Source organism: Mus caroli, chromosome 10 (genome assembly GCF_900094665.2).
Source record: "Mus caroli chromosome 10, CAROLI_EIJ_v1.1, whole genome shotgun sequence".
In the NCBI taxonomy this organism is placed as follows: domain Eukaryota; kingdom Metazoa; phylum Chordata; class Mammalia; order Rodentia; family Muridae; genus Mus; species Mus caroli.
In genome coordinates this window covers 81660003-81792659 of record NC_034579.1, presented here as the reverse complement: position 1 = coordinate 81792659, position 132657 = coordinate 81660003, and the positions used below count along the sequence as shown (strand labels likewise).

General features: G+C 41.5%; 1 protein-coding gene across 8 annotated transcripts; it reads right to left on the bottom strand.

Moving 5' to 3' along the window:
* Window positions 1-14809: 14809 nt before the first annotated feature.
* Window positions 14810-86594, bottom strand: Igf1 (insulin like growth factor 1). 8 transcript variants are annotated; one of them, XM_021175256.1, is made up of 6 exons: window positions 86576-86594; window positions 86177-86258; window positions 80709-80865; window positions 31797-31978; window positions 30141-30192; window positions 14810-15039 (listed from the first exon to the last, which is right to left on the bottom strand). In XM_021175256.1, exons 2-6 carry the CDS (start codon window positions 86237-86239, stop codon window positions 15014-15016), a joined length of 480 nt encoding a protein of 159 aa, XP_021030915.1. In that variant the 5' UTR covers window positions 86240-86258; window positions 86576-86594; the 3' UTR covers window positions 14810-15013. The 8 variants fall into 8 exon arrangements, with proteins under 8 accessions (XP_021030915.1, XP_021030916.1, XP_021030912.1 ...); XM_021175257.2 differs by lacking the exon at window positions 86576-86594 and adding an exon at window positions 86445-86507; XM_021175253.2 differs by lacking the exons at window positions 86177-86258; window positions 86576-86594 and adding exons at window positions 84207-84297; window positions 85950-86053.
* Window positions 86595-132657: the final 46063 nt, after the last annotated feature.

The window sequence follows — 132657 nt, the reverse complement described above, 5'->3', positions numbered from 1 at the left end:
TCTGAGCCCCATTTTTAATGGGGTTATTTGATTTTCTGGAGTCCACCTTCTTGAGTTCTTTATATATATTGGATATTAGTCCCCTATCTGATTTAGGGAAGTACCTGATTTATATACATTGCTCTTTTAAATTGTTTGTACTGACAGGAACAATTATTTGCATGATATATGAAGGTATCCTTTCACCATCAAAGAACTTAGAGATCATGATAGTGAGGGGTTGTACTCTACTACCTGGAATGGGCTGAGGAAACAGGAAGAACTGCAGTGGCATTCCAAGAAAATATTTGACTTGGAAGTCTGTCTTTGTTTGCGTGCAACAAGAATGCATACCAGCTTTTCCCCCTTGCCAAGGAGAATCAGATCAGTGGAGAAAAGGTGGTCCACTGGTTAGTGTTAAAAAAATTGGGGTCGTGGGACAGTATGTGCATAAGAGAGGCAAGAGGAAGCCAATGGATAGGGTTCTGTTGTGAGAATATTAGATACTTAATTCACCCCTCACGCTATCTCTTTGCAGACAGGGATATTACTGTATAGCCTTGGCTGGCCTGGAACTGGCTTAAACAGGTCAGGTAGGCCTCAAAGTCAGAGAGATTCACTTGTCTCTGCTTCCTAGGTGCTGGGATTAAATGTGTATGCCACCCGATTTGACAATTTCCTCATTCTTGATAATAAGGGAAGTAGTGATAATGAAGTCTACTACAATTATTCCCACCTTCCTGGTCCTATGACTCACCTGTACATGGGGGAGGTATGGGAGAGGACAGGAGAAGGGGAGAAGGGGAGGGATAACTAGTCTAAGAATATTTGAAAACCCATATGGAAACTTATATTTTATAAACTTCATATTTAAACAATAATCAATATGAAAATAATTTATTAATAATTTACATGAAACTAGTTAATTGGAGTTACCCTACATGGGTGACAATGCTCCTTCTAGAAGCCATACATTTCCAAGTAAAAAACCTGGTGCCACGTGGCAGGTACCTCCTCTCAAATTGTTGGTCAGGAGCATCCCAAACAATGCAGACTCTTTGCCATTGGTCTTAGTTTCCCACTAAGAACATGATGGTAAGGCCTTGTTACTGAAGACACCTCACACTTTGGTCACAGGGCATGGAAATATCAAATTGGTACCAACTAGGAAAGATTAGGAAACTTCTTCCCTGTTGACTCCCTTTCTCATACTGGACATGGCTAAGCAGGCTGCTGGGGAGTGGGAGGGAGTCACCAGTCACTGTACCCAGCTGCTTCAAGCCTTGTGAGCTACAAATAATGCGAATGGCATGAATGTTATGGAAGTAACCAACTGATCTCTCGTTGAGAGAAACCACATGCCTTATATTGTTAATCCGGGCAGGAACACATGGTTGCAAAGCTCACAGGCCCCAGGGGCGAACCTACTATCATTAATCTGCTAAATGAATCAAATTGCCTTTACATTTGTAGCTCTATAGTCATAGATTAGTGTGGTTTGCAGAACTTTTTTTTTTCCTTTGATTTAATCTTTATTGAATTATGATGAAAAAGATACATAATTTCAATTTATCTGAATTTGTTAACATTTAAAAACATATTTTGAGTAAATAGACTTACATCACATTCTTCTTTCCCTTTTGTACCCCAACTCCTCTCAGAGAGCCCCACATTTCAAAACCTACAACACCTTTCGTTTTTTGTCATATTCTTTAAAATTTATAAAATATTGTAACAATAAAAATAAGCATTATAAAAGTTGTTTAATATAAAAAAACAATTGAAGCCGGGTGTGGTGGCGCACACCTTTAATCCCAGCACTCGGGAGGCAGAGGCAGGCAGATTTCTGAGTTCGAGGCCAGCCTGGTCTAAAAAGTGAGTGCCAGGACAGCCAGGGCTACACAGAGAAACCCTGTCTCGAAAAACCAAAAACAAAAAACAAAAAACAAAAAAAACAATTGAACAGTCTTATGTAGATGTTTGTCTACATAAGTACTGAAAATACATACGTATTTCTCAATATAAATTTTAAATAATTACAAATATATTAGCTGTATGATATTTTAAAATAATATATCATATTAGGTTTTTTAATGAACATAAATAGATAAAGTCTTTTTGTTTGTTTGTTTTGTTTTTAGTAGAGCTTAAAATCTTGGCTCTTACTGTAGTATAAACACAAAATAAGAACAGTTTTTGGACATTGGAATTCATTGTTATAAGGCTGTACTTGAATGTCCCTCACATCATCAAAGGATTTTACCCATAGTAGATAAACTAAGAGTTGACAGTTCTGCTGTGCCAAGGAATGAATTGTAAGCACGATTTTTGGATAGAGATTTCCTGCTATGGTCAAAGCTATTTGACTTGAGTAATTGTTGTCATTCTCTGCCCGCAGAGAACAGATTACATTCATTTAAGAAATGGTGTGTGTATTAAGATGGTCTATCCATAACATCATTCATCAACTGTTTCAGTGAACAGTGGTTCTGGTTGAAGGGTGGCACATACGTTAAGTGAGGGTAAGATTCTGTTCATTGGCTGTGATGATTTTGAAAAGCATTCATCTCAGAATAAGAGTAACATAAAGTCCTCTTCTTCAAAGTTGATAATAATTATAAATATCAAGCAAAGCCTTCAGTCTCACTCTTTGCTGATCTCTTACAAGCCACCTCCCAAATTAATTGTCTACATTTCTTTTGGCTGCATAAATAATTTTGAGATATGTAAGCTGTTCTGAAAACCATAGTATAGTGTAAAAACCTAAAATAAATAATCCTACTAATGGAAAGGCTGAGCTAGAAGAATCATGATTTCAAGACCATTTATGTGGCACACAGCAAGACCCTGTCATGTACAAACAAGCAGAGAGTGTAAGTACAATATTGAACTTATTTCTTGTTCCTTTCCTGTTGTTTCTGTTTTCATTGTGTTCCCCGAGGAAAACAGATAATATCTTAGGTAAAGAGAGAATTTAATGTAGGTGATAAAGAAGCAAATAGTCAAGGAAAGGAGAATGGCAACCCCAAGTTGCACAAACACCAAAGAATCACCATGCCCATGGCTAGAGAGACAGAGTGGAGCTGTCTTTTTATCTGGGAAAGCAACATGAGGATAGCTATTATAGGTCTATCAGGAAGGACATGTACTTCTTATTCCGGAGACAAAGAGCATGGAGAGAAGAGCTGCAACTACTCAAGCAAGTGCTATTTTGAAAAAGATAGACATGGGAAAACCATGATGCTTACTTTCCTAATGTTCTCCATCTTTTGTGAATGTCTCCTGTTGGCCACACTTAACCAGAGGTGAGAGGGGCTATGAAATACAGTTCCTTATGGAAACAGATTTAAAAAAGAATGTTGAGAAATAGTTGTGAGGGCAAACAAATACCCAGAACATTGTAGCACAATTAGTAGTAAATTATTTCTCTGCAGCTTTTACTACAATAATGGGGACTAGAGATACGGAAGGGGCATCTCAGAGTTCATAGCTATCTGTTTGGCTATGGGAAGAGTATAGGAATGTCGCTTTCCAAATGACCTTAGAAACAGAGAGAAATAAAGAGAAATTTGACTCTGGGGTACTTCTAACTGTGCATATTTTAGGTTACATAAGGGTGCCTAAAGTAGAGATCTTGAGCCAAATAAGGCAGGGAAGCACAAACTCACACAGTGCCTCTGCTTCTCTCTGTCTTCTTGAATAGCTCAAAAACAAAACAAAACAAAACAAAACAAAACAAAACAACCCCACCTCACCCTCTTTCCACCCCATTTAGAGATTGGGAAGATTAGTTCCATGGTTAGGGGATGGGATGTTGGGTTCTTTTTACAGTATTTGAATAAAGAAGTTGTTATGGCTAGAACCTATGCCACAGACTCAAATTTCCATTTGGAGGAAGAAGCTTTCTCTTCTGTCCCTTCTGAGGATGCTGCAGGTAGACAGGAGCCACTAATTTTAAAAAGTAAAACTGAGTTAGGAAATGGCAGGAGAGTTACTCAATTTTAAGACTTCCCTTAAGCCAACAAGAAGAAGAACCTATTCTACCTTACTTGAAACCCAGGGGCAAATTCTGCTTTGCATGCACTGTAGCAATTGTTTCAGATCTAATTTACACCTGATTGTGTTTTCAATGATTGCTGTATTCTTTTCCAAGTCATCTCAGCCCATTACAGAGTGAAGGAAAGAACGTTTAGAAAGCAGATGTTGTATCAACTAGAACCATTATCCTTCACTGGATCCCAAGGAGAATTAGTCTCTATCTATAAACAGAGACTGTTTTCAGCTCAGCTCTGCACTGAAGATTCATCTTTGCTTAGGGACAAATGTTCTGCAGCACATCTTCCATTATGTGTTGAGTCATAATTGATAATCCCAGGGTCTTCAGTTTTATCAGAACCACCGTTCCCCCCTTTAATGACTAATTTTATCCATCCTATATACAATCACCAAACCCAGACACTATTGTAGATGCCAACAAGTGCTTGCTGACAGGAGCCTGGTATAGCTGTCTCCTGAGAGGCTCTGCCAGTGCCTGACAAATACAGAAATGGATGCTTACAGCCATCCATTGAAGGAGCTAGAGAAAGGACCCAAGGAGCAGAAGGGGTTTGCAGCCCCATAGAAGGAACAACAATATGAACTAACCAGTACCCTCTGAACTCCCAGGGACTAAACTACCAACCAAAGAGTACACATGGTGGGACTCATGGATCTAGCTCCATCTGTAGCAGAGGATGGCCTAGTTGGTCATCAAGGTGGGCGAGAAGCCCTTGGTCCTGTGAAGGTTCTATGCCCCAGTGTAGGGCCAGGGCCAGGAAGTGGGAGTGGGTGGGTTGGTGAACAGGGGGAAGGGAAGGAGATAGGAGACTTTTGGAGGGAAAACCAGGAAAGGGGATTACATTTGAAATGTAATTAAAGAAAATATCTAATGAAAAATAAATAAATAATGACTAATTTTATATGTTAATGTTTTGAAGTGAAACAACTGCTTGCGGAATTTCTACAGATCATTGCAATGACGCATGCATTGGCTGCAATTGTAGGGAGAAAGAAATAGAATGTACAGCATAATACACCCAAGATAGAAATGCCTGACCCCACTCCACTGAAAACTATAATGAAGTTGTCAATGTTTGTAACTATATGAAGAACTCTAGTGGCATAGAGGGATACTGGTGCAGAATGGAGTTTCAAATAACCCAGTGAGTGCCACACAGCATGGCTATTATTTTCCAAAATGGTGGATAAGACTTAGTAAAATTCCAAGCAATGGATGGTGTTACCTTCCCTTGATGAGACGGCAAGTTCATCCTTTTAGTATTCAGCTTAAGTTAAAGCCATGGAAAAATACTTCAAATTTATAGTAAGTTGAAGTTGTATTCTAGGCATTGATAACTATAAACCGATTATCATTTCTATGAAATGTCTGAAGTCTCGGTCTCTGCTCAATAAAAGGTCAATACCAATTCCCTTATTATTCAACAACTCTGAGTGTCAACATATGTTTTTCAAAAAATTGGAACCTCTCACATGACCTGACTAAGATGAGTTGGAAGGAAAGAAGTATAGGTTTGCTGATGGCATGAAACTCCAGGCTATAAAGATACTTTTTATCCTCCAGAACTTTTGATTGATTCAACCATCTGCCATTGAGACCAACAAATTTCACAAACTGTCGAAGAAAAAAACCCGATGGATTACTTCTAGGCTTCTGGTAGAGTCTTCATGACCAAATCACACATTTTCTTGTGTATGAATTGTTTATTCCTGGACTATATAAGGGTCTAAGACATAACTTTGCTCATTGACATCTCCTGAGATTGGTTTGACCTTGTGTTTTCCAAACACCATTCAGTGCATTATCAGGATTTAACACTGTAGCCTAAACAAGTGCAAGAGAGAAAATACGTTGGCTGCTGTGCAGACATGCTTATTTATCATGATTATATACTTCAGTGTGGCTTATTACCCAAAGACCTATGTAGCTACACTTCCTCCTATAACTTGGAACACAGAATTTGAATAAGAAGTGTCAATGAGTGTGCTGTAGTGTCTTTGCATATGCATTGAATATGGAATGATGGTGTTGTAAGTATTTGTGTCTTCAGACAATATTCAGGTCTCCTTTGCCTGCCTTTGTCTTTTAGTGTATTAGTGTGTGTGAACCTCCATTTAGAGTTCATAATGGGGCTTGATACTTTTCCCAAGGATGAATGAGATAGTATAGGTAAATCACAGTAAGAACTTATGCTTATCAGGCATCATTATTGTTACAGTCAGAAGTAATTATCACTGATACTCATCAAATAGCAAGGAATATTACTTTTTAAGAAAAGTAACATTTGGCCTGGATAATCTTGCTGATCTCTCCGAGGGTAGAATTGTTCTTTGGCTCTTTGGGAGGAAAACAGCTTTGGACATAGTCAGCAATAGAACAAGTAAGTTAGTCGGCTCACACAGGCAAAGCTGTGAGGGAAGATTGCTTCCCTGAATAGATGGAGGTTTCCTGCAAGGATATGAATGGTTTGATAGTACTACCTGAGGACCCAGCTATACCACTCCTGGGCGTATACCCAAAAGATGCTCCAACATGTAATAAGGACACAACGCTCCACTATGTTCATAGCAGCCTTATTTATAATAGCCAGGAGCTGGAGAGAACTCAGGTGTCCCTCAACAGTGGAATGGATACAGAAAATGTGGTACATTTACACAATGGAGTACTACTCAGCTATTAAAAATGATGAATACATGAAATTCTTAGGCAAATGCATAGAACTAGAAAATATCATCCTGAGTGAGGTAACCCAACCACAAAAGAACACATGGTATGCACTCACTTATGAGTGGATATCAGCCCAAAAGCTCCAAATAACCAAGATACAATTCACAGACCACATGAAGCTCAAGAAGAAGGAAGATCAAAGTATGGGTGCTTTGGTCCTTCTTAGAAGGAGAACAAAATACTCACAGGAGAAAATATAGAGATAAAGTGTGGAGTAGAGACTGAAGGAAAGGCCTTCCAGAGACTGTCCCACCTGGAGATTCATCCTATATACAGTTACCAAACCCAGACACTATTGTGGATGCCAAGAAGTGCCTGCTGAAAAGAGCCTGATATGGCTGTCTCCTGAGATGCCTTGCCAGAGCCTTACAAATACAGTGGTGGAGGCTTGCAGTCAACCATTGGACTGAGTGCAGGGTCCCCAATAGAGGAGTTAGAAAGGACTGAAGGAGTTGAAGGGGTTTGCAACCCCATAGGAAGAACAACAACATCAACCAACCAGACCCTCCAGAGCTCCCAGAGACTAAGTCATCAACAAAGGAGTACACATGGCTCCAGCTACATATGTAGCAGAGGGTGGCTTTGTCATGCATCAATGGGAGGAGAGGTCCTTGGTCCTATGAAGGACCCTAGTGTAGGGGAATAATGGGTGGGGAGGTAGGCTTGGGTGGATGGGTGGAGGAACACCCTTCTAGATGCAGGAGGAGGGGGGATGGGATAGGGGGTTCTGGGAGGGGAGGAAACCGGGAAAGGGGATAACATTTGAAATGTAAATAAAGAAAATATCCAAAAAAAAAAAAAAAGAAAAAAAAAACAACAAAACAACAAAAAACAAAACAAAAATAAAACAAAAACAAAACAGCAAAAAAAGTTGTTTAGTTCCTGGAAGCGTTTCAGAATAGGATGGGGTCTTAGCAATGAGGCCTGAGAACAGTCAGAAATTCCTTGATGGGTTTGTATCAATAATGATGATTGGTGTCAAATTGGAAACCCTGCTCTACCACATGCCTAATAACCCCTTATTTCATTATCTACAGAACATTTTAGAAAAAGGTGTGACTAGGTTAGATGGATGTGGAGGGAGGGGAAAGGTTTCATCCTGGGTAGAGGAAGAAAAAGAGCTACTGAGAAGACTACGGGCATGGGAGACAAACCCCATCAGGGATTTGATGCAGAATGTTAGTGGAACATCCTTTAAAGGAACAAAGACTGGGAGTCAAGGTGAGATCAACTACCAATGGTACATGGACCAATATGAAAGAAAAAAAAAATCTGTCTAACTTCCTTAAGCTCAAGGGCCAGTCACATGACTCCTATTTGGGTAACTTTCCAAAGACTTCAAGGTAGGCTTACACAAAGGGAAATAGGATCGGGCTCCTTTAAACAGGAGGGGGTATTTCTGTACTCTATAACTTGCCTTTCTACTAATACTTGTGCCAATGTGATACTGTGGTATGAATTCAGTAAACAGTACTAGTACTGGTGTGAGTGTGATAACATGGTATGTATTCAGTAAACAGAATTTTTTGAAACAACTCAATGCTGAGAAATCATGGTCTTACAGAATCTTTTTGTATGGGAGTGCATCCAGTATTACTTGTGTATGGTCCTTATGTGATGTACTGAGATCTGTTGGTATGAAAATATTTTCCCAAGTGATTTCAGCATGGGTTAGTTATAACTCACTGTTGGGTCAGAGCCAATGGTGTCTCATCTACCTCCCTCATTTCATGCATATATTATACAATCCATACATCTCTTATACATACTTTGAATCATTTCATCTGTAAATTCTATAAGGTAGCATTATGATAAATGATTAGTTTTATTCTCAATGTTTTTGTGCTTATGAGTTGCAATCATTGTCCTTAATAAAAATGCTGTATGATAGTAGATGTGTTAGGAAATGACACACTACATCAAAGGAACCAGTTAATCAAACATGATTAATTTTAATGTAATTACTAAAGAAAGATATACCATTTTATTATGACACTCTAGCCATACAATTTCAAAATATGCTTACTAAACAGTAAATGTAAGATAATGATTCAGTTAGTTACATTTTTTAGGAGTCATTAGGACAGATATTGCTCTGCCATAAATGAATTGAATAACCACTTCAAATACAATCAGGATTAATTTGATAGAAGATGTTTTTTGAGTAAAACACATACAATGAGTGACCAAATATTACTTTCAGGTTTCAGTAGGGAAATCCATTCAATGTCTGTAACTTAATCATCACCCTTGGCCTTTAAAATGTGATAAAAATCAATGAAGCAAAATGCGAATTGTAATCCAGATTCCCATAGCTCCTTAAATCTTTAACAAAGAGAGATCAGGTCTGCTATGCTATTTGGAACTTTCCTGTAAACTTAATATACACTGTATGATGTTTGGAAGGTTTAAGGATACAGAGACACAGGTAGGAGATATGGATGGAGCCTCCTGCCAAGTGTTTAGCAGTAGGTACCATGTAAATATTCAAACGAAATGAGATTAGGCGATAGATCAACAGAGGAGACTTTGCTGTGAGCTAGTAAGAGGGGTCAGCCACTGGTTGGAAGGGATTTCTAGCAGTTTCTTTTAATTTTCCTACTTTACACAAGTTCATTTTGGGCAAGAGAAAATGAATAATGCTTGCTTTTAGGCCCAGACAGTTTAAACAAAGGCAAATTGGAAAGATTGTGAAAGGTCATTTTGAAGGTGATTCAGTCTGGGTTTTAAGTAGGAGAAAGTATTTCCATTTTAGCTCGCATTTCAATTGGGCAGTGACATTTAGATTTTTTTTTCTTGTACGCTTTCTTGAGTTTTGTTAATGAATTCTTCTCCTTAAGAACCCTTATCAATGACAGGAAAAAAATAAGTGGAGAGAGAAAAAAACTCATGTTCTACATAAGTGTAATCATTCATTAAGAGGGACCATGTGAAATGCGTTTTAAAAGACAGTCTTTCGTCTGGCCAGCCTCTAAAAGATTCTGAGGCAGACACTGGGGAAAACCCACCACCAGCCAAAAAGAATTGGCGGAACAAAGACAGTTTCAAAAGTCCCCTGGGCCTCTGTCTTATCTGGGAACATTTTCCTTAAAATGATAAGAAAGAAAGGATTGAACCAGATATGGCTTGTTATTTAATGTGATCTCTTTATCATGTGCCTTACGCATCGAAGGTTCAGACAGTCTTATCTCTTTCCTTTTAAATAGAAACTACACAAACAAAGGTATCTATGTATCAATTTCTAATACCTAACAGGAAAGTCTTACAGAATATCACAATAGCAAGAAGCAAATCTGTATACTATAGGATTAAGCACTAGCATCGAAAACAACAAAAAAAAAAGCAACAAAAAAATTCCCTTAGTATCCAGGCGCCCCACCCCCACCTCCGATTCAGGACTTAATGATCTTTGTGGGGAATGGGAACAGAGACTCACACTTCTACTGTATTTTGAAGTAAATAGTTCCTTAATATTAATCATTCATGTTTTGGAACCATGGGGAAAGCCATGCTTTGAATGGGAATGTTCATTCATTTGAGAAGTGCCAAATGGGGCCTACACTAATAAATTATGACAGCCTTTTATGATTAAAAAATAGACAGGAACATTTAAAATGGTCTGATTCAAATAAGTCAAACCACACCTTTGCTAGCCAGCCTAGAAAGAGTCTATGTGAGTTTGTCATCTTCCATTCTGTTACGAAAGAGAAAAAAGACCAAGTCTTTTTGAGCATTAAGATTTCCATTCATAAAGATTGTATAAAGTATATAAAAAAAAATCAAAACCCAAACCCAACAACAACAAAAAAACAGAACAAAATCTTCACAGACTGTTAGCCATCTTCTTCAATAACTTCTCATAAAATCTTCCCTTTCTTTGTCAGTAGATAAGCCCAATTCATAAGGAAATACTTCTGACTTCTAATGAGATCCATGTCTACTCTAGGAGACTGGTCACTCTTTCAGGTCACTGATGGAAGAGCAACCTCAACAAAACAAGAAATCAGTGCCTTCTCCAGAGGATGTGACAGAAGCTGGTTCTAGTAGTAGTTAAGTCTATGCTCTTAAAATCGTTGTATTTTCTCCACTTTCTGAGTATTTGTTTTTGAGTGGAACATACACATACACACACACACACACACACACACACACGTACTTACACACATGTACTCACCCACCCACACCAAAACCAAAACCAAAAATCAACAGGAAACCAAACAATCAACAAAAAAAGCAAGAAGTAAGTTAATTATTTTCTTTTGCCATTTGCCTGGTTATTTTTCCCCCCCAGTTCACGTTATTGACCAACACTTCAGATTGGGTGAAGTATTGCTAATTTTGTTAAATTTGAGAGCCAATGAAATAACTGAGCCATCTAACTTTAAAACTTTTCCATCCTTTGTCTCTGAACCCCCAAACTCACAACTTGGTGAACAATATTCTACTTGTGAGTGACACATAGTTGAAAGGTGGTGGCTAGGGTGGTGGCTAGATCTAATGCTATCTCAGTAAGCCGTCTACTATAGAACTGTTGTTTTCAGACTTTAAAAAAATAGGTCTATGCTTTCTTTTTTTTTCTTTTTTCTTTTTCTTTTTTTCTTTTTTCTTTTTTTTTTTTTTTTAAGTCAAGTACTTTCTTAAAGAAACAATAGCACCACATTGGCGTAGCTGGCCAAACAGTAAAGGGGAAAGCAAAACAGGCTGCATCCTGTCTTCTGCGCATCCTCCCAAGTGCACAAACCATAAAGAAACCCTGGAGCCATAGGGTATGAGATGGTTTCATCTACACAGACATGCCACATTTCACATTGACATTCAAAGAAGGAGAAGGAGTCTCAAGGGGCACTGCTGCCTTTTTTGAAAGATAGGACTTTCAAAGAAATGATTTCTTCTTAGTCTTAGGGTGAATAGGTGTGTGTGGGGTGGGGCGCATGCACGTGTGCACGCATGCACACATGCACATGTAGGGTAGGTATATGTAGGTGGGTATTTAAAAAAAAGGATTTTTTACCCCAGGAAAATAGATTATAATGGAGAGATGCATTACATTTTCAGTGGAACAGACTCATCTTACAATGTTCAAGCATTTGATACTCTTTGGAGAATAGGATCAACATTTGACCTAGATATTGAGTAAGCAAATCAGCAACAGTCCTATCAGATGAAAACTCCTTCCTACCTATCTTTATAGTCCTTTTGTAAATTTATTAAAACCGCTCCAGCTCTAGAAACTAAAACAATTTCCCTCCATAGCAAAGTCTACAAAATTTCGAGTTGTAAAATTTTAAATGTCCCTTTCTATCAATCTTGAGTCATTTTGATTCACCATATAATGATCAGTTACTTTTCAGAGTTTACGGAGATTTCTCTTACAGTGTTCATTCATTTAAAAGTATAATGGTACATTGTTATGATTAATTAGTACAATTAATTTTTATTACTTCACTTATGGTGCAGTTGGAGAGAATTAGGTATTGGATAAAGGATTGCATACTTAAACTTTCCTCATTGAAAGAATTTCTGACTATGTATAGAAGTAAGTGAACAAAATATGTGATAGACACTTGGAATCACCAAATCCAACCATGGCAGGAAGCCCACAGGTCTGGAGAAGGCCACCTATGTGTTTTTCTGGGAATTACCAATTTGAAAAAGTACACACTGTGAACAAGAACTAGAAGTCAGAAGTGTCACCCAGGGTGTGTGAGGGCCTAACTTTTCCCTGTATCCTTCTGGGGAAGCAGGTGGATGATCAACTGGCCTCTTATTCCATTTACATCTCTACAGTAATCAGGGGATGTACAGCGTGCCTGATGTTCCTAAACCCAATCGTTCTGAGGGCTTTACTCAACAGCACCTTCTGCATTTCCCCAGAGATTCTAGAGGCAACCTGGTGGAAGGAGAGCTAAAGGTGTCCCTTTTGTTTTTCTTAATACATTTTATAAGAATATTAAGGAAGCTTGCAAAAGAGAATCAAGGTTGCAGATAATAAGATGTGAGTATTGGATTTTGTTTTTAAAAGAGGGAGACAATCTTGCTGTATACATAGAGAACATTTTCTAAGTGTTTTTGGTTAGCAATGCCCAGTTGAATGCATCCAACACATTTCCAGGAAGCTGGATCCTTCCTTCTAAGCAGACACTAGGGAGAACCTCAGGCTTGAGAAGGAAGAATTTTGCCCCTCAAGTAGCAATTCTTGCTAGCACATTTTCATAAAATTAAAAAAAAAATACATGCATGTACAAACAAGGGCAAGACTACATCTGCTACAGCAACTTGTGATTGTAATAGATACTATTTCAAAATTTAAGAATGTCAGCGCCTTTTTTCATATGCTATGGGGAAGGAGAATTGTGTTTGGCAAACTAAGTAGAGTCTCATTGACAATGTTAGAGTTATTTCTAGATACTAAGTGACTGGAAGGATTAATGAGAGTGGATAAATGGAATAATTAATTACCCTTTAATGAGAGTGGATAAATGGAATAATAATTAATTATCCTTTACTTGGCAAGGATCTTCTTTCTCCTCTCTCCCTTCTTTTCACTAGTCTTTATAGTCGTAAGCTCAAATGCAGAAGTTAAATCAAACTGCAAATCAAATGTCTCTTGCCGTGTGACATGCTGGGGAGACTGAGTCCTTAGCTTGTCACTAGTTAGTTGCACAGCTTCACCAATAAGAACTTGGATATTGTGGTGGCATCCCAGTGACAGATGAATGATCCTTGGAGCTACATTGTTAGTGGGTTATTTACAGAATTCCTTGCATCCTAGCAATTCAAGGGTTCTGATGTTGCACCCTCCTGGAAACCCAGAACAAAAATCTGAAGGTCTACTTTTTGATCTTCATACCACCCCTTTGAGGTAGGTAGATGACATATTGCCCCCATTTTGCAGATGAGGAAAACTGAGGCACCGAGAGGTGGAGTGACTTGACTGAGGTCACACGGTGGTGAGTTTGTGTGATCCAGATTGCAAATACTTATTTCTTCAGTGATAAAAAGAAACCAGGACTCCCAAATCCCTAGCCTCTTGCTTTTCCCACTCCATAGCTTCCTCTCTGGACTTGACAAGTAAGTGCGTCTTAATGGACTTTATATCTTAAGTTCTTCTTGGAAGGCATAATTGGGGAGGCCTTTGCATCTCCCAAGAGGAAGGTTTTTTTTTTTTTCAGTTCCCTTCCTCATTTTGTCATCTTAGGCTCCAGGCTTTCGTTCATTGTTTTTGCTTTGCTTTCTCCTTTTACTGTGTTGACTAGATTCTTTCATATAACAAACTACAAAATAGCACCATTGTACTAAAAAACAACAACAACAGAGTTTTACATACTGTTTGATATTTCCTGTATTATTGATATACTAACTTTACATAGTGCTCTATATGGAAAAAAATAAAAAAGAGAGAAACTGCTATACTTAGGTTACATACTAACTTATCATTTGAAGGAACCATTGAGAGTTTAAGAGACGTTCTATGCTTCAAACACACACCTAAAAATGATTGGCCTCAAAGTTGTTATTCTATTTTTTTTTCTTGAAACACAATGTCAAAAAAATAAAGCTTTGTGTCTAAAATAAATGCATTCAACTTATATTTGGTACAAATGCCACAGATGGAGTCAGGTACGTTAAAACTTGGTGGGCCACTTGACTACTTATTTGCTATTGCTTTTAAGGAGGCCAAATTCAACAAATACAAGTGTTAGGAAAGGGTGCGTCTAATGGAGCTAGACAAGATGATTAGACTCTGTAAAACAAGCAGCTTGAGCTACGTGGGAAGAAGTGAAGATAAGGGAACCATTCATAAACCACCTCTACACAGTTGCTAAATGAATGGCGTCAGCAGCCAAAATTCAGAGAGAAATTTAGTGCAACTGAATCTCTACAACATCCATGCATTTTCGGCTCTTTAGAGGCAGGGACTAGGAGATATAATTATATATATATTTTTTTCTCTATAGAACGTTATTGATAAAGGATCAACAGCAATCTACCCACGCCAGGACCACTTTTGCAAGGTGCAAAGCTTTTTAAACAAACACTCCTAAAGACGATGTTGGAATGTTTACTTGTATATTTCATTGGGGGAAATGCCCATCTTTGTAATGTTATTGAACTTATTATTGTTATTTGGTAGGTGTTTCGATGTTTTGCAGGTTGCTCAAGCAGCAAAGGGTCCTGCAGTGATGTGGCATTTTCTGCTCCGTGGGAGGCTCCTCCTACATTCTGTAGGTCTTGTTTCCTGCACTTCCTCTACTTGTGTTCTTCAAATGTACTTCCTGCAAATAAGAAAGATAAGCGGCCATTAAGTTGTTGCGGTTTTCTATATCAATGTCTTTAAGCGATTCATTTATCCCTTATGGTTTTTAGCCAGTGTGTGATAGATAATTAACTTGATACTCATATGCCATGGCTGAACAGAGTACTATTTCAATACCTTTGCAGGTATTGAATCATTATTTCTTTATGATGCTAGCGTTTATGCTCTCTTGTAGTTCTTTACATGATATACAACAAAATCTTAGAATTTATAACCACCTTCCCCTTTGTTCTTGTGCTGTAGGAGGCCAGTACTGATTCCTTCTAGGTACTGTGCCAGCCATTTCTAACACTGGCCCTCAGCCTTTTGTATCTTATGCCTCACAAACCTAGCTTAAGGAGGGTTTGGAGTCTTGAATTCTTTGAGAAACATACAGATGGGCAGGTCTTTAATTAACAATTCAACCAAACTTGACCTGGCTCTAGGAGCTCCCATAGCATAGGTGCCATGGCTTCATAATTACACCAAGAGGCTACCCTATCTATTTGCCTCTTTCCCAGATTCACTCACAAGAAGGACATGCTGAGAATTCTAACCTTCTGACTGGAAGCATATTTTTCCCAGTGAGCAAATCCAAACCAATCCAAACCAAACCAAACCAAAACCAAACCAAACCAAACCAAACCAAACCAACCAAACCAAACCAAACCAAACCAACCCAACCCAACCCAACCCAACCCAACCCAACCCAACCCAACCCAACCCAAACCAACCCAAACCAACCCAACCNCCCAACCCAACCCAACCCAACCCAACCCAACCCAACCCAACCCAAACCAACCCAAACCAACCCAACCCAAACCAACCCAATCCAATCCAATTCAATCCAATCCATCTCAATCTAACCCAACAACACCAAACCCATCAGACCCTGGGGTTACCTCTGTTGTCTTGTTACACATTGTTTTATACTACTGTTTTGTAAAAAGGAAACATTGCTTTAAATAATGTTTTTTCCCCACATTCTATGGAGCATCTTTGAAGCAGAAGATTGAAAAATCAGGTAAAAATCACAACAGTTTGATGTGAGCTCAACCCCTTACCCTCGTCTACTTTCGGTGGTGTGAACTTGCTTCCTCACCCATAAAATGGAACAATAGTATCTACGTAATAAGAGCAAGGATTTGGCATTCATGAAGGCCCATTTTCTGGACCAGAGGCATAATCAACATGAGCATTAGATGTTATTATTCATTTCGTCTCTTTCTTGTGTTGTCTTTGTATTCATGTATGTGTGTGTATATGTGTGTATTGTGGGTGTGTATGTAGATGTGTATGTGGCTACACCTGTGGAGCTGCAATATTTTATTTTTAAACAGACTTTTTCATCAAACACAACTAGAATATTGAAGAGTAAGCTCAGGGCATCTGCCTGTTTCCTCTCTACTCTTTGAGCATCAATGCCTGACTGCCGATTCTTTATAGGAATGCTTAGGATTCTGAACTCAGGTTCTCATGCTTTCAATGGTAAGTTCTCCACCAACTGAGATATCTCCCTGCCCTTGTCATGTCACATTAGTCAGAAAGTAACCCTCCCAAGGCCAAAATGCCAACTACTTTGAGTTGATATCCCTATTATTTCCTCAACAGATAAAGATGTCACTGAAGGAATATGAATTTTATTTAGAACAGAAGTCCTATGAGAATAGAGACTCATTGGCTTGGTGAGTGTTAAAACTCTGAGTCTCATTTGGGATGTGGCAGGTTACTTTACGTCTAATCAGAGGGCATTCTGTAGGAGGATGCAGTAGACAGTTATAGGTACAGAATGACACTTCATAAGTCACAGTAGCTTTAATCATTGGGACATGTTTCTGTCAAGACCAGTCATTCTCACACTGGCATTCAGAACTGCCAAACTTTTCTCCTACCTAAGGGAATGCACACCCCCTCAATCTCAATGCTGTTTGGAACTAAGAGACTTTAGAGAGTCAGGGAGAGGGAGAGGATCTAATACTGATGGATACTACCAATACAAACAAATACGAGGGCTGAAGAGATGGGTCAGTGGTTAAGAGCACTGACTGCTCTTCCAGAGATCCTGAGTTCAGTTCCCAGCAACCACATGGTGGCTCACAACCATCTGTATTGGGATCCGATGCAATCTGGTGTGTGTCTGAAGATGGCTACAGTGTACTCATAAAAATAAAGATAAATAAATCTTAAAAAAAAACCCAACCAAATAAATACAAACCAATACTTATCAACTAAGCCTCTTAGACATGTGGAGAATTTTATAACACAAGTGGATCAGCACTACTGGAACATGTGTTCTGCCTCTGAGTCCTTCATGAAACATGAAAGGAAACTATCCCTTTGTGAGTCAATGGTCATTATCATACGGACAGAACAGAAGAAAGGTGGCATTATATAAATATCACTCTTTAAAGTAACAGGTTCATGGCCATTATAAAAGAAGCAGGCCAACAGGAAGTGGGGCCTTGAGTAGAGCACCTTGAAGTGCCATCAGTTAAAAATCCTGAGACCTTCCCTTTATGTAGCATACATCTTATAAAGTTCCCTCAACGCACATTTGTTGCTGGACAAAGCATTACCCACTAAGCTATGGATGAACGTTTGTTCCTTATTCTGCTTCTTATAATCTTTTTTTTTTTTTTTTTTTTTTGTAGAGAAATGAAAGGAAGATATCTGTGGCAGAAGAATGGAATCATTAAAGTTCCCAAACTATTAGAAACTTTACATATGGGCTCATCTGATTATCATACTAAAAGCTTGAAATAGTTTTAAGGATGGCACTATTCTACCAAATTGCTAACTAAATGAACTAACACTTAGGGAAGTATACGAATTTGGATTTGAGTATTTTCTTTCCTATTTAAGATGCACACTAGCTTAGAAATAAAGAAAGGAGTCCAGAAATGTACATGGTAAACCAGCTCAAGAATGAACTGGCAACAGCGAAAGGAATCCCATGATCTGTTGACTCTCCAGTTCTCAAGCTGAGCTGCAACTTTGTTAAAGATCACATTTAGGTATCTTCTGTACTTTACTTTTTAAAAGCACAAAAGGGTTGTGCAGCAGCTGAAAGTGGAGAGATGAGGTTAGATTGGCTATCTTACAGATCTTTATCTTCTGGGCCTTTCTTTTCTCTGAAAGCAGAAGATAGGCAGGGTGAGATTGAGCAGAAGTGTCCCCTAGTGGTTATCCCATGGGTCTGACTCAGCCTCCTCCAGGGGGGACCGGGGTGGGGGTGGGACGAAGCTCACCTACCTCACCCACTGCTCTAAGTAGCATGCTTCCAGGCACACAGGCTCAGAGAACCCATTTAAAACCAGCTGTGCAGTCTAGTTTGCACTTGGCTCCCTTCCCAGTCTCTCACACGTGACTTCTTTGTTGCAGACAATGATAGTGACTAACAAAAGCACTCAGGGACTTGGTCTCAGTTGCATCTGTTGCTTTTCTCATTGTCTTAATTTAATTATGCTGGTTACCCTTGACAATAGTCTACCAGTGGAGGTCCGTTAGGAGCAGCGCTCCTCAGAGCTGGCACCCACCTTCAACGCACTTATTGAACGGTTATGAAACAGTTTCACATGTAGCCAAGCAAAAACTTTTTTTTCTCACTTCAGCAGCTTGTCCAAGACAAACAAACCAGCTGAAACTGTTTCTAGTGTGCAACTAGACAGATTTTTTTTGAAAGGAAAACAGTAGTGAGTAAATATTATTTCCAATTGACACCAGAGAAGGTAAGATTTAAAAGAAAAATGCCAGTTTTCCAGCTCTCTGGGGTTGCTGAAAGAAACCAACCCTTTTGAAAGAAGGGCTAACCAGCTTATTAAGGAATGAGCTGGGGAAGGGATTAATCTGTAAGGGAGGCCATTTACTCTCTTCCACGGCTCTCACACTTTCCCCTGAAAAGTTACCCCTAGGCTCTTTGAGGGTGAAGGTCATCAGAGGTTACTAAGATAAACGGCACAAGAATCTCATTCGACACCTGCTGAGGCTTTATGGTTGAGTGAATTCTCTCACCAGCTCCTCACATCCATTTTGGCAAGGTGACCTTATTTGTGTCCACTCCACTTCCAGGCTGAGGCTTGCTAAGATTTACTGACGTGCCTAAGGCCGCAGAGGAACTGTTAGATGCCTCTAAGATGATTGTCAGAGTCCAGAGAAGAAATGACAGTAATCATCACTGAAGCATCCACCCCGTGCTAAGGGTTTTGTCATCCATGGCTTCTGCTTAAGCTTTCTTGTTTACCCCGCAGTATTACACGGGATGGGCACCGGCATCATGATCATTTGACCTTCTTTCTTACAGTTAAACTGGGCTTCTGGTTTAGATTTATGGAGGTGCTTTCTGATTCTGGAGGTGACCTGTTAGTTACTCTGCTACCCACCACTCCAAAGAGGTAAGAAAAAAAAAAACAAACAGACCTCAAAGATCTTAAAAGTCTCAAAGATCTCTTTCTAACAGTGGGGGCTCATGATGTCATCAGCTGTCCACCTCCCCTGCTGGTTTATGACTGAAGGCATGATGTCTGGGGTAGAGGCCTCTAAGATAACAGGGTGGGTGTCCTTCCCGACCACAATGTCAGCTTGGCTACATTTGCATGGTTGTTTATAAAGATCTAGAAATGTAGCATTTCCAGTTAGCAAGAGCTATCTCCTTGGATATTATTATTTCTTATTATTTTTCACCATGCCTATTTTTTGGGTGGGGGTTTCCCTGGGGGGAAGGATATAAAAGAAAGATGATAGACTCTTTAATAAACTTCAGGAAGGAAGCCTTGATAGTTTCAATAGACTGTGTTTCCGTCTTCCACCCACTGCAAACAAGTTAAGTATTGTAGGGCATAGTCTATGAAGGGCCTGGCATCCTATAAAAAATGCTAGGGAAATAATGTCTGGCATAGAATATTAGCATCTTATTTATAGAACAAAGTACTAACTCAGCAGTGACCTTCTCCATAGAAGGGCAAATAGAAGACGAAAGAACAGTGGATGATTGACAGGTGACACAGACAGCAACTCTTCACTTGTTGAAAAGGATATGCTGTAGGGTTTTTGTTGTTGTTGTTGTCTTTTGCTTTGCTTTTTTTGTTTTTTTCTGATTGGAACACACAGCACTGGCACTGTGGGGGATGATTCAGATGTCTTGCTATCAGCTTTGACATCTTTTGACTTCAAGGAATTCCAAGTTCAAATTCTAGGACACTCCAGTTGGCCTTTCCTTTTTGGTAGCCAAGCTGAGTGTTAGGATAGTTCGAGAGACCCATACTCCTATTGTGTATGGTTGACTCCTTAGGAGTGAGGCACAGGTGTGTACACGATTTTAGTTTGCCTAGCCTCTGGCTGTCTTCCTAGCACGGCTTTCTTCCTCCTTTAATCTGATGGGAATTGCTAGTCACTCCTCTCCATTCCTATGACTTCTTCCTTTGAACATTTCTATTGTTCCAGGCTGACTCTTCACCTAAGCTGTGTCTGAATGTAGTGGGAATACAAAGACTGGACACACTCTTAGAAAATATACATCTTCAGTGGTCAACGTTGTCTTAAAGACTCCCCCTATGGTTGTTACACTGCCCTTAACACCTGATATGAGTCTCAGACAGTCCTACCCAAGCTCCTTTCTAACTCTTCTTCTCTTGTGATCGGGTACTGTTGCTATTCGATGGTTTTCCCAAATTACTAAACTTCTATTTTCTTTGATGTAGGTACATATTCTAATAAAGTCTTGCTTGTTTTCCCAGAAGCCATGGGCTTACATGTCTAGGTTTGATCACAGATTCCCTACCTCACAAGAGTTATGTGACTTTAGACAGTCACTGACTTGTTCTGGCCTCAGTTTCCTCTTCTATAACTTGAAAGAGTGGGGGTAAAAGCCCTGATGTCACCAAGCCATTTGATTGGTTGCTCTAACTTTAGTACCTTTATTTAGCACAGGAGATAGCTACCATTGTGTGCACGGAGGCTCGATATCAGAGACAGTCGGTTCAGATCCACTCTGAGAACTTGGCCCTTAGCAATGCTATTCTAGTCTGGCTTGTGTGCAATCTTGGTGTGCCTACTTTTGTAAGAATACTGACATGTTTTAGAGTAAATTTTGAACATGTTTATCTCCCCACTTAAAGGGAAGCTCCCTGAGACTGGGGGACATATTTCTTTTATCTCTGGATCCTACCTAAACTCAAGCAGGGTGTTTGAGAAACAAAAGCCAATAGCAAATGTGGCTTCTCATTTATACTGACTTAAATTTTCTGCAGAAACAATGGGGTAGAGTTTAGGTCAACAGTAAGCATTGTATGGCCATTTGTTGGGTTCACAAAGCAATATAGAATGACCCTCTCCTGTCTCAGAACTTACACTGATGACTGTGGCACAATCTGTGTTAACTAAGAAGTGAATGAAATAGGGGGGAACCTGGTTAACATGTTGGGATCCATCTTGGGTGTGTATCCTGGCTTGGCCAAATGAGAGCAAGATCTTGACAAGACATTTAGCCTTTCTCAGTTTATTTTCTTATCTCCACAGCAGGGAAAATGATAGCATTTCCTATGTAGGCTTATGACAAGGTTATTCACTAAAGCTAGTGGCATAGGGTAAGCGCTGAATAACTGGTAGCTATTCTTATTATCTAGTGTTTAACATTTCCTACTACCAGAGTATTTTCCATGCTAGAATGCCACCTCTTTTACTGCTGATTATGGGCCAAATTAGCTACCTCCTGGATTTGCAGAATACCCTCAAATGTTGGGATAGCATGCCCATAGCTCTTTCATCCTTTGCTCTTTTAACACATAATAACAAATGAATAAGTAACAAATAAATATCTGATAAATAAGTAGGCATGCTCAGGAGTCAAGGAACTTGCGTTCTTCTTCCCATTATTTTCTGATTTAGCCCAGCCTGATTTAGCAACTCTCTCACTCTGCAAATAGCCACTTGATTTGATTTCCAGCATACCTTCCTGTGATGTAAGAAACTGCTGGTAAATGATTTTAAAGGCTAGAGGGAAATAAAAGAAGAAGAAAATACTGAAGAAATTTTTTTTGGCTAGGCAGCAGAAAATATTTATATTGTCTTTAACAGTCTGGAAAGATGTTACAAAATCCTGCAGGTTCAAGGTTGTTTAGACTGGGTTTTATGGACAAGTTGCTTAGGTATTTTTATTTGTGATAAATTCAATAACAATGACAACAATGACAAAAATAACAACAACGGTGGTGATGGTGACAAATTAGCCTAACTAAGCCTTACTGTCTTCCCCGGAGGTGGTTGATTTTGGAATTTCTAAAAGGGTTTAAATGAGACATTTCAAAAGGGCAATACCAGATTCTGCTAATGTGACTGATGTTTGCACATCTCATCTGAGGACCAGTTTTGATGTTCTTCTTCCCCATGCTTTTCCAGAGCCATTGTTCCAACTGGCTTAGGTTAATGTTGAGCTAATGTGTGTGTGTGTGTGTGTGTGTGTGTGTGTGTGTGTGTGTGCGCGTGTGAATTTGTATCACTGTGCCTTTGAGAGACCTGAGGCCCTGAAAAGTCTTCTGGTGTCAGTTCAATGCACTGGTGGTGAGGTCACAGGGTTAGTTAGAAAGGGCATTGTTCTCTTCCACTCAGTCTTAGAGTGTGTGACAAATCTGGGCAGAACATTCAAACTCTGTGTTCTGAATTTTCCTTCTCACTGAGTCGAGAGAAATTTTGGAAGCTTGGAAGACTCTCCCAAACTTTTAGGATGAACAAAATAACACCGTGACAGGTTGAAGTGATTTGCATCTATTTGAGTTCGATGGGAGCCCTCGACATATAAAAGCAAACATGGGGACTGCCAATCAGTGGTTTTCCAAGACAGAACAGTCTACAAGTGTGATCCATCCAGCTTTAAAAATTTAGAATCATTTTGTTGTGCTCAGAGCACCTCAACTCCTAGCCTCATATTCTTTTGAAGAACATGAATATTATTCACAGAGACAACCAGAGCATCTGATAGTGACCTGGACAACCAATACTGGCAAAAGAACAGTAATGATGCCATGCATATATCTCGTCATTTACATGCTAGGTTTTTCTCTTGTTTTGCCATGTTCCATAAACTTTGGAACACGCTTGCCATGACATCAGCACTGCCCATTTCCAAGAGCACAGTTGTCAAATGGGTAGGGATCTTTCCCAAACCCCCAACCTGCCACACTCTTGCTCTTAATTATCTGAAATTTTTTGTCCTGCCATCATCGTTATCTCCAGCTGTGAAAATAGCCCATCATATTTTCACAGATGGCAGGGCTGGTTGGTCTTTGATTACTTAACCTCTTGGTGTTGGCCAGACAGAAAACCCCATGTGAACGCTTCTAGACTTTACACAGAATTTTGTAAAAACTTTTGGCATATGAATTCTTGCTTGGAAGTCTGGGCCATTCAGCCAGTCTAAGTGTTGATTTTAAAAAAAAATTGAAATTTCTTCATCTGTCCCTGGGAACTTTGGAGCCATTTTCACAAAAAAGAATATTTGCTAGCATGCTTAGACTGTTAGGGCTGTTCTGAAGTGAGGAGAGGGCATCAGCAAGTGACTTATGGCTAAGAAAGAGTGGGGGCCTGGCAAGATGGCTTAGAGGGTAAAGGACATTGCTTCTGAGTCTAACAACTTGAGTTTGATCCTCAGGAAAGTCATGGTCGAAGGAGAGAATTGACTGTGTGAGGTTGTTCTCCACCCACCATATACACTCCATGGCATATGCCCTCCTCCAGAATAAATAGACACAATTTTAAAATGTTTTAAAGGAAAGGGGAAAGAGGAAGCAGAAGCCTGGGGCAGTTATGGACAATAATCCTAATCTCTGACAGGTTGGTGGAAGGAACCTGTGGAGTCAAGATTTCAATGCGGACCACCTGTCTCAAGTTGTAATGCCATTTTATGGGAAACCACCGAGATTCACAGATAGGAGAGCTCTATAGATTGTACATTAGCTGAGAATTGGTTGAAGACCCTTGTTCCCTAAGAGATACGAAAGCAAGACCAATTTCCTTCTGCCTATCCAAAAACATTCCCTTTATTTTCCAGAAGACAAAGGAATCTTGAGATCTTGGTGAATGACAAGTGATGCTTACAAAGGAATTTACATCCACTGAAAGAAAGTGCCCTGGTAGTTACCCATGATTTTGGAAAGTCACTTACCCACAAACCCTACTGGGTCAAACAAAGCTACAGAAGCACACGCATCATAGACATACGTGTACACTTGTGTTCCTTTGAACACACACACACACACACTCTTTCTCTTCTCACAAGACTGTTTATTGTAGTGAATTACAGATTCCTAAGTCCTACCAAAGGTATTTAGAATTAAAATATCTGGGGATACAGCATTGTTTGAGGGCCTGGTGTTCTGAGAACTTTCTTAGAGGTGCTGAGCATCAGGCATGAACTCACAGATCTGTTCTACCTTACCTCACACCCGTTCCTAGTCTTTGCTACATCTACTTCTGTTTTCTGGAGTGTAAACCCAAGTTGACTTTTCTAAATTATATATCTTGGTTGTTGGATAAGAGCCAATGGTGTTGGAAAATCTTATTAGAGATGGGTTCTCAAATATGTGGACTTCAGGGAAGAATTCTGATTTCAGTCAGGTCCCTGGGAGAGAAACTGACTCCACTGTTGCATGTTTGGTGGCTCCTGAAGAATCTTAACTATGTCAGGGGGCCTTTTCTTGCTTGGGTTATGGGAACCAATAACTGGCCTTTCAGTCTCGAGGTAACATTTACAGTAAAGTCTATAGTAGACGTTCTAAAACTGAAATAAAGGGATCATGTTTGATCAAAACTCATTAATCTTCCCATTGCTTTCGAAAGCCCTCACATTAATTCCATATCTATTACATATTTCAAAAAGTTTGATTCTCTTTCAGGCAAGTATATAAACTAGCCTTCCCTCTCCCCCTTATGGATTCTTATGAACTTGACCACTCGCTGGCTGCATTACCTTGGAGAGCCTTGTTTCCTTTCCACTGTTGCTTGGAGGCAGGTGGTCAGGAGATGGTAGCAGAAGAGGAGTTACTCTTTGGAAGATTTTCTTTGTCCCCTTTACTACCCCTTACATCTTAACAGTACACATTCAAAGCTGTATGAGGTTGGCTTGTTTTAAAGAGACAGGTGAAAGATCAAATGCCAATGAAAAGCACTAGATCAGCTACCCTAGGAACCAAAGTGTCCTGGAAGCTCTGTGAGCTCAGAAATATCCCATGTTTCTATTTATTTTGACAGTTTCACTTAAAACTATTGAGATCTAGAATTCAGGCTACAATTAAAATTTCCCCAGGCACCATCATGGAAACACATATTACATTTGATTTTAACTTGTTGAGAAGAAAACGATGGCTTTCTGTAAAGTTCATAGAATAACCTATATTGACTGGTTTTGTGTCAACTTGACACAAGCTGGAGGTATCACAGAGATAGGAGCCTCAGTTGAGGAAGTGCCTCCATGAGATCGACCTGTAAGGCATCTTCTCAATTAGTGTTCAAAGGGGGAGGGCCCAGCCCATTGTAGGTAGTGCCATTCCTGGGCTGGTGGTTGGTAGTGCCATCTTTGGGCTGGTGGTTCTGGGTTCTATAAGAAAGCAAGATGAGCAAGCAATGGAAGGCAAGCCAGTAAGCAGCACCCTCCATGGCCTCTGCATCAGCTCCTGCCTCCATGTTCCTGCCCTGTGTGAGTTCTTGTTCTGACTTCCTTTAGTGATGAACAGCAATAAGGAAGTGTAAGATATATAAACACTTCCCTCCCTAACTTGCTTTTTGGTCAGGATGTTTTGTGCATGAATACAAGCCCTGACTAAGGCAAATTGGTACCAGCATAGTGAGATATTCCTGCGACAACCTGACCATGTTTTTGAGAGGACTGTGGAAGGACTTTGGAACTTTGGGCTAGAAGAACCATTGGGTATTAAGAGCTCTGGGGGATGTTCTGTAGGAGCTTGGAAGATAATGTTGAGAACAGTGCAAATGATGGAGGGCTGGCTTGTGAAATTTCAGAGGGAAGAATAAAGATTCTTATCAGAGCCATTGCTATATTGATTGTGAAAATTCTGTGGTTTTGGTTAGCTGAGGCTGAAGAATCAGCTGTGATTAACAAGATACCAAAACAACTAAAGCAAAGTGAAATCTTTGCATTACTGGGACTATTGGTGCTGGTTAGCTGGAGCTAAGAAATTATCAGTGATTAAGAAGAGACCAACATTATTAAGGTGAAATCTTCTGGGAAGTGTTTCCTGAGAGCACAGAGAAGTTGTGTTCAAGAGGCAGCCACGGTTGTACCTCTTGTTGGCAGCCAGACTTGGTTATGAATGAGTCACCCAGGTGGTACTGGTTTTGAAACATGAAGGGGTAGCAGCTGATGCTTGACACTGTGAGAAGCCAGGAGAGGCCATTGGTGAAGGTGAAGCCTCAGTGGCAGTTGAAGGTCCAGGACTGAAGGGGTCATGTAGAGAAGTTGAGGCCTAGCAACATGAAAAGAGCCTATGAGAGATTATTTGTGAAAGTGAAGTCCAGTTGCAACAGAAGATAGCAGTGTTTTAGAGATGCCAGTACCATGAGATGACCACCAAGAACAACAGCAGCAGTGGAGTACAGGCATCTGGAACCTAGAAGACAAGGTGTGTGCTACAAAGGGCAGAGCTGGAGAAGTGACCCAAGCCCTTGGAGGAACCCAGAAGATGGTGAGTGGATCACAGACATTGAATGGCTAGAGTCTGATTTTGTTTTTGATTGTGACTCTGCCCTGATTTTTTTTCCCTCTTGAAGTAAGAAAGTATTTTAATGGAGGCCACAGTTAAGAGACTTTGAGTTGTAACAAGACTTTGAATTTTAAAAGATACTGGATATTTTAAAAGGATGGAAATTTTAAATATGTAAAGACTGTGGGACTTTTAAAGTTATTTAGATCTTGGGGATGAATCAGAAAGTAAGGGTTGAGGCTTAATAGTGATGTGTTTGTGTGTCAAGTTGACAAGCGGTTCAGTTGTACTGGCTGGTTTTGTGTGTCACCTTGACACAAACTGGAGTTATCACCAAGATAGGAGTCTCAGTTGAGGAAATACCTCCGTGAGATCCAGGTGTAAGGCATTTTTTCAATTAGTGATCAAGAGGGGGAGGGCCCAGCCCATTGTGGGTGGTGCCATCCCTGGGCTGGTGGTCCTGAGTTCTATAAAAAAAGCAAGCTGAGCTAGGCAGGGGAAGCAAGCCAATAAGCAGCACCCTCCATGGCTTCTGCATCAGCTCCTGCCTCCATGTTCCTGCCCTGTGTGAGTTCTTGTTCTGACTTCCTTTGTTGATGAGCAGCCATGTGTAAGTGTAAGCTGAGTGAACCCTTTCCTCCCCAACTTAATGTTTTGTGTAGGAATACAAACCCTGACTAAGACATAAATAAATATAGACAGTTCTTCATGTGGAAGAGCTGGCTAAACATTTTAATTGGAATTGGTCACAGAATCAGGTATTCTACAGGTTGGGAGTAATCTTAGACTACTAAGATCTCTTCTGTTGTATGTAGGAGAATATGTACATTGCTGGAACTGCTGTCAAACGTTGGCTTGACATTATTGGCAGTATGAGACACTTCTACTTCAGGAGACTTTTCTATTGTCCCAATATCCAGAAGTATGGCAATACAAGCTAGTAGTTCAATAGTGCTTATAATATGTGCTAGCATTATTTAGAGTAATCTATAATATATGTATGTATAATAAGCACACATATATACATATATATGCAAATACAGATATGCCTAAATATACTTTTGATATATCCTCACAACAGTATGAGAGATTCAGTTGTTGGCATGTTTGAGAGATGACATGTAGGCATACTAAGGATTGCTTTTAAATGCTTAAAACCTACTTCATAAAGAAGTGTATTTCAATACACAGTCTAGGGCTATGAGAACTTACTTTAACTAGAAAGTCCCATCACTTTAAGTTTTCTTTGAATGAAGTTTATAATTAAGTACAACCACCCAATTCTTTCCATAGGACATAGATTCTGAATTGTTTTGTTGAACTGCACTTTCCTCAAGAGCTGTCTGAGTCTGAAGGCTCAGGCTACAGTGGCATTAGTGACAGCTTTTGCCTGTGTCTGTCCCTAAATTGTTCTGACTTAATAAAACAGAGCTTCTCCTGATAATCTAGGTAAAGATAATCTTTTTGCAGTGATAATGGAAGTAAACTTGCTTTCATTGGGAGTTTTGACACAGACTTCTAATTGAATCTTCAACCCTATCTTGAGCTCTGAACACCTTTGTAATATTGAGGACATCCAAGATTTTCAGTGAGCCATGGAGAAGACATAATCCTGGAGTAGGAAAAAAAAAAAAGGAACCGGAAGGACTAGGCCGAAAGGATGCTTCTTTATACTGGGTCTTCGAAGTAGATGATGTAGATGAAATGTCTCACTTGTGGCTTTCCGTCATTTTACCACCCCAAAGGGTCATTGTTAGCATGTAGGGTTATTCTGTCTTCTATACTCTCTTGTTGTGTATAAAATTCAGATAATCTCGAGGTTTTGCTTTCTGCCCCATGACAATCTTGCTTGTAGTGATTGCAAAGGTCACTAAGACCCACCTTCTTCTGGGAGTTGATTGCCACCTTCCCCAGAAAATTCAGCACTCTTGATAGCACTTGCAAGCTTTCTTCTGGCAGACAAATATTAAATCGCCATGTCCAATTCTGTGCCCTTCTTCTCTTTTTACTCAGTTCACTTGAGAGTTGTGACTTGGTGCCCAGAAGAAGCTTAGAAACCAAGTAGAGATCTCACCTACGTCCAGATCCCAGTATCTCAGTCTTTAAAATAAAGAGGCAGAATCGAAAGGGTTCCAAGGCCTTTACCACCACTAACAGCATGATCCTAAGAGTCGTCTAATGAAGAATCTCATAAGATTTGAGACCTCAGAATCTAGCTGTGTGTGTGTGTGTGTGTGTGTAAGAGAGAGAGAGAGAGAGAGAGAGAGAGAGAGAGAGAGAGAGAGAGAGAGAGAACTAAATGATATAATATAGTTTGATGTTCATTATTATGGGTTAACTGCTATCCTCTACCCCAAAATTCATGTTTAGGGTTCTAATTCCTAGCACCTCAAAAATAGAGTCTGTATTAAGGTCATCAAATTAAAATGAGGTCATTAGGGTGAACCCCACTCCCGTCTTACTGATATTCTAATGAAAACACAATATATAGACACTGAGATACCTACAGAGGGAAGATTGTATGGACACAGGCAGGAGGCCTCCAAGGAACTGATACCTTGAGTGAGGACTTCCACTCTCTAGAACTCTGAGGGGAAAATGTGTCTGTGGGTTAAGCCATTTAGTCTGTGCTGCTATAGCAGCCATGGTGAACTAATATGTCTTTGTGTCTGATACCACGGTACAAAATAAAAGTTCAGTGATCTTTTTAAAAGTTACCTCACAGGCCTTTTTGTAAATACCCGATGTTCTTTGGCCTATACCCTGGACTTGACCAAGAAGCAGAACCACCGGTGAAATTCAGGACAGAAATCTGGGAACTTCAATGACACAATACAGCATTGCTGCGAATTTACGGTTAATATTTAACTCTGAACATATATTGACATGGGCAATTCTTCTATAACGGATTTGTATAAAATTTGGAATGGAGGCTGAAGATGCAATCTTTGTTTTGCATAGTTTTTTTTTTTTTTACTCTGATTTATATTTTTAAGAAGGGGAGGGAAGGTCTTGGTGGCATGTTTTTAATGGTTGTTATTGTTGTTGATGTTCCATCCTTGTCACTTGTCACTTTCTGAGGTGTTACACTTCCCTGTACCATTCTTCCCATGTGTAAGTGCCGTATCCTAGAGGAGAACTTTCTTACTTCCATCACAGACATTATCTAGCTTAGTGAGGACTGCCTTGCTTCAGCTCCTCTGCGACTTTTCTGGGTTCCTGTCTGCTCCTTCTTCATCCCTGTTCCCGCACGTCCCTCTTTGCCTGCTTGCTCACAGTTCCTAGCTCAGTGTTTTTCCTCTGGGACCTCTGATTTTCCGAGTTGCCTCCGTTCCCTCCTCCTGTTCCCCTCCTGGGTGTGTCTTTGGCTCACCTTTCCTTCTCCTTTGCAGCTTCGTTTTCTTGTTTGTCGATAGGGACTGGGACTGCAAACATCACAAAAATAATTGCATTGAGAACGGGTGGCTCCTGTGCTGAAGACGGTCTTTGAATCTGCCCAGAATGCCTGGGCTCCATAGGAAACAGAAGCCAGCTTTACTGCTGGAGAGGGTTCTATACCTCAGGCACCAGAGTCGACGTGCCAGAGCTTTGCGCCTTATCTCTCATACCCACTTCCTCTTCAGCTAGAAGGAACACTCCTTTTCCCTTAATTTGCACAGTGATATCCTTTCTGACTCTTGTGCCCACTGTGTCCTGTCTATCTCAAGTCCTAAACAGTCCCCTCAAATCCTTTCAGGAGACTCATTGGGGTGATGTCTCCACTAAGACCCCATGGTCCTCTTTCAGCCTCGGCTTTAGCTTAGGATCAGGAAGCAGCAAAGGTGTCAGCATGAACGTTTGAGTCTCTTATCTTGTGCTTTCTGCACAATGTTTGTTTAGTTTCAATGATAGAATTTATGTGTTCACTTTAAAAAAAAATGCCTCAAAACACCTAAGAGAGGGCTTTTACTTCTTTTTCTTCCTTCCTTCCTTCCTTCCTTCCTTCCTTCCTTCCTTCCTTCCTTCCTTCCTTCCTTCCTCCCTCCCTCCCTCCCTCCCTCCCTTCCTTTCTTTCCCTCTTTCTTTCTCTCCCTCTTTCTTTCTCTCCCTCTTTCTTTCTTTCTTTCTTTCTTTCTTTCTTTCTTTCTTTCTTTCTTTCTTTCTTCCTTCCTTCCTTCCTTCCTTCCTTCCTTCCTTCNCTTCCTTCCTTCCTTCCTTCCTTCCTTCCTTTCTCTCTTTCTTTCTCTCTCTTTCTCTCTTTCTTTCTCTTTCTATTTTATCTTCTCTTTATTTCTATATAAAAACTATGATTCTACTTAGACTCTAATATATTCATTCGTTCATTCATTCATTCATTCATTCATTTTGTAAGTGTATCAAGTAGCCAACATGTGTCAGATGTTTTACCTGTTTCTTATGGCACAGATGGTTTTCCTGGGGTTGCGTTATAATAAAGGCTTGGACAAAGGATACCTTGTGTTTTGATCATCAGAAACATCTAAACATCCCTACAGCTAAACCAAATATGTCTAGTTTCAATGCATTTCTCTTTAATTTATAATTGCTGCTGAGAATTTCAAATAGGTCCCACTAAGGAGTCTGTATTTGGACCATTGTAGAATTCCAGGACTTGTAACTTTTGCTATTAGATACAATTATGACAGATGATGTTAATCCTTGTCTAACAGCTACTTGGTACAGGCATTCCACTTGTACATGGTCTCCATCTTAGCGTATATCAACTTACCAAATTCTGGCATCCTAGACTTGCTGTCCAATTGGGCCAATCAGCCTCATTGGGCAATTTGAGTTTAGTTCACAGGTTTAGTCCTGGCTTTCTACCACCTTCCAAGTGTCAGATTGTCCAGGGGAGTGGGAAAGATAATTCAGAGTAGAGAGTAATTGGAAGGGTGCACCCATAAGCCATCTTATTGGTAGAATTGGAACTCCTATCACTCAGGAGACATAGGATTTCCATGTCCCCCCCTCCCCCTGCATCACATATAACAGACCACTCAAGAATGACTGCATTTCACCCACTTGATCGTACCTTCTGAGTCTTGGGCATGTCAGTGTGGCGCTGGGCACGGATAGAGCGGGCTGATTTTGTAGGCTTCAGTGGGGCACAGTACATCTCCAGTCTCCTCAGATCACAGCTCCGGAAGCAACACTCATCCACAATGCCTGTCTGAGGTGCCCTCCGAATGCTGGAGCCATAGCCTGTGGGCTTGTCTGCACAAATCAGAATGGGCTGGTGTTAGAACTGCCTATTTTTCACAGACTTTTATCTAGCCCCTGATGCCTTTCTTCTTCCCACATCAAGTCTACATACTTCTCCAACATGTCACTCTTTTCTTTAAGGATTTCCAATATGCCTGACCCGGTACTTTCCTTTAGATTCCCGTATGTAAGCATACTCAAGAAGTAAGACTTCATTTGTCATGCACTTTATTTGTATTAAGTCTTCCCATGTTTTCAATCTGTGTTCCAGGATCCTGCCTATGCCCAGTCCTATCACCTTTCTTTTTATGGTCTTAGTTGAGAGGCTTTTAATAGTTCTAGTTAAAATAAAATCATAGACCAAGTTTCTTAAAATGTTGCAAACATATTTTTCTATTGTTAAATTGACAAGGCAATTGTAATATTGGGAGGGTACAGTATGATGCATACTGTTTAATAATCAACTGAAGGTATTTAGGTTGCTCATCATCTCAAATTTTTGAGCAAGAACCCCCTTGGATGCGTGGTGCTGGGACACTGGATCTTCCCAATCACTTTAGTAAATGCCTACAGTTTCAGCCTTGGGCAGCTCAGCTGCTCTTTTATCTTCTATTTCTCTTGTAAATTAAATTTCATTTAAGCAAAATTGGAAGTCAAAACATATATCTTCCTTTTATTGGTGAGATAACTGAGACTCGGAGTTTGAAGTAATTGGTGGAGTTGGGCTTCAAACTCTGGTCTTCCTGCTGTTAAGCCCAAGGATCTCATGGAGTCCAGAAAAATTCTGGGGAATAACCCCAGAAAAGCAGCGAGAGCTCTGGATGTCTCCATCGAATTGTGTGATAGGCATATTTCTTGTCAGAATTGAGGATAAGATGAAATGACGTATTAAAAATGTAATATATAGCACTTGCTACAGAAGAGATCTTAACCTCATATTAGTTCGCTTCTCCTGAGGATCTTTTCCAAGGTCTTAAATGACCTATAAAAAAATAACCAGCCCATTGTTGCTATTGACCATATGCAGAAGCCTGGAAACTCAGAACTGATTACAATACTAGTGGGGAAGGGGCTTGCCTAGTTGCCCCAGAAAGCCTGGAGCAACCATTTATGTTTCCTATAGAAGAAACTACTGGACTAAGGACAGGCAGAGAGCTAAGTGGCAGTGAAACTGAGGCCATCAAACCTATTTTGATATTTGCACATCAATTAGACATCTTTATTGGCCAAGTAGGTATTGAGTTGATTTGATCTTGGTTTTGACTATACTTTTACTGGTGTTGATGCAGTACTGTATGGATAACATTTGATTTGATTCACACCAAATGTGAAGCTGTGTTGTTGTAGATAGGGTCACAACATTTTGGTCTGTTCTCATCTTCTTTCCATCCTTTGGGAGGCTGGATGCTTCTCATCTCTCCTTTGACATGTAGGCTTTTGTCAGAGAGAGAGAGAGTCATACACCATGAGAATTCGATTAGCAACCTGATATATGCTTAGTCTTAATTCCCAACCCAAGAAGGCATGGCATTAAATAAAGACTTATCATCACACAGGCACTGACAGACACAATACTTAAGAATGGGCATTTGACAGTCAAAGTCTTCATCTATATTCTCAGCTTCCTCACTGGGGAGATCGGGACCATGGCAATGGCCCACACTCACACTAGCTTGGCTGCTTCACTGCTGGAGAGGCCAACTGTTTATGGCGTCTTCTAAGAACCCAAATGTTTTCCTGATGCTTGGCACAGGAGCCTTGTTGCTGCTTCCTCACACAAGGAAGGTTTATTCTCAGGGCAGCTGGAGGTGGTAACTTACTGAGGGTTCATTTGTGGTCTCTCTGGGAAGGATCTGTTTCTCTTTCTTCCTCCCTCCCTCCCTCCCTTCTTACTCCCCCCCCCCCCCAGCCGACCCTGTGGGCTCCTCATGGTTGTGGGCTTTGGGAGGGATCAGGTGGCTGGTCCCAGTGGAGTCTCAGCAACACTTTTACTGGCCATTGGAGGAAGGACTAACATAGAATTGGACTCAGGGCTTTTGTTTGCCATCCAGGCCCTGGAAAGTTCAAACTGGCTGGTCCCCTGGGCAATGTAAACAATGTTTTTTGTTTTCCTGACTTTTTTCTTTAATAATCTTTTCCTGGGACTATAAATTAGAGGAAAGACACAAATGGATGCACATGAGTTTTGTAATTCATGAAGGACTTCTGCATAGTTTTCTAACTGGCTAACCAATTAAGACTAGAGGATTCATTTGGGTTCTCTTTGCAGGTAGGGGCAAAAGAGAGAAGAGGCCTATCATTTTTGCTGTACCTATCAGAACAATACCTTCATGCAATGACTGTCCTTTGTAGTACATGTTTCTTAAAGGGCCTGATTTCTTAAGAAACTGATTTTTTACTCCATCAGTTGTTGATTATGGAATAGTTATTTGATGTTTAGGATTAGGGTTGTAGGAGTTCTTCCAGAAACTTCTGAACTTGGGCAGTTCAGCTATAACTGTTTTCACAACTCAGGCTTATGAATTCGAAATGGAGAGAGGTAGGGGGAGGGGGGATTCGAGGACCTATTTAGGACTTCTACTTGAAGCCCTTCTTGGTTAATCTTACTTCTGTGATCCTTGCTTGTTCCGAGAAGAAGATACCAGCCATTATCTTGGCATAACCAAAACACTTCCATGTATTACATGATCCTTCCAGGTGCCTCTCCACAGCCACGAGACCATTTCAGACGAAGAAATGGACAGCAATCATCACCACAGCAGAGAATAACCCACGTGCTCAGTGCCTAGCTTGCTGACTCTCGCAGAGGAACTCCAAGTTTGGTGCAGTTCCTCTGTGCTTTCCAGGCCACACACTGGTAAAGTTTGAAGCAGAGAGCTTTAGGATTTTTATATAATGTTCGATTAAGAACTTTGGTCTGATGTAACATCTGTATCTTTTTTTAAAAAGTGCTATTGGAGTGGTAATATACACATGTGGATTTTCCCAGGAATACAACAACCAGTTATATTCATTCTAGCTACCACGATTCTAGAGGGATATTTGTCTTTGCCAGTTCACAATGACTACAATGGACTCATTGTACTTTATTCAAAATTTATGAATGTAGCAAATGTTTACCTAGTGCTGCTTAAAGCTTAATCCATCCTTTGAAGTCTCCTATAGGCTTGATTTTAACAGCCACCTCTCAGCAACTGAGGGACCACAGTTGTGGGTCAAAGTCTTTGGATGTTGTTCAACAGCCTCCTATTAGTCTTTTTAAAAGAACCTTAATAAAAGTATTTACGGTTGTGGCCTAAAATAGAAAAACTAGTGTAATACAGTTTATCAGGTAGGCAATCAACAAGTCTTCTCAGCGCCTTTTTTTGGATATAAATGAGTATCTTAATCACATCTAAATTACAGAACATTTTAGTCATTTGATCATTTGACTATTTTTGTAATGAGGTGGAACTAGGGGTGACATCGTTGCCTTTAAACACTCCTCTTACATATTTTATTCTGGTTGGTTCAATCAGAATGATCAGGTGAACAGAAAATAAAATCGTCTTAACATAAAAGGTTTTAAACAATTTGTTACCAAAAAATAAGTTAAAAAAAACAAAACAAAACAGGCTTTCTTGAACTATAATGAAGTCTCCACTGTAGAAAGCAGTTAAGTGACGGCTGTACAAATACCTGTTGGTGACCTTAGGAGCAGAATCCTATATTGGGAAGTAGATGCCTGCTGTGATCTTTTCTATGCCAGAGATTGTATAGAAAATCTTGGCTACTTATCCAGCCTCGTTGGGAAACACATGGTCTTCATGAAAGAGCTTTAAATACGTTTAAACTTAGAAGATGAAATTGATTATCATTCAGTTCTCCAGAAAGCTCAAAACTACTTACTGTCTTTTGCCAATGCAATAGTAAAAGACAGGTGACTGGGCTAGTGCCTTTTACAATGAGACACAGTCTGAGGAGTCTCTAACCTTGTCTATCTGCTTAATTGTTTGACTGTGTAACACTCCACAGATGTTTTGCTGACAAAGACTTAACACTGAAACTTATAGTAGACATGCAGCTGGGTCCTCACGTGGGTCCCCTAACAACTGGAGCAGGGGCTGTCTCTGACTCTGTTGCCAGACTTTGGATCCCTCCCCCTAACTGGGCCACCTTGTCTGGCCTCAGTGTGAGAGGATGCATCTGGTCCTGCTGCAACTTGATGTCCCAGGGTGGGCAGGTACCCAAGCGGGGCTTCCCTTTCTCTGAGGAGAGGGGCAGGGGGCAATGGAGGAAAGGACTTGTGAAGGTGGGACTTGAGGAGAGGAGGGAGGGGGGGACCACGACCAGGATACAAAGTGAATAAAAAGATAAACTAAGAAAAAAAAAGGGAGAAAATTTATAATAGCATATTTATTTTGTCAGTAGTTTTCGTTCAGAGATTGTCTAGCATGTAGACCAAAGGCAGCTTTCCAGACAAGCTGGCCACCACTTAACCTAGATTTTTGAGTCCACTCTGAGGAGACATAATGCTTTGTCAAAACTGGGGCCAACAGAGAGACTTCCAATGGTTAAACAGATGGCCTCTGTTTAGTAGCACTTCCCTTTAAATAATGCATGGTCAGTGGAGTAACTCAAGAATCTTCAGGGCAAAACTTGCTAGTTACAAGGGTTTTGGGCAGAACTGTGGAATCATCAAAACCACACCAATTAGCTGAGTATCACATTTTGTCATGGATGCAAGCAACTCACTCCCCTCTTTCTCTGAGAGAAGTGTGCACTTCTGAGAGTTAACTGGGGTCATTGTTTCTAGAGGAAAGAATTGTGGCCATTAACCATGAGTAAAATTATGACTACCAACCTACACACAGCTGTGGTTCTCACCAGTTTCTGGAAATGGACTTGAGATACAGTACCTTGGTTCCCTGGGAAATTTCCCCTTCTGATTACTGAGAAAGCTCTTTAAACTGTCATTGGAAGGAGAAAAATATTGATTTGGTGCATCAATATTTAAATAATGACAAATGTAAACATTTTCAAATTAGGAACACACCTAGTTTTGAAGATACTGGGTTATAAAGTATACAACCATTCTCTAAAACCATTATTAATAGGAGGAAGAAGTACCAAAGTAGAGTCCTTCTTTCTTTTTACAAATTAAATTTAGTTTTTAAAATTAAAAACAGGATGAAGAAGCAAGAAATTTCAAGTTGGGGTTTGGGAGCAATTTCTAGAAATGTCTCATTAACGTGTCTAATAGAAGGTATAAATGATATTGTTAGATAATAAACAATTTGCCCTTAACTTTTACTAGCTGAAGATTGATTACACAACCAAATATCACAGTTAGGATCTGTAGGAGCCAGAACCTTTGTTTTCTTATATAAGTTATTATTATTATTGTTAATTTTGCCAATCTCTAGATTCACTGACAATATAGGTTAATTCTTCTTAAGTCAGTATTGGTCTTTAAGAACCTTATCTAATAGAAATAAATTCAGTTGATATCAATTTGCATTGCATATTAGTAGGAAAGTTTTGAAAATTATGTTAAGAAGCAATCTTATAGATGTCCAGTGAAATTTCTTTTGTTGCCCTGTGGACCCTATGGATGCTGAACACACAATGTACCACTGAACTAAGTTACTTGCCCTACATTTGAGCATTTTAATGTCCTTCCTCCTTCACCCCCTCCCTTGCTCTCTCTCTCTCCCTCCTTCCCTCCCTGCCTCCTTCCATTCTTCCCTCCTTCCTTCCCTCCCTTCTTCCTTCCCTCCCTCCTTCCACTCCTCCTTCCCTTCCTTCCTCCTCTCCTCCCTCCTCGCCTTCCTCCCTTTCTCCCTCACTCCTTTTTTTCTTTGTATCCTTCCTCCGTTTGTTTCTTGGAGACAGGTTTTGTGACATAGCTCAGGCTGGCCTTAACCTTGAACTCGGGAGCTCTAACCCACTGAGTTCTGGGACTGTAAGTTTAAGCTGTAACTCCTGGAAACATTTTAATTTTCATTTGCTTTCCAATCTTTCCTACTCTGATAGCTTTATATGGAAAACTGACATCTTTCATAATTCCCAATGTAATGAAAACTATGACAAAACATTGTATGGTTGATATTTCCTGAATCTATAGCACTTAACTTTTGATGTCTTTGAGAGTCAATATTTTATTCTTTAAAGATTTTATAGAAGTCTTATTTAATTTAAATAAATTAATAAGGTATGCATGGCTGTATGCTTAGAAAAAATGTAGAAAGAGAATTCATTGCTGGACCTATCATTACTTATTTATGATAACATGTGTTTGTACTTACATACTCAGATGTATTATAGAATAAAGTGAATCATAATCAATGTTAATGTTTTTCAATTTAGGATTATTTGGAGAAGGTTTAAAATCTGTATTTACAAATAGCACCTGACAGAGCCTTCTCTAGATAGCTGTGTTCAGTCCTGCATGTCTGTGGAAGGATCTTTCCAAAACCTGACCTTTGGCATCTGTAAAAGTGCACACTGAGAAAATGTTCTCTTTTTCTGTGAACTATGTGTCAGAAACGGTCCTGACAACCTATCAGATTTAGGCATCGATTTCACTTTTGGCCTACGTTAATTTTTAATTGGCAGTTTTTGCTAGTCCCACTACTTCTCAGTTGGATGAGGTCATCTTTTCTAGGAATCATGACCCTATAGTACCCACCCCATCCCACCCTACCACCCAGTCTTCCTTTCCCATTGACTAAATCCCCATAATGCCAAAGACCAAAGTCTCCTTGTTACCCAATTATGTCAATGTTTATGTATCTCTTGGTCTAAAATGAATGAAATAAAGCATCATGAGGCTGACCCTTTCTTGACTCTCTCTCTCTCTCTCTCTCTCTCTCTCTCTCTCTCTCTCTCTCAGAAGCCCCAACTCAAGGGCAGGTATGGGAGGGAGACTGTTCTGGTGCCCTTTGTTTCAAAGGTCAGAGAGTCAAAGTGCAATACTTAGGGGCAAGAACAACTGAGATTCAAAGCAGAAACATTACTGCTTTAAGACTCTTTAGAGAAATGGGCTGACAGAGTGGGAAGCAACGTGATGTATTACTTTAGCCTGATATAATGCCCCGGAGGAAAAGCATCTTGCCAGGACAGCAGAATTTACTAGTTTGGAGCTTATTCCAAGGCTTGAAGGAGATAGATATAGCCAACAAAATTATACTTTGGCAAGAGAAGTGCTTCCCTGTACAGAACTGTTGTCCTGAGGGAACAGTTTGGCTTATCAATGTCTAAGGTGAAAGGTAATCAAATACCAAGAGGTCATTTTTATGTTGGAACAATTTCAATGGCCCTCTCCATGTAAGTTAGCTACCATTAACCAGTTAGGCAATTTATTCCATTTGCAACACATGACTGAATCTGAGGTCTTCCAGTAATGTCTGTCACACCAATGGTGGAAGCAGAGGAATGAGTGGTTAAAGCCCAGGGTTTGGAGTCAGTCTATTTAGATTCTTCCTCTTACTCAACTATATGATGTTGGGATGGGATCAAATCTGAGATTCAGATCTTCATCAGTAGACTTGCTATACCAAGAATATCTCCTAGAAATTCTGAGATTATTAAGTAGCTCTTTGCCTAATGACTGGTATGCAGTAAACTGCATACATATTGACTATCTGTATTATTGGGTCATGTTGATTAACATGGTGATTAGGGCAAGGGTTGTCTTCCTCACTTCCTGTTTAGAATGCACCCCTCCTATCCCTCCCCAAAGGAGAGTCTGTTTGAAACAGGTTTTCAAGATAGACAAGGCTTTCTGTGTTTAGGTAAATAAATAACTGTTCCCTTGAGAGGATAGCTAATGTTTATGTTGTGTAAACTACCCTGACTTGATTGGATCCTCCAATCCAATCCAGGTCTAATAACATGATGCCAGATATGTATATCTTTGCCTATTGCTGCCTTTGGTTCCTCCCAAGTGATCTACTAGTTAAAACCATTGCTTTTCCATAGCCAACTCACATCAAAACAACTTGCAAGGCATGAGATGGGTGTGGGCTGAACACAGGGTCAGAGAGGCCAGCCTCACACTTGCAGACACTCTTCTTTCCTGTGACTCTCACCTTTCTTTTCACCCTTAAGTTTGCCTTTCCTGTTTCGATGGTGAAGGCCATTTGGTGTTATTTATCCCTACTAAGGACTATCAAGCAGGGAAGCTTATGCCATACTGAGTTCATGGTAGGCTAGGAATTAGATATTAGTTCCCACCTTAAATAATCAAAACTAGGGATTCCTTCCTGCCAGGTCTGCTTTGGGAATGAATAGTCACCAGGCATCCAGGATTACCAGACTGCTAATCACCACTCCATCTTGGCCTTGAGTCTGGCTGAGGTAGAAACTCTAAGAGAAAGAATGAGACACAGAGCTGAGGAACCACATTTTTTGAATCTCAGCACCCGCCTTCTCCTTTCTCTTGCCGAAACACTGAGACAAAAGTTGTCAGAGAGTCTGGCTCCAATCTGGAGATAAGAACCTTGCTATTGGTATTATCTCCTTCACATACACTGTTATTGTTGGTTCCTCTTAGCTGTGATAGGAGCCTTGTAGTCAAAACACAAGCATTCATGATTAGAGGGCAATACCTCTCTTTCTGGTGCCACAGAGAGATGAATCAGACACAGAGGGTGAGGGGGGTATTAAAACACACTCTTTATTTTTAGTTTCACTCCAGAGTCTATCGTTTCTCTATTCTTTTTGCAACTTGGCACCTGCCCTGGGTTCTCAGGGGTCCTGTTCCCTGTCAATCTTCTCTACTCAGGCTTTTGGGGTTTTTTTTTGGGGGGGGGGCGCTCTTTTCTTTGTTTGCTTTTTGTATGGGCACATCTGGACATTTTCTCAGAGGTGCATGTGACAGGATCAGTATGGCAGGTAAAGAGGTGATAGCTGCCAAGGAAGTCTGGCATGTCTGAAGGGAGAGCCTTGAGAGGTGGAGGCCCTGAAAGACGGGCATCCAGGTTTGCACCAGAGAGGAAACTGCTGGAAGACAGCCTTCGCAGCAGCAGGAACAGCTCTTGGCACTATGGCAGAGGAAAAGGCAGCCAGAGTCAATGACAGATTGAAACACACACAGGGAGAGGAAAGGAGGAGGGTGGGCAGGAGGAGACAGTTTGGGTGTCACACATCATAAATAACTTCCTGATGTGCACTGAGATGCCAGTTGGGTTGTGTGAGACAATCCTTTCATGCTGGTATGTCAACACTGCTGTTCTCTGATTGAAAGATCCCAGAGAGTGTTTCTATAGCACCCAGTGCTGAGCCATACACAACCAGGCGAGAGAAAGGTGATGGTATGGTATACTGAGAGCAACACTGGAGCTCAGCCTTACAGTCTTCTCATGGATTCGAATGTCACCCAGACTCTCAGTGATTCATTCACATGAGCAAAGTAAACTCAGGATAGCATCAGGCACCCTCATTGAAGCCTCAACTCTTCACAGTGTTAGATGGGCTAGGCTTCCCATTTTGTGGCTAAATAACGTTTCCATATGGTGCATGAATGCATTCTGAGGTAAGAGGGGTCTGATAGGGGAATCTGAAGTTTCTTCTCTGATTAGTTTTAGATACAAGCAAGTTTCATCAGCTCAATTTAAGGACAGTTAAGACCAGTGTTAGGCTTAGTAACCAAAAGAAATTGAAGAAAATGTCAAATTCTGATGCTCCATTAAGGGACAACACCAGGAATATCTGTGGGGACTTGAGAGGCTACTAGAGGTAGGGTTGGTTCTAGGGTAAGTTAGAAGGAGAATAGGAAAGAGCTCACCAGAAAGTTATTTGTTGGAGACAACATGAAGAAACTAACTACATATTGCTAACCAAGATGTTAACAAAGGGGAGTTCTTCTTATTACACTGGGATTTTCAAATGAGTCTTGGTATAAAGGAGAGTGCTTGCAAAGCATCCCTGAAAGTTTTGAAAGCTTTGTTGTATTTTATGTGTATGAACACTTTACCTGCATGTATAAATACACACAAACATGGCTGGAGCCCATAGAAGTCAGGATAGAGTGCGGGAGCACCTGAAACTGGAGTTACAGACAGCGTGAGCCGCGACGAGGGTGCTGGAAATGGAATCCTGGTCCCCTGCCAGGACATTAAGTACTTTTAACTGCTGAACCACCTCTCTAGCGTGGTTTTGTTTTTCCTTTCTTTTATTATCTTTGATGGGTCTTTTACTATTATTCTATTATTTTACTACTGCTCTATTGCTACCATTTGCAAAGTTTCATCTGCAGAAGGTAATAAGTTGTTTTCTGTGATAGGCAGGAAGGCTATTAATATTGTTGATTAGAATGCTTAACTTCCTAGTACTCAGTGGGGGCTTTAACTCCCCAAGTTCCATAATGTCTGTCAATGGCATATGGTCCTTCTGTGTGATATTTCCTTCCTATGAGGTGGGCCCACGCAGTTTCCTTGGAAAAGACTAGTTACAGTTTCTAGTATCTTGCCTTAGATAATATAATGGGCTTCTAGGCAGGCTGCCATGCTGTCCCAGGGGACATCAGGTAATGCGTTTTTCAAGTGCCCTCTTGTTCTCATTTCCTCTCTCCCTTCCCCTCCTTCTCTCTTGTTCTTTTCCTCTCTGTCTTTAAAACTAACTTTTTCTATGGTTTCTAAAACTTTAAAAATTTTAAGTTCATATAAGAAGTTCTTAAGCCTGCCAGAATCTATTACTTGTCAATGTTCCATGCAAGCATACAGAGTGGAGCCAGATGGATTATTTATGGTATATAAATATAATAGATATTATCCTATAAATACATATTAATAAATAATTATATTATTTTAGGGTATTTTAGATAAGAGTGAACTTATCATTATTAATTTTCCCTACCACTGTTCTTATCCCTTCTCCCTAGCATTTGATTTTTTAAAAATATAACCATGAGACCTTATGAGTTTTCTTCAAACTCTTGCACTTTAGCTTTTGAAAAAGAAATTTCTTTGGATATTACAACGAAGTCAGAGTCAACTAAAGTGGTTTCTCGGTGAACTTTTGGCAATCATAGATTCTGTTAGCTTTGAGCCATTGCACTCCCAGTCTAGCCCCACCCAAAGGAGGAGAGAGAGAAAGAGAGAGAGAGAGAGAGAGAGAGAGAGAGAGAGAGAGAGAGAGAGAGAGAGAGAGAAAGAGAAGAGAGGAGGGACAGAGGAAGGGCAAGAGAGTCAAATAATTGCCTGACTCCAAGTTAGAAGATGTTCTCATCTTTATTTCATCTGGGACCAATCTCATGCCTACATTCCAAAACTCATTAAACGCTTTTTAGCAAATATAATTGTCCACCAAGGGGGAAAACTGATTCTCTTAATTATTTTACTAAATTCAGCACAGAAGAACTACTTTGGGGTTGTGATATTGGATAGAAAATTCACATTTTCACTTGTATTTTTTTTTAACTTTTTTATTACAAGCCTAAACCCAGAATGGCCCCAGTACTCTGCCCTGGGACTTGGTCTGAGGCAATGGCCTTTTGGCCTTCTGACCATTCACTCACTTCTGCGAATTTCCTTTCTGAGAACTGGAGCCCGTTGCCTCAGAAGTCATTTTCCAATTCTTCGCCAAACGAATTCACAGTTGCCGACTGAGTTGGCCTCATGGAGAGCAGGCAGTGTGAGACCTAATGTGACACACAGCTGGGAGGAATATTTCATGCTGGGGCACGGTGCCTGTGGTTCCCTGACTGCTTCTGTCTGCCCACTTTAGCTTAGACCTAGGTTTAGGGAAGCTTCAGGGGTACTAAAGTACAATAAACTCTGCCCCTATTTTATAGCAGAATTGGGGTCTAATGGTCTCTTCTGCTATATAACCCTGCAGCAGGTCAGCCTTCACCCCATTTTTTAGCCTGCCTTCAGGACTGTTTTCCTCAGAATCCCATGTAAAGTTTTTCATCTTGGAAGAAAAGACAGTTTAAAGCCTAGAGACCTGTGATGGGTATGGTCTGTACAGGCTCCACCATGATAAATACATGTGTTTTCATGAGAGAACTGCATCTATAAATGGGCTAATGAGAAGAAGTGATCCTCCCAGTCTCTTAGACATTTCTGTATAGTAGAGATAGAGGAGATAAGTGAAGCTTTTGGCTTTGAACAGTAGGTCTGCTAAGAACTGGCAGAAAACACCTCAGATGTTCTAAACTGTGTGAGGTATCTTGCTGTGGCTGTGATGAACTACCTAATCAACTTCAGGAAGGAAGAGTTTTTTTGACTCATGGTTTCAGTTCATGATGAGCTGGCTCAGTTGCTTTGAGCATGGTTCTGGGTCAAGGCAGAAAGCATCATGCTAGAAAGGCATGGTGAAGGAATGGATTTTACCTCATGGAGGGATGGTGAAACAAGGAAGGAAAGAGAGAGGAGAAGGGGGAGAAAAGGAGGGGAGGAGATGAAGGGAGGGAGAGAAGGAGAGAGATGAATAGATAAGATGTGCCCTTCAAAATAAACTACAGTGACCTTCTTCTTCAAACCATGCCCCACTCCCTAGGAGTCCATTTAGGTATCATCATCAGATCCATCTATTCATGAAGCTAATGTCTTTATTATCCAACTACCTGTCAATAACAACACAGGCTAGGAACCCAGGCCTCAAGGATCTGAAGCTGTGGGCATCACTTCATGTTCAAATCAGACACACCTAGACTGTAAACTTGAGTCACTTAGAAAGAAGATGACTTTGAAAGAAGAGAATGTTAGGAAATGGATGGCGTGGGAACACTTTCATCTGCTTCAAAAGGTTCACCAATTCCTTCCCTCTCCTAACATAAACTCTCCTTGTCCTTTCTGCTTCTGGATCAAGAAGAGACTGAGATAAAGGTCGGTTGATGGGTCCAAGCCCCTCTCTTTCTTCTCACGGAATGAGAGACTTGGTTGGTGGAGACTTGCCTTTGGCAGACATTTCTTGCAGTGGGATGATGACCCGTCATAAATTCCTCACATTCTTCACAACATCCCTGCCTTCTTTGGCCAAACCTTGTCCTTTGTGCTCAATAGGCCACAAATCACCCCTTGCTTCTTTTTCCAGGCCATGCATGGCCTAACACTCTTCTTTTAACCAAAATCCCTCTCTTGTCCTTGGCTGTGGCTCTTGGCATATGAGTCCTCTCACAGCCCCCATCTGGGTTAGTCATCTGAGGCATCTCCAGTTGCACTACTCCAACACTTTTACCTAACTTGAAATGCTGCTTTTCTTCAAATGCCAGAGTTGCTAAGGAGGCAATGCTACCTTATCTGAAGTCTAGAATTCCCTAACCCAACTCACACACTATAGTATAGACAATAATTCCATAGAAACAAGAACACAGATGAAGATTAATACCTTGAGGAAATCCACTAGCAAGTGAGCCAAAGGGACACTTATAAAGAGACAGAGATACAATCCAATTAAACACTGTTTTCTTTGTCACTGTAGAAAAACCAAAGCCTTTCTGACAACACATAGCCAACAGTGTCTTCCTTTTAAGGGACTTCTATTAAACTTTTGTATATCTTATTTATATCTTTATAGCATCTACATGGGCTAGGCATTATGCCTATATTCATTTAACATATCTGGAAGCTGAGATTTACAAAGATTAAGTTTTAACTTAGTTTACTAAGTAGCAGAATCAGTCTACCTTCCTGGGAATACTCTCAAAGTAAGAGAACCATTAATGAGACTTACATACTACATGATATAAGTGAAGGGTGTGTGGAGGGGTCTTTTAAGTTGAGCCCTCAACTCAATTATTCAAGCACTTGCATTAAGTTGTTTTTTCCTAGGCACTAGGAAAAGTTCTCAAAGGAAACAAGTGGCTTTTGTCCCTGGGAGAGAGATGTCTTTGGACTTCTCCTGCCAAAGACATAGCTTGGACACTGGATGCTCACATCTCATCCATAAAACCAAGACTCAGTTTCAGATGGGGATACTCAGCTCTGTCATATACCTAGACAATTTCACTTCCAACCCTACTGGATTTCAAATGTTATAGTAAAATAATGAAATATCGCCCATCACTCAAATATCCCAACAAATTGCATTACCAATGTTTTCACAAATTTTCCTCATTCTTATTTGGAGGTAGACAATTATGATAAAGCTACAGTCATAGCCAAAATGTAATATAATGCTGCATTTCTTTAATTAAAATTTATTTAATTATTTAATCTAATGAAAATAATGCTTTATTGCAAGCATTTCCCATGTTGCCACCTGATCTTCATAGTCATAATTTTAAACTTGCAGAATATTTTATCCATTAGATTTATCATCCTTAGTTTTTTCATTTTTGTGTTACTAGATATTTTGGCTATTTTCAGTTTTATTATTGTTTTAACTAATGCAGCAATTAGGTGTTTTTTTTTTATTAAAGATATATTCCTAGACTACCTACAATCTATGAGAGTAAATGTTCAGAAATGGAGTTGTCAAATCAAAGGATATTATCCCACAGTCCTATTTTGATGACAGACTGCCTTTTCAACATAAGAACTAGAAAGAATTTAGTCACAAAGCAGATAATTATATCCAGATTTTCCCCCAGTGTTTGGAAAGAGAAAGTTAAGGTGGGGCCCAAACAGGAAACATACCTGCATCCCATGAGTTAGAATAAAGGATCCACTTTCTGTTTTCAATTACTAGTGCTGTTTCTGATGAAGGGAACATGGGGTGTAACCAAGCTTGAGTTTGGCATTCAAAGGTTTACCAAATAGGAGAAAAACCAAGGGAAATGAAATCGATGACAAGAAATCCTAAATCCTGCTTCTCAATTTTCAAAAGCACTATGTACCTATGAGGTTTCCTCTCTAGGGAGGCACTCAAGGGTCACAGCTGCCACAGCAACATTACCACCCCAGGCAAGAAAGTAGACTTTCTCCTCCCAAATAACAAAGGTGCTGTTTTTATGTTTCTTTTGAGCTGAGGTGCTCTCTGGAGAACTGGACTCTTGTTTAGCCTTCTTTGGGGGTGGAGTGGGGAGGGGGCACATAAGATGCTGATGATCTAACTTCCCATGTAAAGAAAAAAAGTAGGCAACCATATTTGTTATTCTGTCTACAGTCTAGACACTCTTCTCCGCAAAAATTATGAAGGATATGACAGATCAATAAACCCATGACCATAGTGACCATGGCAATCTTATTGGAATTGCCGTGCAGGGATGCTGAATTCAACAGTTCAGTGTTTAAGTCTCAGTACAACACAAGAAAGTTATTTTGGGTCCTGGGGTATACTCTGCTCTATTCTGATTCCATTAACCTCTCTGAACATATAAAAACAACCGACAATCAGTATTTAACTGTTTCTTTGCCTTTTCCTTCTGCTTTTCAAATATCAGCCCACTTTTCTTGTTTGTTTTTTTTTGTACCTTAAAACCAGAAATGTTATCTATGTACTTCTAGGTATAAAATCATGTCAGCTATGTGGGCATTTCCTAAATGCTCTTTGGTACCCATATTGACAAAGCTGGTACACAAATATATCACAAAGAGAAGCCATATGAAAACACCTGGGCATTAGGAAAAAGAAACCTAGCATCAGGGACTAAGGACCAATAAAATTCTGGCCTTGGCTGTTTGAGGTCCTGGGTTTGAGTTAGGAACAACACATACTTCAACACCACCACCATCACCACCACCACTCACAATAATAACTACCAAACAAACAACCCCCCACCCCCAAGTATTCTGGCTAGTGTCTGTTAATCATACTTATTTCTATGGGCAATTTCAAGTTAAGGTGTAGAGAGATCTGAGGTGGCATAGCAGGAACTTGAAAGATGCCACCTCAGATCACTTTTCTAATCATCACCATGATGATTCGAGAGTGAGATTTTGTGGGAAGCTGGTTTGAATATGGAGCTTTTATTAAGTGAAGACATTGGTTCCACTATGTCAAGCTGTGTGACACGAGTAAACTAGTGAACCTCTCAGGGCTCATCCAAAGAGGCAGTGGCCTCACAAGGCTTGGGATGGATGCATGAATAAGCACTTGGCAAGTTTAGTTGATGTCATCCCGTAAAGAGTCAGTGATTGGCCATTATGTACCCAGATTTGGTGCTTTGAATGCAGAAGAGGACAAAGGAGACAGACAGTTCCTGCCTCTCGTCCCCACCTCCTGGAACTTGCAGTTCATAATGTACGTCAGCATTATCGATTCATACAGTCAACTTACTGTGCAACTATCTCCAGAAATGCCCTGGCAGTACAAATCATTGTCACAGGTCTTCTGTCCTTTAACCCTTTCAACAACCCTAAAAATTCCCTGGAATTGTTCCCATTGTATAGGCGAATAAGCCAAAGCTTAAGTGGTGGATGAATCTGGAAGTTCCTTTGTCCTCAGATGTCAGGTCTTTGATTCTCACTCCTGTCCTCAAAGCTTCAGAATATGTGGCGGTCCCTCAAGCAGCTAGTGGCCAGGAGGACTAACACATCCCAGGATGCACAATGAACATGCATAGTGGATCTCAAACTTAAGTTTGCATTGCTATCACCTGGAGGGGCTATTAGAACATAGGCCAATGGACCACACCTCAGATCTTTGTTTCAGTCAGTCTGACCTAGTGCCTGAGAATTTTCAAGTTCTCAGTTGATAACCATTGCTTCTGTGTGGCACTGAATAATGTCACCTAATGGCACTGGATAGGATATGGATAGGACCTAGGAAGAAGAATGGAAAGAAGGAACCATTGAGAATGGCAGTACTGAGAAAGACCTCTTTCAAACATTTAAAATATGCCAGACTATTTTGATATCTCTTTTGATGATTGCCTCATAAAGGTATCCATATGTTAGTCTGGTAGCAGAACCAATTTTATTGCAAATCAGAGAGGAAGGAAAAAAAACCATCAAAACCTTCCAAAGGAAGAAACGAAATGAAACAAAAACCATATGTTGACCTTTCCCCCTTCACTGTTCTTTTTATTTTCACAGTCTGTGTTGGTCTGGATTCCAGCTAGTACCTGAAGAGAAGACGCTGGGTCTGAGGGTAGGAAATTGGAGCCTTAACAAGTCCCCTAGCCAAACCAGAAAGCTAGAAACACCCTCTCATACTGAACACTGCTTTTCTGAGTTCCATTTGTTTTTTTGAACTTTCAAAATTCTACAGTGGGTGTTTCACCCATGCTCAACGCCACCCTGCTCAGGTAAAACAAGGCACAGAAGACAGGATCCATCAAAACCTACACCTTTGTCTGTGCCTTCCACCTTTATTATCTCCTAGAGTAATATAGAGAAGTAAAATAAAGTGCAGTAGGTTTATGACACGCATTCAGGACTGTATCATCAAAACATCCTTTCAGGACTGGAACAAAAGGGGTGTTGGAAGAGGCATACCATTAATGATTACTTACAGAGTCAACTAGGGGTGTCAGACGAGAGGACATGTGTATGGGAAAAAGAATTACAACTTTCTGTCTGTCAGTCAAGCTATATCCATAGTCATCAACATGTCTCAAGCAAGGCTTAGGATGGGTCTTGCTGCAAACCCAGGATTTATTGATTCAATTGTCTCCAGAGAGAAGTATTGGGGGGGGAGGGCAAATGATGCTTTATTTAGTTTCCAAGCCTGCCTCATGAGGCTTACTTGGAGCTTCCCATAGCTTTAAGCCAAATAGTGCCCTGTGGGCAGCAGCTCCCAACTGGTTGAATGGAGAAGGGGGACAGAAGCTGTGGCTGGTGTGGCAACTTCCTTCAAGTCTCTGTTTGCATTTTCCTCTTAAAAAAAAAAAACAAGAGTTTTCAGTCATTCTTTTCCTCAGTATCTACTTTCCATTGACTCTCTGGAGCTCTTCACATATCTTCTTCAAAGAGCTATTCCTGGGATAGATAAGATGGGAATGGTCTCATTCACTCAGCCAGAAGGCTGTTATGTGTCCCCAGGGATGACTGGCGTCTCTGGGTTGAGATACTCTCCATCTTCTTTACTGATTTCTTACAAAATTTCCAAGGGCCTTTAGGGAGGACCTGCTACAGGCACAGGAAATATTGATGAGCCTTCCTTAATAAGCAGGTACTCCACCATGGCCAGAAAACCTTTGAAGGCTGGCAAAACACGTTGCCTGGTCCAAAATGTTCAAAGGTTACTAAAAATCATGATCTAGAGGCTCATGTGATCCAAAAGCAAAGACTTATTCAAATTACAGCAAAGGGCAGGTCCTTAGAAATCTGCTGGTCTATGTCAATAGTCAGCACCCTTTGCATGATATATAACCACATGTCTGTGGATTTTCTAACAGAGAGGAAATTAAAAAATTCAAAAGTCTCCATCCTCCAAAGAAATTGGAGAAGTGCAGGCCCAGCTTTACAAAGGAACTGAAGTAGTCAGTGCTCTGTCTCCCACTGCAATCTTTTCTCAGACATCCAGGGCTTGCCTGCCTATCAGGCTTCATATCCCTAATGCCAATTATATTGTTAAAAGACACCTAAAGATCCAAGATGTTTCTTTATGTCAGTACTCATAAAGGAGTATTTGTTGTTCAAGATATTCCATATAAAAATATTCAGACGGGCTGAAAGTATGTGTTGAGAGTCCTGAGCTCATGGAAAGCCCCCTGATGAAGAAGTCTATCAGATGATACTAAAGTCACTTGTTCTGCATTTAATAACACCATGCTCCCATTTCTTTTCAGGAACAATCTCAAAATTCCCTGTTTATCACATTTGATTAAAAGTTCTGAAAAGAATCCACGAGGTGTGTTAATAATTAACCGATGAACAATGTGTTACCAAATGTTAACTTCCCATTAAATGTTCTGGGTCAAAGAAAACAGAAGGGTTAGTTTGCTAGAGGGGATTGGTTCAGAATATCAGATCTGTCTTAAGATGTAATCTCTTCAGTATATTCTACTCAAAGAAGACCCTATTGTCCACCCTATCTAAGGCAATTCCACCCTCAATTCTATTATCCTATCGATTCTTTCCAAGGCATTTACCAAAATTCGACATGGTCCTATGTATTTATTTGTTGACTTGTACTTTGTCTCTTTTAGCCCTCAAACCATTAGAATGTGAGGTCTCAGAAGCCAAGGACTTTTGCCACACCAGTCAGACTAGCTCTGCAGAGAGTCATTGCTGAATGAACCCATTTTAATACATGGGTAGATGGGCTCATGAATGGATAGGGAAGCTGATTTGTCTATTATTCCAAACCCAAGCTCACATGATTACTGCTCAGGAGAGGACCACTGCCTAAGTGAATGGACAGGGGTGATTGGCACTATTTTTCATGTTTAAATCAAGTTCATGGGGAGTGGGAGAAATGAGTGATATTCCAGCCCTTTACAGGATTGGCATAAATCCGGACTCCTTCCTTCATGAAAAATAATAGAAAAGAATAGTTTTCAGATTGCCTTGAGTTTGGAAGTAGATCATCAGAACAGTTGAAGGTAGGGGTTAGAATGTAAAGTGATTTTTAGTGACTCCAGTACAGAGTCACTGCAAACAGAAAACTATTTAAAATGGAAGCCACTGGTTCCATCTGGCAGCAAGCCCTGTATCAAGCACTATAGCAAAATATCTGTGAGCTCTGGGTGACCAAGAAAGTACAACACACTGTAATATGAGGCAGGCTCATGAGGAAGATTATGAAATGAAAGCCTAGAGAGTTATCTTTTCACAAAACTTGGCAATCCCGAGCTTTTAATTAGAGTGGGAACTTAGATTTCGCTCTATTTTAAGATTCATTTGGAGAAGCTGGAGATATTCCAGCAAGGTTTTTTTTTTATGATTAACTGGATGGAAAATGAAGTTAAGATGTAGGTCTCCTAGAAAGACAAGGCTAAGCAAGGTGACTTAATCACTGTGGTGAGGTAAAAGCAAGGCTGCGATCCTCATCTCCCCTGAGGACTAGACATCCAATGCCCTGTAGAACAGACACAGAGAAGTAGGTTCTATCTACACCCAATGCATTTCCATTTAGAGTCAGGAAGAATTTGATTAAACAGGGAAACATGCTGGACCAGGGTCTGTGGGAAGAGGTTGCTACCCTGGAGATCTCTAAATGTGGGATGACTACCATCTGTTTTGGAAGGCTTAGATAGAGGCAGGGGACGGGACCTAAGGACCTATTGGCTTTCCATCCATCTTTGAGTCTGTGTTTAGAGAATTGTGGTGACTAAGCACCACCATTATTCAGGAATCCTTCATTGCCATCACAGGACAGACCCCACACTGTCCAACTCTGAATAGCTTCCCCTGGGAGGAACGCAATTGTTCTTCTCAGTACTGGAAGGAAACTGATAGTGTTGCTTCAGCTGCTTCCTTTCTGCAGCCCCCACAGAGAGAGGCCAGCTCTTGTCTTGTTGGGGCTCCTAACATGTTGCAGCAGGCGCTTCACCATCTTGTGTGGGATTGGAAGGTGGGTGCAACTAGACATAGTCATGGGTTGCCAGATCTCCAAGACATTTGAGATCCAGTTTGGATCTATCCCCTTGTTGCTCAGGCTCAGACTAAGAACTTAAAAACAACAACAACAACAAAAATAAACCAAAAACCAAAAAACAACAACAAAAAAAAATGAAAACCTCTCAAGGAATCCAGCTGGTTCTCTCTGCAATGGACAGAATTGTAAGCCCCTTAGTCCACAAGGTCTACTGTTAACCTGTGTCTGTGCTTTAGCTAGAAGGAATATTTTTGATGAAGATAAAGTATCTAAAATCCTATCTTTGGTAGCTTAGCTAGAAGTGAGATAATGAGCAAGGGAGAATACATATTTTAGTAGAATTACCACCCGTGTGTGTTGCTGTTATCCTCAATACAAGGGAAGCATTTGGAACAAGAGCACTGAAAGTCTTACTACTAGTTGCAATATGTTATATTTCTGTGAATTTATGGTTTCCAAAAATAACAATGTGTAGATGTTCAGTTAATGGTCCAAAGGGTGAATTTCCTTAGATGGTCACTTATGTGATTGAGTCTTTCAATATTTTTGAGACTCTAAAATGGTAGTATTTATTTAAAAAAATTTGTGTATGTGTATGGTGTGGTGTGGTGTGGTGTGGTGGTGGTGGTGGTGGTGGTGGTGGTGTGTGTGTGTGTGATGTATATGCACTGATTGTGTATTCATGTATGTGTGGAGACCATAAGTCTTCTTTAATGGCTCTCCACCTTCTCTTTGAGGCAAAGTTTCTCTCTGAACATGAAATTCATTGATTCAGTTAAGCAAGGTTGGCTAGCCAACGAGCTTTAGGGATTGTCTGTTTCAGTCACACCCCATGCCCCTTGGGCTAAGGTTATAGGTACATGCTGACACACACAGGGCTTTATACACAGGTCCCAGGGACCTGGATCCTTGTGCAACAAACATATTACCCACTGAAGTTACCTCCACAGACTATTTTTTTTCCATTAAAAAAGTAATTTATTTACTCATGTTTACTGAGTATAGTAGAAGGCTGTGCTGTAGCTGTTGCCTATACAGTGACACTTGTAAGCCAGTTCTTCTGTGATGCCCTCTTTCAGCTTTGGATTCTTATCCTAATGACCCATGAGCATTGCCTATTATTTGTGGTTCAGTATCTATAAAAATCAAGAGTAACATCTTTGCTACCAAGTAAAGCCAAGTTGACCCAAGTCAGATCTTTAGACTTGTTATTTCTTCTTGTTTACCCAGGCTTATTTTTTTACATCTCTGAGAAGTTTATTGGTGTCTTCTGCCTGGTTAGCACCCAACCAAGGTGGGAAGGAAAGAGTAGGTGAGGATGAGGACACTACACCCTCTTTAGCAGCTGCTCATTTGCTCAAATGCATCTGGTGAGTGGATAGGGTGTGAAATTACTCAAGAAACCCAGCTGTCAGGAACTTCGGGAATATTTTCTTGCCCAGGTTGATTTCAAGCCAGTCTTCCATGTTGGCTGAAGTATAACAGTGATAAATGTGATCTGAGCATCTACTCTCTGTCTGTGCTAGGCACCACCAAGTTGTCCCATATCATTCCACAGGAACCTTAGAAAGAGGTTTTGCTTCAGTTTTGGCAGCTCTGGAAATAGTTCAGAAATCACTCAGCCCAATAAATGATGCCCAAAGACAAGATGTAAGTGAAGACTTGGCTAACATGAGAGCAGCCTCAGATTTTACAGTGCCTCAAGGTTGGACACCCAACTCATATAACTTAAAGAACCCAAGGAGATTTATTCTTACGGTTTTTCTACCCTTTCTTTTTTGTGTGATAACAGAACTACTAATCTTCAGATGACTACATTTCTTAGCCAGCCTCCCTTGCAGCTACATTTGACCATTTTCTCAAGTTCTGCACAAAAGAATATAAGTGAAAACATCATATAAGAGCTTTGGGATTCTCTCTTGAAGGTCATCCAGAAACCCTCCCCACTTTCTGTGTGTGTCTCAATCTTGCTGTCTCTCTGTCTCTGTGTCTCTGTCTCTCTTCCTTTCTGTCATCTTTCTTTTGGGTATAGCATGATTACAAAGTTGAATGCCCAGCAAATATATATGGCCATGCCGGTGAAGAATATAACACAGGAGGATAAAATTGAATGCTAGAAAGAGCTGGATTCTTTATATAAAAATACTTTGTTTTTGTTATTATTATTATATTGTGTTCATTTATTATGGTATGTGTGTGTGTTCACATATACCACAGCAGCTTGTGAATGAATGTCTGAGGACATTTTTTTGTGGAGTCAGTTCTCTCCTTGCACTGTGATATGGGTGCTGGGGATTGACCTCCGGTCGTCAGGATTGCAGGACAAGCACTTCTATCTGCTGCCTCACTAGCTCAAGAGCTGGATTCTTGAGGATGTTCTGGAGCAGAACTGCCCTGCATGACATATCATTCCGTAGTATTGAACTACACGTCTTAAATCTTATAGATGAGAGATTGTATTTTCATCTTATTAAAGCTTGGACAATCCCAAGACACTCTTCCTTCTCATCTCTTGAATGAAGAAAGGAACAGATGACTGGGAGGCTACATCTTTAGACTATTACATTAGGATGGAGGTTCTAGGAAGACATACAATACATGAAAAGAGCAAAAGGAGGCACAAAACAGGTACTTCTGGGACAGGGTTTGTACTTCCCAGGGAAACGATCAGCAATGAGCATTCATCCATTCACTCACTCACTCATTCATTCATTCATTCATTCATAAGTTCACTCCAAAATACTTATTTATAGTCTACTGTGTCAGAAATAATTTTCAGTGGGTTAAATAGTAAAGAAATTTGGATATATGTTGACAAAAATTACTTTCTTTTTAATTTAAAAAATTTATAAACTTTATTATAAAAGACTTGTAAATAAATAAAAACAGAAAACACAAAAATTTAATGGACCCCAGGTCTATCCAACTCAGTGAACATGACATAATTTCTTTTAACCTGATTGCCTTCTCAAAAAGTTAAGCTGTTAGTCAATTTAAAAACAGCAGTTGTTAAAAAACAAGCCAGACCATTGGTTACCCACCATATTTAGGGCACTGAGTCCCAATGCTGTGTAATGTGAAAATGGATGGGAAAGCAAGAACAGTGACCCTCAAGGACTCTATGACTCAGTAGAGAGAAAAGCAACCCATAAATAAGGAAAATACAAAACAGAAGGAAGTTCAGTGCCTCCAGCAGGTGCAGGCGAGGAAGGTTCAGGGAAGGCACTCAGCTGAGTCATTCTCCCACTGGCTGGTGTGATGCTACCCTGATGTGCTTTTCTGTTTGCAGAGTAGGGGTGGCTGGGAAGCTGTTTCTGGACCCAGTCCCTGGAAATATTTCAGCACAGGCCTCTTTCAGGATGTAGAGGAAACAACTGTCTTCTCTACAGACATGTTTTATGAGGGGGGAGGTCTTTTCCAACTCCTTAATTCTGAGATTCTTTTTTTTTTTTTAAATTTTGTTTTCAGTTTCCATTGTGTCTATTTTTGGTACAAGATACCATGTTACATAGGCATTTTCATGTAAGTTTATATTGTTCTTTGACTATATTTCTCACTATACCTTTGTCCTTCCCCTTCATCAGGCCTTTGTTCCTCTAGACAGCTTGGGTTCTACTCTCATGTCATATGTACATACATGAAGTATCTATGTAAAAATCTAGGAGCAACAAATGAAAGAAAACATGGTATTTGTCCTTAAGACATACTTAACTCTCTTCATTATGCCCAGTTGTGTCCATTTCTTGAAAAGAACATAACTTACTTGAACTGTGTGCACAGCACATTTTTTTTTTATCCAGTCTCTGTTGTTGAACATGTAGATTGGGTTCTGTGACTTAGGTACTGTGAGCAAAGCTGCAGCAAGCCCTGGTGTAGAACTATCTCTAGGATACATTGATTTGAGGTCCTTCAGGGGAATACTCACAAGTGGTATAGCTGAATCTGATAGATCTCCTTTTAGAGTCCTGGGGAGCCTCCATCCTGACTTCCACAGTGTCTAGATTGGTTTACATTCCAATCAGCAGTATATAAGACTCCCCTTTTCCTACATCCTGGCCAGCATTTGTTTTATTCGTTCTTTTAACAACTGCCACATTGGCTAGACTAGAACAAATCAACTTCTATTTTTGAAATGAAGTCTTTCCATGACAAAGAATTAGAAAATGCCAGAGATCAAAAGCCTCAGTTGCTCCAATAGAACAAACGACTTTTGTGATGAATGAAAACAAGCCACTAAGTAATGTTTCACATGGAGACAGATGCAATCTCATTGGCTCTGAGACTAAATTAGTCCTGATAAAGTATTGATTAATTTTTTTCCAGAGGAGGGGGTTATCCATGTCCTCTTTGCTCTTAATTTGAAGGCTAAGACTAACTACACTCTAATTCTCTACATGAGCAATACAGATAAAGGATACATTTGTCATTTTAAGAAATTATTTATATATTTTGTTATAATTTATTTGGTTCATTGAGTCAATATTTCTTGATACTCTTAGCTTCATTTTCCCATATTTATGTGCTTTTTTTTGCCAATATAGCCATCTTTCCATCTGTTCATCAACTTTTGACTTATTCTGTCTAATTTTAATAAGACTGTCATAATACGTTAGGTGGACTGTCAGAAGAGTGGGATTGAGTTCATTTCTCTTTAAGCCTCTGATAACTAGAGTTAGGATTTGTGTTCTGGGTAAACAGAGTCACAAATCAGCACTAAAAGAAACCTGGGAGGATCTTGTTTTATTATAGTCAGTCACCCTAAATAATGTTTAAAGACAAACAGAAAAGGGTTCTGTAAGATCACAAAAGCTCTGATAAGAAAACAAGCTAGAGTTAAAACACCCCAAAGCTGTATCAAGTGAAGTCAAAGTCTTCTATGTGGAATTTTATCAATGGGTCCACACACTTAGTCTAGCTTGTATTTTTTCAGAAATCATGCAGACAAACCATTGAACTTCCCAGCTGGGATTGACTTGGTCAGTAAATGTGTATTAGTCTCCCTGACTGAAGATAGATAAAGTCTACCTTCAAGGATATGAGATGACTGCTCTCAGTTCAACATTTCCCCAACAAGTACCATGAGCATTACCATTTGTCACCATCGTCTTTCTTGTTTGTTTACAGAGTAAACATAATGTTTACAAAACATGTTAAAGACATTCATACTCCTAAAAGTTTTAGAGCAGGGTACCAAGATTCCTTTTCTTGACACTTATAGAATTGGGGACCTTCTCATGGCAAGGACAATGCACTCAGATTGTTCCAAGGTACACAGGACAAGTGGAAACAAAAAGTCTGATGCTAAATAGGGACCAACATGCGTCCTCTGGCGAAGTGAGATAAAAGGAACAACCAAGAGCCTAAACTGCACCTTACAGTGAAGCTCCCTCACCACAGAAAATTCAAGTCAGTTCCCACCACAGTAGGTATACAACAACACACACCGCAGGACTTAATAAGGAGAAAAAGAGAGATGAAGAAGGCAGGATATTGGTCATGTATATATACCAGTCATTGGGATGGAAAGAAAAGAATGCCTAGTAAATATACTATGTATCTTCCAATCAGATGCTTCCAGTAGTTGGGGCTCGTTTCCTTTCTCATGGTCCTGAAGCTTTCCTAAGCTCTGAGCACCTATGGCAAAAACCACGTCAGCAGCTCAGCACCAGCACTTGCTCCTGATAGGTGCTCACACAGCCATGTATTTACCAGCACTCAGATGTGCACATCTGGAATGGTAGCTGTTAGCTCAGCGTAGGCTCCATGACATCCTTACTATTGATATTGACTTGCTGAGTTGAGACAACCAGCGGCAAACATTAAAAAAAATGTATGATTAAAAGTTGATATTTGTTTTTCTACTGACAACCTCGTCTATAGTGCAAAGAATACTTAGAGACAACTATGTCGCAAAAAAATTTGAGGGTCTACTTCTGAAAAAGAAAACTGCAAGTGCCTTGCGGAAGAGTTAGTTTAGAAAATGCTAGATTGGCAACACATCCTACCCTGTGAAAACTTGTGACTTCAATGTGCAAAAAAAAAAAAGGTTTCAATTAAATTGAATTTTTTTTTAATCTCCCTCAGAGTTGTTCGGGTTGAGGGGTTGTGAAGCTGAGAACTTTTATTAGGACGGAGGAAGCCTTCTAGAAAATCCTGGAACCCCACAGCTCTTGGTGAGGCAAGTAATCCACTTGCGGACACAGTTTTGCCTTTAGAAGTATTGTGGTCAACGGCATTCTTTTATGGCCATGGTTGGCTAAGCCTGGGATGGTCAGACTTGGTAGTAGCCCAGGAATGTCTATACTGTGCCTTTGCAAACTCATTTCTATAGGTTATAGACTTAAGGGAGTGGGAGAGTTCCCTATAAGGCTCAGCATTTCTTAGACACTTACTTATTTGTGTGGAACTCTTGTTTTGAATTGGAAAAGATAATCTTAAAGACATATTGCAATAGTAAAAGTACTTTGAAGCTTGGGCATTCAGCCTAATTCAGGAACTTTTCATTGTGTGGTCTCCATGTGCTAAACATTGTCTGACATTCTAAGACGATACAGAGGAGTAGGCCATTGAGTCTGACTGGATGAAACTTAGGATTAAATGTACACTTAACTCTATTGCAAGTATATATGGGGATTTTTTTCATGTACAAATAAAGAGATGCCTGGAATGTGAAGGCACTGCTGCTTGCTAATGGTATAAGACTATAGTAAGTAAAGAATAGATGGTCTCAGCCTTAGGTGTTACCCTGAAAAAGGACTGAAAGAGAGAGCCAAGGACTAACGACATGAATGTCACCTGCACAGCGTGGGCCTAGTTTGGTTGCCTGAGTGAAGATATCAGCAGTCACACTTAGTCTTTTATGTTCTCATAGGTGTTAGTGTGCATCTGTGTTTCTCAGTGCACTCACTTGTAACTATAACGATACTTCCTGTTTTACAGAGGTGGCTGAGAATGAAGTGTGTGAACGACACACAGAAGTGTTTAAAACAGTGCCATGCATGTAATGAGAGCTCAAAATGTGTAATTTATTATTCTTCAATGTAAATGTTATATATTTGGCTGATTTTGCCCCCCCTCCCCATAGACCCCCTAATATGTAGACTACTGCCACACATTCCATACGGTGATCTCTAGATACTCCATCCCATTCTCCAGAACATCTCCATTTAGCAGGTCCCACAGGCTACCTTAACTACTAGCTACGGATTGCAGAGGAACACAAGGATTCTCCCAGGGTATATAACAGAACTTGCCTTCAGAGTAACCGAGCCTGAGAATGACCTTTGGGAGTGACTCATGGGATCTGAGAGTGGCTGGGCTTCTCCTTTATCCTCAGAGAGGAGGACATGCAGCAGGAAAAGGGCAGACTCATCTTTCTGCTATTCCTAGATTTCCCTGAAAGATGACAGCAATACCAAAGGAACAAGACAAACATATCATCTTGTCAGTGGGCATGTGCCAATGTTTGACTTCACTGAGTCTAAAGGCCATCTCCACCTTTGTGAGCAAGCCAGGACTTGGCACTCTTTTTATGAAGCCTCTGAGCACATTTTCGGACAGCTTATTTAAGAATCATTTTTAAAAAGACCTCACATCCTCAATTATGAAAACTGTTCACCAATAGAGCCAGATACATGATTCAGTGGAGGTGAAAGATGGCTCATCAAGGGGCCAGTTAAGTTAGAGGTCAACACTGGCTATAAAGTCAGGCTATTGGGTACAGCTCAGACATCTTACAGGGATGACAAGAGTGTGTTTTCTGTTTTCTGTTTACCTAACAGTCTGGGAACAAATTGGTGTGCACACACTCATGTCTTCATGTCCCATTGAATCAGTCTGCCATTAATGTAGTGCTTGGCAGGGAGGTTGAGGGCTGGCCACCTAAGGTCCTGAGTTGCTTTGTCACTTCAGATCTGGAAAAGCCTGAAGAATCTTGGCTTGGGGTGTGGAGGGAGGGTAAAATACGGATGGAGGCCATGGCTCCAGCCACCCACAGCACCATTTCTAGGTTTTGATTAGGAAAATACTAGATCTGATAGTCTGGACTTCTAAGGCTCAAAGGTATTTTGACATTTAAGAGGAATGAAGGGCTCATTTTTTTTTTCCTCAGGGGAGTGGTCTTGTTTGGATCTTCTGACTCAAACCTTGAATGCACAGCAAGTGTAGTTAGCAGAATGCCCTTGCTGTGGCTCTGGGTCAGACAAGAGCACACCAGCTTTCTGATGGGAGCTGAGCTGTTCAGCAATACCACTTGGAGACAGAACTCACACACAGCAACCTGTCCAAGAGTTCTAAGAACTTATGTTTAAGTGTTGGGAGCCAGGATTTTCAATACCCGATCAGTTTTGTCATGGTGGTCACTGTCAAGAAGTGAATTTCCAACTGATGAGTTAAACTCATTTAAAAATATCCCACAGTGAAACCAGAAGGGGCCATATCAGATGTATATGAGTTTTCCAGAGGGATCACTGCCCAGTGTCTCAGCCCTCACCTCCCAGCTACTTTTATCAACTGCCCCTCCTTTAATACTCCATCTGGGGTGGCTAGAGTCAAAACTCTTAATGGGCCTAGGTGGGTAGACTTGGGCAAGATGTCCTGTCCCCTTATCCTAGCAGAGAGGAGATGCAGGTCTCTGCATTGCACGGAGGGGAGCCTGGTACAGGACAAAGGCACCCTACTGTTTTGTCCTCATCCCAGAGTGAACTCAGCACGCAGCTTGGATTGGAAGCTGCCATTTCTCACCCTGACACTGGGAAAAGATGACTCATGAACACAAGCAGAGAATAGGGGAAATGGCAAACCAGTGATAGAGACAGAGTTGTGATCCCTCCGGATAAGGATCCCTTCAGAATGGAAGGAAAACTCATTCCTTATCTAGCAAGTGTCCAGGTGTGAGAAGTAGACTTTCCCTTTTCTGTCATCCCTTGGTCAGGTTACTCACAGTTTATAAGTGCTTATAAGGATCTGCATGTACATGGAGACTTGGCAAAGAATTTGAAGACTATGCTGAATTCTAAACTGAAAAGAAAAGGAAAACCTTCATATAAGGAAAAGTCAGAGAAACTAACTCCGGAAGGAGCAGGTGTCAAGCCTGTTAACATGTAGTAATATTTTGTCAGACACTCTTTCTTTGTTTCTGTTTGAGTGTAGACATTCTGCTGCCATTAATATTCTAATCAAAAGGGAACAAATCTATTTATAATTGACATACATGGCAGTCTTATTTATAGTTCTCCTTTGCCTTCCATGTTTCTCTGTGGGAGATTTTTCCCTGAAACAAAAGCCTAGTTTTTGAAGTAACTGTATTCCAGGGACAGTCTTGATCATTCCTGTAGCCCGAGAGATGTATGTAATTAACCTTTTAGCCCTACTCAAGGGATGGTGGAATGTGCAAAGGACTGACAAATGATATAATGACTCCGATTTTTGCCCTTGGCATTCCAGTCAGAAGAAATGATACATGACCCCAAGTAAGAAATGATAGCTCTCCGGCTCTACAGAAAGGTGCATGAAGACCAGCCTGGCTAACCCACTTTCTGCTTCAACATGTATTGTAGTCCAATTCTCCTTCTGTTTTGAGAACTTGTTATGCAAATAACACCTAGAAGTTAGTGGTGAGCCTTGAGTCTCTGAATTTGGTAACAAATCACAGATGTCATTCATATCACTTAAGCAGACAGGTGGGATACTCAGATCCTTGTTTTAAAGGGAGAAAATTGCCTGAAGTTTCCCAGCTCAAAGCTGCTACTTCAAAGCTCTTTGTGATGACCAGAGTTAACTTCAAGCTCTAAGAGTTCCTTTATATAACAATTGTTGTCTTTTTGGTAGTGAAATAAATGTTACATCAATACATACAGTCACTTAGAGCAGGATCTCTGCTTAATTCAGGAAAAAATATTCTTATGCTTTGAGAAATTAGCAATGCCCACGGTGCTCTCTGTCAGGCCCTATCTGTATTGTGGGATGGAGATCAGCTGGGGGTGAGGGGGATGGATCTTACAACTCTAGGTAGGATTTGGAAGGTATTAATTTTATGTTGGAAAGGCTGGTCTGACAAGCTCACAAGAAGGATTCCTAGGTGATCTTTCCAACAATTCTAACTTAGATCAGCTTGTCCTCATACTCTCTCTGGCCTCTGTCAGGATAGGAAACACATTCAAACCTCTACCTCACCAGGGATCTCAGCAGAGAGTGCTCCGAAGTAAGTAATACAACCCATCTTCCATTTAAACATCAGTGGGCACTCTTACATGATCATGTATAAAGAGAGTAAAATAAAAATTCTTGGTATTGATTTGGAAATTCAGGAATACGGTCTGAAGGTAAATGGAGAGAAAGGAATAATATTTTAATGTATCATTTTAAATAGTAGGTTATGGAACTTACTAACAAACAGGTAAGGATCAGTTTTTAAAACTTGATTGACAGACCGTACAACATACTTTTGATAGTATGATAGGTGCCTATCAACAGTACTATACAGTCTTTGGCTTTATTCATTTAGCTTTCTTGTTGACACTAACTCTATAGTAAATAAATAGTAGTTCATGAAGTATCTCAGACTTTAATTACATTTACAATAGGGACTTTCTGCTTTTTCTACAGTATTTTACAGTTGGCCATTCAAATCAGAATTCATTATGTTGAATCCATTTCTGTAACATAAAATTGACTCTATAATCTTGATGGTGAATAACCCATCTTTCCAGGTCCTCAGGGATGAGAATCAAACAATAGGCACTCCAAAACTATAGAAATAGATATTTTTGGATCTAGGAGACAGAACTTTAGCGTTTTATTTTTCCTGTGATATTTGTGGTTTACCTGGCATTGGGTCAATGCTCAGCTTTCAGTTGGGGCCCTGGAGATAGACCGGCTCCTATAATTCTAAAGGAGTTGCTCCTTGTGAGACATGCCATAGTGTTTTAATCTGGAGATCATAGCAAGCTTCCAACAGAAAGGTTCATGTTCTATTTACCTAAATTCCCTCCACAGTTTTCTTTTGATACATCACTCCTCACTTTCTCCTTGAAAATGCCTAAAAGTCCAGAGGGAGCATCCAACCCAGCCATGTCTGCATTTTAAATGAGTTACTGCATTCCCATGGGAATGCACAACTACTCTCAGCCTGTGGGGTCCAAAGAAAAATGGGCAACGTAATGAATTCCATGCAACATTAGCATACTGTGTACAGGGAGCTAGGGAAATCTTACAGAAATTAATTAAATGTAGCCCGCTCTTACCTTCGACAAGCTTATTTCTAAGCAGATGGTAGAAAGCAGGAACATTCACCAAAACAAAACAAAACAACCCCTACCCTCCAAAACCTCCAAACCCAACAACATGAAATAGAACACATTATAAAGGCATCTAGAGTAAGATTATTGCTTTCTTGTTTCAGAAGAAAGTTGACATCTGCCAGAAGAAGACTTTACAAAGTCAGTTACATCTGAGAGAACAAATCCATGAACAAAACCCGGTAATAAGTCATGTAGGTTGGATGTTGGAAGATGTTGGGGACATTTGTAGACCCAATAAGCCAACTGATTCAGTGACTTTTGGACTGAAGCAAGTCATATTAAAAGATGAAATGGGCCAGAGTAAGATAGTTGAGAACAATGGAAGTTTAGGTGAGGCAGAAAGGAAAAGACTTATCAATATGAAGAGAGTTGTCCTTCAATGAATATTGGCCAAAATTGGTCCTGTCTAAAAGCAATGCAAGGACAAAGATGGAGCAGAGACTGAAGGAATGGCTGACTAGCCCATTTTAAGACCTATCTCAGGAAGAGGTAACAATTCCTCATACTATCAATGATGCTATGTTACACTTGAAGACAGGGGCCTAGCATAGCAGCCCTCTGAGAGGAGATACCCATCAGCCAACTGAGACAGATGCAGATACCCACAGACAAACATTGGATGGAGGTCTGGGACCCCTGTGGAAGAGTTAGGGGGAAAGATTGAAGGCCCTCAAAAAACTGGCAACCCTACAGGAAGACCAACAGTGTCAACTAACTTGGACCCCTGGGAACTCTCAGGGACTGAGCCACCAAGCAAAGAGCATACATGGGCTGGTTCAAGGCCCCTGGCACATATGTAGCAGAGGGCTGCCTTGTTTGGACTCAGTGGGAGAAGATGTGTCTAATCCTGTAGAGACTTCATGCACCAGGGTGGGGTGGTAAGCAGGGGGAGCTACCCTCTTAGACCTATCCCAGGTCTTAGAGGCTAAGGGGAGATGGGATGAGGAGAGGAATTCTTTGAGGGGGAATCAGTAGGGGCACGGGGGAGGCAACATTTGGGTTGTAAATAAATAAATAAATAAATAAGATATTGGCAGATAATTCAGATTTAAAAAAAACCACAGTCTTTTCCAAGAAAAATACTTATGAAGACTAGACACAAGATACAGGTTTGTGGGTTCTGCTGTAGGGAAACATTAAGAAATGCAACTGGACAAAGTCTGGCAGTGGCCCTCTTTTCACGTGCCTTGCTGTCAAATTAGAGAACTTGGGCTCAATTTATTTAGCCATGCATGGTCACTGGAAAGTTGTTTAGGAAAGGAATAAAGCGATTAGAACTGTGTTTATAAAGATGAATCTCCTGGGTGGGATGGCTGGAGTCAGGCAAGATTGGACACAGAGTGAGTATCGAGGAAGCTGTTGCAATAGTTTTGCTGAGTGATGAGGAGGCTCAGAATGGTGACGGGACTGGATGGAGGGACACATGTGGAATCTTCCAGTGAATTGGTAACAGCTGTTATCGATCTTGGTGCAAAACAAACGATAATGCTACAGCTTGCTTTGTCTAAAAAAGTTGAGTTTGATGGTCTACACTGTCTTAAACATACTGGTTGATTGCATAAATGATTCATTAAGTTGGCTACAAACCTGGCCTTTTCTGCTTGACAAGGCCTGTAGCCAAATTCTTCACTTGCTGTTGAAGGAGCATCCCTTTGATGATCTCTAAGTTTATTAAATGTTTGGGATTTCAGACTTGGGTTCTTCTTTCAATAAAGAGAGCCTGATATCTTATAAATTCTTGATGACGTGTACCTTTGGTATGTCTGGGGAGAGCTATGAAGTTGTGCAAAAGATAAAGTCTGTGTGGTATTCCTATGAGTCAGCGGAAGTTAGCTGAGTGAGTGGGTGATCTTACAGAGCCAATAAATGCATGATGGATTGAATGAGAGAAAAGTGGATAGTTTGCATCCAAAGGGATTGTGCATATCCTAAGCAGAAACAGTGTGGGCTGGTGCTAATAGCAGATGAGTATATAAATGAATGAAGCAATCCTTCAAGGTCACTATGGTGTGTGCTGGGCTCACAGTGCATATACTGAAAGCTGCAGACAAGGGATGCCACTTGGGCTTCAAAGCAGATCCCGCCATAGTATGCCAGCCTATTTTCCAAGAGACTGTGTTACCTTTTGCTTTCATTTAGGATATTTTGATGTTTATAAATACACACACACATAAAACAATTCATGTATGTGGGTTACAGTTGGATGGGTTTTGAGTGGCGACTGGTATCTTGTGAGATCTGCTCACCAACTCCATGAGTGTAGTGTTGTGCTTACTTTTAAACCTCTTGTTATCAGCCCAGGGCCAAGCAGAGCACATTCTGTAAGTGGTGAAATCAAGAGCTGGAATCAGAGATGGAGGAAATATACCCTTATGATTTGGGTTATAAGATTGATATTTAAGGAGTCCTTGTGGCACAAGAGTAAATCTTCTGTCAAGGCAGGCTTCATTTTCCCATGGACCCTGTTCACCACAAAGCAGATACTCAGTGGATGAGTCTACAGTGAAACTGGTGGTTGCCATGATTTAACTTCTATGTGTTTTTATTAAAGAGCCAAGTAAAGGTTAATGAGAGAAGAGTGCTAGCAACCGTGAAGACGAACAATAGACTTGACTCCATATCTAACTGGACCTTTTAAAAGCAGGACTTAGGAGATTTAGATTCAATGTGAACTGCTTGTTCCAGATAAGGCTGTAGATATTATTTTGTCAATATTGACTCAGTGATATGACTGTATGCAAATAGTTGTCACCTGGTTCTAAACAGATCAAATGTAACATTTTGGTCTAAGAACAACACCAAGATTCTAGATCAAGTATCTTTAAGAAGTTTCAAAGAGCTTAAGAAAAGTGCATATAAGAAAACGTGGAAGTTGTATTGTCTATTCTCTTCCCCTGAAAAACAGAGAAAAGAGATCACCATTACCCATTTCCAAGGTAGAACACCTTGGTTAATCTTAATAGCATTGTTCCGGTGGCAAATTTGATTATTACTTTCACTAGATTTATTTAGTTCTGAGTAGTTCTGATCTTCTAACTATCTGATTTAAAACCACTCTTGTTTCTTTCTAGCCTCATTTAAGGGACAGAAGTTCAAGCTGGCTTGCTTTCATCTTTATCTGCTCTGCTATAGGACCAAATCCCCAGGAGGCAGTCGTGTGTGTGTGTGTGTGTGTGTGTGTGTGTGTGTGTGTGTGTGTATGTGTGTGCCTGGTCCTGTATTACTATGCTCAAGCAGGGGATTTGTCATATTCTAGAATGGCCCTGGGGAAACTTGGATATTACTTTGAGACACAGTTTCAAAGTTTATCCTTTGCCTTCTGATGGGTGGTAGAAATATATTCTTATCATATCCAATCATTTCTATTAAACCAAAACAGGAGCCATGAGGGAAGCAGTCAGCAGAGACTAATAGAAATCTGAGAATCTGGCTGGCATAACGATGGAGGCAAAGCGATAGGAATGAAACACATTTTCTTGCTTAATGCACTCTTATATAATATACACACATAAGCAGACACATATGTGTATAAATGCACATATATACGTAGACACATATGCGTACATGCACGCACACATACACACAGCAGTGTTGCTGGGTTATTTCTGAAAACTGTAACTTTTGAGAAAGAAACTGGCAAGATCTTAAGGTCTTGGAGCTCAGTTCCTGGCCCTGGTGACAGGTTTGAAAATTGCAGCTGCAGCAATTGGGAATTCCAGTTTCTAGTTCACAGAAAACCAGGCCACAGGGTTTTCCTCAGAGCGTCTCTGTATTTCCTCTGTAGAGAAACCACTAAGTTGAGAAAATAGAGGCTACTGCCTCGCCTTCTACATTGGTAGAAACTATAAGCAGGCTTGACCTCAGCATTATCGTTCGGCTTCAGTAGAAGCTGAGCAGTGCCTAGTTTTTATTGTCTTTCTTCTGGAATGAGTGCCACACATTATTTTCTAAAACAAGTTTCCTCGGACCCCAGTGCCCATACAATCCCCAAGGGATCTAGTTAACATGCAGATTTGAGATTATTTGAGGGTGCTAGGAGCCCCTGATCCTGCCTCTCTAATAAGCTCCTAGGGTGTTTTGAGCAGCCTGCCTTCAGATCTACCTTCATACACCAAGCGACATTAACATGCATCTTTAAGAGCATTTGCTAATCAAACACACTTGACCCAATGTGAACAATAGGTTGTTTCTGGATATAAAACAATTTTTATATCAATCACATCTCTTTTTTTCCTGACGGAATACATTTCTCTATTTTTTAGTATTGCTGTTTTTTTTTTTTAATGTGGTGGTTATAGTGGGGTCAAAGTCATTGATCTTGAAACCAATCACCCATCTCGTGACTGTAAGGCTCCAAGGAGCAAATGAGTGCTTCTGAACTAGCTAGAGATAAGACCCTCTTTGTCTCTAGCTTATACATCACTTCTGCATAGTTACTGGTCAATCAGAAGCTTATGTATTAAGATAAGATTCCACAATCCCATGTAAAAGCATTATTATGATAAGTCTATAAGAATGCCAACCAGACTTAGGGCATGAACACTTTTCAAAGTCTTACATTCCTACAACTTTACGACCCTCAAAATCTAACTTAAGGGAAGCCTACTATGTGACTACATCATTGAGCATCTAAGACATTACCTCCAAATAACTGTTCCATCCTGGGAGGAGGAAAGAAGTAATCCCAAACATAAAAAAATACTATCTCAACACCCAAGCTGAGAGAGTCGAACTCACTATCATTTGCATCTGTGCTGAACATATAGCCATACTTGTTGGGAACACTTGCTGTGCTTGCCGAACACAGTAAAATGGCTGGAGCCATAGGAGGGAACAAGCTGGAAATGGTTTCCATCTGATCTTGTGTTTTCACTCAATAGCCATTGATCGAGGCTGCCCAGCCAAGAACAATGAGCCCACGAGCCAACTATAGTTTTATTCTTCAGCCATATTAGATAGAGTTGCAGCTAAGATTTGTTATGAGTTTCAGGAGTAACCAAACATCCATATGGTGCAACTATTTGGCAGCATGGCAGCTGATGAAACCAGAAAAAAAGGAGACAAATTATCAATTTCTCCCTCCCAAATTACCCTAAGAAATTAGATCCATTTTCAGTAGCTTTGCCTTCAAATTTTTTTCATTTCGTGAATCACCATCACCTTCTGCCAAACTAAATAAGCCTATGAACAACTGGAGACTTGAATGGAAAGAAATAGAAATCTCAAAATACATAGGAAAATGTAAGCTTCTTCATGGAAGACTGGAATATACACCTTTTGCTTTGGGTAGCTTATATCAGCTAGCAATAGAAAGTACGTTAACTAGCCAACCAGCTGACATTAAACTGACTCAGGAAAATTCCTTTTTCACCTTTGCTCTTTCTCTTTGAAGCCTCCAATGCATCAAACTTCTAAGGTTTAGGAAGCTATCTTTAGTATAATAAAGTCACACTGATGGAGAAGAAACGAAACCCAATGAAGTTGGTTCATAGAAATCCAAAGAAGTGTTTTCAGAATGATTAAACACTTGGAGTTTCCATGACTATTCTCTTTCACTAACCAGAAAATGTGACCTAGTAATTCATGGTGGGGACTTAGACTGTAGTCACCAGGACTATTTTACTTGAGTTTTTAAGGTTCCACTTAATGTGCCTGCTCGTTCAGGAGTTTCTTAGGACTGGACGCGGATGAGCAGATTGCTTTCCCCAATAGTCTACTTTAGGGCCTGGCGCACACCAGGTTTTCTCTCATTCTTGGTTCTCTGGATCTGATGGCTGTGTATGGTTCTCCATAGCTCTTCAATTCTTTAGTTCTGGTTGGCAAATAGAACCTTATTGTGGTGTTTACTGAGCAAAGGCCCTCCGGCTGTGCTGTCTTTCTGATTATATGCCAGGGTTTCACTTCCCTGGTCTACAATGGTTTCTTGTAAATGAATCAAGAAACACAAGAGAGAAGAATGGAGTATGAGGTAGGGTTTTCAAACTTGGGAGGACATATAAATGAGGGTCTGGAAGGCTTCGAAAAGTCTCTGTTGCTTTAGTCTTGAGCTGACTGTTCAGTGGTGAGGAAAACCTTAGAGCTGATAGTTCAAGTAGGCCTGAAGACTGAATTCTCCCATCTCTTCAGACTCAACACATAATGACAGTAGTAGCCAACAGAAAGTCAAGGGGCTTATTCTGGGGGTGGGAAGAATAAACTCGATTTTGGAGTGAGGTTTTCAATATCAAATCAGGGTTTTATTAAGTGTCTCATGCTGGCAACTGTGGTGGTCAGGAAAAAGAAACCTATGGATATTTAGTCTCTGTTTTTCCCAACAAGCTAGAAAATAGGATGAAAATCCACAGCAACAGTAGCTAATACATCATTGTCTGCCCTGGATGTATATTTTCTACATCAGATCTGTACCTCTAGAGATGGTTGCATGGAAATCCTCTGAGAGAGAAATACCACCTTGTTCCTGGTCCATAGGGTGAGACAGCTCATACTTTTGATTCCATTAAAGTCAGGTTTAAGCAAAAAGCTGCTTTGTAAATCATCATCTAAGTCAGACAATCATGAAACAAAACAAAACAAAATTCTTTCGATGAGCAACTTGAGAGAGAAAATTACTTTTCAGACTAGAAATAAAACCCGTCTGCTGAACACTATGCTTTGAGGCGAAGCAGAACTCACTAATAGCTGACTGGTGGAAACAGAGCTTTTGCCTACGCATGCTGCTTCAGTGACTACCTGACTACCTCCGAGAGAATAAACTCTCTCAGCAGCCTCAGTGTGGTAACATGAGAGGCTTTGTCTCATTCTTGCTTCTTCCCGAAAGCGAAAATAAAAAAACTGATACTAAAGCTAAGCAGTAAGTAGCCCTTGGTCATTCTAAAGACAAGGAGATAGGTGAGAATAAGATCTCAGGGTGCCGTTACTTTTGATGAAGAAGGTCAAGGAGAATACGTGGCTGAGCTAACTTTCCTAGATTGTAATTATTACAGAAAATGTTGTGGAGATTGAATGATTGAACTAAATAGTCACTCCGGAGTAAGGACACAAGGCAAAGTGTCTCCTTCAATGTGTTAATAGGGATGTGTCTGGATGGTTCTTTGAGTTTCAAAAGCCCTTCTAAGGCTGAGTCTCAGAAGATTTCTGAGTCATAATCTTTTTATTCCCAGTTTATGATGAGGAGTGTGAGGCTCATGATCAGAGTGATCTCCCCGGAACCACAGAGCTGTTTGGTAGGGGGTATGGGTCAAACTCAACGTGCGACTGCTGACTTTCTGGACAGTGAGTCTGATGATGCTCAGATAGGAAAAGCATAATAAGGTGTGTGTGTGGGGGGGGGAGGTCATCTGCTTTGAACTATGCCTTTTACTAGTGAAGGATAGAGAGTTTATTTATTATGGGTCTAAGAAAGGAACAGGCATAGGCACAAAGGTGCAAGCAGCCAGTGTCATTTATACTGGCTTCAGGTGATCTCAAGCTCACTTCTAAGGCCTACAGATTTGTAGGCCATTTCTTTTTGTCCTGACCTCTCTTACCAAAACCAGGTGAGTGGGTTCTATAGCTGCAAGGCAGAAAGGAAAGCCTGCTGAAGCCTTTTCATATAGCTTCTAGAAAGAGCTATGTATTTCCATAGAAAAGTCTTTCTAGCTCCATTGACTCTTCTCATTGCTTGACCCAGGCAATGGGTCATCAACTCCTGGAATCAGTGACCAAGGCCTGAGACCATAATCCCTTCATCTAGGGAGGCTTCCTAGGTGGTGTGTTATCTTTAGCTTTATGCTTGATTTTGTTCCACTTCGTTAGTTATTTCTCTTCTAGACACTTTCCTAGTCCAGTAGTTCTAAATTGGAGGGGGTGATTTAGCACCCCAAAATATATTAGGCAATATCTGTGTTTATTACAATGGGAGAATGGGACTCCTGGCATTGGTAAGAGCCAAACATACTGCTCTGAACCTATACTGGATAGGACTCTCCTTTCAGTAGAATTTACCAGACCCCAGACATCAATATTCCTGCAGCTGAAACCCCTATTGCTAGTAACACTGCCAGGAAAAGGAGGGGCTGTGTAAGAATGAATATGATTTCAGAACATGTTACCTGGTTTCATAAATGGGCATGGAGGAAGAATGAGAGAAACATTCCTCGGAGTCCACACATCAGTTTAATCCAGTTCTAACCCTCATGCCCCTTTCCCCCAGTTTCATTGGATAATCAGAAGCTGGCTCCATGGGCTTGGCTCCGAACTGTCTTTCTAAATTGCTTGTTTCTGATGAAAGACCCATTTCACCAGGGTAAATGGCACAGAGGTAGTGCTATCTTCCCAGAAACACAGGATTGCCTGACAGTTCTTACGCAGTGTAACCAAACTTTAGCTTAACCACGCTTCTCCTCAGATAGCCTTTCCTGTCTACCCCATAATAGGCACAAAGAAGGAAACCACTAGAGATTCACAGAGTATCTGCTTAAGAGTCTGAAAAAAATATCAGGTATAAATTTCTTTTGGCATGAGACAGAGAAATCTCCAGCGGGGGCAGGGGATGGGGGTGGGGAGCTGATCTTCCAATTCAAGAGATTGTTTCAGAGTTTCCAGGAACACACAGCTTTGTCATTCCAAAGCAGTTCTACTGAAGTTGAGTTTGGAGAGAGTAGCCAGAGGACCAGAAGAACATAATATACAATATTAGTCTAAATTATACCATAAGTAGATTTCAATGCCCAAAGCACAGCTGAAGGCATTGTACTCCATATCTACAGGCAGGCAGATGACTTTAATTTCTGCCACAAGGGAGCAAATTGTCAACTCTCAGGTGCGCTTATTAGAATGCACAGTCCCCTGGGGGACTGCTCTGCTCATTTGCAGGAACTTGACTTGAGTCCCCACCCCTCCCCCTGTTCCCACTCATTTGAAGTTACCAGGTAATTTCACACAGGCATGATTAATCATGCTAAGCAGAGGCAGGCTGCACTGGGATTAGAGAACAGAATCCACACGTCTCCTACTGCCACTAATTAGCTATGTGACCTTGAACACATAACTTCTCCCTAGGTTTCTGTTTTAGTGTTGGGAAGATTATTTTCCAAAAGTTTCTAAGCTTGTAGGAGCACTCGATGTTCCTTCCTTTTAACAATCAGGTAGCTTTAAGAGGGAGATAGAGGTGTGTACATCTGATCAATTATCAGGTTCTTAAGTATCTTCCTTGGCTTTTCAGCATGACTTTATTTTTCCTCTTGAAATGGAAATTTCTACTCCTGCAGAATGCCTGAAGAACATTTAAAGCAAAAGGTTTTAATTTTAAAAGGCTGTGTGGTCTCTTCTGGGTTGCACAATTTCCCTTTGTGTCCCTGCTTCTGCAGATCAAATATTGCAAAGCCATTAATTACCTTCGGACGAATACAGAGGGGGCCACTCGCAGAGGGTCTGGTGAATTGCATCAAGCAGTACACCAGACGTAAAGCAAGTGAAGGGTTTTTCTTGGTATCCAGGGTTCAGTGGAAAACTAAAAGGGGCAGTTATGCCAAGAATGCAAACCTAGAGCTTGCCAAGTGCTTCTTTAAATGGCTCTAGCCAATGTGAGACTAAACAATGCATTAAATAGGCATACAACTTGCTACAGTTAGGGAATTGCATGTCAAGTAACAGCTCTTTGCTGTGTTTGAAACACGATCTCACATATAGATAAAGACAAACACAACTCCTCCTCCGAGATGTCATCTCCCCAGTCTGACAGCTCATGGGAGGTTTGAACTTTCCAGGCAACCAAAATACTTCTTTGGGACAGAAGAGCTTGTGAAGTTTTGTGGAAAGGTGCTGGGTGGGAACTATGCCAGGTGACCAGCCCAGAGCAAACAGGGTAATTTGCCACCGTGGTTGTCAAGGACATCTGGCTAGAGGAAAGATCAAAGCCTCTGTGGTCTGTAAGTGAGGACAATGGGGAATCTCCTTGGGAGAGACCTTGTGCCTATTCTCAGTGTGTCTGGATCTGTGCTGTGGGTTTTGAAATCAAAAGGAAGGCTTCTGGAACTTTATGGGTCCGAAAGCCAAGCCCACAGCTTCTTGTCTCCATGAAGTACACTCATTTGCTCACTTGTATCGTTTAGAAGCCCACAGAGATGGGACTGGCTCTGACAGAGTACCTAAGGGATGCTGGCATGGCACATAGTATCTGGACGAGGTATTTGGAAGAACACTCAAGCTATGTGAAACTCAATTCTCTTTTGGATCTTAAATGTCTACCTGCAATTGATGATGTAAGATCTTCTCATCCCATGGTTGAAATATACATCGCACAGATGGAAATCTTGTGTTACAACCCACCGGCCACTCCCACTTTGATCAGGCTCCCATCTGGTCCTTTATCACCTTTGACAACACTTTCCCAGTACCCCACTAGAGGCATGTGTTCCAACTAAATAGCCTCCCGGCAATTCTTTGAGAAAAAGCAAGCCTTACAAACTAAATGCTGCAAGAAGCTAAACCTTTGAGGTTTTCTGGTAGAGGGAGAAGAATATGAAACCTGTGAATGATGAGTGAGGATCCTCAGAGCAGAGGGCATCTTGGATCTCATAGGGAAGGGGCTATGTAGTGACTGGGGGAGTCCTAGGCAATGTCTTGTACAACAGCTATCTCTCATCAAAGGAAGCTTTTCTTCTTTACTCTGTTGAAATTTTCTTAGTATTTTCTCAATGGTCTCAGAGGTAAAATGCAAGTTCATTACATAGACATGCCTCTCCCCACCCCCTAAGGGCCTCATTTCAAGAGAATGTTGAAAACCAACTGCTTCATACCAGGGGTCCTGATCTATATTTTCTAGGGGTTGACTAGGGTTTAGGGAGCATTTCCCTAGGCTACGAAACTGTGGACTTCTGAATAATACAAGTGACCAAATGAGAGTATTTCATGGAGACAAGAAACTGTGGACTTGGCGTTTTGACGCATCAAGTTTCAAAATCTCCACGCCTCTCACCTCACTTTGTGTGTACATGAGCATGTATATGGTGTGTCTTTTCTGTGTCTGAGTGCAAGCCTGCATGCCATCACATACGTGGGGAGGTTCGAGGCCATCAATGGATGTAAGTCCCTAACTCCCACCTTGTATGAGGCAGGGTCTGTCATCACTGTGCATGTCAGACTAGCTGGATTACAAGCCTCTAAGGGTTCTCCTATGAATACCTCCCAGGTCTCTTTATTGGAGCACTACAATTGCAGACTTGCACCACCAACACATCTGGCTTTACAGCTTCACATTTGTGGGACAAGAGTGACCTGCTGAGCATCTTTCCAACCCATGCCTTTACATTTCTTGTTCGTCTAATGCGGTAAACCATCTCTATCTGTCAAAGTGGTGATAAAGACAGAGCAGGGAAACAAGCAGATCACCCTTCTCATCATTTATACTGATGCTATGCACACTATTGTTACTACTATTGGTTGTCTCAACAATGAATTGGTTTTGCCCCAAGCAGAAAAAATAGTGAGTCAATAACTAAGTGGACTTTTTAGATATTGAACCTCTTATGGCAGATTCTGCAACTGAGGCTCAGATGAGAGTAAATAGATGGGCTAGCTAATTAGGATGGTGTGACGTGCCAGGCATCACTCTAAACTAACACGTTCAAAACTCTGTGTTCATTCAACCCCAATATCAACACTATAAGGCAGGTCCCATTTTACAGATGAAGAAATTGAGGCACAGCATGGTTTAGAAGCTTGCTCAAGGTCTCCCACTGAGTAAGTTTGCAGAGCTAAGGCTCAACTCTGGATTCTTGCCGAAAGAGGCCACAGTCTTGGACTTGAACCTATCATTCTCCTGTTTATAGGTCATTGATCCAGGAGAAGACAGTCTTAATGAATATTAACATGTCATAAACTTGAAAGTTGTTTTCTAATTTCACACAGAAACCTCCATTTTTCTTAGTCCCCCACACAAGTTCCCTTGGGTATATTTTAAAAGGTAGTAGCGAGCATTTGAGGGTCAAGATAAAAGCCCAGTGTTCTTTTAAACAAATAATATCTGTGGCCTATTAGCTCTGTGTACTAATGAGGGCAAGGTTATAAGGTCAATTCCAGATGTATCAATTTCAAAGAGAATTGGTTTTCCATAGGCAGTGGCCATGTCCCTAACTTGGACCAGAACTCACACAAATGCATGCCTGGAATTCCCATAGGGGTGCTGTGCAAGGAAATGCAGATGGATGGAGCTCAAAATCCACACTAGCCCAAAGTTAGTGGTGGGTGGATGGGTGTCTTTTCAACTGTGTTGTTCTTCTTTCGCTAGACAGGCTGTATCTAATAGGATGCCCAAAGGATTGAGGTGGATTCATAAAATTCTCTTCTGAGATAACGAACAAAATTTACTCATTGCCCCCACCCCTACCCCCAATGTCAAAGCAGTGTGAAAGTGTTTGAAAGATGAGTATCATCCGATCATCTTTGATAACAAAGAGAAATGACAAGCTTAGGTTTATGACCTCGGACTTTGTGGTCAGGTCTGAATTTCTGTTCTGTCCTTGGAGGACTGAAGTTCAAACTGAAATAAAGCAAAAGCAGCTGGCTCTTATTTCTTGAAGTGAGTGGATTGGCTACCTTTGGGGACCAACTGAAATGATGTCAAGAAGATAAAAGAAGTTAAATGGTCCTCAGGCACTAGTTAAATCCAGGGCTCTCCCTTCTCCAATAGCACGAATGCTTGTTGCTTGCAACCTAGATGTCAAATCTGTTAAAGTTAAAGGTCATTTGCTTTAACAAAATCCCCTTGTTTTATAGACAAGGGCATTTCAGCCCAGGAAGTTTAAATGCCTGCCAAAGTCCTATAAATAATGATTGACAGGTCTGGAGGTAGTTTTCTGAGCTCTGCATATCAAAGGAAGAAGTCCGAGTTTATAATAATAACCAAAGTCTCGGAAGGTTTGTGCAATCAATAACAACGAAAGCTAATTGCAAAGTTTCACTTAAACCCTTTAAAAACAGTATGCTTTAACACATGAAGAATGTCGTCCGTTTATTCAGATCTGTTCCTAATAAGCATGCATTGGAGGGATGTTTTACAAAAGCCATAAATCTGGGGTAGCTGAAAGGGCATCCAACTTTCTTTTCTAATTGATTTACATCTCCCCTTCCTCAGACTGCCTGAGGTAAAGCATATACAGTTTATTTAAGGGACTGTTTATAGACTCTTAAAACTGAAAAGGACCCCAGAACCTCTCTTTCTTCTGGTCGTTCTTAATTGAAACCATTCAAGATGGTTGGTTGTCTGTCAACTTCTTAACTCCCTCAAAGGAGAAAAATTCCAGAAGTTCCCAACAGCATGTGAAAAATGGTTTCTTGCCACAACTGTCCAAAATTATACCTGCGGCAAGCATCGCTTCCTTCACTTTGTTTTACCCACTGGTGTGCTTCAGACAAAACAAAGTTATAACGGGACGTCTGTCCTCTGTGTGGGTTCCAACAAACCAGCTAATCTCTGCTAGTAAGTTTTCATCTCCACAATGGCACTGCCCTCCTCACAGAACCAAAAGAGCATCCGTCTGATTGACATGCCCTCTCTCTATGGTACATGGGGAAGGACCCATAATTAGCTCTTCATTGGCTCCTTCATTTTGTAAAATGTCTGGGGAAGCCACATTAATTTTGGATCAACTGCTCTACTTATGCTGGAGGGAGATTCACAACTGATCATCCTGGAGGTTGCGTCTGCTGTGCTCCCACAGAACTTAGGATAGACTGGTATTGTGAGCTCATTTGCAAAATTGGGTCAACCTACACAAAGCAAGTATTAGCAAAACAAACAAAGCAAACAAACAAAAAACATACTCAGAACAGTTTTAATAGGATTTTAGAACCCCTCCTTGTTAAATAGTTTGTATTATCCATAAATAAATAAATATAGAGGCAAATTTCTTTATGATGTTTAAATATCAATCCAAGATCAGACCCTGCCTTCCACCATGGAGAGAAATATATACTTCCAAATTGAAGTTGAACCAGCTTAAAATAAAAAGGTATGGGCTCAATAAAACTTTGTAAATAAGAGCAAAATCTAGTAAATGTCAACTGCGGGGGACAGACATGTGAAGGGCACTCTCCTTTAAAAGGTGCTTCGAGGACTGTAAATGCTTAGCGCTGACTTCCCCCCCACACAGTAAATCTTAGGGGATGAAAAGGAAACTCAATAAAATTTGTTGACAACAGTTAATGCCTGTAAGAATAATTGGCTCAGGAAGGAAACAGACCATGAGTGTAGCTTAGAGATGGCCAAAGGACAGCTTCTAAGTTCCTGGTGATATACCTACATTGCATTCTTCGAAGAAAGCTAAGCAGTTTCATCAAAAAACTAGGTAGGCACGAGGGAGGCGAGAAGTATGTTGTAAAGTGTTTGGCGATCCTAATCCTTGGTGGTTCTTCCTGGGAGAGCCCCACAAAAACAGCTCTATTCAGTTTACCTGGAGTCAATCTTGCCAGTTCCAATGGATAGATACCAGCAGCTACTGTATCACTCAAACATTGAACTTGACACTGATCTTCAAAGATAAATAGCTACGGCCTTTGAGGAGTTCACTTAGAGGGCAGAGCCTGGCAAAGACATGTCATGAGTGATGGGGAAGATTCAGGAAAAGCCTGAAGAATTGCACTTCTTTTCCCAAGGTTATTTTCCCTTACAGCGTATGTATGATATACACTCTTTTTCTAACCTCTGAGTACTTCAAAGGCAAGGTCAGTCTCTCAGTCATCTCCCGGTTTCTCATTTACATCTTGTGCTACCACACACACACACACACACACACACACACACACACACACAATGCTTCCCCTCCCCTGCCCCCAGTGTTTTGAAGTAAACTAAAGCAATTTAAAAGGATCAGCTCTTCTCATGTAGAGAGGATTGGGGAGTTGATCAGAAAGCTATCAAGAATACCTTCACGCTTAAGGAGCTAAATAGGGCTTGGGATTTATTTTAAGTCATGTATATGGTGGGGTGGGATTAAAAAAAAAACACTCTTAATGGCAGAATTCACAACAGCATGTGTTTCATACAGCCACTGTTTTGAAATCCAGAACCCTGCTATAAGTATCAAGTGTCCATATGAATTCTTTTCCCTTTAAGTTATTAAAACACAACTTAAACACACTTATTGAAATTTGATCCTCCTGGTGATCAAATGCAAAAACCTTTCCAGCCCATTAAAACTGGTTTCCATTGTCAGTGCTCAACGCTCAAGTGTCTGTGCAAACACATGTAAGTATTGCCCAGTTATCTACAGCGGAGTTGTTAGTTCTTGTCTCAGTTTTCGTTATCTGATGTAAACAGCACAGGCATGCTCATGTCCCGTGCATGGAATTCCTGGAGTACATCAGGGTGGGTGTTACAATTCAACCTGCCACTACCCAGAAGGCACTTATACAAGTGCCCTGCCAAGAGGAGACAAAGTCCTTGGGAACTGGAGATAAGAATGACTTATGTTTTCCAAAGAGAAAACATGGCTCAATTACAGCGAGTTATAGAATGCTCTCAATTCGTTGTTCAATTGTGTTCATGTCTCATTTCACTTGATATAGAATGTTCTTAAAGGTGAAACAAGTCTGGTAATAAAAGAAAAAAAGTCACCCACTTAATGAACTCATTCATTTCTCCTACACCAGAGAACTAGATGGAACTGTTCTATTGCCAGAAGAGTAAGTGAATTTATTCAAATAAAGGACTGGCAGGGAGCACAAAGTGGAAATTTTCCCATTCAAACAGCCGAAAGCGTGTCCGTCTCTGACACTATTCTGCCAAGTTGTCTTTTTTATTTTATTTTGCCAAAACCATGGTAAATACACATTGCCAGTCTCCTTGGTAGTTCCCTTCGTAGTTTCAAATGTATATGAATAAACTTTTGCCTCCTTCTTATACACACACACACACACACACACACACACACACACACACACACACAAAATATCACACAAGCCACAGCCATTATCACCTGCCTCAAGGGAGGCTGGCATTTGGCAAGAAGACAAGAGAGACTTCAAGAGTGTGAATCATCTCAGGAGCCTGAGCTTGGGGGTGGGGGTAGAGGTGGGGGTTCACTGAGGTGATTTGTCTCCACCTGAGTGACAGGAGCCCTGGCAAATGACTCATGTCCAGGTTCCAAGAACTCTTTGCACTTCCAAAGAAATGTACAGAGTTCACATCTGTCTTTCAGTTTTTCACTGCATTGTAATATTCTGTGAGATGGATACCTATGAGGTAGATTTTTTTTTTTTCCCCAAGAGATCGCTCCCCTTGGTGGCCATTGACTTATTTACAGACATTGATTCCTCTGTCTCCTTCCCACGGACTGCTGACTCTCTGATTGTCTGAGACCTACTTTTAAAAGATATGTGGTGCTGAAATTTTCAAAGACTCCTTTCTAGATGGATATAATACCCAGGGAAGAACTACATCAAAGGGGCATAATGACAAAAGGAAGAAAAGAAAGCATCAAAGTCAATCTGCATAGAGGGCATATTGATAATGATGCCATAGTTCGCAGTTAGAAAGCTTATGTACTTACAAACATCTCTTGGCAAAGATCACCTTTTGTCCACTCCTGCTGGCTTTGTGTTGCATGGAGACATCTACTTTGTTCTCCATTTAATTCATTTCTTAAGTTCACATGAGTTCGGGGTGCAAGATCCTTACCATTTTATTTTAAATTTCAGAACACCCAAAGTAGTCCTATACACCCTCTGGATGTTTCTATATGTGCCCAAATGTCTAAGAACAAAATCTGCAATACTCTAGGGTTATGCTGTCTCATTTCTTCACTGGGAGGAACAGGAGAGTGGAGGTTGACCATAAATTCTGGAAGCGGGGCCCCAGAGGAAGCAGTTAAAGGCAAACTCTTAAGGAAGAAAATTCGACCCTAAATCTCCCAAACCTGCCAAAGCCCCACTGAAGTGTTATGCATACATTAAGGTGATGGATCTGGGGAGGGTGTGTGTGGCTGTTAGCCATAGGCAGTCACTCAGTTATTTGACCAATCCCTGTGGTTGTAAATCCAGGAAACCATCTACTTCTGAATCATTGTAGCAGGGAGAAGAGGGTTGGGAGAGGGGATGGGAGAACTACTCACTGAAGTAAAAGCCCCTTGGTCCACACACGAACTGAAGAGCATCCACCAGCTCAGCCCCGCAAAGGGTCTCTGGTCCAGCTGTGGTGGAGCTGGTGAAGGTGAGCAAGCAGAGCGCCAGGTAGAAGAGGTGTGAAGACGACATGATGTGTATCTTTATCTGTCGGAGGGGGAAAAAAAAGGAGGTTCAGGTATCCTTCTGGGTCCTGAAAGGATGGGGCAGCGATATGTTGACTCTCACTTGGTACTCCTTGTCATCATTCATTAAAACGCTCTGTCCTAGAAGAGCAGTGTGGCATGAAGGGCCCCTAGGGACCTGGCCTGAGCCTGTCTTGACATCAGACAAACTGTGGTTAGTCCCTTTGCTACTGGATCTTCAGACGTTCTCCTGGAGCTTTTATGAGTTCCTATTATTAATAAATAGGGTAAAAGAGCTACAAACATTTATTGGGTGACAAAAGATGCAGTTATTTTAGTGTGTGTGCGTATATGTGTGTGTGTTTGTGGTGGGATGTGTTTGTGTGTGGTGGGATCCCCATGCTAGTCTGATACAAAACATCTAAATTATCAAATATTAAATTGTGCTCAGCTTTGCACTCAAACTGTTTCAATTTAAATAATCTAAAACCTGACCATTTCTAGATGGTACATATATTCATTATATTTATTATTGCTTTGAATATTAAATTAACCAGGGCATCATTCTCTGTCCATAGATGAGGAAGATTTTATACTGGCCAGAACAGTATTAAAAAATCTATTATTATAGCCTTCCAGAGAGAGAGAGAGAGAGAGAGAGAGAGAGAGAGAGAGGAAGGGAGGCAGGGAGAGCAGAGGTGGGGGAAGAGGCGGAGAAATCTTACCTGGGAATATTAGCAGCTAACACAACCACAGGTGGAAAACAAAACAAGCAGTCTCAAAACAGGAAAATCATGCAAGATTTAGGGATGCAATTGTCTCACAAAGGCATTGTGACAGAAAGGGATGATTCCCTCTCCTTACACACCATGAAGGATATAGTCTGTACCTCCATAACATAATGCAGGCTGATGAAAGTCATGATGTCTTTATTTAATTAAAGGTTTATGTGAGGTGAGAGCCTTCAGGGAAAACAAAAAGAAAAAAAGAAGCCTCCACAACAGGGGTAAACTTTCCCATATGTTGTTGTTCAGTGGGGTGTGGACAGTGGGCAGAATTAGCATTTAATGACCGGTAGACTGAGGTGGAAAACCCAGTGTGTCTTGCTTCTCCTGATTCTTCTATGCCCCTTTGTGAAGCATTCATAAATCCTGGGTATAAGATTTAGGACCCCCTCTGGGGGGAGGGGCCAGTGACCTGCCATCAGACAGGGAAGGCAGCAGACTTCTCTCTGGCCAGCTCCTCTACTAGAAGTCATGGGAGGTCAGAAGCAAATGTTCAAGTTTTATGGCTGCCTTGGGGAAGAGGGTTTCTCATTTCTCTTCCTGCCTTAGGGGAGAGTGACAAGCAGGAAAAGGGAGGCTGGCAGCAGGTCAGGGAGTTTAACAATCATCTCCCAAACTTCAACAGGACATAAATGTAATCTTATACGCCAGGGTCCTCTCTTCTAGCTCACTATCAGAGATGTACACACTGAGAGTCATTTTGAAATGCAGGGCACTGGGCTTGAAACCTACAAGAGCATTTTCTTGAGCAACAGCAATTCCTACTTATTCTCTGGGAAGCACTCATGATCCCTCTTATCAACTTTATAACAAAATCTACCAAGGAACCCTTGTTTGGCACAAGCTAGCCGATGGTGAGTAGCCAAATGGCACCCCTGCCAAAGTCAGCATTCCTGGGACTCCAGTCGCTCTTCATTCTAAGAAGCAGTCAGACACTGTGGTGACATCCCACTTTTCAGGGTTGCTACTTGTGGAACCAGCGTGTACTTTCTTCCAGGAAGGCCCCTAAGGTGAGCAACTTCACCCCTTTCAGAGACATATGCTTTCAATATTGTGGAAAGAGTCACCAGTAGAGTATGAGGTGAGCCACCGTAAAAAGGGGGTAACGGAGAGATACTGGAAGCTATAATTTTTAAAGGAGGTCTTCTCTTTCTTTCTTTCTTTCTTTCTTTTTTTTCTTTGAATCTCACAGTTGAGGCAAATTCATTCAATCCCCACTTGTTTGGAGAATGAGACTCAGAGATTTAGTTTATGGCCATTTCCCTGTCCTGTGTGAGCTCTCTACTTAATGGCTCTATATCAGTGGCAAATTTTACTCATCTATTTTAAACTCATTTTCAATTTAGTGGCTAGTTCTTCAGCCTAGCATTTGGAGGGGGGCAAGGAACCCCTAGGAGGCCCTGATTCTTGATCTCACAAGGTAAATATTTCAGTAGTGTGTATAGAGTGGCTGGAGATGAAAGGAACGCTCCACTCTCAAGTCAACGGGAACAGAGGACATGCAATTAAGGAGAAGGTACCTCCTCAGTTAAGCCCTTGGTACCTTTGTTCAGTAGGATTTCAGCCTGGAAGTACTCCATCGCCATACAACCAAAGACATCAGAGTTTACAGAAATGAGCTAATGTCTATTCATTCCTCTTAGTTATAAAAAGAAGACAGGGAGCTTCCCCTTCAGTATTTCTCATGGAAACTTGAATAAATCTAACCCATCAGGGCTTCATGGTTCTTTGTGAAAGGGCAGGCCTGTAATCCCCATAACTGTTCTTAGAGAACACTTCCCTACACTCTGGCAACAGACCAACTTTAGAATGAATGTTAGCTACTCCAGCAAACCCATTTCTGAAACACTGCCCCCTACCCCTGCTCAGTTTCAGAGAGCGGTGAAGGCCAGGCACCTGCAATGGTTAGTTTGGACCAACTCCACACAGCAATTGTTACTCAATCTTACAGCCTTTGTAAATTTAGACTGTCATGAGCTGTCCCAAACTGCATTTTAATAGTTATTTTAAGGAATAGTGCATTTAAGTCCAGCAAGACATATGTACCTGTAGAATTGAAAAACTGAAACCTGCTCAAACCAATTTTTCTTTTTCCTTTCTGCATGGACTTATACTGAAAACCACTGTCTGATAAATATCAATCCTAGACCTCTGGTACATTTTCCTTTAGCTCAGAGACTAGTCCAGCATACCCAGAGAGAGTCGGAGTTTATCACACCATGCTCCCCAAACAGAAAACAATATAGGACTTGCTTAGGAGTTTAAAAAAAGTCCAAAACAAGTCTCCCCATATGTTCTCCATTTCCCCTGGCCCTTATTTCGTCGACCACAAGGAAAACCAGTAGAGAGAAGCCATAGATGTACTAAGAAGAGGGCGAGGAAGGACCTGAGCAAGAGACAGCCAAAAAAAAGCCAATCCTGAACTCAAAACACTTTCCTCAAAGATCACTGACAAATCCACATCTCCAAGGACCTTTCTGTGTTAAACAAGTGAGATATCAATTGATTCCAGGTGTCCGAACAACAACAAAAATGGCTGGTCAAAATACAAGGGCAATAGATGTAAGTAGGTACTCACTGCAGGTGCGGTCATTTTGGTAGGTCCCGGGTCGTTTACACAGCAGGTCAGAGTGGGTACTATGAGGCCGAGGTGAACACAAGACTGAGGACTTAAGAACATGTGTTGTTTTGTGGGTGGGGTTTGTGAAAGCATCTAGTTACATCTGGACACCCAGGCAGGTATGCTCTGAGTCTGGGTAAACTGCCTTTTGTCCATTTAAACAATGAGTAAATTGCACAGCTGGGAGTTGGAGTCCGTCTTTTTCCCCCAAGGGAAGCCACTCATTTCCATTGTATGGCTATCTATCTCGGCTATCCAGAATAGTGATTCAAGTTCCAGCTCCTTCCCTTCCTCCCCCTTCGTCCCCTGGCTCAGGCACTGGGAAATACCTTGAGCCTCAGAGTACAAAGCCAGCAGGCACCCTGTGTGCACCAATCGCTCTAGGCAGCTGACCTCTATTCCTTGAGCTACGTTTCAAAGACCACCATGCATGCAGTAGCTCCCTTCAGCCATCTCCTGCTGCAAGCACAGGAAAAAAGTTGAAGGGTATTGCTAGTTCCGCTTCTGAAATGTTCTGCAGACCCAGCAGGGAAAGAAAGTTCATTTGGAGCCGATTTTCCAAACGTGGAATGCATGCCTGTGGAGGTAACATTCCACAATCCCTTTGGGACACACAATCCCAGCTGCCAGACCACACAGCATATATGAACGCTGACTTCACTCCTGTAAGGTGGCTGAAGCTTGCTGGCAGCGCGAGGACAGCACAATTAGGTGCTTGACAAGGTTGTCTCCCGAAGTCCCAAGCCACTTACTTGCCTAAGAAAAACTCATAGCGATGAAGCATTTGAATGCAGCACGAAAAACCGCTGCACTCTTTGACTGGGATCTTTTATGAATTAAGCCCTCCGGCAACTGCCTCCAAGGAGCCGGTGACAGCGGCTTAGAAGTGCTTGCAATTTGAAAAAACACAAGTCTGGAAGGATATAATTTTGCTGAGAATGGAAACTTGAAGTAGGGCCAGTGATCGAAAGGAGAAGGCAGAACATAGACAGCGGCAGGGGCAAACGGCAGCGGCAGGGGCAAATGGCAGCGGCAGCGGCAGCGGCAGCGGCAGCGGCAGCAGCGGCAGCAGCGGCAGGGGCGAGTGACAGAGCCAGAGGCAAGTGACAGAGGCAGCATAGCAGCAGCAGGAGCAAGCAGCAGCTGATTCACCTAAAGAGGCTTTGCCCCCGGTGAGCCTAAGAGCAGAGCCTCAAACCAAAATTAAAGCCCCAGCTCAGTCACGAAAGTCCCCTTCCAAAGAGAAAAGTTGGACAAGCAGCCGCCAGTAAGCTCCTGCTTTCTGAGCACAGCCTGGATCTGCTTAAAATTTCTGAATATGCAAAGACAGCAAGTTGTCTAAGAGCTTTTACAGAAAAGCAAATTAAACTTCCCCCTAACTTTGACTTTCTGGGCAGAAGTGCAAAGAATTCCCGATTCTTGGCTCCAAAAAAAGCAATTTTTTTAAAGCTTTCCTATCATCTAAAATGTAACTTTTAATCTGTGACATGCCTCGTAAATAAAGTCCTGACAAATCACACACGTACATAGACACAGACACACGAACACGCTCTGAAAAAGCCAACGCCTGCACCTGTGAGAGAGAAGCACTCCCGAGTTTATAGTCATCTTTCTAGCCCCGAGCCATAGGCAAGATTTAAAGGAATCTCTTAAAACGGCAGTGTGGAAGCCCTGTGGAAGTAGAGGCTTTAGCAGAAGTACCTTGCAATAGTTTCTACCCGTACAGATATCTCTGCAAATGCATTCATCCCCCGGAGCTCCTTTTACAGCTCGCACAGAACTGCACATTCAGCAATTTGTAAATAACCCCCAGTTCTGAAACAATGCAAATTCTAAAGCGAATAAAGACTCTAGGCAGAAGAAAACAGTACACAGTTTAAATACAATTCTCCAACGAGTTCAAAAAAAAAAAAGTAAGAGATATTTACCTTCAAGAAGTCACAGAGGCAGATCTTAAATAATTGAGTTGGAAGACTGCTGATTTTCCTCATCGCTTCTGAAGTACAAAGTCTGGAAATGAATTGGTGGGCAGGGATAATGAGGCGAAAAAGAAATCCAGAGAGATGGGAGATGTTAGAGCAATGTCACATTTCAATTTTGAGGACTTTATTCCATTGCGCAGGCTCTATCTGCTCTGAATTTAGCAGTGACAGTGAGATTTAGCAAGCAGAAGAGGGATTTAGAGAAAATCCTCACATTTATCTACAAAACACAGACACTGTAGACAGGAAACAGCTGGGGGAACATTCGCCTTCTCTCTCTCTCCCTCTTCTGGCAAAGTTATCGAGTAAGGACTTTTTTGGGCACCGTGACAAATAACATCATACCTTCGCTCTTAAAAACTGGAGCACAGAAACCTTTTCTCCCCCCCTTAAAAGAATGTGTGTCTCTGACAGGGTTAGCAGACATTAAATACTGAGGCTGCCATAGAAAAATAGGCTCTGTTCTCTGATTAACTTTCCACAGGGTTTGAAGGTACACTTGTGTGCTAATACACCTCACCAGGATTAGAGGGTCTAAGTGGGACATGGGGGCAACTTTATATTTTAGGGCAAATACAAAATTTGAAGGGAAAAAAAATTTAAAAAAAAAGGAAGAAGAGACCATCTCCAGGAAGCACAATGCTGTTAACCCTGAAATGACCAGGGTAAACTAGATCGAAAGCCAGCTCTCAGGGGAAGGGGAGGTGGAGGGGATAGAGTGACCCTTGTCCTAGTTGCCAGGCAATGGGAATAATCTCATTTCCTAAAACCTATAGATGGCCAGGCAGCAGTGGGCTGGCTCCTGTTAGGACACTGTATCATGCTTTGTGCAGAGAATCAGACTATGCTGAGCTCTGGGATGGATTGAAAAATAAAATGATCCTATTTTTCAACAAAGCTGGATGTCTGTCACCTCCTTGACCCCAAGGAAGCAGTATGGGAGGCACACACTGTTTCCCGTTGGCTGTATTGTTCTGTATAAATGTGTGTGTGTGTGTGTGTGTGTGTGTGTGTGACACAGTTGTGTGTATGTGTGCGTGCATGCATATGTGTGTGTGTGTGTCTGTGTGTGTATTCCAAATAATACCAGCTGGCTAGCAATACTCTCTCCAGGGTTATGATGTCATTCAAATCCCTCAACTGGGTAAGTGGCTGGCAGCATGGTTCAAGCCGGCTGCTTCTGCTATTTATAATGTATAAACTCGCCTTTGCCACAGGGAATCGAGTTCTGATCTTCTGTTGATATGGTTTGTACCTATTTCTCAGTGGTCTTTCAGAGGCAGTAGATAAGAAAGTAAATTATGAAAGAAGGTTACAAAAGCCCAGATTAGACGCTGCATGCTTTCCACGGATGTCTCTCCAGGTGTGCTTTCCCAGGGGAGATGGAAATGAGCCAGACTTGCCTCAGTCTCTGACTCTCTCGGACTCTCAGGGGGATTTGAAGGTACTGACACATCAGTGGAGACAGAGGCCAGCTGGAAACTCTACACTGCCTCCTTACGCTGCCCCATGGATAGAAACCTGCTTGGGGATGTGGTGATTGTCCTCAAATGAAACCAGTTTGGTTTTGCAAGGGACTTGGGCTCGTTCCAACCCTGTGTGGTCAATACTTCACAGCAGTGTTTACCTTTTAGACAGGGACATTAGAAACCTGGTGTGAGACTGTTCCAGTGGTGGGTGATGTTAGGTATCACTTGATGAAGGAATCACGTGATGACAGCACCTACTATGTACTCGATTACACATACCTCTGGTAAAGCAAAAAGGAGCATGCAACAGGCAGGGAGAGACACACGTTCCTGATGTCTGTTGAGTATCTGAAGCGTGAAGACTTATGAGTGGTGGGGGGGGGGCGCAGTTTCTCAGGGAGGCAGGAAGTGAAAGCTTTTTGGAAATGGAGATGGGGAAGGAGAGAATGCTACGTGAAGGGCACGGGGCTGGGAAGTTCCTGTGGGTAGGACTGACTCTGAGAACATACAGAAGTGTGGCATCACCAGGTGGTCCTGCCATATCTGCAGTTGTGGGCAATCCCTTGCACATACAGTAACCCAAGGCTTCTACTAACAGGCTATCATTGAGTGCTTGATTTATGACAACTTATGGAGATAGTGTGTGTGTGTGTGTGAGAGAGAGAGAGAGAAAGAGAGAGAGAGAGAGAAAGGAGGGGAGAGGGGGGAAGGGGAGATGGAGGGAGAGGGAGGGGGAAGGAGGCAGAGGGAGATGGAGGGACAGGGACAGGGACAGGGACAAGGGACAAGGGACAGAACAAATAGTAAATAGTTCATCCCCTCCTCTTTAGGACCTTGATGAGTACATTGTATGGAACCAAAGACCTCCTGTTTTCAAGTCTTTCTCAGTTGAGAGTTTCCAGGCCCTTGTTTTTAAGTCTGGAGAACTAGGTCCCAGCTAGGCACCCTCATCTACTTCTGGGCGCCTTTTGTATAAGTTAGTGCTTTGAATCATCTCTTTCCAATGCAATTGTAGCAAACTTTGTCTTGGTACATTCTAGAAGCTTACTGCATTTCTCCACATTTGTGACTCTGACTATTGTGCTTTCTGGGCGCTGTGCTGCGCTCTGCTACACTGTGCTCTGCTGTGCTGTGCTGCGCTGTGCAATGCTTTGTGCTGTGCCACGTTATACTGTGCCACACTCTATATGACAGGCATGTCCTGTCATATAGAGTTATGCTGTGCCGTGCTGAGCCGTGATGCTCTGCTGTACACAGCACAGATGACCTAACACTACATTGCTTCATCTCAAGGGCTGCTTTGAGGACTGAACACGTCATCCCATGAGATACTGCACCCCATCAATGCCAACACAGCAAATCACTTGGGTTTATCACCCCAGTCACCCTTAAAGGATAATTGACTTTTAACTTATGTCCCAGTCGATGCCCCGATCAAAGCAAACTGAATTTCAGTGCACCGTAATTGTCATTAGCTGTGCTGTGGCCACACTCTGAGGTGAACTATCGGTTTCCGTGTGGGGGTGGGGAGTAATTTCCTGAAGTGATTGCCATGAATTTCAAGCTGGGGAGTGGTCTTTATTAGCAGGGAGGGTGAGCTAGCAACGAAGCAGGGGTCAATAATTCCTGGGGAAATGTCCATTTTCTTTGTAGATTCCAGGTGTAAATGTGAAGATGAAGGGGACCTTTAACTATGGGCACCGTGCCTGTTTAGGAGAGAAAGCAAGAGGTGCAGCAGGAAGGGTCATGTCCAGGGAGAGCTCAGACCAGGAAAATCCCACTGGAGACGAATATCCATGGTCATTCTGAAATTAGAGAATGCTTCTACAGTTGCCTGTCTGGAAAAGGAATCTAACAGATATGGGAACTGTGTGCCACAAAAATAGCTAGCTGCAAAGATGTGCTCATCGTGAGAGCATCCACTCTGGAGACTTGGATTCACAGTTTCACCTTTTGCGTGTGCAATGCCTGTTGGTTATAAATAACTCTCCCCTCCAGCCTTCTACTTGAGCGGTGTATTTGCATAAAGCCACAGCTTCAGAAGACTTCTGACACCTTTCTTTTAAAAAAGAAAGGAAGGAAGAAAGAAAATGAACTTGTTCATTTTCGGAAAGCGAAGGTTGGCTGAGAGTCGCAGAAAATGAGCCATTCCCTGGTTCCCTGGCCTTTCTGCTGGAGCCCTATCCCCAGTTCCTCTGTGTTCCATAGAGAGGGGTCACCTTCAAAGATCATGTTGTACTGTTGGGCATATTAATAATATGTCTTTAATGTAGTTGCTAACATTGTTAGTGGTGCGTGCATGTGCACATGCGCGTGCATGAGCGCATGCGCGTGGTGAATGTTACAGAGGAGGGAAAGAGAAGATAGGGAGAAAGAAGAAAAACTAAATAGTAGAAAACATCTGAATTGAAATCAGAAGGATGGGTTGTTTAGGGCCAAGAGAGAACAGGGTGGAGGGGGAGGGGAGAAGAGAAGGTCTGAATGGAGAGTTGGAGGAAAGAGGCTCTGGCATCCCCAGAGGCCACCAGGCAGAGAATTTGGTAACACTGGTGTCTCTCTTTGTGGGGCAGATTTTCTGGACTGAGATCCAATGTCTCCACTACATGTGGAGAGCATGCATACATAACATTGATGTTAGAGGAAAGGGATGTATCCCAAAACACAATGTGCTAAAGAGAGGGATCTGCTAGGTTCTCCACAAGCTCCTGCCCAGAGCCTCCTTCCTGTTGATCCTAGAAAGCCATATTCTATCTCGGGGAACTGCTGTAACCGCTTGAAGGAACGTCTTTCCCAGGGGGAAAGGGGACGACAAATCCATTCACTGAAGAAATCGGTGTTTCTTCTCAGCATCAAACTTGGATGTGATTTCTGCTAAAATGTCAAAAGGACAAACACTGGAAACAGAAACCAAATTGATGTGGGTTTGTGAGCAAAACAGTCTTAGTGGTGGTAGATGAAGTGTCACCGCAAGGGGCAAGTGTGGGCTGGGAGAGAGAGAGAGAGAGAGAGAGAGAGAGAGAGAGAGAGAGAGAGAGAGAGAGAGAGAATTTGAGAGTTCACGGTACTTGTCTAGATTGAACAGAAAGTGGGCAAGGACACTTCAATTCCAAACCTCGGGCTAGAACCCACCTCGGGGCTCTTTCCTTGGGAATTTAGAAAAGTGCGCCCTCTTGTGGGCATCTGTGAAACTGCCACTTCAATTTTTATTGGGCATGTGTCTGAAAGAGAGAGTGTGTGTGTGTGTGTGTGTGTGTGTGTTTGTGTTGGGGGAGGATTGAACAGTCCTAGACTCGAGCATAAGCTGTGCATATCTTTAATTAAACCTTTTAAAATAAAGATGTATATATTCACCTCACTATCATTTAAAAGGGGAGAGGTGTTCAGGGGGAAAGAAATACCATAAACTTCCGGGATGACTTCTTCATGTCTAGTCTCCTGGTATGAGCTTAAAACACAGCGTTAAAAAAATCAGAGTACAAAGGATAAATGATAGCAAAAGTAAAATAGTTTTTAACAGCATAAAGCCACTGAGTAAAATGGCCAGGTTTCTCATTTTATTAAAAAAAAAAAAAAAAAAAAAAGACACGGGGTGTAAGGATCGCTGGATGGAAAAATGATGTATTACATGAAACCTAAATTTAGATGCTCCCGAGTGGAGCTTGATTCAGTCTTGTGTACTCCTCATAGTTTCTGACACCTCGGTTTTCAAAATGTGGGTTAGAACACCTGCAGTCAAAGACTCACTAAATACAGAGATGATTCCATTTTTAACCCTCTTTCTATCCCGAATCTACCAAGAAGAAAGTTTCAATCTGACCCTGGTTGTTTTGAACACCTCCCCCCATCTTGCCTCTCCCTTTACTAACAAAGGGACAGAAGACCTCAAGCCCAAAGTTTTTCAAGGTGGCAGTTTCTAGCCAGAATTCAATAATAAGGTTTTCTATTATTAATATTAATGTTTAACATTATTATAATTTACAAGGCTTGATTTAGGCATCTGATTTTAAGAATTCCTATTTAAGAGAAGGGATGCTGGATTTAGAATAAACACATTATTATTTTCTAGGAACTAATTTATTTTATTTTTAAAGTTAGTATACAAAGTAGTGGGTTTCACTATGGGTTTTCTCTACTAGACATCATTACAATTTGTTCTTATCTGCCTCCCTCTGGTCTCTCTGCCCACACCTGCTCCTCTCTTGGCCTTAAATAGCTTTTTCTTCCACTTTCATGTCACATGTTTTCCATTGGTCTTTTCCCTCTTCTTTCAGATCTTCTCTTCCTCTCCCTTTCTTGTTTCATTATACACACACACACACATACACACACACACACACACACACTTAAATCCAGAGTCTGCCTATGAGAAAAAAGAAGCATGTATTTTATGCCGTTCTTAATTTGACCTTAAATAATTTGAAATTGAATATTAAATATACATTTCCAAGTCTCAAAAGAACAATATATATGTATGTATATGAATGATATATACATATCATTCATAGTTTCATGAAACTATGAATGTTCAATAGTTAGGACAGCACATGGATGAAGTGTGGAAGTCTAGCAGTTGAGTGTCATGCCGCATGACATGTTATTGTGTTGGGAAAGCAAATGCAGTACAAGACAAATGCTGATAACAAAGACCAGGGATGTTTAAAAAAAATAGCACCCTGTAAATAGGTTAATTACATTCTAGGTAGTTTAGATCTCTGTTAGTCTCACTAATGTTTGGAATCAGCCTTTGGAAGGATCTAGAGATGTTTTAACAAGCTGGAATTGAGTTAGGGGTTGAAGCACAAGCTCGTTTCCAAGTTGGAACACAACAAGTGTTGTTCCAGGCATGGTCAAGGTGAGTTCCAAGGGTTGGGATGACATCGGAGATGATGCTGTCACCATGGTCACAGTTTCCCTTTCTTCTCTCTCTCCTTGGCAGCTTCCTTGAATGACTGGAGAATAGTCTCAATCCTTCCCGTTTCTGTTGTACATTGATCCCTGGGAACAACATAGAGCTTAAAACAAAAACAAAAGCAAAAGCAAAAACAAACAAACAAACCCCACACAAAAACCTATGCAGTAATGGACTGTGTTATTTGGGGGGTTTAGAAGGACAGAATTGATAGAATCAACACATACTAGAGGGGGGCACTAGATTGGCTTACACGCTAGGGCATAGGTAGTCTAACAATGGCCACCCGAAACTTGAGAAACTGAGAATCCTATGACTCCACAGCCCACTTGGCTGGACGCAACCTTAGTTTGGTACTGAAAGCTGCAGGATTTCTGTAGAGCTGCTGGTATTCAGTCCATATTGAAATGCTGGAAAGGTTAGCTTCTGGTATTACGAAGGATGGCAGCAACAGAGACATTTACAAAATAGATGTCCTCACAACCAGGAAGCAGAGGCAAACAGACAAGGCAGGATGACCTCTCGGGAGGAATTGGGTGACCTGTGGAAGATGTCCCCCATTGAGGTGAAGGGTCTTCTTCCCTCAGATAGTCCTTCCTGGAAATGCCCTCAGAGACCCTCCCTCAGGCATGTCTCTGCTGACTCCATAGCCAATCCTGCTGATAATTAAGATTTACCATAACACACTTTACATTATTATTCAGTTTGGTTTCAGCAGCCTGGAGGAGAGATGATGCACTGACTGATCACTCCTTAGTCTTCACAGAGATTCCATTTTGAAAAATTTGCCTGCAATGCTTATGTTTTGGGAGATAGATTTTTATGGAAACATGAGAGCGTTAGACTTGATAATAATTTAAGAATTGAGATAAAGGGTCTAATTCCTATGAAGCCCTGAAGTGTCCAGGAAGCAGGATTGCCAGCTCCTTCCACTTCTTCACATGGCTGAGGATGTTTTGTCGTGCTCTCTGAGACAAGAAACATGGCCTCCAGCCTCACTTAAAAAAAAAAATCAAGGAGGTTCTTGGGAACCCTTTAGACTATTTCCTGTAGGGGTCCCTTGCATGGATAAATGTTTTAGTACTCAATTAAAGAGGATACTGTGTATCCATTGGGGCCTTTGGTAATAAGCCACTTTGTAAGCAATATACTCTTAAAGCATGAGCTCACTTCTAAGCTGAAGCACAAAGCAGGCTGTGTCAGGCACTGGGAACGTATGAGCAGAGACACATGAGAATGAGAGATTTCAATTGTTGGGGTGATGTGTGAGATGAGGCTGCTACCCGGGACTGTATAGTCCCTTTATATCTTTCCTTGAACCTTGAATCAACTCCTTAAGACACATGTGTACTTACAATATACATTTTTCCACCCTACAGCCTCAGCTTCTTTCAGAGAATGAATATTAATTATTTAATATTGATTTAATAAAATTTTAAGCACATTTGCATTAGTCAAGATTCCTTAGAGAAGTATAATATATGCCTGTAGTTTTTTTCCCTTTTAAGGAACTGACTTACATAGATATAGTGGGTTGGAGAGTGGAAATCTACAGGTAGACCAGTAGGCTAGAAAGCCAAGGATGAATTGCTGTCCAAATAAAAGCAGTTTGATATCACAATTCCTTCTTTTTCATCTAAGGAGGCCAATTACTCTCTAGTGAGTCTTTAATCAACTGGGTAAGGCATAGCCACATCATGAATAGAAATCAACTTTACTAAGAATCTGATTTATATATTAATACTTAAAAAGAAAAAAAAAAAAACAATCACAGGAAAGCCAGTGAGATAGATCAGCAGGTGAAGGCACTTGCTGCCCTTCCTGACAACCTGAGTTGTAGCTCCAGGAACCATAAGGTAGAGAATCAATTCCCTTAAGTTTGTCAGCACACGCATGTATATGCTTATGTAGGCAAGCTTTCACATGAGTGTGTGACACACACATACAAAAGTGCTTACACACACACTAAATAAAAATTAATAAACTTAAAAAAATACAGTAACATTTAAAGGACGTCTGACTAAGCAGGTTAGCTGACATGGAATTAACCACATCACCAATGGCTTGCCAAAGATACCCTCACTGAGCCTCACTAAAACTGAACCATGAGACTATGAATCTTTCCCAAGTTACAAAGAAGAAATCTCAAGTGAATGGTCCATGTCTTTCAATTTTACGTTTTTATCTGTGCTGTTCTTTTTCTTCAAATGGTTGGCTGGCTCACAGACTGCTGCTTGATTATGGCTCAAAGGATGCTCTCTTTCAGCCCTTGCCTTCACCATGCCATTAACATTTTACAAAGGTGCTGTTTACTGGTGAAAGTGTTTTGGATTTTTTTTTTTTCTGCAGAAGGAAATAAATATACGTAAAGCGCATGCGTACCTTCACACCACTCAAACACACGCACACAGGCACCTACTTAAGCATCTGCGCTGTGTTTTTCTAGATGAGACAAAGTGTGTTCATTACCTCATGGTGCAATCTGCTGTTTGGATCAGTGGAGAGAAATTTCAGGCCTAATCAAGCCCAGGTTATGTTTGGGGTAAGGCCTGATGAAGACAGACATTTGTACACCCTTTGCCTTCAGAGGGTACCTCGATGCTTGGTCTTGTTGGTGTCATAACACTTTGAGTAGCAGAGTGATAAGGGATTAAAAAAACACATTTATAATGCTGTTCTGCAGTCTCTGATTTCTTTTTCATTGAGCAGCTACTACAGCATTTATTAAAAACATCATTTTCTAGTGCTAGGTGCTATGCACACTCTCTGTTATCAAGGTCAACTCAACTTCTAGTGTATGTATCCATTTGTATAGGTGCATACTTATTTTCTCAGTGTTCCTTTTTGTTCTTCAAGGACTCTGGACCTCTCCAAGGGTGAGGTCTTGGCTTGCTTCTGTGACAACACTACACATTGACTCAGCAGGCCTCACCATATACTTCCATTCCCTTCCAATGTCCTTAAGACCCACACCCTTCTTTTCTTCTTTTCTCCCACATCCTCCATTGGATTAATGAATGCCTCATTACTGTGTGGAATTCTTTTTTCTCTTTTTTTTAACCAGTCTTCCCCCAAGCAATCCAGCCAATGGCCATTGCTGGAGCATTTTTCCTAATATGTTCTGTTCATGAGTCTCACACTGCAGGGACATGAGTTGGGTCCTCAGAGTCCTTTGCATGTTTAAGTCCTCCTCTTAACTTTAAAAGCATACTCTTCCTCAATAGCCTCCTCTGTTGCTAGTCCCAGTATAGCATCTGGACAGCTATGTTGTCACCATTTATCCACATATACCTAGCTCTGTGTATACTTCTAGGTATTTAATGGCTGGCCGATAGAATTGGTCAGTGAATGATGATATATAACTGCTACTACTATCGAGTGTATATTATATCCAATTTTTTCTTTCATCTTACTTTAATGATCTCATTTAACGATCTCATGTACTTTAATGGAATATTCTATTTTCATTTTTACTTAAAAAGGCTTAGTGCCTTAGTTCTAGGAATGTATGACACTCTCGAGGCGAAGTAGCTGTGAAGCACAGTAGGAGAATAAGGAGAACTTAAGTGCCTTTGCTAATGTATGGATAGTAAATTACAGTCCCCAGATTTAAGTTCAGGTTGGTCTGATATATAGTGTGATCTAGTTGGTGCAGGTCCAGACAGACTTTCTTGCAGACTGGTCTGCCTCTGCTGAAACAAAGCATGAAGCCCAAGGAGCACAATTAGACATTTACTTTGCACAAGGAGGAAGCTCAGTCAAAGCTGGACTTAAACTAGGAAAGCACTTACGCTTTCCTGGTAGGAATAAAAGATGGGCTTTCTGCAGTGTAGCCTTCTTGGAGCTTTAGGTATGAAGAGCTACAGTCAAGCAACTTCAGTGCTAAGTAGCATCCTGCTGACATCTCCAATGTGACTTAGATAAGCTTTGTTTAACACGTGGGCTTTACTGCTTCTCACTTGATGACTAACCCAGTTCTTAGAGAGCTAGGCTTGAGAGCAAACACCATCTTCGTTTTGATGCCTGGATTTTGTAAGGCTGAAGAAGCCAGGTACTTTTGGGGTCCCTCTGCACCCCACTTCTTCCTTTTCTTTCTTTCCCTGTCTAATAAGTACTCGCTGAACTGGCCCCATTTAATCAACCCTGGCTTCACATCCCTGATTCTTCACAAGGAAAAGGGTGACTTCACATTTGGATCCTGTTGGAGTCAAAGCCCTGCCAACCCAACTGGCAGGCTTTCTCCCTGCTTGGGCTTCCATCAAGGTAGTGATCCCACATCCTGGCCTTGGTGAACTCCTCTGCAAGGTGCCAGGGTTGTTAATCTCACTCCACTGGTTGGCAAAGCAAGAGACATCCCGAGATGATTGTAGTATTTACAGAGTTGGGAGAAACCCGAGGCTTCTAAGTGGGAGCCTCTGTTCTTAGCAAGGGGTTTTTAAGGTCAAGCCTCCCAACACCTGGCCTTTACCAAACCTCTCACTCCAAGGGATTTTGCAGATAAAGCATTGACAGTTTGCCAGGTGCTGCCCTTCAGAACAAGCCCAACAGAGCAACCAAATGACTCTTAGGACCCAATATAAAACAAGCTTAACATAAAACCCAAAGGCCCGGGAGAGTGAATGGAATCTTTACAGTGGGAGGAATAAACCCAGAACAGATGCTAAGTGAGGTCACAGAGAATTGTCTAATGACAGTCATTCCTGTTCTGCACCAGCGGCCATCCCTGTGCTTTTCTGCAGTTAATAGATAACATTTCCACAGTGGCACCTAGGTCACAAGCACGGCAATGCCAGCACTGCATTTGTCCTACCCTGGGGAATTTTTGCTATGTGGGGAAAGCCATGAAGTTAATGACTAGCTGGAGGACATGGCTCATTGCTGGGATAGTCCATTTGTGCTGAAGTTGGGGTCACCCTAAAGAAGAGCAAACTTCTTTCCTTGATAGCCACTAATCTATACCTCCTGAAGAATAACTCCATGTAGTAACCTAGGATCATGCAAGTTCATCCAGTCCACAAAGTGAGCAAGAAAGGCCAGGCTGGAGTGCATAGGAGCCCTGAACTCCAGCATCACTTTAAGTGGGCCTATCATTGACTTACTTAAATACATGTTACATGACAAAATCGTGTGTGAGGTTTACCTATGTTACCCATTTTACAGTCCATGGAGAAACCTAATGGTCTTGGGTCTATGGATAATCATGCAAAGAAACTGAGTATGTCTTCCCGATGTACTCTCTTTGCAGGGTACAGAGAAGCTTTTGCCTTGGCCAGGATGTGTGACTTTAGAAATTGAGTCAGAGACACACTTGAAAGTTGATATCCTTGGGATTATAATGTTAATTCTCATTCTTCCAGTTAAGTAAGTGTATTAAAAAAAAAAAGTAAAACCAAGCAAAAAGTAAGGAGGGCACTGAGAAAGAGAAAGAAGAAGAAAGAAACGAACAATGAAGAAAGTCTAGGGGATTATATTTTCATCCTGGGTACTTCTCTCCTGCCCCTCAGAGCAGCATAGAACTTTCTAGTGTCCAATTGATGGTCTTCATCCGGAGGGCTGAAGGTATGGAAAGCAAATTTCAGATGTGTGTCCTCTCAATGCTACCACTGAGTAAGAGGCCAGTGGGAAATGAGACTCTTTAATGCCCCCCACCTTCAAGGAAAAGGTGCACTGTTCTATTGCTTACATTTTACAATGTCTTCCATTTATGGCGAGCAACTTCTAATGCGTCCCTCTAAGAAGAATGTGGTTTTTCTGTAAGTAACTATGCTTCCGTGTAAAAACTAATAAAGACGGTGACTCCTGAGTGTATGTCTTTGAAACATTAACTCTTACCCTTTTGCTAGTGTGCTAATATGCTGGTGATAAAATAAACTTGACTTGTCTTACAAAAGAAAAGGATATAGTATATTTGAAACTGAGGGGGATGGTTTAGCATCTCCTGCTCAAGTAAGAGCACCTGGGTTCATCATGACCCACAGGACAAGCCATTCGGGTGGCACATCCCTTCCATGTCAAAGCTGGGGCGGTGGAGATAGGAGGATCCATCCTGGGGAGAGCTAGTAGCTGAGTCTGTGATTTCCACATTCAGCAAGACTCCCTGCTTTAAAAATAAAGCGACAGAGGAAAATTATCTGATGCAACTTTTGGACCTGAACACACACATGCTTGTGCACATGCATACGTGCACAAGCAAGAACACATGCACACATATGTGCACCCAGACACACATAAGCGTGCACACACACACACACACACACACACAGATGTGTGCATATACGCATGCACATATGCACACATGCACACACACATACCATACACAGTGCACCCATGCACACACAAACACACAAATAAAAAATACATTTACATGTAAAGCACACAGCATGCAGATTTCTAGACCACAGAAACCTGCTTTAAAACATTCTTTATTCGGGAGTGTGATATGTTGAATTCCACCAATCTTTATGTTGGTGATACAATGAAATCAGCACAGAGCCCAAGCCCTTCACTGTTAAGTTTCACCTGAGTTTTGTAAGAGAACACTTGGTTTTACCTAATTCATCTATTGTTTTGGCTGCACTTGATTATAAGTAGACTATGACTACACTGTCCTGTCTGTGCAAGTTAGAAACAATGGTTCATCCCTGTGAACTCCTGTATGCCTTTGTCTTTGTCTGTGCCTTGTCTTTTTACATGCATATATGTAAATATACATTCATGTATGTAAATATATACACTTACCCATGGTTTCATTCACAAAACAGTCACTATTTGTGATAGGCCATATGCCAAGAACTAGATAAAGAATAAACTAAATACACATCATTTTCCCTCTATGCAACTTTCTATCCAGGGCAAGAAGACAGCCCTTCATTTGCTACTCATGCTAAAAAGTGAATGCTTACCAGCTGAGCTACACGCCCTATGGAAGATTTCTACTGTTATTTCTTATATGTATTTATGCTTTTAAGCAAGATAACAAAGGCACCAGATGGAAATGTGACCTAAGAAGAGGACACGATGACACAGAGGCAAATATATGCACAGATTCACTCAATATCCACTTTCAACCTTCTCCCTACCAGGCTCCAAGCAGTTGGTTGGTGTGTGTATGTGTGTTATGTGTGTGTGTGTGTTATGTGTGTGTGTGTGTGTGTGTGTGTGTGGTGTGTATGAGTGTGTGGTATATGTGTGGTATGATGTGTGCATTTGTACATGTGTGGTATGTGTGTGCATGGTTTGTATATGTGTGGAGTGGTGTGTGTGTGTGTGTGTGTGTGTGAGTATGTGTCTCTGTGTGTATTCCTTTCTGTCTGGAATGGGCCACGGATGACCACTCAGATAGCCCATCATCTATGCGTCATTCCCTCTATCATCATGTTATATTTCTGGAGTCTGCCTACACACCAGACATCACTAGCCGCTGAGGATCCCATAAGCATCACAGAATGTCACAGATGTCACACAGCTTACAGTCTAGGGACTGTCTGAGTAATCATGTGTATGTGGTGTATGGAGTATGTGAATGTGTCTGTCTTTGTCTGTGTACATACATGTGTGTATGAGTGCACGTGTGTGCGTGAAGTGAGGATGAGGCTGGAAAATAAGCATAAGAAGAAACAAATAATTCCAGGAAGCACTAAGCACAACAGAACAGGTCAAACAAGGTAACAGCAGTGGGACAGCCGAGCACACCAGCTCTGTGAGGGTTAACTAAGAGCTGCAGTTCGAGTGACCCAGAGATGACCCTGTGATAGGCAGAGGCAGTGGGAGTCATTTCTGTCTCATTGCCCTGAGCTTTTTCAGAGGCTACCATTTCTAATTGTCGATCTCTAGTACAGGAGGGGGAAAAAATCATATCATCTATGCTTAGTTTATTTCTGCAACCCTTATAACAAAAAACAGACTAACAAAAACATACACATTTATTAAGTTTATTTTAAGGCTTTCAATGTTATTAATTATCCTATTTTACGTCTTCATGCGTTCACATTGCCATCAACCAGAACTCATTTAGAGACAGGGTAAATATTTTTAGATATGTCTATAAGATATATTTGTAGTTTAAATTTTACATTCACAACTGAAAAAAAAAGTAAGTGGCAAATAAATATTCTGAAAAAAATGTGTAATTTTCCAAATAGAAATGAAAATTTAAAGAATAATTTAATTTGACTGATTATCAAACATTTGCCATATTTATATAGCTTTTATTAATATATCCCAATTATATAAAATATATACATGTATATAATCCTTTGATCACATCCTACCCCTTCTTTATTGAACATGCTTTGGAAATGAAGCTGCAAAGACATAGATAAGCAAAGGTGTCTTTATGCTAGGCTTGAGAAAGGATGGGTAGTCCCGAAGGATGTGAGGACCAAGGCAGGATGCCATGGTGGTGCTCTGGGGTGGGGGTGGGGACTGATAAAGCCGTGCCTGCTCAGATTCTGGTCCTCTATTGCCAGTTAGTGCCTTATGACTTGATTCAGAGGAGAAGCTGGGGAGAGGGGTCAGAGAGACCTGCAGCTTCTGTCTCCTAAAATGCCAAAGTATCATGTGTGGAGGTATAGAATGTCCCAAGTGTCTTCACTTTCATCTGCTTGCATTCAGCAGTACAGCTCTCAGCCACCATGTCCTGCTACCAAGTGCCTGGATAGCGGGGGGCACTGAACCACTGATAACACACCTCCTAAAATCACAAAGGCATAAGTGGTTGCTGTGAGTGCTCACTAAACAACCTGAATCCCCAGTCTCCCTCTGCTTTCTCATTCTCATCCTCACACACATGCCATGGTACTTCTCCCAGCTCAAGTCTGTCTGTCTGTCTGTCTGTCTGTCTGTCTGTCTGTCACCTCATTTCTCTCCTGCCATGAACTACAGCATTGTTTTGTTGAACTTTTTTTTTTAATCTTTTAAAATTTTTGCTATATTTTAAACTCCCACAGCTATAAGATGTTAATTTATAAGTGTTCCTACAGGACTGATCCCAATCTGATCAAGCATTTTGTTTTGAGAGGAAGTGCCCCAAGTACCACTTAAAAGTGTGTGCTTGACTGTGATGGACAATCAGTTGCTGTCTAGTAAGTACACAGACATTGTTTGGTTAAACATGTAGTTTTGATTTCTTCCAGTTATTGACTCAAGATTTTACTAGAATTTTGAATATACATCATTAGTGCATTCATTTGGTATGGTGGTTTCATAACTATAATAATCTTAGCTCATTAGTAGTGAGTGCTAATTTAAATTATGAAATTGAATCAAAATTTTGTTAGAATCAGGTGGATACCTATTTTGGAAAATGAGAAATTGTAGCAAATAAAATTCAGGTGGTAATCAGCCAGGAGATTTCTGATGCTCTCAGACATCTAGGACAGCAGTTCTTAACTCATGGGTCGAGGCCCCCTTGGAGGTTGAAGTGTGCTTTCATGGGGGTCGCATAGCAGATGCCCTGCATAGCAGGTATTTACATTACGGTTCATAACAGTAGCAAAATTGCAGTTATGAAGTAGCAAGAAGATAATTTTATGGTTGGGGGTCACCATAACATGAGAAACTGTATTAAAGGGTCACAGAATTAGGAAGGCTGAGAATCAGTGCTCTGGGGGAATTCAACCAATTCATACCCTGAGGGCAAAAGCAAAAGTTTACTACCAAGTGCTGGAAACGCTGTCGCTGTCGGCAAACCCAGAAACCCACAGCCCTCTTCCCTTCCTGCGCTCAAGCCTGTGCACCCGACCCTGTGGAAGAGACGAGCAAAACAGAGCTCCAACATTTAACGGTTTCTACCCATTGTGATTCTTGGGATGGGTAGGGAGGAGAAATAGAAGATCAGATTTTCAGCCAGGAAAGGTAATTTCAAGATCAAAGTCAGAGCATTTTTAAAGCCTTCTCAAAAGAAGAAACGCAAATGACAATAAATATTTTTAAATCGAATATATTTTTTAAGTCATTTAACATCTTTAAGAACAATTGAGGAGATTGAAAATGCTTTGGAAGCCCATCTCACCCCAGTTAGAACAGTTATGATTAAGGGGAAAAAGCAAATACTGGCAAGCCATAGGGAAGGAGAAAGTGCGTTCTCATTGTTAGTGTGAATAATTAAACTGGTGCAGCTACTAAGGAAGGAAGTGCGGAAGTTGCTCAAAAACCTAGAAATAGAGCTACCATATGACCGACTATACCATTGCTGGATATATACCCAAACTGGATATATATCCTAGTGTGGAGATACATAAATATTCATGGACATTGCTGTCCATTCACAGTAGCAAGGAGATGGAGCCAACCTAGGCGTACATCAATCAATGAATGGATGAAGAAAATGTGCTACATATCACATGAAATTTTATTCAGCAATAGGAAATGTGGAACTGAAATTTGCAGGGGAAAAAATGGATCAAGATGAAAAACACATTAAGTCAACTCACCCAGACTCAGAAAGGCAAATATCCACATGTTCTCTGTCATGTGTCGCTATTGCTTCTAGGGCATATGTATGAGTGGTTACACGGGAGCAAATGTGGGTCATGATCCTAAAACTAGAAAGGGACCACAAGAGTGACACGACGTGACGAAGGCGTGGTGGGGAGGGTAATAGAACACACATGACATGGACATGTGACGTGGACATGGGGAGAAGAATACTGAAGGATTTAAGGAGCAGGTGTGGGAGAGTAGGGAAGGAGAACTAAGACAGTGTGTGTGTGTGTGTGTGTGTGTGTGTGTGTGCATGTGTGTGTGTGTGTGTGTGTGCATGTGTGTGTGTGTGTGAATGCACAGAGGAAACCTGTTCCTTTGCATTCTAATTTTAAAGGCCAGAAAACTTCAGGATTGTTGAAATGTTAGAGCTGGAAGGGACTTGCATTGGAAACAGTATAAAGTCCAACTTTCCATTGATTTCATAGCTCATGGAGGTGGAGAGAGGGGGATCTGATAAGGAGTTCTGCACATAATAATTGGGTGCAGTGACCCCAGACTTCTCAAGAAAACGAAGAAGTAGGTACTACTATGCCACATACATTCGCTGATGTTGCTTTTTATGGGGAAACCGGATAGGTACTTGTTTGAGGAAAGTTTCTCTTACATTTCTGTTCCCAGAAAATTGGCCACACTAAAGTAAGAGAAATTTTGAAACAGGCTTTTGGGAAATAGGCCTGGCTTCAAGATAATTCAAGTACAAAAAGTAAAGCACTATGTTGATAAAAGACAAACAGTGTTTCCTAAATAAGTATTAGAGGCATCAGCTTGTAGTTCTCTGGCCTCGAGCTAGTCAGTTGTCCTTTCTGGCTTTGTAGTCTCTCTCGGAGACAGCCTGAAGATGATGTGGTGGTCCATGGCAGTAATTCCAGCACTCACGAAGCAGATGCAAGAGGATCAGGAGTTGAGGCCAGCATGGTTATGCATAGCACAACCTCATCTTAACAAAAACAAGAACATAAGGAAACCAGAAAAAAAATTCCAGCAGTCACTGGCTGTGGGCCTTGAACACATTATCTGTGCTCTGGAGTCTTCTTACTTATCAAAGTAGGATTATCAATACCCATCTCCTACGGGTAACACCAATAAGGCTAGCAGAGTGAAGTTGCTCCTATGAGGATATTTGTACATATTTAATACAAATTGCTAGCCCCCAAAGTTCCTTAATGGAATCCATTGCAATGGAAATCTGTATATAAAGTTTCTGATGACTTGCTAAAGTTGGGACAAGGTCAAGGTGACCTGTATGAACCGGTTTTTAATATCTTCAATTTATTTAAGTCTCAAGAAATAATCTAGCTAAAACATGATTGCAAAGCTTTGGGAATACCATCTGCTACCAAATCTACTGTCTTTTTTACTACCCTTCCAGGAACATTGAATTTAAATGTTCAACCTTGATAGTTGTCTCAAAGAATTTAAAGCTATCAAATTTGATTCAAATGATGAATAACCATACTAACCTATTGTTAATGTGTACCAGTATAATTTGGAAGCTATGGCATTAAATATAGAGATTATCATTGCACGTTGACTCGATTTTGATAGTTTGATGACTGCTATAGTTTCAGCTATAATCTTTGTTATATTGTTAATGCTTTCAAAGGTGTTCATTCTATAGCCTGCAGGCCATGCATGATCCAGGAGTGCTATGAATATAGCTCAACACAACATTGTAAATAAACACTTTGGACTTCTCTCTTTCTCTCTTTCTCTCTCTCTCTCTCTCTCTCTCTCTCTCTCTCTCTCTCTGTGTGTGTGTGTGTGTGTGTGTATGGTTCTTGAATATGAACTTTGCGAATGATAATGTGTTGTAATACCATGCAAAATTAATGTGTATTTGTTCTCACAATCTGTAGACCCAGGGTTGCACACCCCTGGTAGATGAGTGGCTGACTGGAGTGGGGATAAGGAAAGAAGAACAAGTTAAAGATTAAGATAAACACATAAATGAGGGCTTGAAGAAGCAGGAATCCAAGGCGCTACATTTCTTCCCTCTGTCTACCTCAGGAAGAGGACTTCCTTTGAAAATGGAAATGGTCCCTGAGAAGGTTGTGAGTCATTGAGAATGTGTGTTCCGCAGGAGACTAATTATGAACTCTTCCTGTCTTGGTGAGATGGTGCTGTCTTCCCGTACTTCCAACCTCACCGCTGAAAACTGCTTTTAAGACTTATCCAGTCCTGATTTGAGTGTTTGTGCCTAGTCTTATTGCATCTTGCTATGCCATGTTTGGTTGCTATCCCTATTCTTTTGTGAAGGGAAACAGAGGAACAATAGGGCTTGGGGGAGAGAAGAAGTGTGTGTGTGTGTGTGTGTGTGTGTGTGTGTGTGTGTGTGTGTGTGTGTGTGTGTAGGGAGGGGAGGGTGGGGTTGGGATGTATTGTATGAGAGAAGAATAAATAAGAGGTAAAAGGGAAGATAAAAGACTAATCTCAAAAGGGAGGCTGCAGTCAGAACTGTTACTCACGGCCTTCATAGAGATTAACTTTGCATCATTTAAACTCTCTTTACTCTTCATCCAGGAGACCCTCAATATTATCTTATACATCTTGTAACCTGTTGTAATCTGCACCATCCCCATCCCCACCCTTTTCATTGCATCCTCTGGAACCCATAGCGCACATCATCAGCAAAAATCTTCTACTTCTTCATCTTCTCTTACTTCCCTATTTTGCTCTGAAACTCACATGCTTACTGATTTTATCCACTGGGTGGAATTTACTTTTTTCCTTTTGTATATTACATGCACAGAGGGCTGGAGAGTACAGATCGGTGTCTTCCTCATTTCCTGTGACTGTTTTCTCACAGTTTAGACCCTATACTAAACTACTCTGGATTGCAAGTTTTGGGGCAGACCACCTTCCTCCCAGGGATGCCTTATCCACTGTCTTCTCTGTCAGTGCCCACCTTCATTACCTACTCACTGTCTGGACACTGCTTTTCTTTCCATCCGTGTTTCTATTAACATTCTTGGCTACATCAGCATCCATCTACGTCATCGTGTGGCTGAGGATCCTCTCAGCTCCTTTGTCTCCTTGCATTTAGTTTTCTCCTCCACCTGTACCTCACCTTTTAGTCTCCATTCTCTTTCTCTAGAGTCTAATTAAGCCATTCAGCTGCATATGTTCTATCAGTCATATGGAAATCTATCCTCAATCATGCCCATTCTTTACCTCCACTCCACTTCCCTGATCACTATCTCCTTGTGGCCTCAGTTGCCAATTTACCAACTTAAATTCCACGAAGCATTCTCATAATTCAGCTTTTGTGTGGATCTACTTTGTCCATTTCTCCTTTCCCCAACTTTGTCAAAAACAGACCCCATCTGAATTTCTGTCATGCTTGCACTTAAGGCAGCTGAAGTTAGAGAAAACCTAATCTGGCTGAGTGGCTCCACTTTAGAGATCTGGCCAGATAGCTCCAGTCTTCATTCAGCACAACTAGTAGAAATCAGAGGGTTCTGGGAATAACATGGAGAGTATTCAGAGAGATGATAAAACCAGATGAAAGGAGACTAGATGGGACTCAGATGAGAGATTAGTAAAACAAACAAACAAAAAATAAAACAGAACGATGTTGAAGCCTGGACTATAGAAGTGACCACAGCCATGTGAGCCAATGGGAAAATTCTAGACATTTTAAGAGGTAAAATGAGCAGGATTTGCTAAGTGCCATTAGCTGGGAAAATTACCACTGCCTGTATCTATGCCTACCAGGTAGAAACTGGAAGAAATGGGTGAAGGTAGTCATTTCTAAATTTAAGATTTTATCCAGAAGGCTTCCTCGGAGAAGATGTAGTAGGAAAGCCTCTCTCTGCCTTGCTAGCCTTTTTACCCTTCAACACCCCAAGACTCATTCCTGATGCTTCATGCTTTTCCTAATTTTTTTATAGTTTCCATTGTACTCTTTATATTTATTATCTTCAAAATAAAAGGATAGAGAAAAGAAGCTGCCGGCTCCTCCCATCTATAAAAATCCCTGTTTAAGAAAAGAAGTGCAAAGCAAACGGAGGGAAGGAATATACCAACAACCATTTGAGACATTTCCATTTCCATGTGGAAGGATGAGGCATGTAGGCAACTGGACATAACAGTTTAAGAAGTAGAACTTGGAATTACAGTGGAGGCCATAGGCAAAGAGAATAGGCATCGAGAACTGATGAACCTCCAGTTAGGGCCATCTCAAAATTCTCGGAGGAGCAATATTCGCCCTCTCTTCTGCAGCCTTATCCTTCTGTATTTGTTACTCGTTTATGCCAGTAGCTGACAGTTTATTTTGACCCTTTCCTTATCTACATCTCCTTTTGGATTACCAGTGCCACAAGACAATGGATGTCTTTGCATATAGTGAGGGGTCTCAACTGTTTTTTGCACTGTTGCCATCAATGATGGCTTTAGTGTGGTCACATAAACTAGTGAAGCCTAGAAGTGTGAGCAAACACGTTGGAGGTATCCAGGGGCCTGGACTAAAAGCAATGCCAACTCAAATGAAAACAGAGACAGGAGACAAAAAGAAAGCATCCAGGACCTAGTGACTTTATTTAAGACCTTGGACCTCCAATAGATCTTGGATGGGATAAGTTCATGTCTAACACACATGTTAAAGTGGTAAACACATTCTGACTTTTCTTTAATTTTGATCAATCTTCCTTAACTTTAATTACCTTCTCTTCCATTTAAAAACAGTAGAATCTGGGCTAATACAAGCTGTAACTTAATGGAGGAAGTCATTTGCACAGAATAGATAATGTACGGCTAGAACAAAAGGAATTATAAATGTATTTAATGAATGCTTGGAAGGCAGATACATTGAGGAAAGGCAGATACTAGAGGAAAGAAATTAAGTTGATAGAAAACAAGGAACCATGTGTAGCAGAAAAGAAGTCAGGCTTGGGAAATCGGTTCAGTGAGATTACCTGTTCTGCATGCAGGATGACTTGAGTTTCAGTCCCCAGCCTCTAAGTTAAAAGCCAGGCATGGCACATGTGACTGGGCAGCCAGACCAGCCCAAACAGTGAACTTCTAGTTAGCGAGTGACCCTGTCTCAAGGCAACAAGGCAGTGGGTGACAGAAGAGTGTACTTTACATCCTGTTCTGACCTCTGTATGTGTGTGCTCGTGTGTGCACATCCATATACTCATGTGCATGGGACACACACACTCAAAAAAGAGAAAGAAGGGGGAGTAGCAATATGAAGCTTAAATTAAAAGTGTACAATGAAATTATTCAAGGAACTTGATAAAGGACAAATTACTGGGCTTCATCCCCTGTAGATGTTGGATGGGGTCAGCAAGTTCATGCTTACCAAGTTCCCAGATGATAGTAAGTTTGCACCTTTGAGAACACTGATAATAGGTTTTGAGTAAGGCATAGGTTTATTAGACCTGAAAATATCGGAAAAGAGTTTATCTGTGTTACATTGAATGGAGGAACATGTGGGCATCTGGGAAGCAGTGTGGGGCAGACATGGTAGTTCAATCTGTTAACTGAGAGATGAGCCAAGAAACAAGAAAGCCAGCTACAGGGAGCACCAGCGAAAGCCTTTCTATCCACATGCAGACTGAGGACTTTTATCTGATAGTGTCTGAGAAATGCAGTGAGATCCTGAGAAACACAAGAGAGGAGGAGAACCAGAGGCAAGAGCTGCATGGGGTGGAGAAGAGCAGAGAAAACAAATGAGGTACAGAGGAAGAAGGCACAGAAAGTAAGAGGAGGGATGGGTTCTGAAGCCATGTGATTGGCTGAGTCAGAAGGCTCTTCCAAAGGGTGACAAGTATGGGGCCACCTGATGTTGAATTTCAACCACTAAAATCAAGCTAACTAAACCTACTTTCTTTAGAAAATGCCAGGCCTTGGGCATTTTGCTATAGAAACAAATGGGTGATGAGAGGTGTCAATTTAAAGGTGGAAAAAATGAAGGTAATGGAGGTTGGGAATCTTATCTGACATGATTCACAGGCCTGGGAGGCATCTGACATGTTAAGTAGTTAGTTCAAAACCAATGTGCTAGTGTCTGCGATACCCTTCTATCAGTCTCTTTAAGTGACATAGAGTGATAAGCTAAGAGAAGGTCCCAGGAACCTGAAGATGGAACTCTCTTGACTTACAAACCTCCCACTAGGTCCCACCCTTCTATACTGCACTAGGAATTAAGTTTGCAATGCATAAGTCCTGAAAGACAAGTTCAGAAATACAAAGAGTTTATCTGAAAGGTGATTCCAAGTAACCCTGGTAAAGAAAAGAAAGAGGGAGAGAAAGACACAGGAGGATATATTAATGAGACCTTTTTGTTATGATAATATGAGACTCAATGCCACTGGACACCTTTGAGAGATGGTACGGAATTGTCTCTGGCCAAACAACAAACTGGGTCATTTATTCATCATGTGTACATGCCAATGAGTGAGGGCTGCTCTTGGGAATGTCCAGTCCTCAACAATTCTGATCTGCCCTGTGGATAGTTAGACCACATCTTTACTGTTGGAGAAATCTCCCAGACAGAGTGGCACACATGTCTATGATGGAAAACTGTAAGTGACTGAGGAAGGGGAGCATCAAAAGAAAAGCTACCATAGTAACTTGACAGTATCTTTCAAAAAATTAAAGCACCAGTCCTTCCATGCAGTAATCTCACACGTTTATATAAACTTATGTGCTTGATAAACATGCATGCACACTAGACTATTCCTTGTCATATTAGTTCAGTAAGTAAATATTGTATATGGCCTCAGCATTTACTAGGATAGCAATTTTAATTTTCTTCAGGTTTATTGACAATATGGCATAGCAGATTAAACAGATCCACGTGGTGTTTTGAAATTCATCCCAACCATAGGCTGAGTGACCTGAAGGTTAGAGAGACTGCCAAAGCCCAGAAGCTTCTCTGTGCACCAACAGCAAAATAGTCTACAGCATATGAAGTTTTAAAAAGCAGGATGCACAATGTTTTGAATAGAGCAGCGAGCTGCCATATATGGAATACATATTTATATACACTTTCACATATGCATAAGATCTCACTGTAAAGATCAAGAAGTTCCTGTAGGAGGACCAGTATTCTCAATTAGTCTGGACCCCCGAGATCTCTCAAACATTGGGCCACCAAACAGGCAGCATACACCACCTGATATGAGGCCCCCAATGCACATACAGTGGAGGACTTCCAGGTCTGTGTTCATTCAGAGAGGAGGCACCTAACCCTCAAGAGACCGGAGGCCCCAGGGAGTTTAGAGGTCAGGTGGGGTGGGGGTTAGGGGTGGTGGGGACATCCATGTGGAGATGGGGTGGGGAGGAGGTATGGGATGTAGAACAAGGTGGACGGGCGGGGGGGGGAGGGGATATGGAGTGTAAAAAAATAATTAATAATAAAAAAGGATACCAAGAAGCTAGAAACAACGATTGATTGTTTTGCCATAGAAACTAAAAATAGAAGAAGAAATACAGAAAAGATGGAAGAGGGATTTTTAAAAATTGTAATGTTTTATTGTGTGAATTTTAAAGGCATGAACTTCTTGATCTTTACATAATTTAAATTTAAAAATTAAAATTTTGAGTGGGATGGAATTCTGGTTGCGTATGTATACAGTAAATCTACTAAAACACAAATGTTTCCCAGTGACTATTTTCTACCTTCTAATCCTAAAGAAGAGGGATTCCCAAGGCATGGTGACAATGCCCTTGTCTTGGGATTATCCCCTTAAGTCAGTAGGATAGTAACTTCATGAGGGTTCTCTCTGTGTTGCTTTGTTCAGTGGTTGACTCCTTCCTGTGACTCAAAGACATGGTGGCTTGTAAGTGCCAAACTCAAATGACAAATAGATTTTAGCTCAGGCTAGACCAAATGTTCTTTTAAAAAATTTATTTGTTGTATTTGATATGTATAAGCGGTTTGTCTGTACATATGTATGTGTACTGAATGCATGCCTGGTGCCCATGGAGGCCAGAGAAGGGCATAGAATCCTCTGAAACAGGAGTTCAGATGGCCAGGAGCCTCCACATGGGGGAAGGGGCTTCCATATGGGATCGGAACTTGGACCGTCTGTAAGAGCATCACTGAACCATCTCTCCAGCTTCACACTAAATGTTTTTGATAGCAGGCTGTGAGTAGCAATATTTTCATCCTTGAGCCAAGTCCTTCATTGGCCGAGGCATGCTTGAGCCTCTGCTAGGTTAGTTGGAATATCTCAGCATCTGCCTGGGTATTGCGGTATCATAGAAAGTGTCTAACTAGCATGCATCCACATTTTGAAGAACTGGTGGCTTCTCCAGGGTGCGAAGGGTAGCATTAGAGGAACTAATATTCTTATGAAACTGGCAATTTTTTTTCTGCTGTCTCAGCCTCTGTATACAAAGTGGAATTAATCAGCTAGTTGCTCAATTCACTCACTATCAAGAGCCACATCTGACCTAAAGTGCCCAGACTGGTAGCTTGTGGGTTTTTTTTTTTCTGTTTGTTTGTTTGTTTCTTAATTTGTTTCACAAGTAGTATGACTGGAGTTGCAGCAAATCCATTCCTTTTTGTTTGGAGTCATTGAATAAAAACAAAATAATAAAAACAAATAATCAAATAATAAAGAAAAGGTGTATGGCCTGTTTCTAGCCATGCACTTTTACACTGTATGCCAAGATGTGGGCACGGTGATCCTTGTGAAACATAGCTTTAGTTTGAATGATCTATGTCTTCCTCTGTTTATGTATGAGCACACCATGAGTGTTTAGGTGCACGAACCGATGTACACACATATGGAGGCCAGAGCAGAACATTAGATGTCTGCCTTTGTTGCTCTCTACTTATTACCTGGAGGCAGAGTCTCCCACTGAACCAGACGTTCCCCTTTCTCACTAGGCTACCTACCCAGTGAACCCTTAGGATCTGCCTGTCTCTACCAACCCCACTAAGAGCTGGGGTTACATGAACTAATGTGATGCTCAGCTCATTGTGGGGTTGGTGGTGGTCTGATTGTAGGTTTTCATGCTTGCTGAGCAAGCACTCTTAGCTTCTCAGTAGTCTCCTCTAGCTTCCGATGATCTATTGCTTGAAACCAGTTAGCAGCACTTTATGGTCCTATAAAATATCTCTTTTGCCCACATCTTGATATACAGTGTGAAAGTGCGTGGCTGGAGACAGGGAATGTGTTCACAGTTGCTACTGCAGTAATCTGTGCTGAAATGATGATCCTTGTCTTTATTATTGAGTGACTCCAAACAAAGAGAAATGGGGGTTGTAAAACACATTCCACTTACCTATCAGCTTTTCTAGCTATGTTGCTTTCCATCTCCGATGTTTTTGTATTTCAGCAATACTTACTGCTTCCTGCATGCAATTCACCTTCTGTATTATCAAGCCCAGAATACTGGCTCTCCAGGGTCCCATGAACCTGATATACCCCTCCCCTGTGTTAATATTTATTACTCTGCCTTGAATGTCTTCATTTCTTTGCCTATATCTGTTTTCAGATGGTAAACGTTTCTAAACCAGTGTAGCCTTTTATCCTTGAATTTGCAGCACGCAGTAGGCATTCAACCCACCTTGCTTACACACAGTCAGTTTCCCTGGCCCTACCCATGAACTGCTGCCTCTGAGGGCCTGCCATTGGCCACCTTTGTACGCACCTCAGTCCACTCCTTTTCTCATCATGGTCAAGTGTAGCTCTGCAGGGCGGCTTCTTACAAGAGACTGTGCAGTGGAAATTTGTATATAAGAGCTTTGGACTAGTTTTCTCAGGAACAGCATCTGCAGAGGAAGTGAAAGAAGCAGACCTGGGAAAGAGGGAAGTTAGGCTCATGTGCAACCAGGCCTTGATTGACCCTACCAAGGGCTCTGAGATCTGGCTAGTCATTTGTAGTTGGCCCCAGTTGGGGTAAGACTTTTTCAGCTTTAATATCAATGAATCAAATGGGCAATAGATACAGGTTTGGGTCTGAGGGTTCTTTTCAGCCTCAAAGGTGGGAGTCATCTGTGGGCAACAGTTACATTGAGAATATATGTTCCAAGTAAGGACCTGAGCAACGTAGCATTCTTTACCAGCTATTAATTTGAATTCTGAAGTCAGAATGCCATTGAGAGAGTCTTTTTTGCTAAGCATTTTGATTATCCATTGCTATGTGATGAGGGGTCCCTCTAAAAGAATTGCTTAAAACACAGCAGGCATTATTTTGCTCATAGGCCTGTAATGTTACCAGGGTACAATGGGTGAGAGTACATTTCTTCTCTATATGGTGTCAGCTACGATGGGTCTTCTAAGATTGGAACATTCACTTCCTGCTTACTCACATGGCTGGTGATTTCAACAGGGACTTCCTTGGGTTTCCTCATAGGATGGTGGCTCAACCCCAAGAATATATATATATATATATCCCAAGATAGCAAGGCAGAAGCATGCCACATAGAAATGACCTGGCCTCTGAAGTCACCCAGCATTGTGTTTGGCCGGGCAGTGTTGTTGTGGTTTGAGGATTGTCTACTTCCAGACTCAAGCTAAAGCTTGATATCCTTTAACTGTATTAAGAGGTGAGATCTTAAGAACCTGGATAGCTCAGTTGGTAGAGCATCAGACTTTTAATCCAAGGCTCCCGGGTTCAAGTCCCTGTTCAAGCTCTCAGTTTTTGAATCTGCATTTACAAACACTATTGTTAGGCTGTCTTGTTTGCCAAGAGCACTATAATAACAAGAGGTGAGATCTTTAAGAGGTATTTAAATCATAAAAGACTTGCCTCTATGAATGGTTCAATAACATTACCATAAATTTCTATTCAATTTAATTATCCAGCCTCAGCTATTACATCATAGCAACACAAACCAGGGTACAATGGGTGTCTGGATCACATTGTAAGTTTACAAGCATAGAATCAAAAACTATGGAAAACACATGCTTCCACAATCTTTCTTTTGGAAAACTACTGCTCATCCTTATGTGAAACAAAATAGACTTTTTTCCTAGACCCCTCAGGTTTTGTCCCATTATGTCATTAGGCATAGTAGTCAATTGAGTGTCACTTTTACCTGTGTCTAGGGAGCAAGAGATCTGCTCTTCTTACAACCAGCATATGGTATGGTAGCTATAGAACACCCTGTGTACATATTTTCATCCAGATAGGGAGGGGAAATAAGAAATATACAACAATTACAGATGGTTGGTTGTAAGTTTGGTCAGGGCTCCTTCTGCTCTTTGGGAAAGATTTCTTATGCCTTCTCTCTGGTCTTTGCATCTTAGCTCCATATTCTGAATTATCCTTCCTCTTTATTTGAAGCGGAGCCATTTTCTCAGCTACGTTCTCTATTCTAGGCCTATCTTGCATAATCTCTGTTCATTTTAGTCTAAATCTTCAACACTTCCACTAGAATCCTCTTCTTTAAACAGCCATACTTGGGTTGAAAAGGTAGCTCCTGGGACGAGTCCTTTTCCTGCATGTACCAGGAACTGGGTTTGATTTCCACACAAAACACACCACAACAAAAATGCTAAGGCCGGCCAGACATGTTGGCACATACCTGTAATTCTGACACTAGAAGAGTTGAAGCAGGAGGATCTCAAGTTTGAGACTTTCTGAAGTAGTGCTAACCCAGTCTTTAAGAACCACACACACATACACACACACACATTTATAAAGACAACTCAAGAGACATTCTAGAAAAATCAATATGGCTCTTGTTGTCCATTCAATAGATTAAATGTAAAGAACCTGTTGTTTTAAATTAACTTAGTCCTTGGTATAACTTTTCCCATGCACACAATGCATTCTGCTCACACTCATTCCTCTGTCCTCACTAATGTGCTTCTGACCCTGCGCATCTCCCTGGGCACCTTTCTCTCATCCGTTTTCATGGCTTTTAGCTTGATCCTTTTTTGTTTTCGGACCCTGAGTTTAACAAGGGCTACTCATGAAGGAGTAAGTGTAACACTGTCCTGTGGAGCACAAGGAACTCAGCAGTGAATGCATTAGGAAAGAACATGACTTCTCTTCCAGCAACCCTGGGAGGGGCAGATCCCTATGAGCCCCTTCCCTCCCCATAATCCACTGCATTGGTATAGTCTTGTGTGGATCCTATGCAAGAAACCAAAGCTGTTGTGAGTTCTACAGCGGCATATTTGAGACATCCAAGTTGGAAGGAACCCAATCAGAGATGGCATTATTATATTCTGCTAATGGTAGGGGAAATGGTAGGTCTTGGCTGTGAAACAACCCTGGGCCTTTCATACTATAATATAGGTGAAACTTATTGGCATTATGCCGCTAAACAAAAGATGCCACACACAAAGGACAAATACTGTGTGGCTTTTATAAGGTCCCTGGAATTGTCAAATCCCTAGAAACAGAAAAAGAATAGCCATTCCCAGGGGCCAGGAGAGGTTAATTGGGAATTAGTGCTGAGCCAATACAGTTTTAGTCTAGGAAGCCAGCTATAGCTTTCAAGGAGAGTGGTAGTGATGGTTGGAATTTGTCAATCAGACATCAACGGATGAGTCATATCTATCAGACTGACCTGTAGGTATGTCTGTAGCGGCATCTTCTTCATTACTGATTTATGTGGGGAGTCTATCGTAGGCAGTGCTACCCTGGGAAAGTGGTCCTGGGTTGGATAAGAAGGCAAACTGAGCAAGCCATAGAGAGCAAGTCAGTAAGTCGTATTCCTGTATGACCTCCGTTTTAGTTCTTACTGCTGGGGGCTGCTTTGCTTGAGTTCCTTCCTGCCTTGGCTTCCCTCAGTGATGGACTATGATCAGGATGGGTAAGCTCAATACACCCTTTTCTCCGCAAGCTGACTTTGTGGATGGTGTTTATCACATCGATAGAAAACAAACAAGGACTGATGGTGGTGATACTTACTGTGCAAATAGACTTGATGGCACCAAACTGTGCACTTAACAATGACTGCTGTGATGGTTGCGTTATGCTTATTAATTGAACATTTTTAAAGTATTAGAGAAAAATGCTGGTGTAATTACAGGTGTGTGGTCTCATAGCTGATGTCGCTTCTAAAATATCTAATAAAACCCCAAACGAAACAATCAGACTAGGAAACAAGGCTAGGAAAAGAATGTGATTGTTGAAGCAGGGTGCCAAGCAGTGAGGCTGATCATCATGGGCTCTACGCTGTATTAAACATTATACACATATACATTTTTAAAAGCTTTATGATGGTTTTTGGTGTTCTGAATTTGATTTTCTGAGCTATGCTGTGCATGTATGTTGTCTCTAGAGAAGTCAATGAAGAAATTGCAGCTAAGCAAAGTCCTGCTTTACAGCACCCTGCTGAGACGCCGCCATGCTTTGTTAATAGTGTGGGCAGAAGCTGAGAGAGGAAGTCATGGAAAACGTCATAATTGATCAGAGTCCTTGTCTGTCCTGTCCGACTGCTGCATTTGTAGATAGTCCTTCTTGCTTCCTCTACCATAGACTCCCGAGGGTCTAAGGATGCTAATGCTCCATCAATTGAGACAGAATAAGGGAGGAAAACCCCAGGGAACAGTATTCCTTAAAACGTTTTCTAGGTGACGCTAACATTAGTCAAGGTCACGAGCTATTTGCATATCGTATTAGTCTGCATCCCCCTCAGTGTGGAAAAAATGCCTGAGATAAACAGCTTTAAAAGACATGGGTAGGCACCAAACCCTGACACTATTATTGATGCTATATTGTGCTTGCAGACAGGAGCCTGGCATGGCTGTCCTCTGAGAGGCCCAACAAGCAGCTGATTGAGACAGATGCAGATACTTACAGCCAACCATTGGACAGAGGTCAGGGAACCCTATAGAAGAGTTATGGGAAGCACTGTAGGAACTGAAGGGGATGGCAACCCCATAGGAAGAACAGGGTCAACTAACCTGGACCCCTGGAAGCAACCAGAGACTAAGCCACCAACCAAAGAGCATACATGGGCTGGCTGGAAGTCTCTGGCACATATGCCTTATCTGGACTCAGTGATTGAAAAACGTGCCTAATCCTGAAGAGACTTGATGCCCTGGAGAAGGAGGAAGTGAGGGGATTGAGTAGGAGGGGCAGGGATGTAAATAAATAAAATGATTAGTTTTTAAAAAGAGAAAATGCTTATTTTGTCTTAAGTTTTCAGAGATTGAAACCCATACGCATATGGTCCCATTGCTTCTGGACTTGTAATGGAGCAGAAATCATGGTGGAAGGGCACAGCTAAGGATAGCTGCTCATGTCATGCTGGTGGGAAGGAGGTGGAGGAGAAGGGACCAGGGCCAAGATATAACCCCCAATGACCCCAGTGAGCAACTTCCTTCACCTCCTGAGGTGTGTATCATTTTCAATATCTCATAAAGATATGAACACATCTACAGACCAGTTATGGACTGGGGCAACATCTCATTATCAAATTATTTTTACATTCCCCACCTCTGACCAAACAGTCACCAGGTGAGCTCTGGGGGTATTTCAGATTCATAGTGTATCACACATGGATCAGTTGATATGTAATGCTTTTCATAAGATGTTGACTGAAAAAGTGAGTCGGGAGCAGTTTGCTTGGTATGTTATATTTCAGCCACTGTCTGTCTGTCTGTCTATCTATCTATCTATCTATCTATCTATCTATCTATCTATCTATCTATCTATCTTTGTGTATATGTGTGTCAGTGGGTTGGGGTGGTTACTCATGTGCCATAATTAATATGTAGAAGTCAGAAGATAACTTATGAGAGTTAGTTCTCTCCTAACCTGTGAGTTACAGGGCTCCAACACAAGTCATGAGACTTGGCAGCCAGCTCCCTCAGGACTGAACCAGCTCATCAGCCCTAGGACAAAGAACCTATGTGCAACCTCGTGTCTCTCCTACCAAAGGCTTCTACTGGCCAGAGAGTTTCTCAAGTCTTTGCTAGAGCAGGATTGCGTATATGCAAGACCCGAGAGAGCATTGTTATGGCTGTTAGCAAGCACATGGGAAAGATAGGAAAAGCTTCAAAAGGTCTTGAGGCTTCACAGAAACACCGTTGTAACATAATGCAACCTGGAATAACATTAGAGAAAAATGATTTATACCCACTTATCAAAAAGGAAATTGAAAGCTTCTTGGACAGGCGTTTGATTCTGGAGTTGAAGACTTTAATCAACTCGACAGTGAGATACGGTCCTTCTCTGAGCTGCGTTGTGATAAGCAGCCATTTGCAATCTGAAGCCATGCTGTTGGTATTCAACTCTGGTTCACCGCCAGTGTGTTGAGAAGAGAAATATTTTCCTAATCAAGTACAAAATGGAGTGAGTGGGTTCAGTTAACCGAATATGGAGTGAAACAACTCCACATCACCTCCATTCTTCACCTCTGTGCCTAGGAATTTAGAGAGAATATACAAAGGGCTGTCTCTGTGGCCAAAATGTGGTCTCAGCATTTACTGAAAGTAGTCTTTCGACGCAGTGATAAAATAGATGATCCAAAGCTTTAAATGAATGGTGGTAGGTGTCTTGCTTTCTCTAAATCAGAGTAAGTTCCAAAGGAATAGAGTTGCCATATTTAGTAATTGCAGATTGTAGAAGGTCTGGATAAATTTTATTTGGGGACAAATGTTTGGATCTAATGCCTGGGGCATGTTTATATCAAAATATTCAGTTTTTACTTGAAATTCTAGTTAAACTAGGCACCCTTTGTTTTGTTTGGAAATTCTACAATCAAAATAGAAGTCTTTACTATTATACATACAGAGTCAAAATATCTTACTCCAAGGTGACCAGAATGCCTGGGAAAGGCAGATGGTGGGTGCATATCCAAGGACATTGGCCCTGGAAGATTGCTGTGGGTAGCAGATACTATAAGGTCATTATATTAGTTAGCAACTGCTGTATAACAAATGACCCCACATTCCTGAATCGTGAGGTAGACAGCGTTTACTGTAGCTAGATTCAGTGCAGTTGTTCAGCTAGGGCAGATAACTAGCTTTCATAGCTCCATCTCCAGGTGGAGAGCTATGACTCAGTTGGAGTAGCTTGGTATAGGGCATAGGATCTTTCTCCCTAGAGCCATAGGGCACCTGGGGCAGAGTCTTCTGATGGTGTTAACTAAGAATAAGAGTACAAGGCCACTTGAAGCCAAAGATTGGGAGTAGCTCACTGACATCTCTACATACATCCATTGTTCAGGGTTAACTGCATAGCTGAACCCAAAGTCAAGGGAAATAAAATACGGTCCATTCACGAAGAGGGCGTGGTGAGTACTGGGGAGAAGGAATCAACGTTACATTTGCACAGGGAAATTGAGAAGCAGGGAAAGGGAAGCAAATCCTGGTACTTCAGAATGGCAGGGGGCAGGGCTAGAATCTGGCAATCTAGGCTACTAGAAGCAAGAAGGGCTTCCATCCAAGAGTCATTACAGTTCCAAATTTTAGCCTTTAATCTTAATATTTGTGTGTTAGCCAGGAAAAATTTTCTAGGCAAAAAACAAAACAAAACAAAACAAAAAAACCTAGACTCTGAAATGAGATGGAACAGATGAGCTGGGATTGCATGGTCATGGTTGTGAAAACTCAACAACAGGATTATGGTCCAAATTTCTTTTAAAGCTTCCCCTGTAACTCACATGGACTCCGTAGACTCTTTTGATTGACTAGGAAGGACCACTGAGAACTCAATATATATTCATGTGTGCTGTGATCGGGAACCATTCAGAAAAAGAACCTCAGTTGTCATTCGAGTTCAAAAGGAAAGCTACCAGTACATCATCTAAAAGACCAGGCATTGTAGCTTCAGGTAGACATGGATCCAGGTATGCAAATAATGTCACTAGGAATCCTTGTTACTCCCCTCCTAGGCTCTGGGTTTCTCTATGATGTCCTCATTCTTAAAGCAACTTTCTGCTTCACACGACCACAAGAGTTGCTGGAAACCTCATGTCGATGATCCATCAACATGACAACCCAGACCAGGTTCAGCAAAAGCCTTAGGACTGAATTTTAAAACGAACACATTCAATGTCTACTTTGAGACTAGTTACAAGGACCAGGGTACTAGTTCCCCAGATCTGCCTATTCTAGACTCCCATGGTGAAATTTTACAGGACTCACCTAAAACATATAGGCTGAGTAGAGAAGACTGATATAAAAACAGGGGAACACAAAAGACATAGGCTATGGAAAAGAAAAAACAAAGCAGATGCCCCTGACCAACAGCTGGCCAGTAGCGACAGTGTTCTTTTCCACTGTGCCTCACTTCAGCCACTCTGAATACCTTGCTCTCACACAAGCAGACGTGGATGAAGGCTCTGTGCTTCAGTTTGACCATTTTCTCACTGAGCCCTATCTAAATATTTAATTTGAAACATCAGTCCCATGCCACATTAGTTCCGATCTCCTTTGATCCCAATGTAATTGCCCCTATGTTTTCATATATAATTCATGCAGCTACTATGCTTATTCTCTACTCTGTCTCCCTTATCATTACAGTTTGTATTTATTGCTCCAACAAACATCCCAGGCAGAAGGGCCTTCGCTAATAAATACGAAGTGCCAACAACATTGCCAGGACACAGCACAGGGCCAAGAAATAACGTAGAGTAATTAATACCTCAAATCTTGTGAAATCATAAATATCAGTAGAAAAGAGGAGAGAAGAAAAATTTTCCAACAATCCTATTCTTCAGGCTTCTACTGATGGATCCATGACCAAATCATGGCTTTTCTCTCTTGAACTGGTTGATGCCTACCAGGTAGCCCCATGAATGAACCAAGCATGGGTTCCTTGAGATTGCAGAGATATTCTATAGTCCCGCTCATGCTCAAACAGTATTGGCCCACACATGGTGCGACTATAGAGTCCCAGATGCCTAGTCTGGGACAAAAGTGCATGTTCAAATGCATGGAAGAGAGCATCAGGGTGGTGTTGGAGGAAGGGAGGGGCGAGCACTCTAAAACAACGTTAGAATTTGTGTTTATGCCTTATCTGAAAAGGAGAGAACTTAGTTATCAAGTTCAAAATCATATTGGACTGAGGGCTGCTTCAAAGAGCTCCTGGTTACATTGTTATCTCCCCCTAACCTCCAGCCTTGCTTCATTATCTGTCATGAAAACCATTGGATTTGGCCTGACAGTGATTCTCTAATCCCCTAGGCAAAGTTCAGTCCATCTTTAGGAAGAGTTTGTCACACTAACTGTACCAGGGTGATGCTGTTGAGGTATTTGATGAAGAGATGTAAGATGGGCTTGGATTTGTAGCAGGCAGGACCTTGCAGTGCTAGCAGACAGAGCCATGCTTGGGAGACCCTTTGATGCATTGGAAAGGCTCTGTTTGAAAGGTTTTATCTTAGGGTTTCTTTGAGAGAACCTCCCTGAGATTCAAACCACCGAAGTTAAGCAGAACAAAGGATGGAACCTTAAATTAACACATGGGGGTGGGGCTGTCTTCTCTTGGAAAGTTCCAGAACAGAGCCTTGTGAGCATCCGTCCTTGCCAGTGACCTTGGACATTTATTTAACTGTCCAGCTGAAAAGTTCACCCTGACATGTCAGACCGAGGCAGGGCTCGAGATTTATAGTGAAACCTCAGGCAGAGGACAGGACAGTTGCCCAACAGGGCTGGAAGAATGACTGCAATGATTATTCGAGAAACTTTTGCTCTTCAGGTTTTCTCTCCCACTCTATTCTCTTTACAACATGCAGGCAGCTGCGCTGTCCTCGGTGATTGTGTGGCAAGGGCCATGTGGAAGTTGGCAACGGGTAACTGCCATTCTCTGAGAAGGGGTGAAGAGGTCCTGGGGTGAAGGAAGGGAGCCACACTCAGGAGCCAAGCAGAGGACAAGAGATGTTGCCTTGCAGAAAAAAGGAGGGAGGAGGAGATAGCTTGAAAGGAGAAAGGGCTTTTTAAAAATTAATTAATTTATTTCTTTTGGCACATTTGAAGAGGATTTTTTTTTTTTTTGCAAAAATGTTCCAGAACTGGTAATCCATACAAGGCTGGATGCAACAAGCAAGGGGGTCGGGACCAGCCCAAGTAGCTTTTGTTTCTCATACTGTTTGGTCAGGTTCATTTTCATATCTATTGTTTTTCATTGAAACTTTTAGAAAAGACTGGTTTAATTAAACCAAAATAAACCCATTTTTTTTCTACCTTTATTTCCTATGATCCAGGAAATAGGGACTTCGTTCACCAGCTGTGTGGACTTTGGCAAATTATTTCCCCTCCCTTGGTCCATTACCTCATGTGGAAAACAGGGCTTACATGAGTGTTTGCATCAGTGCCGAGCTTCTGTGATTCGAGGGCACTGCAGAGCTCCATACGCATCAACTGTGGGCATCACTAATATCATTCAAATGCCACTCCACGGAGAAATGCACCATGGGAGTCTAGAAAAACAACCCCAAACAGTCAAAACAGGTGGTGGCCACAGCTGTCTCTTGGCTCTCATCTCTGGTCCTGTAGGGGAGGTTGGATGGATACTGATTCTATGGGGATAGATGCTTCCTAATGTCCAGTGCATCAGAAGTGGGAAGAAGCAGCTGTGGGCGGGAGGGGGACCCAGAAGGAGAGGCAGGAGGCAGGGGCAATGGGTCACAAGCACACCTGTCGTCAACTCCATGTAATAAATGATCTGCCCTCTGTCCTGCCCTGAATGCATCAGGGATCGGTCTGGGAAGAAGAGAAAAATGTGGGCCAGCACAAGTGGAAGCCAGAAAAGAAGTGTTCTTCAGTGTGTTAAAAATGTAGTCTACATTGTCCTTGTCCACCAACTTCTAGATTATGGACCTGTGGAAGATACCCTGGAGCTAGTCTGAGCCATGACTAGAATCATGAGCTCATTGAACTAAGGACTGAGAAAAAGTGTAGGAATCAATTTGCTGTATCTCAGGTAACATAAACATGAAGTAAATAATACACTGACATTATTTGTTTGTTTATTATAGTAAATTCAGTAGTATGAAGGCTTTAGGTGTAGTTGAACCAGAAGTTCAACAGTGTTATCAAGTTCAGGTTTCTCCTGTCTGTATTATCATCTTTAGTTTATGGGTTGTATGCTTGAATTTTTAGAAAGTGTTTGTCAGTAGTAGGTAGGGTACTCTTCTTTCTTACTTCCAACCAGTGACTGGGAAGGGATGGAGGAAGAGAGGAGACAGAGATGACTCCACTCCAGAGTGAGAGGTGCAGTTCTGCACTGCTCTTGAGATAATTCAGGACTCTCACGTCTGGACCACTCACAGTGGCTAGGTAGGAGCCTGTGACAGTGAATCCTGGTTGTTAGCTAAATAAAGGATCTAGGATCACCTAGAGGATGCCATCAAAAATCATTGGTGAAAGAGCTTCCAAGTTGTGGTAGCTGGTGGGAAGATCCGCCCTGGATGTGGGAAGCACCATCCAATGGGCTAAGGGCATACTGCTGAAGATGGAGAAGGCAGATCAGGTTTCATCTTAGCTCTTCCTGGCTATGGATGTAGTATGAACAGCTGCCTCTTCCTGGCTGTGGATGCAGTGTGAGCAGCGGCCTCAGGTCCTTCCTTCCCTGTGTGACTTCCCCATGATAAACCAAATGCTCCAAGGGGCAGACAAAATAAACTCTTAATCCCTTACTTTGCTTTTGTCAGATAGTCTGTGGAAATAATGATAAAGGTAATGGATATGATAAGCAATATTTATTGGCTTAAGCCTGGAATTTTATTTTTGGACACTAGCTTAGATCTTGTGAGTGTCCTCCTGCCTATGCTACAGCAAGGCATATCACATCTTGGCAGGCGTATGTGTGTGAGGAAAATATCCGATTACTAGAGAGAAAGCAATGAGGTCTTGGAGTCTCACAATCTATTTTGAAGGTATGCTTCAGATTTGCCTAAGACCTCCCCCCCCCCAATATGCCCTACCTCCTAAGATCTTACTGCCTCTCACACTGGTGCTCTATGGATGAGAGTTACCAATATATGTGCCGCTGGGGAATAAGTTGACTTGTGACACAATTATGACTCAGTATCTCGGAGGCCACATGAAGAAAGGTTTCTAATTCATTCTAAAACATTAGGAAGCAACTTACCCATTAAGAATGGAGCATGATTGAAGCTGGATGAAGCCAGTCAATGAGTGTGCAGTAGAGATGAAGAATAGATGAGGCAAAGCCAATACTGATTGTGGGGATGGTACTGGACCTGAAGCTTTGGGTACAGGAAGAAGCAACTGTGAGAGATTCTGACACTTCAGTGAGATATAAAGCCACAAATCTTAGGGGTTACTTCTCAGGGTGGTTCAGGTTGGGAAAGTGGAGTGATCCTCTTTAAGGTCTTTTAGGGAGAGCTTTAAAAGAAGGACTTGATTCTTAGTGTTTCAGGCTAAGAGGAAGGGTACTACCAGATTGCTCTTTAAGTGTAGTGACAAGGTGACATGGAGGCCACAGGTTGACCCAGCAGGAACTGCTTTGGAAATAATGAATATTGGACCTGCCCCCCACCCCCCCATTTATAGTAGATATGCAGCTTGGCCTTCCTGTGTTCTGCTAACAATTGCAGATAGGAATGTCTCTGACTCTGTTCCCTGCCATTGGATCCCCTTCCCTACCTGGCCTGCCTGGTTGGGTCTCAGTGGGGAGAGAATGTGCTTAGTCCTACTGGGACTAGATGTCCCAGGTTGGCATGATATCCAAGGTGGGCTTCCCCTTCTCCTCAGAGAAGGGACGGGGGTCATGGGGGGAGGGATTTGTAAGGGCAAGATTGGGAGGAGAGGAGGGAGGGAGTCTACAATTAGGATGCAATGTGAGTAAGAAATACATTATTTAAAAAATGTGAAGCATTTGTACCATGGGGTATTATTTGGCCGTTAAATAATATCATAAAATTTGCAGATAAATGGATGGAACTAGGAAAAATCATTCTGAGTGAGGTAACCCAGACCCAGAGAAACAAAAATGGGATGTACTCACGTATAAGCAGATATTCGCTGTAAAGAATTACTATGCTACAACCTGCAGAGCAAGAGAAGCTAAGTAACAAGGAGGGCTCAAGGGGGAGATACATGAATCTCCCTGGTAAGGAGAAGAACAGACATAATGGATAAACTGGGCATGTGTGGGGATGGAAACAGGAACATTCATATGGGGAAAGATGGAAGGAGGGAATAACAATACTGGGAGAGACAACCTGAATTGGTTGGGGGACACGTTGGGGATGAGCTAGAAACCTAGTTCAGTGGAAATTCCCAGGACTCTAAGAATGTGACCCTAGCTAAGACTCCTAGCAATGGGGAATACGGAGCCTGAACCAGCCATCTCCTGTAACCAAGGAAGACTTCCTGGGAAGGAACTGGGATACCAACCCAACCACAAATCCTTCAACCTACAATCTGTCCTGCCTACAAGATGTGAGACTCTCCCATAATTTTACAGTGAATGCTTCCACCCCTACTTCCCAGTTGGCTAAAGCAGCCTAGGGGACTTGCAATCACCTAGGCACAACTACAGTGGCTGAGACAGGATTTGAACCCAAGTCCTCTGACTTCTTGTCCAACTGTTGATTATTGCCATATGCCCGTTTATTGGGGACCTTGATGTAACTCATGGAGAAACAGGTCCCGGAGGAAGAAGCAGCTCATTGCAGCTGGCAGCAGATTGTGTCTGGAATTAGATTTCGAGTGCCTGGCTTCACAAAGACACTGACTTCTGAACTTCCAGCTGCTGCAGCCAGCGCCAGACCGAAGCTGCTGATGGTGCTGGAGAGGTTCAAGGCCCCAGAGACACGCCTGTAAGATGTTTGGCTCAGTAACTATTTTATGGCATCATCTAGATATCAATTCAAGGGGCAGTTATGGGCTGTGAGGCTAAATGTGGGATTGCCATGGATTTGAGAAACAGATGACATACCCTATTTGATCCTTCAAGATCTAGCTTGCTCACTTCTCATCTAGGACAGCTGAGCTTTTACTTGAGGCTGTTTGCCATGGTCTTTTCTGTCCATGCTCAGTGGGCTGCAGAGTCATCTTCTGGTGCTGTGGGAACGACCACCTGACTAGGCCAGCCCAAGATGCTGACACTGTATATCTAACAAGCCAGCCAGCCAGCTCCCTCTCTCGGCATGACCCTGATGTAAGAAACCCAGAATTATTCTTTGAAAGCACTCCACAATATTTTAATCCATACCTGCTGGGAAGAACTATAGACTGAGAGGATGCATGGAGTGAGATTTAAAAAACAAAAGTATGGTTGTGCAAAGTCCAAATCACATGGAGCCTGGTTTTTAATTTGAGCCTCAGTGGTTTGGTCTGTTAAATGGATCCAGTAGTGGGGAAGCTTAAACAAAGTATTATACACACTGTCAAGCAGGTGGCAGTAATGATTGTACTGAATACAAGTCTCAGAGATAGAAAGGATCTAATTAGATATGAGATCTGTCCCCGTTCTCTTTCAGAGTTTTCCTGGATCTACCTCAGTAATAGAGTAGCAGCAGGCTTAATTTCTGTTGACAAGGACCAATGTTTTTAAGCTTCTGCCTAAAAATGAGTCACCATACAAGAGGCTGATTGGCTGACACCAGTTCTATTTTGCTGCGTACTGAATAATGAAGCGGGGGGGGGGGGCTGGTTATTAATGCAGAGAAGGCGGGGTGGGGGAAAGCGATGAATAGAGACACAAAAATAGCCTCAGTAATTACAAGCCTTACAAAGCCTGTTGTGACGTACCGTGTGAGTCAAAACCGAAGTGTGTGTGACATGAATCATTCTGTGAGGAAGAGAAGAAATCTTACTTCCTAAAGTGGGTTTTTGTCAGCAGTAATGCTCCATGCTGAGAAATGTAAACTCTTCAGCCAGTGATGGATACCTTTGCTGGGGATAGGGGGATGGGGGAAAGATTGTGGGACAGGGTGAATAGGAGAGGAGCAGTGGGTGGGATGTAGAGTGAATAAGTAGTAGTACTAGTAGTACTAGTAGTACTAGTAGTACTAGTAGTAGTACTAGTAGTAGTAAGAAGAAACATTTCTTCTTTAACAGAACAAAAATGAAACCAAAATTCTCATGGCAATTCAGTCTGAGCTCAGCTCTGGACTCACCTTAGTGGGAAAATTATAACATACTTCAGCAAGTTTTAATGTGTTAACCAGTCTCTGCCTCTTTGAAAATACACGATAACAGTTTTGGCTTGGGAATTGCGATATGAACACATCGATGGTCCTGGCAAGCTATGCAGCTCAGTGAGAGAGGCAGGAGGAAGAACGGAGAGAAGAGAATCTACACGAGGTGAGCGGAGCAGTCCCTTGTGTTTGCAGACTGGAGTTGGGAAGCAGGGCAGGTACCGTGGTTGGACTGAGACTAGTTGTAAGCATCAGAGCATCCACCCTGTCCTCTCTACCAGAGCATCCTCTGGATCTGCAGGATGGACATTCACCTCTCCCAGGCCAAATAGTACTGGGAGAGTCTGCAGAGTCTGCTTCCTAACTCCTGGATGCCACCTTCTCACTGTGGCCTAACACAATAGAAAAAGTATGGTGGCCTTTAGGCTTCTCATTTGTCAAAGAGTTCATATCCTGTTTGTGTGGGTTCTGCCTTCATGGATCTAATTCCTTCCCAAAGACCTCAGATCTTCCTATAACCCCAGTGCCTCAAGGCTAGGTTTCAACATATACATTTTGGGGGCTTCACGAATATTCAAACCATAATACATTTCAGTCATCTTCTTCCTAATGGTGGCGATCAGTGAATTAATACTTTTGAAGCTTGGCTGCAGGTTTCCACTGATTTCATTAACTAATTCTACAGAGTTCCAATTTGTTGAAAGTCTAGTTCCACTGGGACTTTGGTGAATGGGACAGAGAGATGGTAAGATCCATCACATATACAGACACTAAACTCTTGCTGATGCCAAGAAGTGCTTGCTGATAGGAGCCTGGTATAGCTATCCCCTGAGAAGCTGTGCCAGAGCCTGACCAATACAGATGCAGATGCATGCAGCCAGCCATCAGACTAAGCACAGAGACCCCCCCCCCCAATGGAGCAGTTAGGGGAAGGTCTATGGGAGCTGAAGAGGTTAGCAACCCCACAGGAAGAACAACAATACCAACCAACCAGAACCCCCCAGAGCTCCCAGGAACTAAACCACCAACCAAAGAGTACATACACATGGGGGAACCCATGGTTTCAGCCACATAGGTAGCAAAGGATGGTCTTGTCTGGCATCAATGGGAGGGGGGATGCTTGGTCCTATTGAGGCTCCATGACCCAGCATAGAGGAATGCCAGGGCAATGAAGAAGGATGGGTGGGAGGGTGGGTGAGCACTCTCATAGAGGCAGGAAGAATGGGGGAGGGGACAAGAGGTTTAACTGAGAAGGGGAATAACATTTGAAATGTAAATAAATAAAATAACCAATAAATTTTTCTTTTTTAAAAAAGAGTGGAGATTGCTCTTCGGCATTTCACTATGGAGCTAGAGAGATGTCTCAGTAGTTAAGAGCACTGCTGTTCTTTCAAAAAACCAAATCCAATTCCCAGCACCCATGTGAGAGCGCACAACTGTCTGTAACTCCAGTTCCAGGAGATCTAGTGCCCTCTTCTGGCCTACAGGGGTACATGTGTGTGGTGTACAGACATACATGGAGACAAAGTAACAGATGGATAAAATAAAATGATAAAATTTAAAAACTTTCAGTACATTTTAATTGGTCACTGTTAAGAATTGATGGCCCCAAAACAATGTGTATGCAATGTCTTCAAGCATTTGGATTTGCATATATGTATCTATTTCATGTGTATATATACATATAACATATTCTGAAAGAGTATATACTGAGTATAGACTGTCATTGTTCAAGCTGACTGCCATTGTTAAGACAGATGTTCCTCCCAAACAAACGAAAGTAGGGTGATCCAACAGTCCTTCCCACTGAAATAAGAAACACACAAAAGAGAATCCCCGTTTTTGAAACAAACAGAGAAACAATAGAAACAAACATGTATTGGCAAGGATACATAGAAACTGGAGATCTAGCCCACTACCGGTGGGATTTAAAATAGTATAGCTAAGAGTGAACAATGAGGTTGTTTTTCAAGAACATCAACACTGGGTTACCACAAGGTCAATTATTTTCATTGTGGGGTAGACTCCAAATGCATTGACAGCAGTCTTGAGATACTGGACACCCATATTTATGGAAGCTTTGCTCACAATTGTCAAAAATAAAAATAACCCAAGGGCTGTTGCACATATGTATGATTGAATATCATAAAGCCTTCTAGGGGAAGTCAGTTCTGAATCATGATATGTTGTTGAAGACATTATACTCAAAGGAGTAAGCCAGACATATAAAAGGTCAAATATCATATCATTTCCACTCAGTGGAACATAGAATTAGCCAAATCTATAGATAAAGACGTTATAAGAATGGGTTTCAAGGGCTGAGATGGTGAGTTATAGAGAGCTAGTGTTTGATAGGCAGGGTTTCATTTGGGGAAAATGAGAAAAAAACGGGATGGGCTGTGATGATGGTTGTCTTACAGTGAGAATAATAAAATTGTCAAATTGTATACTTAAAGGGGGCAGAAGGGTTAAGTTGTCTGCTCTGTATATTGTACCACCTAAAACGTGATAAAGAAGAAAAGGAAGAGCCATGTGCCTGAGGGTGTAAACCATCACCATGTGCCTGAGGGTGTACACCATCACTGTCCCTTTCCCATAAAGGCAAGGCCTGGGAGAGCTCCAAGAACCCTTTGGCTTTCTCTTCTTGGAAGCTCATGTGAAATGAGAATCAATGCTTTCTGTGGGCCACATTTCATACCATTGGCTTGCTCTCTTCAACCCTGGAGGGGCAAGGAAAAGTCTCCTGAACACATCCTTTCTCTTGCATAAGAGTTTGTAACGAATTGGGCACATTTGGATTTGGGAGCTCCTAGGAGAGGCTAGATGCTGGTGAGCATGGGTCACAGAGACAGCCTTCGAGACAGCCTCAGCTGGAGCATCACCCTTGGAGGGGAACAGGAGTTGCTGTAGAAAATGACAGAAGCACACTTTGGCAGGGAAGAGAGCTATGGAGCGCTGATGAGAAGAGAGGCAGGAATCACATTAGAATTTCCAAAGATGATCCCCCCTCCCCACGGGTCCAGGGCTGGTTGCATTTAACCTTGTCTTAAGCTTCTGCATTTCATATGTGTTTTAAAAATTATCAGTACATATTAAGTGCATAAATTAAATGGGTCCATTGTGGCATTAACACACACACACACACACACACACACACACACACACACACACACACACACACACACCAGGCTGTCACCATGACTATCCCTAAAGACTCCTGCATATCAACATTTCTCCCCAGGGAAGGGAGAGATTCATTCCACTTGGTCAAAAGCATCCAGGTGCACAAAAGTGCCTTCTCTGTGCCTGGCAGCCAGCCAAATGGGAGACTGCCTGCCGCTTCTGCACATTTCAAGTGCCTTTCAGAAACGAGGACACCCTGCTTCTCAGCCTCCTCACTCAATAACCACCATGTACCCAGGAAACAGAGGATGTTCCATATGTGTGTGCATGTGTGTATGTGTGTGTTTGTGTGTGTGTGTGTGTATGAGTGCTTGGCAGACACCTGCCAATACAACACGACACAGGCAGTGTAGTTTTCAACCTGTGTAATACCCAGCAAGGCAAACAGAGCCTTCAGGGAAAGACCCACCATCAGCTGAGGCTGCAGTGGAAAAGCTAACTCCATGCTGCAGGTCTGGGTCAGGATGGTTGATAGAAGGAGAGAAAAGTAATCCAGGACCCCCCACAGCCCCACATCCCCTGCTGAATTACCCTGGGGGAATTTGTGACTGCAAAAGCTACTTAACCAGTGAGGACAAAGACTTAATTGTAGGCAAGGATAGGTGGGAAAAGAAATGCTCCTGGGTGTATGGAGCCTATGGCTGCATACATCCTGTGTAGTGATGTAGACCTCTCTCTTCCTGTCTTTGATAGGCTGTGAGTACAGGCTAGCATATTTGCCTTGCTTCACATTTCCTTATCTGCCTTGCAAATCTGCATCTGAGTCTGTCCCTCCCCTGAGGTCCCTGCTGTCTCTTTCTTATTTACCATTCTCTTTAAGCACAGAGAGATCAATCCCTCCCCTGGTGGTGAAGCAGACTGCTCAGGCTTGAGGGTTGCTTAGGTGCTGAAGCAGTGCTCAGGGATAGCAAGAAGCCCCCTGCAGTGCTGTGCCGAAGCTAGCCTGCTCCATTCCACTTTCTGTAAACCCATGGAAGTCAGATGAAGTTGCCGCCTGCTTCCCTGGTTGGTCCTGTTAATTGATCCCACATGTTTCCTCCGCTGCCTGATGAGAGAGATTCCAGTGTCAGGTTGTGCTGGAGACCAAGTCAGAGCAGCTTCCCCTGACATCTCTGTGATCCTGGGCAGATGCATGCTTAGGGCAGGGCGGCATGACCAGCTGACCATTTAGGGTCTGTGTGTGTGTGTCAGAGGGGATTGACTGGTGTGGTGTGAGGAGCTGGGCAAAGCCTCTGGCAGGGCATCCTAGTGTGGAGGCCTCCAACACTAGTGGGAGGCAGGAGCAGCCCAGGCCTGACACTGTTGCTGAGGCTGGCTGAGGCACCATTCACTGGGGACTCTGTGACCAGATGGGTATTGTGGACTCTCACTTTCTATTTACCAGTGAGGGAAGAACGGGATCCAGAGAAGTCAAGGAACTTAGTGAAAACCACCCAGCAAAGAAGTGGCAAAGTCTGAACAAGAACTTTAGTCTTTTGTTTTTTGTTTGTTTGTTTGCTTGTTTTGTTTTGTTTTCATTTCATGCTATTTTTTTAATATTTTGTTTTTTATTAGATAGTTTCTTTATTTACATTTCAAATATTATCCCCTTTCCTCGTTTCTTGTTGGGCGGGTTTGCACTTTCTTCTCACATAAAGGGGTGAATGATAGATAGTTCAGGCAGTTCTGCAGAGAGTTGGCAAAGGATGGAAGTATGGTGCAAAGAGAATGCTCAGGACTTTTCCCCGGGCCCATTCTCAGATCCATCCTCTTTCCCATCTGATGCATGAAGGGCTAGCAGGCTCAGAAGGTCTGTTGGACAGCCTGAAACTCTAAAATTTGTTTCCTTACTTAACTTTTAATTAAAATATCATTAAATAACTTCCCCCTTTCCCCTTCTTCCTTCTCACTGCTCCCGTGTTCCACGCCTCCTCGCTTCATCTCAAATTCACGGCTTCTTTATCTTTACTTGCTGTTGCCATGTATGTTTATATAAATACATACATGTATAAATGACCCACTGAGTCCATTTAGCATTGCTGTGTGTATATGATTTTAGGGCTGACCACTTAGTATTGTGTGACCACTTAGGGGGTTCATCCTTGAGGAAGACAATTCTCCCCCTCTCTACGGCGTTTAGGTGTTGTAGGAGTGGGGATCCGTGGGATCTCCTCTGTCTACATTAGCATGTCTATTGGTGTTCTTGGTCAGGTCTTGTTTAGGAAGTTGTAGTATGCTGGGTGAAGCTTCTGTATGATGTCTAGGACACAGGACTGTGCAGCAGATTCTCCAGCTCTTACAATCTCTGCACCATCTCTTTCTTGATTATTTTCTTTTTTCCTTCCTTCCTTCCTTCCTTCCTTCCTTCCTTCCTTCCTTCCTTCCTTCCTTCCTCCCCCCTCTCTCTCTTTCTCTCCCTCCCTCC

Excerpts from the sequence above, each read along its gene's own strand:
- Igf1 (XM_021175253.2), bottom strand. The coding sequence starts at position 85,996 with ATGAATGCATTTGCAGAGATATCTGTACGGGTAGAAACTATTGCAAG. Across the intron at positions 31,979-80,708 it reads ACCAAGGGGCTTTTACTTCA|ACAAGCCCACAGGCTATGGC; the intron begins GTGAGTAGTTCT and ends TGATTTGTGCAG. Across the intron at positions 30,193-31,796 it reads ACATGCCCAAGACTCAGAAG|TCCCAGTCCCTATCGACAAA; the intron begins GTACGATCAAGT and ends TGATGTTTGCAG.